Here is a 131,789-nt window from a genome sequence, read left to right on the forward strand (position 1 = left end):
GGGGCTGGGGGCAGTTTCCTTGCCTCTTTCCATTTGCTAGGCCTGTCCCTGCCCCTTTAGGATGCCAGACCCTGAATCCTGTGGGGCCTGAGCTCTGGACTCAGCCAGACCCCAGACCAGAGAGGTCAGGGCCTGCCCTCCCCACCCTTTACAGCATCCTGCCCCAGCTGGGGAGTCCAGCTCTCTGTCCTCCCCCTGCCCCACAGCATCAGGGTTGGAGCCTGCACCCCTCCCCTCAGTGCCCACCCCTGTTCCCTGTAATGGGGCGGGGGAAGCTGAACGCCCCATTAGATCAACTAGTCAGAGCCCTGGGGCAGCCCTGAGCAGAGCTTCTCCCCAGTGTAGAGCCCAGGAACTTGGGTTTGCATCAAGTGGGAACGAGAGGAGGGGGCGGGGGCTGTATCTGCAGACAGATAGATAAATGGATGGGGGTGGCTGGGGATAGATAGATAGAGGAGTGTGTGGGGACAGAGAGATAGATAGATAGATGAGGTGTGGGGGGATAGAGGATGGGTGGGTTGGTGGATGGATAGCTGAAGGGGGAGTGGGGATAGGTAGGTAGGTGGAGTGGGTGGGGGTAGGTAGGTAGGCAGAGGGGGGTGGGGATAGGTAGGTAGTTGGAGGGGGTGGGGGTAGCTGGAGGGGGTGGGCGTAGGTAGGTGGAGGGGGTGAGGATACGTGGAGGGGGTGGGAGTACATAGTAGGTGGAGGGGGTGGGGGTAGCTGGAGGAGGTGGGGGTAGGTAGGTAGGTGGAGGGGGTGAGGATACGTGGAGGGGGTGGGAGTACGTAGGTAGATGGAGGGGGTGGGGGTAGCTGGAGGAGGTGGGGGTAGGTAGGTAGGTGGAGGGGGTGAAGATACATGGAGGGGGTGGGAGTACGTAGGTAGGTGGAGGGGGTGGGGGTAGCTGGAGGGGGTGGGCGTAGGTAGGTAGGTGGAGGGGGTGAAGATACATGGAGGGGGTGGGAGTACGTAGGTAGGTGGAGGGGGTGGGGGTAGCTGGAAGAGGTGGGAGTAGGTAGATGGAGGGGGTGGGGGTAGCTGGAGGGGGTGGGCGTAACTGGAGGAGGTGGGGGTAGGTAGATGGAGGGGATGGGGGTAGCTGGAGGAGGTGGGGGTAGGTAGATGGAGGGGGTGGGGTAGCTGAAGGGGTGGGGGTAGATAGGTAGGTAGAGGGGTGGGGATAGGAAGGTAGGTGGAGGGGGTGGGTGTAGCTGGAGGGGGTGGGGGTAGGTAGGTGGGGGTAGGGGTAGCTAGAGGGGGTGGGGGTAGGTAGGTGGGGATAGGTAGGTAGGTAGAGGGGGTGGGGATAGGAAGGTAGGTGGAGGGGGTGGCTGTAGCTGGAGGGGTGGGGGTAGGTAGGTAGGCAGAGGGGGTGGGGGTAAGTAGGTAGGTGGAGGTGGTGGGTGTAGCTGGAGGGGTGGGGGTAGGTAGGTAGGGGGTGGGGGTAGGTAGGTGGAGGGGGTGGGGGTAGCTGGAGGGGGTGGGGATAGGTAGGTGGAGGGGGTGGGTGTAGCTGGAGGGGGTGGGGTAGATAGGTATGTAGGTGGAGGGGGTGGGTGTAGCTGGAGGGGGTGGGGGTAGGTAGGTGGGGGGGTAGGGGTAGCTGGAGGGGGTGGGGATAGGTAGGTAGGTGGGTGGGGGTAGGTAGGTGGAGGGAGTGGGTGTAGCTGGAGGGGGTGGGGGTAGGTAGGTACGTAGGTGGAGGGGGTGGGTGTAGCTGGAGGGGGTGGGGGTAGGTAGGTAGGTGGAGGGCAGGTGGGGGTAGCTGGAGGAAGTGGGGGTAGGTGGGCAGAGGGGGTGGGGAAAGGTGGAGGGGGTGGGGGTAGGTAGGTAGGGGGTGGGGGTAGGCAGCTAGGTGGAGGGGGTGGTGGTAGCTGGAGGGAGCGGGGGTAGGTAGGTAGGCAGATGGGGCTGGGGGTAGCTGGAGGGGGTGGGGGTAGGTAGGTACGTAGGTGGAGGGGGTGGGGGTAGGTAGGTGGGGGTAGCTGGAGGGGGTGGGGATAGGTAGGTGGGGGGTAGGGGTAGCTGAAGAGGGTGGGGATAGGTAGGTAGGTAGCGGGTGGGGGTATGTAGGTAGGTGGGGGGTAGGGGTAGCTGGAGGGGTGGGGGTAAGTAGGTAGGCAGGGGGTGGGGGTAGGTAGGTGGAGGGTGTGGGTGTAGCTGGAGGGGGTGGGGGTAGGTAGGTGGGGGGGTAGGGGTAGCTGGAGGGGTGGGGATAGGTAAGTAGGCAGGGGGTGGGAGTAGGTAGGTGGAGGGGGTGGGGGTAGCTGGAGGGGGTGGGGATGGGTAGGTGGGGGGTAGGGGTAGCTGGAGGGCTGGGGGTAGGTAGGTGGGGGGTAGGGGTAGCTGCAGCGGTGGGGGTAGGTAGGTGGGGGGTAGGGGTAGCTGGAGGGATGGGGGTAGGTAGGTAGGCAGGGGGTGGGGGTAGGTAGCTGGAAGGGGTGGGGGTAGCTGGAGGGGGTGGGGGTAGGTAGGTGGGGGGGTAGGGGTAGCTGCAGGGGTGGGGGTAGGGAGGTAGGTGGGGGTAGGGGTGGCTGCAGGTAGGTAGGTGGAGGGGGTGGGGGTAGCTGGAGGGGGTGGGGGTAGGTAGGTGGGGGGGGTAGGGGTAGCTGCAGGGGTGGGGGTAGGTAGGTGGGGGGTAGGGGTAGCTTCAGGGGTGGGGGTAGGTAGGTGGGGGGTAGGGTAGCTGCAGGGGTGGGGGTAGGTAGGTGGGGGGTAGGGTAGCTGCAGGGGTGGGGGTAGGTAGGTGGGGGGTAGGGGTAGCTGCAGGGGTAGGGGTAGGTAGGTGGGGGGTGGGGTAGCTGCAGGGGTGGGGGTAGGTAGGTGGGGGGTAGGGTAGCTGCAGGGGTGGGGGTAGGTAGGTGGGGGGTAGGGCAGCTGCAGGGGTGGGGGTAGGTAGGTGGGGGGGGTGGGGGTAGGTAGCTGGAGGGAGTGGGGGTAGCTGCGGGGGGTGGGGGTAGGTAGGTGGAGGGGGTGGGGGTAGGTAGGTGGGGGGGTAGGGGTAGCTGCAGGGGTGGGGGTAGGTAGGTGGGGGGTAGGGGTAGCTGCAGGGGTAGGGGTAGGTAGGTGGGGGGTAGGGGTAGCTGCAGGGGTGGGGGGAGGTAGGTGGGGGGTAGGGTAGCTGCAGGGGTGGGGGTAGGTAGGTGGGGGGTAGGGCAGCTGCAGGGGTGGGGGTAGGTAGCTGGAGGGAGTGGGGGTAGCTGCGGGGGGTGGGGGTAGGTAGGTGGAGGGGGTGGGGGTAGCTGAGGGGGTGGGGTAGGTAGGTGGGGGGTAGGGCAGCTGCAGGGGTGGGGGTAGGTAGGTAGGCAGAGGGGGTGGGGCTAGGTCGGGGGGGATGGAGCAGGCAGCTGGTAGAGAGATGGGGTGCGGGGGGGGCAGGGGGGTTGTGGGGGGGTATTGGTGGCCGGACGGTGGCCGGGAGGAGACGCTGCTCACATGCACACAGGCTCAGCCATACGGATTTTGGGCACCAGGGGGCGTGTCGACCTGATTCTCCACCGTGACTTAGGGTGTGGTCGGGCGGGGCCCCAATACCCAAAGCCACCCCAGCCCTGCCGGTGCCCCTCACTCCCGACCCGCAGCCCCCTGCCCCCCAGCCCTGCCCCCCCAGCTCTGCTGGTGCCCCCCACTCTTGAGCAGCTGCCTTCTGGGCCGCGATGTTGCACAACCCATGGGGCGTGGGGGGCCAGGCGATGGCTGGCTGTGTCCGGAAGCCTGGGTGGGGCCCCCCTCTTTCTGTGCAGCCGTTGTGGTTGCTTCTCCCAAAGCGGTTCTGAGTCACGGGTCAGGCGCATGCAGGGTTAACCGCCCAGCCCTAGTGGGGGGGCAGGGCAGTCACCCCCAAACTGGGCCCTGTTTGCAGCCCATGGGCCTCAAGAGCGCACTGTCTGGTCAGCCCCCCAAATCTCAGTACCTCCTGGGCTCTGCAGTGACTGGGGATCCCTCCTACCCTCCCCCCAGCTCTGCCCCCAGGCTGGGTTCTCCCACAGGGGGTGTCATGGAGCCCTGAGTTTTCATTCGGGGGTGGGGAGGTTACAGGCAGGCCCCAGGGTGAAGGGAGGTGACCCAGGCGATGGGGGGAGGGGTGGAAGAGGCAGGGAACCCAGGCGATGGGGGGTGAGGGGCAGGGACCCAGGTGATTGGGGATTGAGGGACAGGGGGCCCAGGTGATAAGCAGGGTGAGGGACAGGGACCCCGGCAATCGGGGGGTGGGGTGATGGGCAGGGACCCAAGCGATTGGGGGTGTGGGGTGGGGTGAGGGACCCAGCTGATGAGGGGGCAAGGGGTAGGGGCCCAGGTGATTGGGGGGGACAAGGGGCAGGGACCTAGATGATGGGGGTGAGGGGCAGGGACCTGGGTGATAGGCAGGGACCCAGGCAATCGGGCGGTGGGGGGGGGGGGGGCGAAGGGCAGGGACCCAGGCGATCGGGGGCGGGACAAGGGGCAGGGACCCAGGTGATGGAGCTGTGAGGGGCAGGGACCTGGGTGATGGGCAGGAACCCAGGAATGGGGGGGGGACGAGGGGCAGGGACCCAGGAGATAAGGGGGTGAAGGGCAGGGACCCAGGTGAGGGGCAGAGACCCAGGCGATCGGCGGGGGCGGGGCCGAGGGGCAGGGACCTGGGTGATGGGCAGGAACCCAGGAATGGGGGGGGGGACGAGGGGCGGGGACCCAGGTGATGGGCAGGGACCCAGGAATGGGGGGGGACGAGGGGTGGGGACCCAGGAGATAAGGGGGTGAAGGGCAGGGACCCAGGCGATCGGCGGGGGGGGCGAGGGGCAGGGACCCAGGTGATGGGCAGGGACCCAGGAATGGGGGGGGACGAGGGGCGGGGACCCAGGAGATAAGGGGGTGAAGGGCAGGGACCCAGGCGATCGGCGGGGGCGGGGCCGAGGGGCAGGGACCCAGGTGATGGGCAGGGACCCAGGGGATCGGGGAGGGGGCACAGCCGGGGGGGGGGGCCGTGCGGGACCGGCGCCGCCAGCTCCCCTCCCAGCCCAGGAATGCAGCGGGCTGGCGTGTGGGAGCCCGCCCGGCTCTGGCGCCTGGAGGACCTGGGGGAGGGGGAGAAATTCCCCTCCCCCACGGCCGATCTCCTGGGTCCCCAGCACCCCTCCCCCTCCAGCGCGGGGTCCCAAGTCACTGGTGCCCCCGGCCCCCCTCCTCTTCCCCCCCCCGCTCCCGCGGGGTTGTCACGGGTGTGACCCTGTCAGTGTGTGGACGTGAGTCAACGTCTGTCTGGGTCAGTGTCTGTCTGGGTGCTGCTGCCGCACCCCGGGGAGGGGGGAGCACCGAGCCCCCACCTCCGCGCGGCCCTGGTGGAGCCCAGCCTCTGTACTGCGCCCCCCGCGTCCCCCTTTCCATGCGCCCCGATCCCAGGGGAGGGGGGATCTCCCCGCGCTCCCCCCAGCGCCCCCAGGGGTCTCCCCACCCCCCGCTCCCAGGGGAAGGGGATCTCCCTCGCCCCCACAGCGCCCCCACGGGTCGCCCCGCGCCCCGCTTCCCGGGGAGGAGGATCTCCCCGCGCCCCCCCCAGCGCCCCCAGAGATCTCCCTGCCCCCCGCTCCCAGGGGAGGAGGATCTCCCCGCGCCCCCCCAGCGCCCCCAGGGGTCTCCCCGCGCCCCGCTCCCAGGGGAGGGGTGATCTCCCCGCGCCCCCCCAGCTCCCCCAGCGGTCTCCCCGCCCCCCGCTCCCAGGGGAGGAGGATCTCCCCGCGCCCCCCCCCCAGCGCCCCCAGGGGTCTCCCCGCGCCCCGCTCCCAGGGGAGGGGTGATCTCCCCGCGCCCCCCCCAGCTCCCCCAGCGGTCTCCCCGCCCCTCGCTCCCAGGGGAGGAGGATCTCCCCACGCCCCCCCAGGGGTCTCCCCGCGCCCCGCTCCCAGGGGAGGGGGGATCTCCCGGCGCCCCCCCCAGCACCCCCAGCGGTCTCCCCGCGCCCCGCTCCCAGGGGAGGGGGGGATCTCCCCGCGCCCCCCCCAGCGCCCCCAGGGGTCTCCCCGCGCCCCGCTCCCAGGGGAGGGGGGATCTCCCGGCGCCCCCCCCGAGCACCCCAGCGGTCTCCCCGCGCCCCGCTCCCAGGGGAGGGGGGATCTCCCGGCGCCCCCCCCCCAGCACCCCCAGCGGTCTCCCCGCGCCCCACTCCCAGGGGAGGGGGGGATCTCCCCGCGCCCCGCTCCAAGGGGAGGGGGGATCTCCCGGCGCCCCCCCCCAGCACCCCCAGCGGTCTCCCCGCGCCCCGCTCCCAGGGGAGGGGGGGATCTCCCCGCGCCCCCCCAGCGGTCTCCCCGCCCCCCGCTCACGCCCCCGGCTCCTCCCCAGCTCGGCCCCGCCCCGCCGTTATAATGAGCGGCTCCCAGGCGCGGCTGCCCCAGGCCGGCGCGGCTGCGGGCGAGGCGGTGGCTGCGGGCGAGATGCCGGCCACGGAGAAGGACCTGGCGGAGGACGCGCCCTGGAAGAAAATCCAGCAAAACACCTTCACCCGCTGGTGGCAACGAGCACCTGAAGTGCGTCCAGAAGCGCATCGCCAACCTGCAGGCGGACCTGGCCGACGGGCTGCGGCTCATCGCGCTGCTCGAGGTGCTGAGCCAGAAGAAACTGGGGCGCAAGTACAACCAGCGCCCCACCTTCCGGCAGATGCAGCTGGAGAACGTGTCGGTGGCGCTGGAGTTCCTGGAGCGCGAGAACATCAAGCTGGTCTCCATCGGTGAGCCGGGGGGGGGCGCCGGGGGGAATGGCGGCTCTGGGGGGGCTCCGGGGTGCCCGGGGCTCCCTGTGAGGGAATGGCGGTGCTAGGGGGGCTCCGGGGGGTCCCTGGGGGGGAATGGCGGCTCTGAGGGGGCTCCGGGGTGCCCGGGGGTCCCTGTGAGGGAATGGCGGTGCTAGGGGGCTCCGGGGGGGTCCCAGGGAGCAGGGAGAGATGGGGGTCCCTCGGGGGAAGATGCGGTGGCAGCGGGGGATGAATGGGGGCATGGGCTTGGCCCCTGGTGAGGATCTTGGCGACACGAGCGGAGTTTTGGTGGGTGTCGGAATGGGGCACCCGAAGTGGGGAGCTCTAGGTCTGTGCATGGGGGCGAGCTGAGGGAGCGGGTCTGTGGCTGGGGGGTGGGGCAGGGAGCCCCCCACAGGGGCTGCTGCTGACTTAGGCTCCTAGCGGTGGTGGTGACAGGGGAAGCTGTGGGGTGGGGCTATCTGGGGGCTCAGCGGCCTGGCTCCCTGTGGGGCTGGGGGAAGAGCAGGAAAAGGGAACGATTCCTGGGGGGGTCCATCCCAAGCTCAGCCCCCCAAACTCCCCTGGGACGCTTCCCCCCTCCTCACCATGTGACGGGGGGGACTCCCTGGACCGTCTCCCCACGGAGCTCGGGGTTGGGGCTCTGAGATGGGGCAGGAAGCAGTTGGGGGTGTAGATGCATCCCCTGTGACCCCGGCGTGGGGCAGCCCCCCGGGAGTAAAGATGTGCAGCTCCCCCCCCCCCCCCCGCAACCCACAAGACCAATTCGCTTCTCACTGGATGGTCCCAGCACGACGAGGGGCGGGGAGTCCAGGGCTGGGCTGGCAGGGGGCTGCAGGTCGGGAGTGAGGGGCACCGGCGGGGCTGGGAGGGGGCACAGGCCAGGCTGGCAGGGGCTGCGGGTCGGGAGTGAGGGGCACTGGCAGAGCTGGGGGTCAGGGCTGGGCTGGCAGGGGCTGCGGGTCGGGAGTGAGGGGCACCGGCAGAGCTGGGGGTCAGGGCTGGGCTGGCAGGGGCTGCGGGTCGGGAGTGAGGGGCACCGGCAGAGCTGGGGGTCAGGGCTGGGCTGGCAGGGGCTGCGGGTCGGGAGTGAGGGGCACTGCGGCCTGGGGGAGGGGAGTCTCCATTATGCAGCCTGTAACAAAGGCCGGGGGGGGGGGGGCCGGGTCTGTTTCTCATCCCAGGATTGTGCTGTTCACCCGGGCCAGAGCCCAGCGGAAGGAAGGGGGCTGGGAGGATGTGGGGGTCGCCTCATCAGGCCCCCTTCTCCGGCAGCTCAGAGGAGCTGTGGGCACCAGAAGGTGGTTAGGGCCTGGGGAATGCGGGGCCCACAGTGGAATGCGGCCTGGGCCTGGCTGGGGGGGCTGACTGGGAATTAAAGCTCCCTCCAAGGTGCTGGCTAGGTGTGTGTGGGGGAGTCTGTGCAGAAGGGGGGCATGGCCATGTACTGCTGGAGACTTGGGGTAAGACCTATCTGGACACTGTAAGGGACACCCATCGGGGTCATCGGTCTCTAAAGGCTCCTGTGGGGAATTGAGGGGCACCGGCAGAGCTGGGGGGCCCAGGGCTGGGCTAGCAGGGGCTGCAGGTCAGGAGTGAGGGGCACCGGCAGAGCTAGGGGGAGCCCAGGGCCAGGCTAGCAGGGGCTGTGGGTCGGGAGTGAGGGGCACTGGTAGGGTTGGGGGGCCCAGGACCGAGCTAGCAGGGGCTGCGGGTTGGGAGTGTGGGGCACTGGCCAGGCTAGTGGGGGCTGCAGGTCGGGAGTGAGGGGCACCGGTAGGGTTGGGGGGCCCAGGGCCAGGCTGGCGGGGCTGCGGGTCGGGAGTGAGGGGCACCTGCACGGCTGGGGGGCCCAGGGCCAGGCTAGCAGGGGCTGCGGGTCAGGAGTGAGGGGCACCAGCAGGGCTAGGCTAGCGGGGGCTGCGGGTCAGGAGTGAGGGGCACTGGCGGGGTTGGGGGCCCAGGGTCAGGCTGGGGGGGCCTGCGAGTCGGGAGTGAGGGGCACTGGTGGGGTTGGGGGGCCCAGGGCCAGGCTGGCGGAGCCTGCAGTTCGGGAGTGAGGGGCACCAGCGGGGTCAGGCTGGCGGGGCCTGCGGGTCGGGAGTGAAGGGCACCAGCGGGGCCAGGCTGGCGGGGCCTGTGGGTTGGGAGTGAGGGGCACTGGGAGGGGTTAGGGGGCCCAGGGCCAGACTGGCAGGGCCTGCGGGTCGGGAGTGAGGGGCACCGGCGGGGTTGGGGGGCCCAGGGCCAGACTGGTGGGGGTTGCGGGTCGGGAGTGAGGGGCACCAGCGGGGCCAGGCTGGCGGGGCCTGCGGGTCGGGAGTGAGGGGCACCAGCGGGGTTGGGGGGCCCAGGGCCAGGCTGGCAGGGGCTGCGGGTCAGGAGTGAGGGGCACCGGTAGGGCTGGGGGGCAGGGGCTGCGGGTCGGGAGTGAGGGGCACCGGCGGGTTGGGGGGCCCAGGGCCAGGCTGGCCGGGGGCTGTGAGTCGGGAGTGATGGTCACCGGCGGGGTTGGGGGGCCCAGGGCCAGGCTGGCGGGGGCTGCGGGTCGGGAGTGAGGGGCCCCGGCGGGGTTGAGGGGCCCAGGGCCAGGCTGGCGGGGACTGCGGGTCGGGAGTGAGGGGCACCGGCGGGGTTGGGGGCCCCAGGGCCAGGCTGGCGGGGGCTGCGGGTCGGGAGTGAGGGGCACCGGCGGGGTTGGAGGGCCCAGGGCCAGGCTGGCGGGGGCTGCGGGTCGGGAGTGAGGGGCACCGGCGGGGTTGGGGGGCCCAGGGCCAGGCTGGCGGGGGCTGCGGGTCGGGAGTGAGGGGCACCGGCGGGGTTGGGGGGCCCAGGGCCAGGCTGGCGGGGGCTGCGGGTCGGGAGTGAGGGGCACCGGCGGGGTTGGGGGGCCCAGGGCCAGGCTGGCGGGGGCTGCGGGTCGGGAGTGAGGGGCACCGGCGGGGTTGGGGGGCCCAGGGCCAGGCTGGCGGGGGCTGCGGGTCGGGAGTGAGGGGCACCGGCGGGGTTGGGGGGCCCAGGGCCAGGCTGGCGGGGGCTGCGGGTCGGGAGTGAGGGGCACCGGCGGGGTTGGGGGGCCCAGGGCCAGGCTGGCGGGGGCTGCGGGTCGGGAGTGAGGGGCACCGGCGGGGTTGGGGGGCCCAGGGCCAGGCTGGTCCCGCCTGGAGTAGGAGTAACTGTCCCAGGCTGGGAGCTCCCTGCTCTCATTCAGGGCCTGGACTGGGCGGGGCCTGGGCCCCCCTCCCCTGGTGCTGGGGGGGATGCAGGATCCATCGGGAGGAGTCGGTGTCTGGCGGCCGCTCCATATAAGGCTAAAAAATGTTGGAGTGTCGGGCGGAGCCTCCGGGAATAGAGGGAGGGGTGGGTCATCCCCTAAAATGAGGGGGAGATCCTGGCAAGACCCCCCCGCGTGCTGGCCTGGCTGGGCCGGGACTCCCCGCCCTGAGGGACAGGGCACTGGGGGATCCCAGTGGGCTGACACTGACCCTGTTCACGTACCGTGTGCCCTGCGGGTGCAGGGGGATCCCCCATGGCATGGAGATGGGCTGGGGTCCCCCTGCCCAGCCCCCCAGGGGATGGGCACAGACAGTTTGGGGGTGTTGGGGGGTGACCATTCCTCTGTGCAGTGCTCTGCTCAGGGGCTTACAAGGGGCTGGGAGCCCGGACGCCTGGGTTCTCTCCCCTGCTCTGTGAGGGGAGTGGGGCCTGGTGGTTAGAGCAGGGGGGGCTGGGAGCCTGGACACCTGGGTTCTGTCCCCTGCTCTGTGAGGGGAGTGGGGGCTGGTGGTTACAGCAGGGGGGGCTGGGAGCCCGGACACCTGGGTTTTCTCCCAGCTCTGGGAAGGGAGTGGGGGCTTGTGGGTCGGAGCAGGGGGCTGGGACACATGGAGAGGGGGTGGTGCTGGTGCCCCTCAGTCCCGACCTGCAGCCCCTGCTCCTGGGCCCTGGCTCCTGTCCCCAGAGTGAGTCAGGCTGGGCTCTGTCTCTGTGGTCTCAGCGCCCCCCCCCTCCCGCCAGTTCCCCTCCCCCTCAATCCGGGCCCCAAGCCAGCCCCGCCGCAGGGTGGGGGAGGGGTCTGCAATGAATGGACATGGGGCAGCCTGGGAAACAGTCTTCTTCTGGGGCCGGGTGGATCCCCTGATGGAAGGGTCATGGCTGGACCCCCGGTGCCCCTCACTCCTGACCCACAGCCCCTGCCAGCCTGGTCCTGCTCCCCCCCAGCTCTGCCGGTGCCCCTCACTCCCAACGCGCAGCCCCAGCCAGCCTGGTCCTGCTCCCCCCCAGCTCTGCCGGTGCCCCTCACTCCCGACCCCCAGCCCTGCCCCTACCCCCCAGCTCTGCCGGTGCCCCTCACTCCCAACGCGCAGCCCCAGCCCTGCCCCTACCCCCCAGCTCTGCCGGTGCCCCTCACTCCTGACCCGCAGCCCCTGCCAGCCTGGTCCTGCTCCTCCCCAGCCCTGCTGGAGCCCCTCACTCCCGACCCCCAGCCCTGGGCTCCCCCTAGCCCCATGGGTGCCCCTCACTCCCGACCTGCAGCCCCTGCTAGCCGAGCCCAGCCCCACCAGCCCTGCCTCCCCTAGCCCTGCCGGTGCCCCTCACTCCCGACCCCCAGCCCTGCCCCTACCCCCCAGCTCTGCCGATGCCCCTCACTTCTGACTCGCAGCCCCTGCTAGCTGAGCCCTGCCCCCCCACAGCCCTGCCAATGCCCCTCACTCCCGACCCGCAGCACCAGCCAGCCCAGCCCTGGGCTCCCCCTAGCTCCATGGGTGCCCCTCACTCCCGACCTGCAGCCCCTGCCAGCCGAGCCCAGCCCCACCAGCCCTGCCGGTGCCCCTCACTCCTGACCTGCAGCCCTAGCCAGCCCAGCCCTGGGCTCCCCCTAGCTCCATGGGTGCCCCCCACTCCTGACCCACAGCCCTCCGGAAGAAACCATTAATGTGTTTTCCTGGGTACGGGGGTGGGGGCTGAGAGGGATGCTCGGTGCAGGGGGACGAGGGGGAGTGGGATGCTGGCGCCCGGCCCCCCGTGCTGACCCCCTGTCTCCCCGCAGACAGCAAGGCCATCGTGGATGGGAACCTGAAGCTGATCCTGGGGCTGATCTGGACGCTCATCCTGCACTACTCCATCTCCATGCCCATGTGGGACGAGGAGGACGACGAGGAGACCAAGAAGCAGACGCCGAAGCAGCGGCTGCTGGGCTGGATCCAGAACAAGCTGCCCGAGCTGCCCATCACCAACTTCAGCAAGGACTGGCAGAGCGGGCGGGCCCTGGGGGCCCTGGTGGACAGCTGTGCCCCGGGTGAGGGGGCAGGGCCTGGGACCCCGGGGGAGGGGGCTGTGGGGCCTCGGGGAAGGGGGGCTGGGGGCAGGAGATGTGGGGTACTGGGGGAGTGGGCAGGGGGTGCAGTGCCCCAGGGAGGGGGGTGCGGGGTACTGGGGGAGGGGCCTGGGGGTGCAGGGCACCAGGGGTGGGGGCTGGGGGCAGGGGACGTGGGGCCACAGGGGAGGGGGGCAGGGGGTGCAGTGCCCCATGGTGCCATTGTTTCTGGCTCCAAGGTATTGTGGCGGATGGCATCAGGCCATCGGGAGGCTCGTGGGGGCAGGGAAGTGAGATCGAGGGAAGATCAGCCCCCCCAGTTGTGCTCCTGCCATGGCCACAGTGCAGCCCTGGCCCCCCCCAGGGGAGGCGGCCAGCAGGGCCCCCAATGGGGGATGGGGGGAACTCCATGTGCCACTAACCCCCCTGCTCCCCCAGGTCTCTGCCCCGACTGGGACTCCTGGGATGCCAGCAAACCCATCAACAACGCCCGTGAGGCCATGCAGCAGGCTGACGACTGGCTCGGCATCCCCCAGGTGTGGGGCCGGTGCTGTCCTGAGGGACTGGGGGCGTTCCTGGAGCTAGGGTTGCAGGTGTCTGGGGGGTGCTGGGGGAGCTGGAGGGGGGGGAGCGATGTCCAGGGTATGTGAGGCAGGCCAGGGGGGTGGGGGTATGCTGGGGGGCTGGGGGAGCAGTGTCCAGGGGATGCCGGGCAGGCCGGGAGGATGCTGGGGGAGCAGTGTCCAGGGGATGTGGGGCAGGCTGGGGGGCACGGTGGCAGGTCTGACCCCCGTCCCCATGGCAGGTCATCACCCCGGAGGAGATCGTGGACCCCAATGTGGACGAGCACTCGGTCATGACCTACCTGTCCCAGTTCCCCAAGGCCAAGCTCAAGCCAGGTGCCCCCCTGCGCCCCAAGCTGAACCCCAAGAAGGCGCGAGCTTACGGCCCCGGTAAGTCCTGGAGGCCAGCCCAGACCGGGGGGGTAGCCCCCCCATAGGCCAGCCTCTCCCTCTCCCCCTCTGGGGGGACACTTCTGGGTTGACCCTCCCTGCTCCTTCTGCTCCTGGGGCAGAGACTGACTTGGGGGGCCAGGCCCCTCCCTCATTGGGGCTCTCCAGTCCCCTGCCCCTCCTCACCCCATGACTGCATCACCATTGCCCTCTGTGTGTGCCGGGGTGGGGGGCTGACTCCGCCCCATCCCGGGCTGACTCCGCCCCCAGGTATTGAGGCCACGGGGAACATGGTGAAGAGAAAGGCGGAGTTCACCGTGGAGACCATCAGCGCTGGCCAGGGCGACGTCCTGGTCTACGTGGAGGACCCAGCTGGGCACAGAGAAGAGGTGGGAGCCCAGGGCTGGGCTAGCAGGGTCTGCGGGTCGGGAGTGAGGGGCACCGGCAGGGCTGGGCTGGCAGGGGCTGCGGGTCGGGAGTGAGGGGCACCGGCAGGGCTGGGCTGGCAGGGGCTGCGGGTCGGGAGTGAGGGGCACCAGCAGGGCTGGGCAGGGGGCAGGGCTGGCAGGGGTTGCGGGTTGGGAGTGAGGGGCACCAGCAGGGCTGGGGGGGCAGGGCTGGCAGGGGCTGTGGGTCGGGAGTGAGGGGCACCTGCAGAGCTGGGGGGGGGCAGGGCTGGGCTGGCAGGGGCTGCGGGTCGGGAGTGAGGGGCACCGGCAGGGCTGGGCAGGGGGCAGGGCTGGCAGGGGCTGCGGGTCGGGAGTGAGGGGCACCTGCAGAGCTGGGGGGGGCCAGGGCTGGCAGGGGCTGCGGGTCGGGAGTGAGGGGCACCAGCAGGGCTGGGGGGGGCAGGGCTGGCAGGGGCTGCGGGTCAGGAGTGAGGGGCACCAGCAGGGCTGGGGGGGGGCAGGGGCTGCGGGTCGGGAGTGAGGGGCACCGGCAGGGCTGGGCAGGGGGCAGGGCTGGCAGGGGCTGCGGGTCGGGAGTGAGGGGCACCTGCAGAGCTGGGGGGGGCAGGGCTGGCAGGGGCTGCGGGTCGGGAGTGAGGGGCACCAGCAGGGCTGGTGGGGGGGCAGGGCTGGCAGGGGCTGTGGGTCGGGAGTGAGGGGCACTGGAAGTGCTGGGGGGGGCAGGGCTGGCAGGGGCTGCGGGTTGGGAGTGAGGGGCACCAGCAGGGCTGGGGGGGCAGGGCTGGCAGGGGCTGTGGGTCGGGAGTGAGGGGCACTGGAAGTGCTGGGGGGGGCAGGGCTGGCAGGGGCTGCGGGTTGGGAGTGAGGGGCACCAGCAGGGCTGGGGGGGGGCAGGGCTGGCAGGGGCTGCGGGTTGGGAGTGAGGGGCACCAGCAGGGCTGGGGGGGCAGGGCTGGCAGGGAGGGGCACCAGCTGGGGGGGAGCCCAGGGCTGGGCTAGCAGGGGCTGCGGGTCAGGAGTGAGGGGCACCAGCAGAGCTCGGGGGGAGCCCAGGGCAGGGCTAGCAGGGGCTGCGGGTCGGGAGTGAGGGGCGCTGGCAGGGGGGCTCTCAATCTAATGCAGTTTCTCTCCATAGGCCAAGGTCATCGCGAACAATGACAAGAACCGAACTTTCTCTGTCTCATACATTCCCAAAGTGACGGGGGTCCACAAGGTGAGAATCCCTTGTTCCCCCCTCTCCAATCTAGTCACCAGGTCTCAGAGCCCTCCCAGTCCTGGGGAGAGAACCCAGGAGTCCTGGCTCCCAGCCCCCCTGCTCTAACCCACCAGCCCCCACTCCCCTCCCAGAGCCAGGAGAGAACCCAGGAGTCCTGGCTCCCAGCCCCCCCCCCACTCCTACTGCCAGCCCCCTGGCGTCTGGCTCCCGCTATAACCCTGCTGTCCCCAGGTGACGGTGCTGTTCGCAGGGCAGCACATTGCGAAGAGCCCGTTCGAGGTGACGGTGGGGAAATCGTTGGGCGATGCCGGGCGGGTGACGGCCCAGGGGCCCGGCCTGGAGCCCACGGGCAACATTGCCAACAAGGTCACCTCCTTCGAGGTCTTTACGGCCGGTGAGTGTGGGGTCCCAAGGGGGGCCGGGCCGGGGCTGACCCCTCTCCTCCCAGGTGCGGGGGCGGGTGAGGTGGAGGTGAGGGGGCTTGGGGATCCCATGGGGGGCCGGGGCTGACCCCTCTCCCCCCCCCCAGGCGTGGGAGCCAGCGAGGTGGAGATGATGGTGCTGGACCCCAGCGGGTGAAGGGGTGCGGGTGAGGTGGAGGTGAGGGGGCTGGGCCGGGCTGGGGCTGACCCCTCTCCCCCCCCCCCCCCCCAGGCGCAGGAGCCGGTGAGGTGGAGGTGACGGTGCTGGACCCCAGCGGGCGGAAGGGGACGGTGGAGCAGCAGCTGGAGGACAAGGGCGACAGCACCTTCCGGTGCACCTACCGCCCAGGCTCTGAGGGCACCTACACCGTCCACGTGACCTTCGGGGGCACACCCATCCCCCGCAGCCCCTACACCGTCGCTGTGGGGCAGGGTAAGCACGGGGGGCCGGGCTGGCCAGCGCGGGTCTCCCACAAAGCCCCATGTCTGCGGGGGTCTCTGCTGTCTGTCTCTCTTCCCCCCAGCATGGGGCCCCCAGGGCATCTCGGGGGTTCCCCAAGGATATGGGGGGTTCTCACGCTCTCTCTCTCTCTCTCTCTCTCTGCCCCCTGGCATGGGGGTCTCCCTCAAGGGGCATGGGGGGGTCCCTGCTCTGTCTGCCCCCCTGGTAACCCCCCTCTCTCTCCTCTCTCTGCTGTGCTCCCAGCTGTCCTAGCTCTCTCTCTGTCTGTCTGTCTCTCGATGAGCTGCCGTCCCGGAACCTCGGCTGGTGCCCCTCACCCTGGCGCCAGGCCGGCCCGGGGCTAATGGTACTGTGTGATCTTGGGGGCGGGAGGAGGGCTGCGGGTGGGTGCCCCCTTCCCCTGGGAGCCGGGCTGTGGCCCAGAGAGCCTGCATTTGGGTGGCGGGGGTGTGGCCCCGGATGCCTGGGTCCCCTTTCTCACTGCCTAGCAAATAACTCCAATGCCTGGTGGGGGTGGGGTGCATCCGGACACCTGGGTCCTTCTCGCTCTTTCTCCCCCCTGCTGTGCGTCACTGGGGAGCGGGAGCCCCGGTTCCTCTCTCTTTTGAGACTGAAACCCCAGTGCCTGGTGGGGGTGGGAGGCACCTGGACGCCTGGGTCCCTCTCATGGTCTGTCTCCCCTCCCCTGCAGCCTGTAGCCCCAGCGCCTGCCGGGCCACAGGGCGAGGGCTGCAGCCCAAGGGGCTCCGGGTGAAGGAGCCGGCGGATTTCAAGGTCTACACGAAAGGCGCTGGCAGTGGGGAGCTCAAGGTCACGGTCAAGGGCCCAAGTGAGTGGACCCCCCCTGCCGGGGGAGTGGCTGGGGCGTGCAGGCAGCAATTGCAGGGCTGCCCCATGGGGGGGCTCTGGGGGGCTGCCCCACACTGACCCCGTCTCCCCACAGAGGGGCAGGAGAGCGTGAAGCAGAAGGATCTGGGGGGCCTGTGGCAGGAGGGGCTGCCCCATGGGGGGGGCTCTGGGGGACTGCCCCACACTGACCCCATCTCCCCACAGAGGGGCTGGAGAGCATGAAGCAGAAGGATCTGGGGGGCCTGTGGCAGGAGGGGCTGCCCCATGGAGGGTGGGGGGGCTGTGGAGGGCTGCCCCATACTGATCCCGTCTCCCCACAGAGGGGCTGGAGAGCGTGAAGCAGAAGGATCTGGGCGATGGGGTTTTTGCCTTCGAGTATTTCCCCACCCTGCCCGGGAACTACACGGTCACCATCACCTGGGGGGGGCAGCAGGTGCCACGCAGGTGAGCGCTCTGTGGGCTGCTGGGGGGGCACAGTGGGCTGGGTACCTATGGGGCCTGGTGCATGCTGAGATGGCTGGGGACGGGATGCCCTGGTGCTGGGTGGGGACCTGGGCGATGCCCCAATGCGGGCTGTGTGTGTGTGTGTGTGTGTGTGTGTGAGATGCCCTGGGAGGAGGGACACATGGGGGATGTGGTGCCATGGGGACCCCGTTGTGACCTGCTCTTCTCCTGCCACACCCCCACAGCCCGTTTGAGGTGAAGGTTGGCCCCGAGTGCGGCAGCCAGAAGGTCCGGGCCTGGGGGCCAGGGCTGGAGGGCGGCGTGTGCGGCAAGTCGGCTGACTTCGTGGTGGAGGCCATCGGGGACGACGTGGGCACACTGGGTGAGGAGGGAGCTGGGTGGGGGGTGCGTGGAGCTAGGGGGTGGAGGGAGCTGGGGAGTGAGTCAGTTGGGAGGAGCTGGATTCCCCAATCTTGGTCCCACCCAGGAAGTAAGGCTGAGGGGGTCTGGGAAATGCTGGGGAGGCTGCAAGGGGGCTCCAGTCTGGGTCTGGGGGGCTGCTTGCTCCTGGCAGGGCCCCCGGATCTCAATTGGGGTGTTAGGGCTTTGGATGCTGCTGGGGTCCCCACCTTGGGGTGGGGCGTGAGATGGTGGGGTCCCGGGTAGGGCAAGGGCTGGGACCCCACCTCCATGGAGCTAGGGGCTGGGGGGGGGCTGGTCTCCTCCTGGGGGTGCGGAGCTGGAGGCCTGGGCGTGGGGGGCGGTGGAGGGGTCGAGAGCCCTGGTCTCAACCCTCCACGCCCCTACCCCCCCAGGGTTCTCAGTGGAGGGCCCGTCCCAGGCCAGGATCGAGTGTGACGACCGGGGTGACGGTTCCTGCGACGTGCGCTACTGGCCCCAGGAGCCGGGCGACTACGCCGTGCACGTCCTGTGCAACGGGGCCGACATTCGCCACAGCCCTTTCATGGCAGAGATCCGCCCCGCCCCCCGCGACTTGCACCCCGAGAAGGTACCGCCTGCCAGGGCTGGGGGTGGGCGCCCGGCTCAGGGAGGGGAGCAGGGGGTGGGGCTGGGAGCCCGGACTCCTGGGTTCTCTCTGGCTCAGGGAGGGGACTGGGGGCTGGTGGATTGGATGGGGGGTGGGGCTGGGAGCTAGGACTCCTGGGTTCTCTCCTCAGCTCAGGAAGGGGAGCGAGGTCCAGGGCTGGGAGTGGGGCTGACATGAGGGCAGGGTCCCCTCTCACCTGCGTCCCCTCCCTCGCAGGTGAAAGCCCACGGGCCTGGGCTGGAGAAGACGGGTGTCGCTATCAACAAACCAGCAGAGTTCACAGTGGATGCCAAGAACAGCGGGAAGGCCCCTCTCAAGGTCCAGGTGCAGGTGAGGAGAGGGGGGTGCCAGATGGGGGTGGCCCAGGCTGGGGGGCATGGGACGGAGCAGGTCAGCATGTCTGTGTACAGAAAGGGAGGGGCAGGTGCATTCTGGTGGAGGTGCCAAGTGGGGAACTGGGGGCTTGACCCCACTCTGCCCCCAAGATGCGGAGGGCACCCGAGGGTGGAGAGCTGGGGGCCGGCTGGCGGCTGACCCGCTCTGCCCCCCCCGGGGAGGAGGAGGGAGGGCTGGGGGCCGGCTGGCGGCTGACCCGCTCTGCCCCCAGGATGCGGAGGGCAGCCCAGTGGACGTGGCGGTGAAGGACAACGGCAACGGCACCTACAGCTGCTCCTATGTACCCAAGAAGCCGGTGAAACACACGGCCATGGTGTCCTGGGGGGGCGTCAACATCCCCAACAGCCCCTACCGCGTGAGTGCCCTGTGGGGGGGCCCTCTGCTGGGGGCTGGGCAGCGGACACATGTCCCAGAATGCCCTGGGGCTGGGCGGTGGGGGCGGGCAGGCGTGTGTCCCACAATGCCCTGGGGCTGGGCGGCGGTGGGTGCGTGGCACACAATGCCCTGGGGCTGGGCGGCGGGAGGGGGGTGCATGTCCCACAATGCCCTGGGGCTGGGGGGTGGGGGGGGGCGGGTGCATGTCCCACAATGCCCTGGGGCTGGGGGGTGGGGGGGGCGGGTGCATGTCCCACAATGCCCTGGGGCTCGGTGGCGGGTGCATGTCCCACAATGCCCTGGGGCTGGGCGGCGGTGGGTGCGTGTCACACAATGCCCTGGGGCTGGGCGGCGGGGGGTGTGTGTGTGTGTGCATGTCCCACAATGCCCTGGGAGCGGCGGGTGCGTGTCCCACAATGCCCTGGGGCTTGGTGGCGGGTGCGTGTCCCACAATGCCCTGGGGCTGGGCGGCGGTGGGTGCGTGTCACACAATGCCCTGAGGCTGGGCGGGGGCATTTCCCACAATGCCCTGGGGCTCGGTGGCGGGTGCATGTCCCACAATGCCATGGGGCTGGGCGGCGGTGGGTGCGTGTCCCACAATGCCCTGGGGCTGGGCGGGGGCATTTCCCACAATGCCCTGGGAGCAGCAGGCGCGTGTCCCACAATGCCCTGGGGCTCGGTGGCGGGTGTCCCACAATGCCCTGGGAGTGGCAGGCGCGTGTCCCACAATGCCCTGGGGCTCGGTGGTGGGTGCATGTCCCACAATGCCATGGGGCTGGGCGGTGGTGGGTGTGTCCCACAATGCCCTGGGGCTCGGTGGCGGGTGCATGTCCCACAATGGCCTGGGGCTGGGCGGCGGGGGGTGTGTGTGTGTGTGCATGTCCCACAATGCCCTGGGAGCGGCAGGCGCGTGTCCCACAATGCCCTGGGGCTCGGTGGCGGGTGTCCCACAATGCCCTGGGAGCGGTAGGCGTGTGCATGTCCCACAATGCCCTGGGGCTGGGCGGGGGCATTTCCCACAATGCCCTGGGAGCGGCAGGCGCGTGTCCCACAATGCCCTGGGGCTCGCTGGCGGGTGCATGTCCCACAATGCCCTGGGGCTGGGCGGGGGCATTTCCCACAATGCCCTGGGAGCGGTAGGCGTGTGTCCCACAATGCCCTGGGAGCGGCGGGGGCATTTCCCACAATGCCCTGGGAGCGGCGGGGGCATTTCCCACAATGCCCTGGGAGCGGCGGGTGCGTGTCCCACAATGCCCTGGGGCTGGGCGGCGGTGGGTGTGTCCCACAATGCCCTGGGGCTCGGTGGCGGGTGCGTGTGTCCCACAATGCCCTGGGGCTCGGTGGCGGGTGCATGTCCCACAATGCCATGGGGCTGGGCGGCGGTGGGTGTGTCCCACAATGCCCTGGGGCTCGCTGGCGGGTGCATGTCCCACAATGCCCTGGGGCTGGACGGCGGTGGGTGCGTATCCCACAATGCCCTGGGGCTGGGCGGGGGCATTTCCCACAATGCCCTGGGAGCGGCGGGTGCGTGTCCCACAATGCCCTGGGGCTGGGCGGCGGTGGGTGTGTCCCACAATGCCCTGGGGCTCGGTGGCGGGTGCATGTCCCACAATGGCCTGGGGCTGGGCGGCGGGGGGTGTGTGTGTGTGTGTGTGCATGTCCCACAATGCCCTGGGGCTCGCTGGCGGGTGCGTGTCCCACAATGCCCTGGGGCTCGCTGGCGGGTCCGTGTCCCACAATGCCCTGGGGCTGGACAGCGGTGGGTGCGTATCCCACAATGCCCTGGGGCTGGGCGGGGGCATTTCCCACAATGCCCTGGGAGCGGCGGGTGCGTGTCCCACAATGCCCTGGGGCTGGGTGGGGGTGGGGACCTACCTGGGTGTAGCAATCCCAGGCCTTGGCTGTGTAGTGATCCTCTGTCCCAGGATGCACTGGGGCCGGGGTGGGGGTTGCCCATAGCAACAGCTTGGGCCTAGTGACTCCAGACCAGGCCTTCACTTTCCAGGGATTTTGTCCCATAATGCAGTGGGCTGGGGGGGTACAGGGGGTCCCAGAAGCACGTGTCCCATACTGCACTGGGGGATTACCTATGGTAACAGGCTGGGCCTAGTGATCCCAGGCCTTGGCAGGCAGGAAGCCTCTGGGCCATAATGCACCGGAGGCTGGGCCCTGGGGGTGGGAGTGACTCCCTGAAATAACGCCCCCATTGTCTGCCTCCCACCCCACTGAGACCCTGGGATTGCCCAGACGCCTGGGTTCTCCCTTGCTCTGGGAGGGGAGTGGGGGCTGGTGGGTTAGAGTGGGGGGGCTGGGAGCCAGGACGCCTGGGTTCTCTCCCCAGCCCTGGAAGGGGAGTGGGGGCTGATGGGTTAGAGTGGGGGGGCTGGGAGCCAGGATGCCTGGGTTCTCTCCCCAGCCCTGGGAGGGGAGTGGGGGCTGGGAGCCAGGACTCCTGGGTTCTCCCCGGTTCTGGGAGGGGAGTGGGGGCTGGTGGGTTAGAGTGGGGGGGCTGGGAGCCAGGATGCCTGGGTTCTCTCCCCAGCTCTAGGAGGGGAGTGGGGGCTGGGAGCCAGGACGCCTGGGTTCTCTCCCTGGCTCTGGGAGTGGGTGGGGGGCAATGCAATGGTGGGGTGGGGTGGGGAGGATTGTGTGTATTACAGCAGCAATAGGCATTATAATGCCAAGCACCCTCCCGCCCCGAACCCTGTAGCTGGGGCCTTCTGGGACCCATTTCCTGTCGGGGTGCTGGGTACCCCCCTGAGCTCTTCACCTGGGGCCATCTGACCTGTCCCTTCCCCCCAGGTGAATGTGGGGGCTGGCAGCCACCCCCATAAGGTGAAGGTGTACGGCCCCGGCGTGGCCAAGACGGGGCTCAAGGCCCATGAACCCACCTACTTCACCGTGGACTGTGCCGAGGCTGGGCAGGGTGAGAGCCGAGCAGGGCTTGGGGGGCTGGGGGCCGCTGGAGGGGAGCTGGGTTCCTGGGGCCAGGCTGCAGGGTGAGAGCCAGGAGGGTTTTTGTGGGGGTGAGCTAAGGGGCTGATGGGTGGGGGTTGGGGGCAGGCTGCAGGGCGGGAGCCGTGGGGGCGGTCTAACGGGTCTCCGCGCTCCCCCCACACAGGGGGACTTGTGGGGGGTGGGTTGGCGATTTGAGGGTCACCTGGGCATGGCAGAGGGGGGCAGGGTAGGGGGGCTCTGTGGGGAACTGATGGCTCTGCTGGGTCCCCCGCCGCCCAGGTGATGTGAGCATTGGGATCAAGTGCGCCCCAGGCGTGGTGGGGCCGGCTGAGGCCGACATCGACTTCGACATCATCCGCAACGACAATGACACGTTCACTGTGCGCTACACGCCCCGCGGGCCCGGCACCTACACCATCATGGTGCTCTTCGCCGACCAGGTCTGCCAGGGTGAAAGCAGGGGGAAGGGGGGGCACCAAAATGCTGGTGCTTTCCGCTCATCGCATCCTGCCCATATTTTGGGGGAATGGCCTTGGGGGGAGCAAGGGGTGGGATGGGCGCAATGTGAGGGGGGAGATAATCGGGTGGAGGTGCCGGGGCACCATCCTGCTGTTTTTCATTGCTCGCCCCTATGGGGCAGGCTCTCTGTCAGAGTCCCCGGGCGATGCTCTGGAACTTCCCAAGTCGAAACCAGCCAGGACTCTGGGGGAGCCTCCTCTCTCGCTCTGACCTCGGAGCATTCAGCATCTCCTGCCCCACCGCGCGCTTTCCCCAGCAATTCCCCGGGCGGGGTCCTGGGGCTGCCAGAGGGCCCTGCCCCCCCCCCGACATGGCGCTCAGCCAGCCTGTAGAACAGAGCGGTGTATTCGTTGGCAGGAACACAGTGTATAACAGAAATTGGTGACTTTCAGCCAAGCCCATCTTGGGAGTCCGGGGCCAGACACATGGGGGCCCCTCTCTTCCAGTCCCCCAGGTAGACTGCCTAGCTTCCAGCAACCGACCTCCAACACATCTGTTGCTTCTCCTCCTCTTTGTCCTGCTTCCCGGCAAAAGGTGTCACTTAGTCACACCCCCCTCCGGGGTCTCCAGTTACATACCTGCAAACAGCTGGGCAGCCTCACCTGCACCAAATTCCCACCACCGAAGCTTTGGTGCAGTACATGGGGAAACTGAGGCACACACCTTATTAGTGTAGGACAGAGACTCACATGCAACATAATAAGATGAATAAAACCCCACTTCGTCACACTCTGCCCTGGGAGTGCTGGGAGCTCCCCACTTCCTGGGCTTGGGGGGCCTTGGAGGGGGTGGTGGGGCTCATTGCAGAGGGGAGCTGTCCTGCTCAGAGTGGTGGGAGGGGGTTCACGGTTCTCTGACTCCCTGCTACCTCCTTAGGCGACCCCCACCAGCCCCATCCGCATCAAGGTGGACCCATCTCACGACGCCAGCAAGGTCAAGGCCGAAGGGCCTGGGCTGAACCGGACCGGTGAGTTTGGAGGGGAGGGGTCTGGTCTGGGCAAGGGAGAAAATTCTGACTTGGTGTGGGGGATGAGGCAGCATGGGGGGATGGAGGGGAAAGGGGGAGCACAGGCAGTGGAGGGGGATGGAGGGGGAAGAGGGGCAAGGACACCCCCTGACCCCCATGGGCTCTCCCTGGCAGGCGTGGAGCTGGGCAAACCCACCCACTTCACGGTGAATGCCAAGGCAGGGGGCCGGGCGCCGCTGGACGTGCAGTTCACCGGCCCAGCCAAGGGCGAGGCAGTGCGGGACTCGGAGGTGATCGACAACCACGACGGGACCCACACAGTGAAATACACCCCTGTGCAGCAGGTATGAAGGGGAGCCCTGGCTCCAGCCCCCCGAGCCGGCAGGGCGTGGCTCTCTGAGGGGCCCCTCCCGCAAGTCCTCCTAGGCCTGGGCCTGGGGCTGGGCTCTGTACGGCCCCTGGGAGGAGCCCCCTTCAGTGTGACGGGCCCTTCTCGGGGCTGCACTCTCTTGGGGGTTAAACTCTTGGCCCCGCCGGCACCTCGTGCTGCACCTGTCTAAGCCTTTAGCAGCCTGGCTCTGCCATTGGCCCCCTCAGGGAGTCCCCTCGCTCTGGTCTCTGCTCCCTTTGGGGGTGAGGGACCCGCTGTGCCCCCTCGTCTCTAGCCTGCAGGGGCTTGCAGCCAACATAGCACGGAAGGGATGCCCTGGCCATCAGTGGCCAGCCGTGGTCTGTGCCTGTCGCAGTCACACCTGCGCTCTAGGGGCTGCTGCGACAGTCACACACCTTTGTCCCACCACCGAGAGACTTGAGTAACATGGAGAAACTGAGGCATGCACACAAAAGGATACAAACCTTCCCGCTTCGTCACACAGGGTACCCTGGGCGTGGCCGTGACCTACGGCGGAGACCACATCCTCAAAAGTCCCTTCAGCGTGGGCGTGGCCCCCAGCCTGGACCTCAGCAAGATCAGGATCACCGGCCTGGCTGACAGTGCGTACCTGAGTGGGGAGGGCGGGGCCTCCTGACCCAGCTAAGGGGACACACCCAGCACTTGAGGAGCTGGGGGTTGAGCCTGCCCAATGCCTGGGGGCGAGCGCGATGCTGGTGGGTGGTGTCACGGACTCACAGAGCGTGCGCACTCCTGGCCCCATGTGGTCCGTGGGGGGTGCCCCTTCCAGTGCGACAGCCCTTCTCAGGGGGCCACTCTCTCTCAGGATCAGGCCCCCCCATCTCCTGGAGCCGCACCTCTCTGAATCTTAGCACGTCTGTCTCTGCTGTGGGCCCCCCCAGGAAGTCCCCTCGCTCTGGACCCCTTGGGCCTCCTCACCCCCGAAGGGGTTGATGCCCCCTGTTCTCTAGCCCAGAGTGACTCTCAGCCAGCATAAAACAGGAGGGTTTATTGAGAGTTGAATGCAGCACAGGAACCTCTCAGGGCCTCAGGCCTGGCCTCCCTCAGCCCAGCACATCCCAGTCCCCCGGCAGCCAAGGGGGCTCTTCCTGCTCCCCCACCAGCCCAGAGCCCCCCTGCTTCCCAGCTGGGCCTCTGTCTTCTCTCCAGGTAAGCAAGCTCGTAAAACCAGAAGGCCTGGGTCTCCTCTCCTCTCAGCCCCCCTCTGGCCAGAGCCGGCTGGTCAGGTCACCGGGGTCCTCTCCCCACAGCCCATTGTCCCCCATTGGCCAGAACCAGCTGCGACTCCTGAGCTGGGCATCCAGGTCACCAGTCACTGGGGTCTCCATCCTCCAGGCCATCCTCCAGGCCATCGGCCGGGGTCCCAAGTTCCCTCTCTGGTCCTGTCCCCCAACAAATTCCCTCTCCCCTCCCCTCCCCTCGTTAAACCAGTAACAGCCAGGGACACTGAGTCCCACCCCCTCTGCATGCGACCCACAGGAAAACCCCCCACTTTGTCACAGGGGGACTGGGAAAACCTGGCTCCTATATGGAGGGGCAACATCTGACAGCAGGCAGGGTGGGGGTCCGTGGTGGGGCAGATGGGGCCCGGCCGTGGGGAGGGGGCTGGCGGACGTGCCTGGGTCCAGGCTCATGGCTCTCCCCCTCTGTGCAGAGGTTGAGGCGGGCAAGGACCAGGAGTTCACAGTCAAGTCCAAGGGGGCCGGCGGGCAGGGCAAGGTGGCCGCTCAGATCACGGGGCCGGCGGGCAAGCCAGTGCCCTGCAAGGTAGAGCCAGGCCTGAGCCCCGACAACAACGTGGTGAAATTCATCCCGCGCGAGGAGGGGCCCTACGAGGTGCAGGTGACCTATGACGGAGCCCCCGTGCCCGGCAGCCCCTTCCCCATAGAGGCGATGCCCCCCACCAACCCCTCCAAGGTGGGTGTTCCCTGCGACCTCCCCCCCATGGGCAGCCCTGCCAGGGGGGACCTGGGAGGTGGGACCCCCCAGGCCCATTTGCTGAGGGGCTAGAGTCCTTCCCTTGCCCAAAGAGAGAGGCTGGGGGGAAGTGGTTGGGGGTCCATGCTAGTGCAGGCGGTTACCTGGTGAGATGGGCGTGGGATGTGACCTTAGCGAGGCAGGTGGGGCCTTGGCGAGCCGGGTGGGGGGGCGGTGCTCGGGCGGACGGGTACCCGGGGAGGGGCGGGGCCTTGGCAAGGCGGGTGGGGGGGCGGTGCTTGGGCAGACGGGTACCCGGAGAGGGGTGGGGCCTTGGCGAGGCGGGCAGGGGCTGGTGCTTGGGCGGATGGGTACCTGGGGAGGGGACAGGCGGGGCCTTGGCGAGGCGGGCGGGGGGCGGTGCTTGGGCGGACGGGTACCCGGGGAGGGGTGGGGCCTTGGCGAGGCGGGCGGGGGCCGGTGCTAGGGCGGACTGGTACCCGGGGAGGGGCGGGGCCTTGGCGAGGCAGGCGGGGGCCGGTGCTTGGGTGGACGGGTACCCGGGGAGGGGCGGGGCCTTGGCGAGGCGGGCAGGGGCCGGTGCTAGGGCGGACGGGTACCCGGGGAGGGGCGGGGTCTTGGCGAGGCGGGCGGGGCTCGGGCAGATGGGTACCTGGCGAGGGGCGGGGCCTTGGCGAGGCGGGCGGGGCCCTGTGCTAGGGCGGACGGGTACCCGGGGAGGGGCGGGGCTTGGCGAGGCGGGCGGGGGCCGGTGCTTGGGTGGACGGGTACCCGGGGAGGGGCGGGGCTTGGCGAGGCGGGCAGGGGCCGGTGCTTGGGTGGACGGGTACCCGGGGAGGGGCGGGGCTTGGCGAGGCGGGCGGGGGCCGGTGCTTGGGTGGACAGGTACCCGGGGAGGGGCCCTGTGCTAGGGCGGATGGGTACCCGGGGAGGGGCGGGGCCTTGGCGAGGTGGGCGGGGCTCAGGCAGATGGGTACCTGGCGAGGGGCGGGGCCTCGGTGAAGGGGGCGGGTGGGTACTGGTGAGCTCAGGGCCTTCACCCCTCTCTCTCCCCGCAGGTGAAGGCTTATGGGCCAGGTCTGAAGGGCGGCCAGGCTGGCTCGCCCGCCCCCTTCACCATTGACACGAAGGGGGCTGGCACGGGGGGCCTGGGGCTGACGGTGGAGGGTCCCTGCGAGGCCAAAATTGAGTGCCTGGACAATGGGGACGGCACCTGCTCCGTCTCCTACCTGCCGACGGAGCCAGGCGAATACAACATCAACATCCTGTTTGCGGGCGCCCACGTGCCCGGCTCCCCCTTCCGGGCGGCCATCCAGCCCCGCTTCGACCCCTCCAAGGTGACCTGCTCGGGGCCGGGGCTGGAGCGGGCCACGGCCGGCCAGACGGGCCAGTTCCACGTGGACTGTTCACGGGCTGGCAGCGCCGAGCTCACCATCGAGATCATCTCGGAGGGGGGCGCGCAGGCCGAGGTGCGGGTGCAGGACAACGGTGACGGGACCTACACCATCGCCTACACCCCACTCTGTTCCGGCACCTACACCATCACTATCAAGTACGGCGGGCAGCCCGTGCCCCACTTCCCCAGCACACTGCAGGTGGAGCCGGCCCTCGACACCTCCGGGGTCAAGGTCTACGGGCCCGGCGTGGATGGTGACGGTGAGCAGGGGCTGGGGATAGGGGGCACTGGGGGATGGGGTGTGCATGGAGACAGGCTCAGCGTGGACGGTGACAGTCAGCGGGGAGCAGGGGATGGGGACGAGGGGCACAGGGGATGGGGGGTGCAGGGGGCTGGGGACGGAGGCTGCAGGGGGATGGGCCTGGCGTGGATGGTCAGCTGAAGGCAGGGGGTGCTGTGGGGGTAGCCAAGGGGCATGGGGCTGGGCCGGGGGGGTGACAGTCTGACGGGCTCAGGGAGCTGGTAGGGGGCTGGGGGGACAGATGCATGGGGGTGGGCGTGATGGGTGGGGGGCAAAGACCCGCCGGGGCTGAGGAAGGGGGGGCCTGGCAGCTTGGGGGGCAGGGTTAACTCCTGGGGGGCAGGCTGGCCCGCGGCCTGACCCGCCCCCTGGTTCAGGCGTGTTCCGGGAGGCCACGACTGAGTTCTGTGTGGATGCCCGGGCGCTGGGCGCGGCCGGGGGGCCCCACGTGAAGACCCGGGTGTCGAACCCCTCAGGGAACCTGACCGAGGCCCTTGTGCAGAACCTTGGGGATGGCACCTACCGTGTGGAGTACACTCCCTACGAGGAGGGTGAGCCGGGGGCTAGGGTGTGGGAGGGGGCTGGGGGGGACGGAGCCCCGCCCCCCTGACCTCCCTTTTCCCCACCCCCCGGCAGGCGTCCACTCAGTTGATGTGACCTACGACGGGAGCCCCGTGCCCAATAGCCCCTTCCAGGTGCCCGTCACCGAGGGCTGTGACCCCACCCGGGTCCGAGTGCACGGCCCAGGCCTCCAGAGCGGCACCACCAACCAGCCCAATCGCTTCACCGTGGAGACCAGGTGAGGGCTGGGGGGCGTTGGCACTGCTCGGGGGTCTCTGCTGTGGTGGGATGGGGGGCATTGGCACTGCTTGGGGGTCCTGGCTCTGGGGGCCAGGGAGGGGGTTGTTGGCACCACTCTGGGGGGGGGGCACGGGGGGACGGGGGTGTTGGCATTGCTCGGGGGTCCTGGGTAGCAGGGTGGAGGGTGGTGTTGGCATCACTCTGGGGTCCTTGCTCGGGGGGACCGCGGGGGGGAGAAGGGCGTTGGTACCGCTCGGGGCGAGGAGGGGGGCATTGGAACCGCTCTGGGGTCCTGGCTCGAGGGGGACGCGGAGGGGGAAGCGGGGCCATGGCACTGCTCAGAGGTCCCGGCTCGGGGAGGACCGCAGGGAGATGGGGGGCCATGGCACCACTCGGGTCCTGGCTCGGGTTCTCTGCCCTGAGTGGCTGAGCCCCATTGTGCTTCTCTCTCGTTCCCCACCCAGGGGTGCTGGCACTGGGGGCCTGGGCCTGGCCGTGGAGGGCCCCTCTGAAGCCAAGATGTCCTGCACCGATAACAAGGATGGCAGCTGCTCGGTGGAATACGTCCCCTACGAACCCGGCACCTACAGCCTGAACGTCACCTACGGCGGGCACCAGGTGCCAGGTATGGGGGCAGGGTGTGGGGCTGGGCTGGAGGAGGCAGGTAAAGGGGCGTGGGGCTGGGCCGTGGGGCACTGAGGGTTGGGTAACGGGGCAAAGCTCAGTCTGTTTCAGTGGGGACTGGCCCGCGGTGGGTCTGGGTAAGAGGACAGGACCTGGGCTGTGGGTGCCCTGCAGGCAGGTGTCGTGTGGGGCTGGTGGTGTGCTGCGGGGGCAGGGCTGGGGGCACAGGGCCTCAGTTTCCCCTTCTCTTTTCCCCCCTCCCCCCCCCCCCCGGCAGGGAGCCCCTTCCAGGTGCCGGTGCACGACGTGGTGGACTCGTCCAAGGTGCTGTGCTCAGGGCCAGGACTGACGCCAGGCGTCGTACGGGCCAGCGTGCCCCAGACCTTCTCTGTTGACACCAGCCAGGCGGGCGTGGCCCCCCTACAGGTCAAGGTGCAGGGCCCCAAAGGTGAGTGCCTGCTGCTGCTGGGGGGAAGAAAAGGGGAAACTGAGGCCCAGCCCACACCTTCTGATCCCCGGCATCTCCCTCCCCCAGGCGTGGTGGAGCCGGTGGAGGTGGTGGACAACAGTGACGGCACCCAGACGGTGAGCTACGTCCCCAGCCGCGAGGGGCCATACAGCATCGCCGTGCACTACGGAGACCAAGAAGTGCCGCGCAGGTAGCGGGGCTGGCGAGGGGGCTGAGTGCAGCCAGATGGGCCCTGTGCTGTTGGGGGATGTGGGATGTGTGGGATCAGTAGGGGGTGAGGCCAGGGCACCAAGCCCAGGAAAGGGGCTGGGAATTGAGACAGGGGTGCCCAGGCCGGTCTGGGTGTAGGGAGCCAGGTGTGGGCACGGGTGGCCATCCCACGGAGACCTCGCCCCACTCCAGGGGGGAGCAGTGGGGCGCGGCCTCTGCCTGGCCGCCACTGAACCCCCCCCCACCACCTCCTCCAGCCCCTTCAAGGTGAAGGTTCTGCCCACGCACGACGCCAGCAAAGTGAAGGCCAGCGGCCCCGGGCTCAACACCACCGGGGTCCCTGCCAGCCTGCCTGTGGAGTTCACCATTGACGCCAAGGACGCTGGCGAGGGGCTGCTGGCCGTGCAGATCACGGTGAGCGGGGTGGGAAGGGGCTGCCGGAGGGTGCGTGGGCGGGGGCTCTGTTCTCTGTTCAGGACGCCAGCAAGGGGCTGCCGGCCGTGCAGATCACGGGGAGCGGGGTGGGAGGGGGCTGCCGGAGGGTGCGTGGGCGGGGGGTCTGTTCTCTGTTTATTCCACTCCCCGACGCCCCCAGGACGCCAGCGAGGGGCTGCCGGCCGTGCAGATTACGGGGAGCAGGGCTGGAAGGGGCTGCCGGAGGGTCCATGGGGCGGGGGGTGGGGTGTCTGTTCTCTGTTCATTCCACTCCCCGACGCCCCCAGGACGCCAGCGAGGGGCTGCCGGCCGTGCAGATTACGGGGAGCAGGGCTGGAAGGGGCTGCCGGAGGGTCCATGGGGCGGGGGGGGGGGGTGTCTGTTCTCTGTTCATTCCACTCCCCGACGCCCCCAGGACGCCAGCGAGGGGCTGCCGGCCGTGCAGATCACGGGGAGCAGGGTGGGAGGGGGCTGCCGGAGGGTGGGAGGGGGGAATCTGTTCTGTCTTTATCCCCCTGATGCCCCCAGGACCCCGAGGGGAAGCCCAAGAAGGCCACGATCCGGGACAACCAGGATGGCACCTACACGGTCTCCTACGTGCCGGACACGACGGGCCGCTATACCATCCTCATCAAATACGGCGGGGATGAGATCCCCTACTCCCCCTACCGCATCCGTGCCCTGCCCACCGGCGACGCCAGCAAGTGCACCGTCACCGGTGAGCACCGCGGGGGCCGGCACGGGGTGGGCAGGGGGGCTGCGCCACCCTCACGCTGGCACACATCACCTGCTTCGGCAGCCACCTCTGGGGCCCACCACTGCGGGAGGGGGGCGGGGGGCTGCCAGGGGTGTGATCTGTGTCTCACTTGACCTTTCCTCGCTTCTCTGCCCCGTCACCGTAGTGTCGATCGGAGGTCACGGGCTAGGTAAGCCAGCCGCTGCACCCACCCCCTCCCTGCATGGCCGCGTGGCCCGGGGCTGCATGGCTTCGGGAGGGAGGGATGGGTGACCCCCCTCTCCTGGCAGCAGCACCACGGGGGCCCTGCGCACGCTGGCCGTCTCGCCCTGCGCCCCAGGGCAAGGGGGCTCCTGCGGGAGAAGGGGGCCCGGGGGACACCCCGAAGCCGGGATCTGGGACGCTGGAGCTGAGCTTCAGGAGGGGCCCTCGCACAGCTCCAGGGCACCCCTCAGAGATTCAGACAAGCAGAGCAGGGCCCTGCTTCCAGGCTGGAGCGGCCTCCGACCCCTTGTGGTGCGAAGCGGCTTCTTCTCCCTTCCAGCCACTGCCTCGAGGTGCATTCAGACCTCTCTGGCTTGGCTGAAAACTTCTGTTTTCACCGGAAAATGCAGCTCCCTCAACCACTGATTCCCTCCCCACCCTGCGGGACGGGGCTGAAAATCATGTCTGCAGAGGAAATCAGCTCCTTTGACTCAGCGCTGGGGTTTTCTGTTTCCCCGGCCCATCTGCGGGCTGAGATCCTGCCTCAAGGCAGAACAAGAGTCTGACTCATCTCCGTGGTCATGCGGGTTCGACTGAGCCGCCCTCGCCGGGTGTCTCCTCATGGCTCTGAGCAGCCAAGAGGTTCCCTTACCTGCTGTCCCACGCGGAGGCCTGGAAACGGGACTGCTAGCGCCCACCCGGGTTCCAAAGTGTCCGCGGAGCTGTGAACCGAAGTTCTTGACTTACCAACACGCTCCAGGAGCCGACCATTCAAAGGCACAGATTGATTTTTCTCCACCGGGAAACTGAGTCAGACCTGTCTCCAGATGGGCATTTCACGGGAGAATGAGCCTCCAGCTGACTGGCCGGGAGGCTCCCGGTGGCTTTCTCCGGCTGGAAGATGAAATTCGAGGCTGTTTTGAGTTCTGACTGGGTGGCTTTCTGGTGAGCCCAGGAGCAGCCTCCATTTGCCGAGCTGGAGCGAAAGTTTGACCCAGTTCTCCAGCAGACAGTGCCCCACTCAACTGTGAACCAAACCCTGACTCGAGCCGCCCGCTTTGGGGTTCCCCCAGACCCCTGGGCTCAGAGCTCCCAAACCTCATGTGTCGAGGGGGGCGGGGGCTCTTCCCTGTCAGGCGTGAGGGGCCGCGTCGTGGGGGGGGGGGGGGACGACACACACACTCTTCCCTGTCAGGCGCGAGGGGCCGCATCGCGGGGCGGGGGCACACACACTCTTCCCTGTCAGGCGCGAGGGGCCGCGTCGTTGGGGGGGGGGGGGGACGACAACACACACACTCTTCCCTGTCAGGCGCGAGGGGCCGCGTCGCGGGGACACACACACACACACACACACACACACACACACACACACACACACACACACACACACACACACACACACACACACACACACACACACACACACACCACACACACACACTCACTCACTCTTCCCTGCCAGGCGCGAGGGGCCGCGTCGCGGGGGGGGGGGCGCACACACACACACTCTCTTCCCTGTCAGGCGCGAGGGGCCGCGTCGTGGGGGGGGGGGGGGACGACACACACTCTTCCCCGTCAGGCGCGAGGGGCTGCGTCTCGGGGGGGGGGGGGGGACACACACACTCTTCCTCGTCAGGCGCGAGGGGCCGCGTCTCGGGGGGGGGGGGGGACACACACATACTCTTCCCCGTCAGGCGCGAGGGGCTGCGTCTCGGGGGGGGAGGGGGGGACACACACACACTCTTCCCTGTCAGGCGCGAGGGGCCGGGGCAGCTCTCAGCTTTGCTTCGAAATGTTAGTTTTTGAGCCCAAACCAAACTTCTGTCCACTCAAAGTTCAGCTGCAACCAAACCCCGGCTCTGAGCGAGGTTCTGTGGGCTCCCCACCCCCGGGCAGACCCGCCTGAATCACGGTGGGGGGGAATGGGGATTGCCAGCCCCCGAAGGCATTGAAGCCTCAGGCCCTCGCACTGTCAGGTTGCTTGCCAGGGGAGGGGTCGGGTGGGCCTGGGGGGTGGGCGGGGGGCTGCTTTGCTTTGCTGCTGGGGCTGTAATGGGCAGTTTAACGCTCTCCGCCCTGAGGGCCGCATGACACAAGTTGGCCAGTTCTCAGCTGTTTGGAGGGGGGTGGTGGGGGGAGCAGTGGGATGAGCCAAGTCTGGCCTGGGGTTGGGGCCCCATTGCGCTGGGCGCTGCCAGGGATGGGAAGGGGGCTGTGAACCTGGATGGGGGCCGGACAGGAGATCTGTGCAGCATGTGGCCTGACGGGGACCCCGATCGCAGCTGGCTCTGTGCTGCACCCCTTGGGGGCCCCCCAAGGCTGTTCGGGGATCCGTGCCGCTCCCAGCCTCGCTTGGTGGGGGCATCTGTAGGGCTGGGGACCCCCCCCAGCTCCTGGAGGTTCTGTGCAGCGCCTGGCGCGGGGGGCACCCTGATCGTGGGGCCCGGTTCCAGCTGGGGGTGAAGTTGGGGGCAGACTGGGGATTTCCTTTCCCGGCTGCTGCAGTTGCATGAGGGGGTGGTGGGTGGGGAGGGGGGTGGCTTGGTCAGATTCTCAATCCCCCCCCTCCCACCCCTCAGGCGCCGGAATCGGCCCCACCATCCAGATTGGGGAGGAGACGGTGATCACGGTGGACACCAAGGCAGCGGGCAAAGGGAAGGTGACCTGCACGGTCTGCACGCCTGACGGCTCCGAGGTGGATGTGGACGTGGTGGAGAATGAGGATGGCACCTTTGACATTTTCTACACAGCCCCCCAGCCCGGGAAATATGTCATCTGCGTCCGCTTCGGGGGCGAGCACATCCCCAACAGCCCCTTCCAGGTCCTGGTGAGTGCACAGGGGGGCCGGGATCTGCCCCCTCCCTCCCTGTCCTGGTGTCGCAGCCCAGCGCCGTGATGCAGGACGCTCCGCGCAGGTCATGAAGTAATGACAACACAGCCTATCTCCCCAGACACAAAACTCGCTCACACACAGGACTCTGGCCGGACGCATCCTCCCGGCTGGGCACCGTGGGAGCCCCCCTCCGGCCTGTTCCAGGGCCCATGTAGCATCTGGAGGCCTCCCCAGCTCTCTCTGTACAGCAGCCCCCACTCACTGCTCTGTCTGGGGGGTTATAATAACCTTAGTCCCAGATTTGGACCTTAGCGTCCAAAATATGGGGGTTAGCATGAAAACCTCCAAGCTTAGTTACCAGCTTGGACCTGGTACCTGCTGCCACCACCCAAAAAATTAGAGTGTTTTGGGGCACTCTGGTCCCTCTGAAAAACCTTCCCTGGGGACCCCAAGACCCAAATCCCTTGAGTCTCACAACAAAGGGAAATAATCCTTTTTCCCTTCCCCCCTCCAGATGCTCCTGGAGAGATACACAGACACAAGCTCTGTGAAACTACACAGAGACTCCCCCTCTCTGTTCCCAATCCTGGAAACAAAAGTACTTTCCTATTCCCCCAGAGGGAATGCAACATCAGGCTAGCGATCCAACACACAAATCTCCCCTTGATTTCTTCCTCCCACCAATTCCCTGGAGAGTACAGACTCAATTTCCCTGAAGTAAAGAAAAACTCCAACAGGTCTTAAAAGAAAGCTTTATATAAAAAGAAAGAAAAATAAGTACAAATGTTCTCTCTGTATTCAGCCCCCACTCACTGCTCTGTCTGGGGGGTGTCTTGGGGTCTTTCGCAGGCCACAGACCGCCCCCTGATGGGTGTCAACGGCCTGGATGTGGCCGGGCTGCGGCCGTTTGACCTGGTCATTCCGTTCACCATCAAGAAGGGGGAGATCACGGGTAAGTCTGGGGGGCAGATGCCATGGGGCTGCGTCCCCTGGAGGCGGCATTTGACATGGAACAGACTCTGTCCCCCTCGCCAGCAGCTGGTCCTCCCACCCCACCCCGGAGTCCCCTAGAACAGAAGAGATCCTAATATAGCCAGAGCAGCCCTTTGGGCCCATCAACCCTGGCGTCCGGCCTAGTAATCCCTTCTCCTCTGGCCTGGTTGTCCCCTGCCCCCCAGGATCACCCCATGGGTCCCTCTGGCCTGGCATCCTGTGTGACAGGTTCCCCCCGGGGCGCCACTTAGCCCCCTGACCCACCAGCCTGGGCTCCATCTCATTCCCAAGCTCGCTCTTTCTCCTGCAGACACAGGTAGGGACCCCCCAGCTGCGGCTTCACGCACACACTGAGACCAGCTCAGCCTGGGGAGCTCGGCTAAGGACCTGCCCAGCTGGGCCTGTCGGGCACTGCCCCAGGAACAGCCCAGCGTGAGCTCGGGACGTTTCTCCCCCCCCCCCCCCATGACGTGGAGAGGGACCTGCCCAGCTTTCTGCCCCCAGGTGGGTCCGATTCCCACCTGCCTTACACAGACCAGCCCGAACGGGGGTCAGGAGTGACACTAGGGGAGAGCAGCAGATGGAAACAGCCCAGCCAGCGAATAAACAACCCCCCAAAGTGAGCATAACCCCCTCACTAGAGGAGCTGGAAACCGGCCAGTTCCCCCCCCCCCAGCAATAAACAGCCTGGCTGGTCCCCCTCCCCTCCCAAGCAATAAACAGCCTGGCTGGTCCCCCTCCCCCCCCCAAGCAATAAACAGCCTGGCTGGTTTCCCCCCCCCCCAAGCAATAAACAGCCCGGCTGGTTCTTGTGGCTTTCCCAGCTTTTCATGCCCAAGACAAAAACCCCTTCGCCTGGGGGGGCCCAGCACTCCCCCCTCTTTTCTATCTTCTCCCCACACTTCACATGGGGCAGGGCTGTCTCGTAGGGGTTTCTATCGGCCCCAGTCCCTGGGGTGACCTGGGCCGTGTGCGCGTCTCCTCAGCGAGCCACGGGCGGTGTTTGGCCTTTACCGTCCTGCCTGAAAGGCTGCTTGTTGGGAGGTTGAACCCCCCTCCACATTTCAGTAACACCCCCACATGTGAATACCCCCCACACCTCCACATTTCAGTAACACCCCCACAACCACACCCCCTGCACACACAAACATTTCAGTAACACACAACCCCCCCCCCCATACACATTTCAGTAACCCCCACACCGACCCACACACACATGATCCAACGGGCTGTCACAGATCAAGACGTTTAGAACGACCCCTCCCCAGGCGCACTGTGCACAAAACATCCGAATTCCATGGTGGGTGAATATTGGGGTGTCACATCCAGTCTTCAGTGGGGCTGCGTTGCAAGGGGAGGGGATCTCACATGTGCACATGCACACACACATGCGCGCGCCGGGCTCAAGCCCCATATAACCAGGCCAGAGGGGCCATGTCCCCCCTTGGGGCAAGGGGGCAGCCAGGGGCCAGGACTGACCCCCCACACACACATGCTTTGCCCCCAGGTGAGGTCCGGATGCCCTCAGGAAAGGTGGCCAAGCCTGACATCACGGACAACAAGGACGGGACGGTGACAGTGAGATACGCGCCCACCGAGGCCGGGCTGCACGAGATGGACATCCGCTGTGACAGCCTGCACATCCCAGGTGCTGTGGGGGACGCGTCCCAGGTGCCTCAGAGCAGTGGGGGGGCCGTGGCTGGGGGGAAGGGCCGATGCAGGCTCTGACACCCCCCCTGTGCCCCCCAGGCAGCCCCCTGCAGTTCTACGTGGACTACGTCAACAGCGGGCACGTCACGGCCTACGGCCCGGGGCTGATCCACGGCGTAGTCAACAAGCCGGCCACCTTCACTGTCAACACCAAGGACGCCGGCGAAGGTGCGCCTGGGTTCCCTCCCTGGCTCGAGGGGATGGGGGGGTCTGGCGGTTAGAGTGGGGGGAGGGGGCTGGGGAGAAACCAGGAGGGGAGTGGAGTCTGGCGGTTAGAGCCGGGGGGCTGGGAGCCAGGACGCCTGGGTTCTCTCCCCAGCTCGGGGGGCAGGGGAGGTCTGGTGGTTAGAGTGGGGGGGGCTGGGAGGTCCTGACCTGTCAGTTCCCCTGAGGGTGCCAGGTTGGGGGCGGGAGCTGGGCCTTGTAGGGGCTCGCGGCCATGCTGATCCCTCTCCCCTCAGGTGGGCTGTCCCTCGCGGTTGAGGGCCCCTCCAAGGCCGAGATCAGCTGCACTGACAACCAGGACGGCACCTGCAGCGTCTCCTACCTGCCTGTGCTGCCCGGCGACTACAGCATCGTGGTGAAATACAACGAGAAGCACATCGCAGGCAGCCCCTTCACCTCCCGCATCACCGGTCAGCGGGGTCCCTGGCGGGGGCTGGGGGCTGCTCCCCCGGGAGGGGCTTGGGGGCTGGAGTTGGAGGGAGGGTGGACAGAGGGGCTGGGGGTCCCCTCGGCTCATGCACCCCACCCCCACCCCCAGGCGACGACACGCTGCGAATGTCCCAGCTGAAGGTCGGGTCCTCGGCCGACATCCCCCTGGACATCGCAGAGACAGATCTGAGCCAGTTGACAGCGACTGTCACCCCCCCCGTCGGGGCGCGAGGAGCCCTGCCAGCTTAAGCGCCTGCGCAACGGCCACGTGGGTGAGTCCCCTTCCTCCTGGGCCAGTGCCCCCCAGCTCTGCCAATGCCCCTCACTCCCGACCCGCAGCCCCTGCTAGCCTAGCCCTGCCGGTGCCCCTCACTACCGACTTCCCCCAGGCATCTCGTTCGTGCCCAAGGAGGTGGGCGAGCACCTGGTGAACATCAAGCGGAACGGGCAACATGTTCCCAACAGCCCCATCACGGTGACCATCAGCCAGTCAGAGATTGGTGACGCCAGCCGGGTCCGTGTCTCGGGGCCTGGCCTCAGCGAGGGGCGCACCTTCGAGCCGGCTGAGTTTCTCATCGACACCCGGGATGCAGGTGCGGCCGCAGGATGCCTGGGTTCTCTCCCAGCTCTGGGAAGGGAGCGGGGTCTGATGGGTTAGAACGGGGGGGGGGTGGGGGGTGGGAGCCAGGACTCCTGGGTTCTTTTTAGCTGACAGCTCTGAGGAACTGTCCCAGACTGAGGTGTCATTAGAGGAGGTTTTGGAACAAATTGATCAATTAAACAGCAGTAAGTCACCAGGGCCAGATGGGATTCCCCCAAGAGTTCTGAGGGCACTCAAATGTGAAATTGCAGAACTACTAACTGTGGTTTGTAACTTATCATATAAATCAGCTTCTGTACCAGGTGACTGGAGGATAGCTAAGGTGATGCCAATTTTTAAAAAGGGCTCCAAAGGTGATCCTGGCAATTACAGGCCTGTAAGCCTGACTTCAGTACTGGGCAAATTCGTTGAAACTATAGTAGAGAACAATATTGTCAGACAGTCAGATGAACAGAATTTGTTGAAGAAAAGTCAACATGGTTTTAGAAAAGGGAAATCACGCCTCCCCAATCTACTAGAGTTCTTTGAGGGGGTCAACAAGCATGTGGACAAGGGGGATCCAGTGGACATAGTGTACTTAGATTTCCAGAAACCTTTGACAAGGTCCCTCCTCAAAGGCTCTTACGCATAATAAGCTGCCACGGGATATGAAGGAAGGTCCTTTCATGGATCGGTAACTGGTTAAAAGACAGGAAACTGGTCAGTTTTCAGAACGGAGAAAGGTAAATGGTGGTGTCCCCCAGGGGTCTGTACTGGGCCCAGTCCTATTCCACATGTTCATAAACGATCTGGAAAAAGGGGTAAACAGTGAAGTGGCAAAATTTGCAGATGATACAAAACTACTCAAGACAGTTGAGTCCCAGGCAGCCTGCGAAGAGCTACAAAAACTGGGTGACAGGGCAACAAAATGGCAGATGAAATTCAGTGTTGATAAATGCAAAGTCATGCACATGGGAAAACACCATCCCAACTATACATATAAAATGATGGGGTCTACATGAGCTGTTACCACTTAAGAAAGATCTTGGAGTCCTTGTGGAGTTCTCTGAACACATCCACTCAATGAGCACCAGCAGGCAAAAAAGCAAACAGGACGTTGGGAATAAATAAGAAAGGGAGAGCGAATAGGACAGAAAATATCATGTTGTGTCTCTATAAATCCCTGGTCCACCCACATCTTGAATACTGTGTGCAGATGTGGTCGCCCCATCTCAAAAAAGAGATATTGGAATTGGAAAAGGTTCAGAAAAGGGCAACAACAATTATTAGGGGTATTGAACGGCTTCCGTATGAGGGGAGATTTAATAAACCTGGGACTTTTCAGCTTGGAAACAAGATGACTAAGGGGGGGACATGACAGAGGTCTATAAAATCATGACTGGGGTAGAGACAGTAAGTGTTGTTTACTACTTCTCCTAACACAAGAACTAGAGGTCACCAAATGACATGAATAGGCAGCAGGTTTAAAACAAACAAAGGAAGTATTTCTTCTCACAACGCACAGCCAACCTGTGGAACTCCTCACCAGGGGATGTTGTGAAGGCCAAGACTATAACAGGGCTCAAAAAAGAACTAGAGAAGGTCATGGAGGATAGGTCCATCAATGGCTATTAGCCAGGACGAGCAGGAATGGTGTCCTGAGCCTCTGTTTGCCAGGAGCTGGGAATGGGCAACGGGATGGGTCACTTGATTCCCTGTTCTGTTCATTCCCTCTGGGACACCTGGCATTGGCTGTCAGAAGGCAGGATACTGGGCAAGATGGACCTTTGGTCTGACCCAGTAGGGCCGTTATTATGTTCTCTCCTTGCTCGGGGAGGGGAGGGGGATCTGGTGGGTGAGAGCAGGGGGCTTGGAGCCAGGACTCCTGGGTTTTCTGCGAGGGGGGGATGCGTGATGGCCTGTAGCCCCCCTCCACTCCCTCCTGTGCCCCCAGGCTATGGCGGGCTCAGCTTGTCCATCGAGGGCCCCAGCAAGGTGGACATCAACACAGAAGACCTGGAGGACGGGACTTGCCGCGTCACCTACTGCCCCACGGAGCCTGGCAACTACATCATCTCCATCAAATTTGCTGACCAGCATGTGCCAGGTGGGGGGCCCAGCGTGGAGCTCTGCCCCGATGGGCCAGGCCACCTTCCCCAGCGATACGTGGTCAGAGCGACCCCGGGGGGTCCAGCTGCAAGGCTGCGTGGTACAGGGGGTGTTAGGCCCTGTGGGGGGCATGGGTGACCCCAGGAAATGCCGTGGGGCGCTGGCTGTCTGTGGCCCTGCCTGACCCCTCCCTCTCTCCCCAGGGAGCCCCTTCTCGGTGAAGGTGACAGGCGAGGGACGGGTGAAGGAGAGCATCACCCGACGCCGCCGTGCCCCCCCTGTGGCCAACGTGGGCAGCGCCTGCGACCTCAGCCTCAAGATCCCAGGTGAGCGGGGACAGGGGGGCTTGTGTTTGGGGAGCTGGTGGGTCCGGGGGCGTATGGGGCTTCTGACCCCCCTCTCCCCCCAGAGATCAGCCTGACGGACATGACGGCCCAGGTGACGGGCCCCTCGGGGCAGCGGCTGGCGGCTGAGGTGCTGGAGGCAGAGAACAGCACCTATTGCGTCCGCTTCGTGCCTGCCGAGACGGGGGTGCACTCGGTCAGTGTCAAGTACAAGGGGCAGCACGTTCCCGGCAGCCCCTTCCAGTTCACCGTCGGGCCACTGGGTGAGGGCGGCGCCCACAAGGTGCGGGCGGGGGGCCCTGGCCTGGAGCGGGCCGAGGCTGGCGTGCCAGGTAAGCGGGTGCTGGAGGCTGGTGGGGAGGGGTCCAGGGGCCTGCCCAGAAGCCTGGGTAACAGCGTCTCCCTCCCGCAGCCGAGTTCAGCATCTGGACGCGGGAGGCAGGCGCCGGGGGTCTCTCCATCGCCGTCGAGGGGCCCAGCAAGGCTGAGATCGCCTTCGAGGACAGGAAAGACGGGTCCTGCGGCGTGGCCTACATCGTCCAGGAGCCCGGTACGGGGGGGCCTGCGGGGCAGCTGGGCCAGCCCTGATGTCGACCTAGGGGCAGAGAACCCCCCAGTTGACTATGAGGAGGGCTGGCAGTGGGGCTGGGCGGTGCTAACCCCCCTCTCCCCCCAGGTGACTACGAGGTGTCGGTGAAGTTCAACGAGGAGCACATTCCTGAAAGCCCCTTCGTGGTGCCGGCGGCAGCCCCCTGCCATGACGCCCGGCGCCTGACTGTTACCAGCCTTCAGGTGAGGCACCAGAGAAACCGTTGGGCCCCCGCCCTCCTGCTGCCGGCACGGGCCTGGGGGCGGCTGCTGGGGGGTGACCTGTTGCTACTGCCTGGGGGGCAGCCCCCCAGCCGCACCGCTATCCTCAGCATTCACGGAGCTAGCAGGCCCCCCGGCTGTCCTGTTTGATCACAGGGGCAGGTCCCATCAAGCTGGGGGTGAATTTGGCTGGCTGGACCCACTCCTGTCTGATTGGTAGAGGCCTGACCCACAGCCTGGTGCCACTGCCCCAGCGCATGCAGGGAGGGGTGCTGCTGGCTGTTCCCGGGGGGGGTTGCTGTCACTCCGCAGAGGGGGCTCGGTGGGTCTTGTCACCACAGGATTGTCTGCCCCCCCACCCCCACTCCCTCCGCCCCATGGTGCAGATGGGAATGTATCTGACCATGCCCCCCTCGCCCCACAGCCATGCCCCCCTTGCATGACCAGCCCGAGAGCAGCTGTCAACTCCTGTCCCAGGGACGGAGACTCCAGCCGCGCCGAAGGGCCAGGTGTGGAACCCAAATTCCCATCTCCAGCCCAGCCTGTGCTGGCAGGGCCCTGCCCCCCGGGGCACCTTGAGGCCCCCTGGCAGCTTGCCCTGTCCCATGGGGCCCCCCTGTGACGATGCAGTTCTGGCGGGACCCAACTGAGGTGCCAATTCAGGACCAATTGCTTAAACAGGGCAATTACAGCCCTAGGCTGGGGTTTTCCACCTCTAAGGCACCGACCAGCCAGACCCAGAGGACTTTGGTCTCACCCCCCCCCGGCTAACCACGAGTCACACACACGATTCCCTCAGACACTCCAGTCTCCCAGTGCCCCCACCTGTGCCACTCGGCAGGGGATGGATGGGTATGAAACCCAACACCCCAGTAAAGGACCAAGGTTCTCTCGATCCCAAAGAATCAGGCCCCAGACCCAGGTCAATACACACATCAGATCTTACCCCCAATCCCGCTGGTGCCAACCCTCTAAAATCGAAAGGTTTAGTCATAAAAGGGAAAAGATCCAGACAGGAGCTAGAATTGGTGACATGGAATCAGTTCCATCCAGTGATGGCAGAGTCCTTGGGTCAGGCTTGTAGCCATGACGGAGGAGCCTGCAGGTTCAGATCCCGTCCCTGGAACATGCCCCGCTGGGACGGGTCGTTGAGTCCTTTGTTCAGAGCTTCAGTTCGTAGCAAAGTCCCCAGAGCTCAGGGGCAGGATTGAGGACCAGGTGGAGACGAGGCCTCGGCCTTTTCTAGGCTTTTCCAGGTGTAAGAACCTCTTTGTTCTCACTGTGGAAAATTACAGCAACGTGGAGCCTGGGGTCACCTGGGCCAGGCCCTGCACTTGGCTGAGTCACAAGGCGGATCTGCCTCCTCGCCATGGGTCAGTTGCAGCTGATGGGCCGTAACGGGCTCCCAAGCTGGCCAGGCCGAGCTGACCCCAACTCGTCTGGGGTGTCACCCCGAGGCACAGCCCGAGTGTGAAGCACAGACAGGACAGAGACGATATTCACAACTTCCACTACAAAATGACACGTGCACCCGGACAGCACAATCCTACCCAGCACCCCGCAACCTGGCCTAGACACTGCAGCTCACCCCCTTTATGCAAGATTCAGTGCCAGACCTTGGTTCAACCATGTTCTATATGGTCCCAGAGTATATCAGTAATGTCACACCCCCGGCAGCTCGTCTTGCCCCTCAGGACCCCCGGCTGCTCGAACTCTCAATACAGCAGGTCAGGCCTTTGATCTTCTTCCCTGGTAAAACAGCCCCCCCGACACCTCCTTTGGGGTCCCCCAACCTCTCTGTGGGTGAGGAGCTCACAGTGAGCTCCTGTGACCACAGGCTCCTCGGGATGGAGCTTCCCTCCCCAGACGTGCTGCCCACTCCCGTGTCACTGCCCGTGTAACCCCCTCGCCCCACAGTGTGTGTGGGGGGCATAGGGAGGGAGCGGAGGCCCCAGCCGGGGCTGTAACCTGTCTGCCCCCCTCTGGCATCAAGAGGAAGCTGGGGGCCGTGGGGTTGAAGGGGCCGTGTGCTCGAGGGCTGGGGGGGGTAGCGCAGCCGCCGGGGGGGGGGCGGGATCCTGTGCCGGCCCAGGACAGCAGGGTGCCCCCAAATCGCCCCGGGGCGCCGCGGTTTTCTCTTGTGTCTCTTTTAAAGGCTCTTAACAGACCCCGACAACGCCCAGGCCAGGTGCTGCTTAAAGACAGAGAGCTTCCCCCCACCCTGCTGGGACTCTGCTCCCTCTGCCCCCATAGCCTGAGGCTGCCCCTCAGGCCCGGGCCCCAGCCCAGTGCCAGTCTGTGTTCCCAGCTCTCCCTCTTTAAGCAGCCGGACCCAGGAAGGTAAGTGACACAGCTGGGCTGAGGTGACCCCTTGGTCTCTCCCTGCCCCCCCGGCCCCGCTAACGCTCTGCTGTGCTTCCAGGAGTCAGGCCTCAAGGCCAACCAACCAGCTTCCTTTGCAGTCAGCCTGAATGGCGCCAAGGGGGCGCTGGACGCCAAGGTGCACAGCCCCTCGGGCGCGCTGGAGGAATGTCACGTCACCGAGATCGACGAAGGTGAGGCCGCCTCCTGGAGCGAGGCCTGGACCCTCGGCTGGGGCAGGCAGGGGGTAGAGAACCCAGGAGTCCTGGCTGCCAGCCTCCCCTGCTCTAACCACCAGCCCCTACTCCCCTCCCAGAGCCGGAGAGAGAACTCAGGAGTCCGGGCTTCCAGCCGCCCCTGCTCTGACCACCAGTCCCCACTCCCCTCCCAGAGCCGGAGAGAGAACTCAGGAGTCCGGGCTCCCAGCCCCCCCTGCTCTGACCACCAGTCCCCACTCCCCTCCCAGAGCTGGAGAGAGAACTCAGGAGTCCGGGCTCCCAGCCCCCTCCCCACCCCCTTTAATTGCCGGCCCCTTCCCACTGAACAAGCTGCTGCTCCTGCCCCAGGGGTGCTGGGGGGCAGGACCCCAATGCTCCCCCTAATGCCACCCCTCCCCCCAGATAAATACGCCGTGCGCTTCATCCCACGGGAGAACGGCGTCTACTCCATTGACGTCAAGTTCAACAGCACCCACATCCCCGGCAGCCCCTTCAAGATCCGCGTTGGGGAGCCGGGCCAGGCTGGCGACCCGGGCCTGGTGTCTGCGTACGGCGCGGGCCTGGAGAGGGGCACCACCGGTAGGGGCTGCGGGTTGGGAGGGAGGGAGGGGCCATGGCTGGACCGGGAGTGAGGGGCACCACCGGTGGGGGCTGCAGGTCAAGAGATAGAGGCACCGGCAGGGTCTGGGGGGGGCTGTGGGTCGGGAGTGAGGGGCACCACCGGTGGGGGCTGCAGGTCAAGAGATAGAGGCACCGGCAGGGCCTGGGGGGGCTGCGGGTCGGGAGTGAGGGGCAATGGCCGGGCCGGGGGGTGCTGTGGGTCGGGAGTGAGGGGCGCTGGTATTGACACATGTGACACTTGCAGGCAGCCCGGCGGAGTTCGTGGTGAACACGACCAACGCGGGCCCCGGGGCCCTGGCCGTGACCATTGATGGCCCCTCCAAGGTGCAGATGGACTGCCAGGAGTGCGCCGAGGGCTACAAAGTGACCTACACGCCCATGGTGCCCGGCAGCTACCTGATCTCCATCAAGTATGGCGGCCCTTACCACATCACCGGCAGCCCCTTCAAGGCCAAGATCACAGGTGTGGGCCCTGGGGGCGGACCTTTTGCAAGCCCCTCCCACAGTGGGAGGTTCACTTCTCCCCGAGCAATGGGCTCAGGCTCTCTGCACACTCAGACAGCATCGGCTGCCCTGGTGCCAGGGGTGGGGGAGTCCCCCCCCTCTCTCCCCGGCCCCAATCACCCTGATCTTCTCTCCCACAGGCTCCCGCCTGGTGAGCAGCCACAGCCTGCATGAGACGTCCTCTGTCTTCGTGGACTCAGCCGGGCGGGCGGAGGTGGCCGTGCTGCAGGGGATGCCCCCCAAGTTCGCCTCGGACGCCAGCAAGGTGGTGGCCAAGGGTCTTGGGCTGAGCAAGGGCTTCGTGGGCCAGAAGAACTCCTTCACGGTGGACTGCAGTAAAGCAGGTGTGGGGGGCGGTGGGGGCTGGGCCAGGTCTGTGGGGCTGAGGTGGTGGGAGGGTATGGGGTATGTCGGGGGGGTGTGAGGGCGGCTCCCCCACCACCACCACCCGGTGCTGCTGTTTTTGCCCCAGAGACACGAGGCAGGAACAGCTTGGCTGGGTGAAGGGGTCTGGGGGTGGCTGCAGTGGGACTGTGGGGTGGCCCCAGTTGTGCCATAGGGGGTGGATCTGAGCCTGCTCATACAGAGCCCTTTGTGCCCTCCCCCCTTACTGATTGGACCCCCCAGAACCAGCCCAGCTGCAGGGTCTGTGTAGTTGGGGGGCTGGCTGGGAGGAGGGTGGAGCTGGGGGCTGAGGGGGATTAGGCAGGTGAGGCTCCCAGGCAGGTGAGGCTCCCAGACTGGGCTTCCCTGACCCTGACCCCCGTGTCCCCCCTAGGGAACAACATGCTGCTGGTGGGCGTGCACGGCCCTCGCACGCCATGCGAGGAGATCCTGGTGAAGCACCTGGGGAACCGGCTCTACAGTGTCTGCTACCTGCTGAAGGAAAAGGGCGACTACGTCCTGGTGGTGAAATGGGGCGACCAGCACGTGCCCAACAGCCCCTTCCACGTCTCTGTGCCGTAGCCCCCACCCCCCGACCTGGACGCCTGGGTCCCAGCTGCCTGCTGGCCTCGCCCCCCACCCCCCATGCCTGGGGGGCCGCTGCCTTCGCCGCTTCGCCCAGTTAACCAGCCCCCTCCCCTGCCACCCCCTCCGGGTTCTTCATTGTTGGTGAATGTTTCTGTGCACGCTGCCCCCCGCCCCCCAGGGACGGGCAGTAAAGTGTTGTTCTGCTTCAGCTGCCGCCCGTCTGTCCGTCCGTCGAGGGGGGGGGCTGACGGGGACTTGGGGCACGGATCCCGGGCGTCTCCCTCGGCCAGGGGCAGGGAGTCCCACCGGCCCCAGCCGGCAGCTCTCGGCCCCCCCTGCCCCACCGCAGCTTTCACCCAGCCTAGCTGCTTCCCAGCCCCTCCCCCAGCCCGGTGCCCAGCCCCACCGCTGGCGCAGAGCGGCTGCCACCTCCGCCCAAAGGAAACCGCAAGCCGGGGCTCGGAGCGCGGGGTTGCCAGGGGCAGGCGGATCCACAGGGCGGGGCCCACCGAGGACGGGCACAGCAGAGAGATGGGGGGGCACGTTGGCCCCATGGCCAGCTCCTTCCTTCCCCTGCAGCTGCCCAGCTCCTTCATCTGGCGCTGTGTGGGGAGGGGTGGGGCAGCCCCCCCTCCAAGCTGGCGCCAACCCCTGAGGCTCAGACCTGCTGCCAGGGGAGGGCATGTCCCAGCAGCGCCTGGCACATGAGGCTGCCAGCCACGGGCTGGCCACTTCCTCCACAGCCCTGGCTGGGGCACAGTGAAGCTGGGCCTGCCCCCCGGATCTAGTATTCGCTGCCCCCCAGCCCTGCCGGTGCCCCTCACTCCCGACCCGCAGCCCCTGCTAGCCTGTCCTGGGTTCCCCCAGCCCTGCCGGTGCCCCTCACTCCCGACCCGCAGCCCCTGCCAACCCAGCCCAGCCCTGCCCTGCCAGTGCCCCTCACTCCCGACCCACAGCCCCTGCTAATCCAGCACTGAGCTCCCCGCCCAGCTGTGCTGGTGCTCCTCACTCCCAACCCGCAGCCCCTGCTAGCCTAGCCAAGCCGGTGCCCCTCACTCCCGACCCGCAGCCCCTGCTAATCCAGCACTAAGCTCCCCCCCCCCCGCTCTGCTGGTGCCCCTCACTCCCAACCCGTAGCCCTGAGGGTGCTGTAGCGTTGTGCCAGCCTGTGCCTTGTCCACCAGAGACTCCTGCTGGCGTGTCTGGGGTTTGCACTGGTTGCAAAGGGGTCACTCCGTGGGCGGAACCGCCCTGCTGTGGGCGGGGGGCTGTATTATAACTGACCCCCCAGCATACCTGCCTGCCCTGGTGGGCCCGTCTGTGCCATCCCCGCACCCCTGAGATCTGCAGGGGGCCCAGTGGGGCACATGGGCCCAGCCCTGGCGCGTGGGGACGATGTACCCGGCTGACCTGTGAATTGGAGGCTGCTGGCTGCTCCCCCCTGGCTCCTGAATTGCAGCCGAGCCGGCCCCTCCTGCTGCACCTATCCGGGGGGCCATGAATCAGCCAAAGCCATGGCCAGGCCGGGGGTTCAGTGACTGTCATGGAGTCCCCGGGCGATGCTCTGGAGCTGCTCCCCACCAAGCCAGGCAGGACTCTGGGGAGCCTCCTCTCTCGGAGCAGACTGTCCCCAGGGCGAGCAGCTTCGCCAGCTTCTACCATCCTGGGTCTCTCCTTGGAGCATTCAGCATGTGCCCCTCCGTGCGCTTCTCACAGCGAGTCCGCCCCGGCGGGGTCCTGCGGGGGCCACAGGGTCGTGCCCCCCCACTGCGCAGTCAGACATGACTCTCAGCCAGCCAGTGACACAGAGGTTTATTCGATGGCAGGAACAGGGTCTAACACAGAGCTTGTAGATACAGCGAACTGGACCCCTAGGCCGGGTCCATTCTGGGGGGCAGTGAGCCAGACCCCCCACATGTGCACTTCACTCCTTGTCCCCAGCCAGCTCCAGACTGACCCCCCCCAACCCCTCCTCTCTGCTCAGCCCCTTTCCCGGGCCAGGGGGTCTCCTGACCCCTTTGTCTCCAACACCTTCAGTTGCACCTTTGCAGAGGAGGGGCCCAGGCCATCAGTTGCCAGGAGACAGAGTGTTGGGCATTTCGGTGCACTGGCCCTTTGCTCTGCAGGAACCCCCCACCTCCATCCCCCGACCTGGATACTTAAGAACTGCACAGGGGACACTGAGGCACCAACACCATATTCAGAGCCCGGCTGGGCAGGTCGGGGACAGGGCTGCGCCCCGGGGGGCCCCTGCTCCGGCTGGGGGTGCTGAGAATGGGGGGCTTTGAGATGGGGGTGAGGGGAAGCTGCTGGTGGCTTAAACGTCCCAACTCCCTGATGGCCCCGGTTTGGTGGCAGAATGGGGGGGGGCTTGCCCGGCCCCACCCTGGCTCTGAGCACTCGGGGGCGGGGGGGACGGGGACCAGCTGGGCACACAGGGTGGGGGGTGCGGCTGCTGCTGAGCTGGGCAGTTGTTGCCAGCCTAGGCCCAGGAGCTTTGTCATATTCTGCCCCCTCCCACACACCCCATGTTCCCCCCTCTGCCCCCCACACCCCATGTTCCCCCCTCTGCCTCACACACCCTGTTACCCCCGCCCCACGTCCCTCCCCCTGCCCCCCCCACACCTCGTGTTCTCCCCACTCTGCCCCACACCCCCTGTGTTCCCACACCCCCTGTTCCCCCCTTCCTGTGTCCCTGCCCCGCCCACACCCTGTGTTCCCCCGCCCCACGTCCCTCCCCCTGCCCCCCCACACCTCGTGTTCTCCCCACTCTGCCCCACACCCCCTGTGTTCCCACACCCCCTGTTCCCCCTTCCTGTGTCCCTGCCCCGCCCATACCCTGTGTTCCCCCGCCCCATGTCCCTCCCCCTGCCCCTCCCACACCTCGTGTTCTCCCCACTCTGCCCCACACCCCCTGTGTTCCCCCTCTCTGCCCCACACACCCTGTGTTCCCCCTGCCCCCCCACACGCCATGTTCCCCCCTCTGCCTCACACACCCTGTTACCCCTGCCCCATGTCCCTCCCCCTGCCCCTCCCACACACCCCATGTTCCCCCTCTCTGCCCCACACACCCTGTGTTCCCCCGCCCGTGTCCCTCCCCCTGCCCCCCCACACCTCGTGTTCTCCCCACTCTGCCCCACACCCCCTGTGTTCCCACACCCCCTGTTCCCCCCTTCCTGTGTCCCTGCCCCGCCCATACCCTGTGTTCCCCCGCCCCATGTCCCTCCCCCTGCCCCTCCCACACACCCCATGTTCCCCCTCTCTGCCCCACACACCCTGTGTTCCCCTGCCCCATGTCCCTCCCCCTGCCCCCCCACACCTCGTGTTCTCCCCACTCTGCCCCACACCCCCTGTGTTCCCACACCCCCTGTTCCCCCCTTCCTGTGTCCCTGCCCCGCCCATACCCTGTGTTCCCCCGCCCCACGTCCCTCCCCCTGCCCCCCCACACCTCGTGTTCTCCCCACTCTGCCCCACACCCCCTGTGTTCCCACACCCCCTGTTCCCCCCTTCCTGTGTCCCTGCCCCGCCCATACCCTGTGTTCCCCCGCCCCATGTCCCTCCCCCTGCCCCTCCCACACACCCCATGTTCCCCCTCTCTGCCCCACACACCCTGTGTTCCCCCGCCCCATGTCCCTCCCCCTGCCCCTCCCACACACCCCATGTTCCCCCTCTCTGCCCCACACACCCTGTGTTCCCCCGCCCCGTGTCCCTCCCCCTGCCCCCCCCACCTCGTGTTCTCCCCACTCTGCCCCACACACCCTGTGTTCCCACACCCCCTGTTCCCCCCTTCCTGTGTCCCTGCCCCGCCCATACCCTGTGTTCCCCCGCCCCATGTCCCTCCCCCTGCCCCTCCCACACACCCCATGTTCCCCCTCTGCCCCACACACCCTGTGTTCCCCTGCCCCCCCACACCCCATGTTCCCCCCTCTGCCTCACACACCCTGTTACCCCCGCCCCATGTCCCTCCCCCTGCCCCTCCCACACACCCCATGTTCCCCCTCTCTGCCCCACACACCCTGTGTTCTCCCTACTCTGCCCCACACCCCCTGTGTTCCCACACCCCATGTTCCCCCCTTCCTGTGTCCCTGCCCCGCCCACACCCTGTGTTACCCCGCCCCACGTCCCTCCCCGTCTCTCCCACACACCCCATGTTCCCCCTCTCTGCCTCACACACTCTGTGTTCCCCCTGCCCCCCCACACCCCATGTTCCCCCCACCCCACACACACCGTGTTTCCCCCGCCCTGTGTCCCTCCCCCTGCCCCACACACACTCTGTGTTCCCCCTCCCCTCCGCCCCACACACCTCATGTTCCCCCTGTCACGGACACCCAGGTGGGGCCCACTCCTGGCCCCATGGGGGGAATCCCCTTCAGAGTACCAGCCCTTCTTGGGGATCAGGCCCCTCTACCGCCTGGAGCTGCACCTCTCTGAGCCTCAGCACATCTGTCTCTGCTGTGGGTCCCCCCAGGGAGTCCCCTCGCTCTGGGCCCCGGGGGCCTCCCCACCCCCTGGAGCGACTCTCAGCCAGTGTAACACAGGAGGGTTTATCCAGCCCAGGAAACTCTCTGGCCCTCGGCCTGTCCTCCGTCAGCCCAGCACATCCCAGTCCCCCTGCAGCCAGGGGGGCTCTGCCTGCTCCCCCTGTCCAGTCCCGACCCCCCCCTGCTGCCAGCCAGCCGGGGTCCCAGCTTCCCTCTCCCCTCCCCTCGTTAAACCAGCAACCCCCAGGGACATCGAGTCTCATCCCCCCTGCCTACAACCCAGTGACTGAACCCAGAGACCCCCCCACTTCATCACCCCCCACCTCATACACACCCCGTGTTCCTCCCTCCCCTCCACCCCCCACTCCCCATGTTCCCCCCACCCGTGTCCCACACACACACAGACCATGTTCCCCCCCACCTCATGTCCCTCCCCTGCCCCCACACCCTGTGTTCCCCCTGCCCTGTGTCCCTCCCCCTGCCCCCCACCTTATGTTCCCCCCTCTGCCCCACACACCCCATGTTCCCCCCTGCCTTCTGTCCCACACACCTCATGTTCTCCCCCCTCTGCCCTGCCCACACCCCCTGCTCCCCCTCCCTGTATCCCTGCCCCGCCCACACCCCATGTTCCCCTACTCTGCCCCACATACTGTGTTCCCCCCGCCTCATGTCCCTCCCCCTACCCCACACACATCTCGTGTTCCCCCTGCTGTGTCCCTCCCCCTGCCCCACACACACCCCATGTTCCCCTCTCCCCTCCACTCCCCCACACCCCGTTACCCCTGCTCCGTGTCCCTCCCCCTGCCCCCCCACACCCCATGTTCCCCCCATCTGTGTCCCTCTCCCTGCCCCCCCACACCCCATGTTCCCCCGCCTCATGTCCTTCCCCCCACCCCTCCACACCCCAGTTACCCTGAGAGAAGCCAATGGACAGAGGCAAGGTTGGGGTCGGGGGTAGCAGACGCCCAGCTGGGAAGCAGGGGGGCTCAGGGCTGGAGAGGGGGGGCTCAGGGTGGCCATTTCCAGTTCCTGGGCTCTTCACCCCATGGGCACTGGGCAGCCACTGCGTTTGGCACCAGGGTACCGTGCCCTGTCCTGAACCCAGCCCCCCACCCCACAGGGGCCCAGCCCCAGGGGGGCCCTTAGGGAGCTGGTGGGGCAGGCGGAGGGATATGGGCAGCGGGGGGATCAGAGCAGCAGGAGGGGCCCAGGCAGACCCCTACATAGATACACAGACCCACTGTGAGTGCGTGAAAGTCTCCGGGGGGCTCAGCTGGGGACCCCCCCGGGCAGCCCCTGGGATGGGGGTTGGGGACCCTCAAGGCAGCCCCCTGGTTGGGGGGCTGGGGACTCCCTGGCCAGCCCCAGGGGGCAGGTTGGGGACTACCCGGGCGGGGTCTGGCGCAGGGGTTGGGGTGGGGATTGCTAATATGCAAATATTTAGATGTGCAAATAAGTTGCAAACAGGCCAACTGTTAATCGGGATGAATTAATTATACATGCAAATAAGGCGAAGCCAGGCAGTGACACTCGCAGTTTACAAAAGCTTAGTTGCCACTATGCAAATGAGGCCGATTAACGACATGCAAATTAGCTGCAGTGATACAGTTTAGGGGGACGCTTCCTGCAAATATGCAAATTCCAGGGCGCTCTGCAAACCAGCTCCAGCAATGCAATAAAATATGCATATTACTTAGTTATGCAAATTAGCCTCACACTACAATTATATTCAAATTAGATAGAGGCAAATTAGAGACAATTGTACGTATTGCTCGTCTGCACGTGGCACCGCCGTTATGTCCTATCAGCGTCGAGATATTTACATAACAGGGGAAGTGGGCGGGGCTATAGGACGGGCTAGCGGGGCCTCGATGGACACGCCTCGTCCTCAATGCGCATGCTCAGCAACCGTAGGCCCGCCTAGTAGGTCTCTAAAATGGCGGCGGCGTGGGAACAGTGCGCGTGCGCGCCGACACGCACGGTGAAGGCAGGTGTCCGGGATGCGCATGCGCTAGCCTCTCTATGCCGGAAGCTACTGCTAGAGCGGAGCCCGGGCCGGGCAAGAAGGCGCATGCGCTGGAGGGCGAGTGCCCGCGGCCATTGGCTGGCGCCGCCTTTCTACGCCGGAAGCGGGGCTAGAGCGGCGGTCGGGGCCGGGGTACAAATGCTGCGCGCAGGCGCGACTCCGCTCTCTTTGCCGCACGGCGAGGTGAGCGCGCGGCTGGGCCGGGACCTGGTAGTGGGGCCCCCTCCCCCCCCGGGCGGCGCGGCCCCGAGCCCGGCTCCCCCCCTCCCCCTCCCCCTCCCCCCCGGGCGGCGCGGCCCCGAGCCCGGCTCCCCCTCCCCCCCCTCCCGGGCCGCGCGGCCCCGAGCCCGGCTCCCCCCCTCCCCCTCCCCCCCCCGGGCGGCGCGGCCCCGAGCCCGGCTCCCCCCCTCCCCCCTCCCCCCCGGCCGCGCGGCCCCGAGCCCGGCTCCCCCCCTCCCCCTCCCCCCCCGGCGGCGCGGCCCCGAGCCCGGCTCCCCCCCTCCCCCTCCCCCCCCGGGCGGCGCGGCCCCGAGCCCGGCTCCCCCCCTCCCCCTCCCCCCCCGGGCGGCGCGGCCCCGAGCCCGGCTCCCCCCCCCCCCCCCCCCGGCGGTCTCTGATCCGGTCTCTGCGTCTCTCCAGATCCTGCCCCGGAGCCGCCATGGGCCGCCGCCCCGCGCGCTGGTGAGTGGGGGGGGCTGGGGGGGTTCGGCCCCCAGGCGGGGGGTGTCCCGGGGGGGCTGCGGGGGTCTGGGCCCCTCTCACCGCCCTGTCTCCCCCCAGCTACCGGTACTGCAAGAACAAACCCTACCCCAAGTCCCGCTTCTGCAGGGGCGTCCCGGGTGAGTCTCCCCGCGGGGCCAGGGGCTGCGGGGCCCGGGGGGGGCGGGGGTTGTGGGGGGCCGTGGGGGCTGGGGGCTGTGCGGGGCCCGGGGGGGGCGGGGGCTGGGGGCTGTGCGGGGCCCGGGGGGGGCGGGGGCTGGGGGCTGTGCGGGGCCCGGGGGCTGTGCGGGGGTTGGGGGGCCGTGGGGGGCGGGGGCTGGGGGGGCCGTGGGGGCGGGGGTTGGGGGGGCGGGGGCTGGGGGCTGGGCAGGGCCCGGGGGGGGGCGGGGGCTGGGGGCTGTGCGGGGGTTGTGGGGGCCGTGGGGGCTGGGGGCTGTGCGGGGCCCGTGGGGGGCGGGGGCTGGGGGCTGTGCGGGGGTTGGGGGGGCCGTGGGGGCGGGGGCTGGGGGCTGTGCGGGGCCCGCGGGGGCTGGGCGCTGTGCGGAGGTTGGGGGGGGCCGTGGGGGGCAGGGGCTGGGGGCTGTGCAGGTCCTACAGGAAATTGTTGCAGTAAAGATCTGGGGGTCCTGTAGGGCCCCCTTACTGTGGGTTGGGGGCTCTCTGCCAGCTTGGACACCCCCTCCCTGCTCCCCCAGGGAAGGGGCCAGGCCAGGTCCAGGAAGGGCCGGGGCTGAGACCCCAGGGTCTGCTCTGGCTCATGGGGGGCCACCTCCCACCCATCTCACCCCCCAGATGCCAAAATCCGCATCTTCGACCTGGGCCGGAAGAAGGCCAAAGTGGACGAGTTCCCCCTCTGCGGCCACATGGTGTCGGATGAATATGAGCAGCTCTCCTCCGAAGGTCAGGGGGGCTGGGGCCTTGGCCGGGAGCTGGGGGCTTGTTCGGGGCTGTGTTTGCCTGGGGGGGATCCTTATTCCCGCCCCGAGCTCACTGTGTCGCCCCCCACCCCGCAGCACTGGAGGCCGCCCGGATCTGTGCCAACAAGTACATGGTGAAGAGCTGTGGGAAGGACGGCTTCCACATCCGCGTGCGCCTGCACCCCTTCCACGTCATCCGCATCAACAAGATGCTGTCCTGCGCCGGCGCTGACAGGTGGGGGGTCCTGGGGGGTAGGCAGGGTCCCCGCAGCCCACTAAGCCGACCGGCCCGCCTGCCGTGGGGGCCCGGTGTGCAATGGCTGCGCACAGCACCCCCCCTGGTTGTGTACGTGCTCCGTGTCGTGTACGGAGTGCCCTAAGGGACCGCGGGGACATGGGCAGTGGATGTGGGGGGTGACTCCCTGGGGGGCTGGGACATGGGTGTGTGGAGCAGAGTGTGATGCCCTGTGGGCACAGGGGGTGTTTGGGGCATGGCGGAAGGCAGGGGAAGTGGGGGTGATGCCCATCATGGCCCCCTGGCTCATGTCCCATGGGTCCTGGCAGGCTGCAGACGGGAATGCGTGGCGCCTTCGGCAAGCCCCAGGGCACCGTGGCTCGGGTGCACATCGGCCAGGTCATCATGTCCATCCGCACCAAGGCCCAGAACAAGGAGCATGTGGTGGAGGCCCTGCGCAGGGCCAAGTTCAAGTTCCCTGGGCGCCAGAAGGTAACGGGGGGGGGGCTCCCCCAATCATGGGGGTTGTGCTTCCTTTAGAGGCTGCGGGGGCAGGAACAGAGCTGGGGCCTTTCCCCTCCCCTGGGTACTAGCTCAGATTGGCCCCGGGGCAGGGACTGGCTGGTTCGGGGGTGATGGGGAGGGGGGCGCAGCCAGTTAAGCCGACTGGCCTGCCTGCCGTGGGGGCCTGGTGTGCAATGGCTGCGCACAGCACACCCCCCCCGGTTGTGTACGTGCTTGGTATAGAGCACCCTAAGGGACCGCGGGGACATGGGCATCAGAGGTGGGGGGTGACACCCTAAGGGACCGCAGGGACACAGCCGGTGTCTGGGGAAGATCTCCTGTGTAGCCAGCACCCCCCTAACCGCTGTCCCCACCCCCCCAGATCCACATCTCCAAGAAATGGGGCTTCACCAAGTTCAACGCGGACGAGTTCGAGGACATGGTGGCTGAGAAGCGGCTGCTGCCGGACGGCTGTGGTGTAAAATACATCCCCAGCCGGGGGCCCCTGGACAAGTGGCGAGCATTGCATGCTGCCTGAGCCCCCCAGCTGCCCCCCATCCCCGCCGCCCTGCTGCACGAATAAAGCATTGGCCTCCAGTGCTCGCCTGTGTGTGCTGTGGGTCAGAGCTGGGGGGATCCCAGAGCCACAGCCCCCCCACTTCCCTGGGGGGGAGGCTGAGTAACTGAACTCTGATGCTACGGCTTGGGGGCTTCTGGGGGGCAGCTTGAGCCCCCCGCTGGATGGGGCTGGAGGCAGGTCCTCTCACAGCTCCTGTGGGGTCCGGCTGGCCAGGCGCAGGTTCACCTCCACGGGGTAATGGTCGCTGACCTGCAGGGCCTGTGAGGGGAGGGTTACATTGCACCGAGCTGGAAGAGAACCGAGGAGTCCGGGGCCTACCCATTTGTCTGGGTTCTGGCTGCTCTCGGAGGGAGCGTGACACCCCCGGGGAGGGGGTTCCCCAGTTCTGCTCCCTTCCTCCCCCCTGTGGCCGGGGCAGCAGGGTCCCCCTCACCTCCTCTTCTGACAGCCCCAGGCTCCTGGCGAAGTTGTACGCTTTGGCCGAGCCGGGCACCACGGCTCTGAGCAGCTCGTCCCCCTGAACCACGATCCTGGGGGGCAGAGAGGGGGTGAGGGGGGAGTGGTCCCTTAACCTGCCCCTTCCCCCAGCTCTGTAGCTCCCACCTGTCAGAGCAGCCCCAAGGCTGGGGGCTGCAGGGGGAGAGAGGCAGCCTCCCTCCACCCCTGCTCCTTTCCCCCAGGGGATAACTGATAATCTCTGCTGGGGGGTTTCTGCTTCCTCCCTGCCAAGCAGGGACCCCATCTGCTTGGGGCAGCTAGTCCCCCCCCACACCCCTGGGCTGCACCCGGTACCTGTCATAGGCACAGTGGGTCCGGGCTCGCACTGTGGTATCGACACCATCCCCAATCAGCCAGTGGAAGCGGGGATCCCAGCGCAGCTGGATGGACCCCCAAGTGCTGGGGGGAACATAGGACCCCCCTGCGTTTAAGTCCCCCAGCACCATCACGTTCTGGTGGGGACAGAGCAAGATGGCACCTGCTCACCTGAGTCCTGTTCACCTTCACCCCCCCCCCCCCCCCCCCCGGGTCTGGGAGATGCAAGGGGACTGTCCTGGATGCCTGGGTCCCCTTCCCACCCCATGGTGCTGCCACCACCCCCGTTCTCTCCTTCCCTCCTGGTCACCTGGGTCCTGATCCCCCTTCACCCCCACCCCCCAGGGGGCTAGGGCCTGTAACTGAATGGTCCCGGACACCTGGGTCCCCTTCCCTCCCCATGGTGCTGCCACCACCCCCGTTCTCTCCTTCCCTCCTGGGCACCTGGGTCCTGATCCCCCTTCACCCCCACCCCCCAGGGGGCTAGGGCCTGTAAGTGAATGGTCCCGGACACCTGGGTCCCCTTCCCTCCCCATGGTGCTGCCACCACCCCTGTTCTCTCCTTCCCTCCTGGGCACCTGGGTCCTGATCCCATTCACCCCCTCCCCGCCATGGTCTGGGGCCTGCAAGGGGACTGTCCTGGATGCCTGGGTCCCCTTCCCTCCCCATGGTGCTGCCACCACCCCCGTTCTCTCCTTCCCTCCTGGTCACGTGGGTCCTGATCCCCCTTCACCCCCACCCCCCAGGGGGCTAGGGCCTGTAACTGAATGGTCCCGGACACCTGGGTCCCCTTCCCTCCCCATGGTGCTGCTGCCACCCCCATTCTCTCTCTCTCCTTCCCTTCTGCCTGGGTCCTGTTGTTTCCCCCATACCTGGGTTCCCCAGCGCTGGCTCAGTTCCTGGCAGACCCGGTGGAGCTGATGGATCTCGTGGGGTGCGTTCCGGGGGCTGGCATGATGCGAGAGCAGCACAAAGTCCCTGATGGCTGGGGGTGGGTGGGGAGCTGTAAGTGAGGGGTACCCTCCCTCAGGGCCGCTGCCGGTGCTGCCCCAGCCAGGGGGCACTGTCCCCCAGCTCAGCACAGGGGAAGAGGGGTGCTGCCGGGGGGTCACAGGGGCATTACAAAGCTGGAGAGGGAAATGGGGATGTGAGGAGGAACAGGTGGATGGTGTCAGGGAGGAGGGGACCCACCTGTGCTGGGCGCATGGAAGCGGGCGGCAAAGGGCCCCCGGGCAAAGTGTCCAGCCTCCCCAAACTGGTACCAGTCTGTGACCGTCACCAGGTCCGCCCTGTGGGAGAGCACAACGGGGTCAGGGCGGCCCCAGGGTGGGGAATGAGGCATGGGGCTTTCCCCCCTAAGGGGCACTGGCTTGGATCTGGCCCCACAGGGGGGGACTGACTGGCTTCGTGGGGGGCAGAGTTACCGATACACGAAGACGATCTGCTCTTTGTAGGTCCCACGGCCGAGTCTCCGGCTGCCCAGCTGGGCGTAGCTGTGGGATGGGTCATACCTGCCCCGGGAGAGAGTGGGGAACATCAGGGTGTTCATGCTGCCCTCTCCTGGGGGGGATGGAACCCAGGAGTCCTGGTTCCCAGACCCCCTCCCCTCCCACCTGTGGGGCAGGAACCCAGGGGTCCTGGCTGGCCCAGTACCTGTTCAGCTCCCACAGCAGGGCCTGCACAGCGTTCCCCGTTGCATCCCGCACCTCCTGCAAGGCAGCAATGTCACAGCGCACCAGGATCTGCCAAGAGATGCCCACTCAGTGGGGACAGCTGGGTGCCATCCCAGCTGCCCCCCACGCTCCCTGAGCCGGTTACCTGCACCACTGCGCCCATCACCCGGGCGTCGCCCGACTTGGCCTCCCCGAAGCCATGCGTGTTGAAGGCGCAGATCTTGAAGCTGGCGCCTGCCAGGCGTAGCCCGAGCAGCAGCAGGGCCAGGGGGCGCATTGTGGGGCCACAGGGAGCAGCAGCCAGGTGGGGATGAGGCCTGGTGGGTCTGTGCCCAGGCTGGGGTGGCCCTGCCCATGGCTGCTCGCACGCTGCTGAGTCAGCAGCTGGGGCACGGGGCCCTTTGTCCGGCTGAGCCCAGCACGTGCAGGGGAGAGAACAGCCTGGGCTGGGCCCCACACAGAACCCAGGAGTCCTGGCTCCTGACCCCCCCCCCCCACTCCCCCAGCTCGCTGCTGTAACCTCCCAGAGATGGGGAGAGAACCCAGGAGTCCTGGCTTCCAGCCCCCCTGCTCTGACCCACGAGCCACCACTCCCCTCCTAGAGCTGGGGAGAGAACCCAGGAGTCCTGTTGCCTGGCCCTGCCCCCTTCCCAAGCCTGGGAGGGAGGCGGACCTGGGCTGTCCCCCAGGTGCTTTGTGGGGTGAGGGGAGGACCCGCTGCCAGCTGGCTGGGCTGGGGTTCTCCAGCCCCCTCTGACTAGGCCCCAGTTGGCCCTGGGTCTTGCTAGCTGCTTGCTACAAGGTGCCCTCAGCCCTAGCCAGCCCCCCACCCACCCCCGGCCTTGGGGTGGTGCCAACAGGACAAAACCCAGAAGGGCGAGTGGGCCATGGGGTTGTGTTTGTTCTGCCCTGAGGGCGAAAGTGACAGGAAACCTGCTGGCCAGGCAGGCACCAAAGGGTTAAACGGCACCAGCTTGGGGGGGGGGGATCCCCTATATACCTGGCCCCTGCCCCCTCCCCCACTCCAGAGGTGGCTGCTTCTCAGCACGCGTGAGGGATCCACGGATGCCTGGGGGGTTCTCCCGGGGTGCGCTTGTCGCTCACCTGGAACCTGTGTTAATGAATTGATGCTGGCTCGCTCCCCCTCAGGCTGGCAGCCCCAGTGCTGTGTTCTGGATTTGGGCAGCACCTGGTGCTGCTGGGGGCCTGCCACGATGCACCCAAATAACCGTCGTCGCAGCATTGGGTGCAGTGACTCCTGGCACTGAGCCGGCAGGAATCCCCATGCTGACACCAAACCAGGTGCGTGGGCAGAGCGGGGGGATAGGCCAGCAGGAGTGAGGCAAAAGGCTGGGTCTGGTCAGCGAGGAAAAGGGGTGAGTGGGGACGGGGACCTAGGCTAGCGGGCGTACAGCCATGCGGAGGGGGGGGGGAAGACAGTGACTAGGGACGTGTTACACAGCCCTTCCCGTAACGAGCACGGGGGCTAAGCCAATGGTATGAGCGCGCAGGAGGCTTCAGACAAACCGGTGGGTGGATTTTCTTCCCCGCCACACAGTTAACCTGTGGAACTCGCTGCCACTGCATGTGGTGGAGGCCAGAAGTGTAACAGGTTCGGTAAGTCCCTGGCAGCTGTGAGCTGGGTGGGGCCAGAGCCAGGACCAGCCCCCTTCTTGGGGTGTCTCTGAGCCGGGGGATGGAGCATCTGCCATGTGTCCTGCTCTGGAGCTGGCGGGAGTTGGGCCGGGTCTGGATGGAGCCCATCACCGGGGTGTCTGGGCAGGAAGTGAGCACCTGGGGGGAGGGTGTCAGCATGCAAGGGAGGAGAGGGCTGGGAGCCCGGACGCCTGGGTTCTGTCCAGTCCAGGCTCCGCCTCTCAGCTCTGAGGGGGCAGGGCAGAGTGGTTCCAGCTCAGCCCCGCCCCTAATAGCTCCCTGCTGCTACCTGGTGGCCTCTGCATGGAGTGGCACATACCCAGTGGGGCACAGGGCAGAGGCCCCCATTGGCCAGCACTGGGTGTGTGGGGCGGGTGGCAGCCAATGGCACAGGACAGTGGGGTATAAAGGCAGGTGTGGGTCAGGATCAGTCCGGGGTGACCTCCCCCCGTCCGAGGGGCAATGCTGGGGGTGGGACACGCAGACTGACCCGTCTTGTCTCCCTGCAGGCGTCTCCCCTCGCCCCCCGGCATGTGCTTCATTTCTGTCCTGGCTCCCCACCCCCATGGGGCAGCAGCAGCACCAGGAACACCACACACACACCCCCCCCCCGTTTAAACAGGAACCACAGGACGTCTGGAAGTTCATGGAGGGGTTTAGTATCGGGGTAGCGGTGTCAGTCTGTAGCCACAAAAACAACGATGCCTCTGAAGAAGTGGGGTTTTTACCCACAAAAGCTGATGCCCAGATAAATGTTAGTCTTTAAGGTGCCACTGGACTCCTCCTTGTTTTTATGGAGGAGCTTAGTTGCTCTGTCACTTAAAAAAAACAACCCACCCCCTCCGGCAGGGTTTGAACCTGCCCCCCACCCAGGGGTGCGTAGGCCAGCCCCCTCCAGCCGAACACTCCAGGCAGCCAGGCCCAGGAGCTGGGGGGATGGACTCCAGCTGGTCCGTAACCTCCCCTGGCCTCGCACCTGGGAAGGCTGCCAGCCCTGTATTTGCTGCAGTGAGTTTGTCAGGTGTGAGATGAGAGGTTTCTGTATCTTCCGGGGGGAACCCAGGCATCTGAGTAAAGGCCTTTGCTGATCGGAGAGTCCTGCAGGTGGGTTTAGACTCCAGCCCCTCGGTCAAGCGTCCCCCTCGGTCTGTGCGCCCGGCAGCGCTGAGCAGGGAGGTCAGAGCCAGCCCCCCAGCCTGGCCAGCAGCATGGCCAGGGGCAGCAGTGCTGGGCCGGCCGGGCAGTGCCCCCTCGGGGCTGCGTTCAGTTCCAGCTGCACCTCCACCGGGTAATGGTCACTGACCTTCAGCGCCTGGGGCAGGGGACAAGGAGACGTGTCGGGGGTGCAGGGAGTCTGCAGGGTTTGCTAGAGATCCCTGGCTCTATCTACACCGTGCTGCTGGCATTCCCCCCAGGCCACTGCCCCACCTGCCCACGGTTCCCCTCCAGCCGGCTGGCCTGGGGGGCCGGGTCACAGACTGAGTCTGACTCACCTGCCAGCCCAGCCCAGCCCGGCCGCCACACGCCGGACAGCTTTGCCATGAGCTTTGTGCTGTCAGACAAAGGGACCTGGGGGCTCATCCCATCTGCCCCCCGCACAGCAGAGACACCCCCCCCCCATCTGCACTGCCAGCCGGGGGTGAGTGGGTGTGTCTCACGCCAGGGCAGGTTTTCTCACAGCTCTGCTCTGACCCCCACCCCGCACCTCGACTGGGTCCCTGCGCAGACAGGAGCTGCGGGCATTACCTCGGTCTCCGTGAGCCCGAACATGGCAGGGAAGTCAAAGGGCTGGGCTGAGCCGGGCACCACCAGCCCCAGGCAGCGCTCCCCATGCACCACAATCCTGCAGGGGGAGGAGGGAAGGAGGTTACAGCTCCCGGCATCTCTAGAGCAGCCCCCGCCACCCCGGGCCCACCTGTCATAGGCGCAGCGTGTGCTGTTCCGCACAGTGGTGTCGGCGGTGTCTCCGATTAGCCAGTGGAAGCCAGGCTCGCGCCGCAGCTGGATCTGGCCCCAGCGCTTCTTGGCCACGTAACCGCAGTCGGCGTTAAAGTCCCCCAGGAACATGATGTCCTGGGGGGATGGGGGGAGAAAGCATCAGGACACCTGGGTTCTATGGGGGTGGTGGGGGCTTGGAGCCCCAGGACTCCTGGGTTCCAATCTCACGGTATTGCCAGTGCCCCAGACTGGCCCCCTCCTCACCTCCGTCCCCCAACGGGCCTGGACATCCAGGAAGACATCATAGAGTGCATCGATCTCCGCCTCGGCCTTCTTGGGCACGGTGTGCTGGGGGACAAGCACCAGGGTGGGGAGGACTGGGGGGGGGGGGATACAGAGAAAGAAGAGTAACTACAGGGTAGAGAACTCAGGTATCCTGGCTCCCAGCCCCTCCCCCTAGACCCCACTCCTCTCCCAGCAGAACCCAGGGGACCTGGTGTCACCGAGTGTGGGGGAGTCGGGGCCCTGCACCCCCCATTCCTGTGATTCACCGGGTGTCATAGAGTGTGGGGGAGTCAGGGCCCTGCACCCCCATTCCTGCGATTCACCGGGTGTCACGGAGTGTGGGGGAGTCGGGGCCCTGCACCCCCCATTCCTGTGATTCACCGGGTGTCACGGAGTGTGGGGGAGTCGGGGCCCTGCACCCCCCATTCCTGCGATTCACCGGGTGTCATGGAGTGTGGGGGAGTCGGGGCCCTGCACCCCCGGCTCCCGGCGATTCACCGGGTGTCACGGAGTGTGGGGGAGACGGGGCCCTGCACCCCCATTCCTGCGATTCACCGGGTGTCATGGAGTGTGGGGGAGTCGGGGCCCTGCACCCCCGGCTCCCGGCGATTCACCGGGTGTCACGGAGTGTGGGGGAGTCGGGGCCCTGCACCCCCGGCTCCCGGCGATTCACCGGGTGTCATGGAGTGTGGGGGAGTCAGGGCCCTGCACCCCCCATTCCTGCGATTCACCGGGTGTCATGGAGTGTGGGGGAGTCGGGGCCCTGCACCCCCGGCTCCCGGCGATTCACCGGGTGTCACGGAGTGTGGGGGAGACGGGGCCCTGCACCCCCATTCCTGCGATTCACCGGGTGTCACGGAGTGTGGGGGAGTCGGGGCCCTGCACCCCCCAATCCTGCGATTCACCGGGTGTCACGGAGTGTGGGGGAGTCGGGGCCCTGCACCCCCGGCTCCCGGCGATTCACCGGGTGTCACGGAGTGTGGGGGAGTCAGGGCCCTGCACCCCCCATTCCTGCGATTCACCGGGTGTCACGGAGTGTGGGGGAGTCAGGGCCCTGCACCCCCATTCCTGCGATTCACCGGGTGTCACCGAGTGTGGGGGAGTCAGGGCCCTGCACCCCCCATTCCTGCGATTCACCGGGTGTCACGGAGTGTGGGGGAGTCAGGGCCCTGCACCCCCCATTCCTGCGATTCACCGGGAGTCACGGAGTGTGGGGGAGTCAGGGCCCTGCACCCCCCATTCCTGCGATTCACCGGGTGTCACCGAGTGTGGGGGAGTCAGGGCCCTGCACCCCCCATTCCTGCGATTCACCGGGTGTCACGGAGTGTGGAGGAGTCAGGGCCCTGCACCCCCACTTCCTGTGATTCACCGGGTGTCACCGAGTGTGGGGGAGTCGGGGCCCTGCACCCCCCATTCCTGCGATTCACCGGGTGTCACCGAGTGTGGGGGAGTCGGGGCCCTGCACCCCCGGCTCCCGGCGATTCACCGGGTGTCACGGAGTGTGGGGGAGTCAGGGCCCTGCACCCCCATTCCTGCGATTCACCGGGTGTCACGGAGTGTGGGGGAGTCAGGGCCCTGCACCCCCATTCCTGCGATTCACCGGGTGTCATGGAGTGTGGGGGAGTCAGGGCTCTGCACCCCCCATTCCTGCGATTCACCGGGTGTCACGGAGTGTGGGGGAGTCGGGGCCCTGCACCCCCCATTCCTGCGATTCACCGGGTGTCACGGAGTGTGGGGGAGTCAGGGCCCTGCACCCCCATTCCTGCGGATTCACCGGCTGTCACGGAGTGTGGGGGAGTCAGGGCCCTGCACCCCCATTCCTGCGATTCACCGGGTGTCACGGAGTGTGGGGGAGTCGGGGCCCTGCACCCCCCATTCCTGCGATTCACCGGGTGTCACGGAGTGTGGGGGAGTCGGGGCCCTGCACCCCCCATTCCTGCGATTCACCGGGTGTCACGGATGTGGGGGAGTCAGGCCCTGCACCCCCCATTCCTGCGATTCACCGGGTGTCACAGAGTGTGGGGGAGTCGGGGCCCTGCACCCCCCATTCCTGCGATTCACCGGGTGTCACGGAGTGTGGGGGAGTCATGACCCTGCACCCCCACTTCCTGCGATTCACTGGGTGTCACGGAGTGTGGGGGAGTCAGGGCCCTGCACCCCCATTCCTGCGATTCACCGGGTGTCACGGAGTGTGGGGGAGTCAGGGCCCTGCACCCCCCATTCCTGCGATTCACCGGGTGTCACGGAGTGTGGGGGAGTCAGGGCCCTGCACCCCCATTCCTGCGATTCACCGGGTGTCACGGAGTGTGGGGGAGTCGGGGCCCTGCACCCCCACTTCCTGCGATTCACCGGGTGTCACGGAGTGTGGGGGAGTCGGGGCCCTGCACCCCCCATTCCTGCGATTCACCGGGTGTCACCGAGTGTGGGGGAGTCGGGGCCCTGCACCCCCGGCTCCCGGCGATTCACCGGGTGTCACGGAGTGTGGGGGAGTCAGGGCCCTGCACCCCCATTCCTGCGATTCACCGGGTGTCACGGAGTGTGGGGGAGTCAGGGCCCTGCACCCCCATTCCTGCGATTCACCGGGTGTCACGGAGTGTGGGGGAGTCAGGGCCCTGCACCCCCATTCCTGCGATTCACCGGCTGTCACGGAGTGTGGGGGAGTCAGGGCCCTGCACCCCCATTCCTGCGATTCACCGGGTGTCACGGAGTGTGGGGGAGTCGGGGCCCTGCACCCCCCATTCCTGCGATTCACCGGGTGTCACGGAGTGTGGGGGAGTCGGGGCCCTGCACCCCCCATTCCTGCGATTCACCGGGTGTCACGGATGTGGGGGAGTCAGGCCCTGCACCCCCCATTCCTGCGATTCACCGGGTGTCACAGAGTGTGGGGGAGTCGGGGCCCTGCACCCCCCATTCCTGCGATTCACCGGGTGTCACGGAGTGTGGGGGAGTCATGACCCTGCACCCCCACTTCCTGCGATTCACTGGGTGTCACGGAGTGTGGGGGAGTCAGGGCCCTGCACCCCCATTCCTGCGATACACCGGGTGTCACGGAGTGTGGGGGAGTCAGGGCCCTGCACCCCCCATTCCTGCGATTCACCGGGTGTCACGGAGTGTGGGGGAGTCAGGGCCCTGCACCCCCATTCCTGCGATTCACCGGGTGTCACGGAGTGTGGGGGAGTCGGGGCCCTGCACCCCCACTTCCTGCGATTCACCGGGTGTCACGGAGTGTGGGGGAGTCAGGGCCCTGCACCCCCATTCCTGCGATTCACCGGGTGTCACGGAGTGTGGGGGAGTCAGGGCCCTGCACCCCCCATTCCTGCGATTCACCGGGTGTCACGGAGTGTGGGGGAGTCGGGGCCCTGCACCCCCACTTCCTGCGATTCACCGGGTGTCACAGCATGTGGGGGAGTCGGGGCCCTGCACCCCCCATTCCTGCGATTCACTGGGAGTCACAGAGTGTGGGGGAGTCAGGGCCCTGCACCCCCTATTCCTGCGATTCACCGGGTGTCATGGAGTGTGGGGGAGTCAGGGCCCTGCACCCCCGGCTCCCGGCGATTCACCGGGTGTCACGGAGTGTGGGGGAGTCGGGGCCCTGCACCCCCCGGCTCCCTGCGATTCACCGGGTGTCACGGAGTGTGGGGGAGTCAGGGCCCTGCACCCCCACTTCCTGCGATTCACCGGGTGTCACGGAGTGTGGGGGAGTCGGGGCCCTGCACCCCCCATTCCTGCGATTCACCGGGTGTCACGGAGTGTGGGGGAGTCGGGGCCCTGCACCCCCCGGCTCCCTGCGATTCACCGGGTGTCAGGGAGTGTGGGGGAGTCGGGGCCCTGCACCCCCCATTCCTGCGATTCACCGGGTGTCACGGAGTGTGGGGGAGTCAGGGCCCTGCACCCCCCATTCCTGCGATTCACCGGGTGTCACGGAGTGTGGGGGAGTCGGGGCCCTGCACCCCCACTTCCTGCGATTCACCGGGTGTCACGGAGTGTGGGGGAGTCGGGGCCCTGCACCCCCCATTCCTGCGATTCACCGGGTGTCAGGGAGTGTGGGGGAGTCGGGGCCCTGCACCCCCCATTCCTGCGATTCACCGGGTGTCAGGGAGTGTGGGGGAGTCGGGGCCCTGCACCCCCCATTCCTGCGATTCACCGGGTGTCACGGAGTGTGGGGGAGTCAGGGCCCTGCACCCCCCATTCCTGCGATTCACCGGGTGTCACGGAGTGTGGGGGAGTCAGGCCCTGCACCCCCGGCTCCCGGCAATTCACTGGGACTCTCAGCCAGCCGGTGACGCAGAAGGTTTATTAGCCGACAGGATCACAGTCCAAGACAGGTCTTGCAGGTACAGACAACAGGACCCCCCTTGGTCAGGTCCATCTTGGGGGGGTGGGGGAAAGGGAGGCCAGGGCCCCATCTGGACTCCCCTCCATTCTTCCAGCCAGCTCCAAACTGAAACTCCCTCCAGCCTCCCATCCCCAATGCAGCCAGTCCCAGCCAAACTCCCCTGCAACCTTCCCAGCCCAACACTCCCCACTCAGCATTCAAAGAAAACAATAAGAACATTCCCAGTTCGTCACACCTGGCTCCCGGCATCCGGACCGCACTCCCCTCCCAGCAGAACCCAGGTGTCCTGGCTCCCAGCCCCTGCCCCTGGACCCCACTCCCCTCCCAGCGGAACCCAGGTGTCCTGGCTCCCAGCCCCTGCCCCTGGACCCCACTCCCCTCCCAGCGGAACCCAGGTGTCCTGGCTCCCAGCCCCTCTCCCCGGACCTCACTCCCCTCCCAGCAGAACCCAGGTGTCCTGGCTCCCAGCCCCTGCCCCTGGACCCCACTCCCCTCCCAGCGGAACCCAGGTGTCCTGGCTCCCAGCCCCTCTCCCCGGACCGCACTCCCCTCCCAGCAGAACCCAGGTGTCCTGGCTCCCAGCCCCTCTCCCCGGACCCCACTCCCCTCCCAGCAGAACCCAGGTGTCCTGGCTCCCAGCCCCTGCCCCTGGACCGCACTCCCCTCCCAGCAGAACCCAGGTGTCCTGGCTCCCAGCCCCTGCCCCCGGACCCCACTCCCCTCCCAGCAGAACCCAGGTGTCCTGGCTCCCAGCCCCTCTCCCCGGACCCCACTCCCCTCCCAGCAGAACCCAGGTGTCCTGGCTCCCAGCCCCTGCCCCTGGACTGCACTCCCCTCCCAGCAGAACCCAGGTGTCCTGGCTCCCACCCCTGCCCCTGGACCCCACTCCCCTCCCAGCGGAACCCAGGTGTCCTGGCTCCCAGCCCCTCTCCCCGGACCTCACTCCCCTCCCAGCAGAACCCAGGTGTCCTGGCTCCCAGCCCCTCTCCCCGGACCTCACTCCCCTCCCAGCAGAACCCAGGTGTCCTGGCTCCCAGCCCCTGCCCCTGGACCGCACTCCCCTCCCAGCAGAACCCAGGTGTCCTGGCTCCCAGCCCCTCTCCCCGGACCTCACTCCCCTCCCAGCAGAACCCAGGTGTCCTGGCTCCCAGCCCCTCTCCCCGGACCCCACTCCCCTCCCAGCACAACCCAGGTGTCCTGGCTCCCAGCCCCTCTCCCCGGACCGCACTCCCCTCCCAGCAGAATCCAGGTGTCCTGGCTCCCAGCCCCTCTCCCCGGACCCCACTCCCCTCCCAGCAGAACCCAGGTGTCCTGGCTCCCAGCCCCTGCCCCTGGACCGCACTCCCCTCCCAGCAGAACCCAGGTGTCCTGGCTCCCAGCCACTGCCCCTGGACCCCACTCCCCTCCCAGCAGAACCCAGGTGTCCTGGCTCCCAGCCCCTCTCCCCGGACCCCACTCCCCTCCCAGCAGAACCCAGGTGTCCTGGCTCCCAGCCCCTGCCCCTGGACCGCACTCCCCTCCCAGCAGAACCCAGGTGTCCTGGCTCCCAGCCACTGCCCCCGGACCCCACTCCCCTCCCAGCACAACCCAGGTGTCCTGGCTCCCAGCCCCTGCCCCTGGACCGCACTCCCCTCCCAGCGGAACCCAGGTGTCCTGGCTCCCAGCCCCTCTCCCCGGACCGCACTCCCCTCCCAGCAGAACCCAGGTGTCCTGGCTCCCAGCCCCTCTCCCCGGACCCCACTCCCCTCCCAGCAGAACCCAGGTGTCCTGGCTCCCAGCCCCTGCCCCCGGACCCCACTCCCCTCCCAGCACAACCCAGGTGTCCTGGCTCCCTGCCCCTCTCCCCGGACCCCACTCCCCTCCCAGCAGAACCCAGGTGTCCTGGCTCCCAGCCCCTGCCCCTGGACCGCACTCCCCTCCCAGCAGAACCCAGGTGTCCTGGCTCCCAGCCCCTCTCCCCGGACCGCACTCCCCTCCCACCAGAACCCAGGTGTCCTGGCTCCCAGCCCCTCTCCCCGGGACCCCACTCCCCTCCCAGCAGAACCCAGGTGTCCTGGCTCCCAGCCCCTGCCCCTGGACCCCACTCCCCTCCCAGCGGAACCCAGGTGTCCTGGCTCCCAGCCCCTCTCCCCGGACCGCACTCCCCTCCCAGCGGAACCCAGGTGTCCTGGCTCCCAGCCCCTCTCCCCGGACCCCACTCCCCTCCCAGCAGAACCCAGGTGTCCTGGCTCCCAGCCCCTGCCCCTGGACCCCACTTCCCTCCCAGCGGAACCCAGGTGTCCTGGCTCCCAGCCCCTCTCCCCGGGCCGCACTCCCCTCCCAGCAGAACCCAGGTGTCCTGGCTCCCAGCCCCTCTCCCCGGACCCCACTCCCCTCCCAGCAGAACCCAGGTGTCCTGGCTCCCAGCCCCTGCCCCTGGACCCCACTCCCCTCCCAGCGGAACCCAGGTGTCCTGGCTCCCAACCCCTCTCCCCGGACCTCACTCCCCTCCCAGCAGAACCCAGGTGTCCTGGCTCCCAGCCCGTCTCCCCGGACCGCACTCCCCTCCCAGCGGAACCCAGGTGTCCTGGCTCCCAGCCCCTGCCCCTGGACCCCAGTCCCCTCCCAGCGGAACCCAGGTGTCCTGGCTCCCAGCCCCTCTCCCCGGACCTCACTCCCCTCCCAGGAGAACCCAGGTGTCCTGGCTCCCAGCCCCTGCCCCCGGACCCCACTCCCCTCCCAGCACAACCCAGGTGTCCTGGCTCCCTGCCCCTCTCCCCGGACCCCACTCCCCTCCCAGCAGAACCCAGGTGTCCTGGCTCCCAGCCCCTGTCCCTGGACCGCACTCCCCTCCCAGCAGAACCCAGGTGTCCTGGCTCCCAGCCCCTCTCCCCGGACCTCACTCCCCTCCCAGCAGAACCCAGGTGTCCTGGCTCCCAGCCCCTCTCCCCGGACCTCACTCCCCTCCCAGCAGAACCCAAGTGTCCTGGCTCCCAGCCCCTCTCCCCGGACCCCACTCCCCTCCCAGCAGAACCCAGGTGTCCTGGCTCCCAGCCCCTGCCCCCGGACCCCACTCCCCTCCCAGCAGAACCCAGGTGTCCTGGCTCCCAGCCCCTGCCCCCGGACCCCACTCCCCTCCCAGCAGAACCCAGGTGTCCTGGCTCCCAGCCCCTCTCCCCGGACCCCACTCCCCTCCCAGCAGAACCCAGGTGTCCTGGCTCCCAGCCCCTGCCCCCGGACCCCACTCCCCTCCCAGCAGAACCCAGGTGTCCTGGCTCCCAGCCCCTCCCCCCGGACCCCACTCTCCTCCCAGCAGAACCCAGGTGTCCTGGCTCCCAGCCCCTCCCCCCGGACCCCACTCTCCTCCCAGCAGAACCCAGGTGTCCTGGCTCCCAGCCCCTCCCCCCGGACCCCACTCTCCTCCCAGCAGAACCCAGGTGTCCTGGCACACACTCACCTTTGCTGGGCAGGCTGAAGTGCACAACAAAGGGTTCGCGGGCGAAGGCATCCGGTCTGTCGGGGTTCTCGTCCAGGTACACGTAGGAGTCGAGGACCTGGGTGCGGCCGGACCTGCAGGTAAGGGCAGGGTTAGAGCCGGGGGCTGCGGGGGAGCGTGTGCTGGATCCCTCCACCCCGGCGGCTTGATTTTACTCATTGATTTTTCTACGGCAGACGTTGGCCGCAGCGCGGTTCCGAGTCGCCGGGCGACGGTTCGTGTCCTTTCACCTGTGCTTTGGTCACACTGCGTGTGGTAGGGGCTGGAGTCGGACCGCACGGGCAGCCTCTCCGATTCAGCCAGTGAACCCAATGCCCTGAAATCTGCAGGAGCTGGAAGGAAAACGGCTTCTCACGAAGTGATGTGCCCGGCTTTGTTCCACGGTGGCCGCAGGTCATGGGGGGACCGGAGCGATTCTGCTCCCCCGGCCTGTGCCCCCCACCCCCTCTCAGCCCGTGGTCTGAATCCCAGACCAGCCTTCCGGGCATCTGTGGGACAGGAACCCAGCTGAACGCGGTGAAACAAGGCAGCGTAACCCCAACGTGCCGTGGGCCAGGCCCTGGCAGCCTGTCGAACGGCAGCTCGCTGGCGCCACGTCTGAGCTAAGTGCATTCGGCTGGTGACAGGCCAGGCTGAGGGCGTCACATTGCCCCAGGCCGCACTCACCGGTACACGAAGACGTAGCGCTCCTGGTAATTCCCGGCTCCTAGCAGCGGGCTGCCCAGGGCTGTGTAGGAGTCAGGGCCTGCAGACCTGGGGGCAGGAGGGGACAGGGTGAGGGGGATCCCAGCGGTGACTCTCCATCCAGCCCCACCTATGCCCCTGCCCCCACCTAACCCACCTGTGCAGGGCGCTGATCAGCGCAGGCACGGCCTGGCCCTTGGCATCCATCACCTCTTGCAGCACCGCAATGTCACAGCGAGAGACAATCTGTGCAGGTGGGGATCATTAGCATACATCTCCATATGCAAATCACACCCCACCACCACCTGCCTCTCCTCTGTCCCTATCCCTGGTGGCCTCCCTGTCTCTCCCCCCCCCCCCACTCCTCCATGTGCCTGCCAGCGGCTCCCCCCAACCTCCCTGTGCACCCCTCTGACTCCCCACTCCCGCCTTGCTCCCCGACTCACCTTGACCAGCGTGTCCATGATGGCGGCTGTGGCGGCTTTGGGGCTGGCGAAGCGCTGCAGGTTGAAGGCGCAGATCCGGAAGGGGGCACCCGCCGGGCACAGGAGGAGCAGGAGCAGCAGGGTGCGGAGGGGCAGCCCCATGGTGGGGGGAGCGGCTCAGTCCTGGGCAAACCCTGCAAGAGAGGGACAGATGGACGGACATAGCCAGGTGGAAGGTTGTGGGGACAGACAGATGGAACAGGGTGGGGGTGGGGGGTGGGGCGGCGATGGGCACTCCCCGGTTGGCATTAAATCTAGATGGGGCTTCCTGGGGGGCTAAATATAGCAAAAAAAAACCCACCACCACCCACGGGCTGCATCTGGCTCTGTCCATCACAACCCCTCACCCTGTGCCCAAAGCCCTGTCCCCGCTCCCACCCCACAGAGCCCCACACAACCCTCTGCTTCCCGAGTCCCCCTGCTCCCTGTCACCCCTCTCCAGAGAGCCCCCCACACCAGACAGCTCCCCTCCCTGCCCACCGTGCTCCACCCCGAGAGGCTCCCCCTAAAATCTCCCCTCTTGTCTTCCCCCTCCCCCAGAGAGCTCTGCTCCCCGCCCAGGTCAGTGTGAGCCCAAGATTCCCTCCCCCCGCCCCGTGCAGAGCTGAAGGGAGACATGAAAACTCTCGTTCCCATTGGTCAGTCCTGCCTATGCCAACCCCCCCATCTGTCCCAGCCCTTCCCCAGCTGATTCTCCCCCTCCTCAGGTCAGGGGGGAGAGCCTGGGGGGCCTGGGGCAGGGAAAAGGAGCCAGGGAGGGTGATGGGACAGGAAGTGTGTGCGGGAGCCTGGGGCAGGAAGTGGGGAGAGCCTGGGAGACCCAGGACGGGGGGCGGCGGCTTTGCAATTTGGCACCCCGCCCAGGCAGCAACCTGAGGCGAGCTCTGCAGAGGACCAAATCCCACCCCCTGCCACCAGCCCAGCAGAGCGGGGCCCAGATCTGACCCCCATCCCAGCCAGGGAGCCCAGCCTCACCCTCCTCTGGCTCCACTGGCTGCTCCGCCCATGGGCCCCAGCTCTCCCAGGGTTTCACTTCCCCCTCCTCGCCAGCCCCCACCCCGCAGGGGAGAGTAGGTGTCGAGGTCCCTGCCCCGCTGCAGGTACCCACAGGACGGGCCTGTAGGGCCTCACCGGCACAGAGCCCCCTGCGCTGCTCTATGGGGTAACACAGTAACACCAGCACATGCTGACACGCTAAGGGACATGTGTCAAACACCCGCTGACATGCTAAGGGACATGTGTCAAACATGCGCTGCTCTATGGGGTAACACGGTAACACCAGCACAGGCTGACAGACAGGCACTCCCATGTCCCTGCACACGCGCTGACATGCTAAGGGACATGTGTCAAACATGCACTGCTCTATGGGGTAACACGGTAACACCAGCACAGGCTGACATGCTAAGGGACATGTGTCAAACATGCGCTGCTCTAGGGGGTAACATGGTAACACCAGCACAGGCTGACAGACAGGCACTCCCATGTCCCTGCACACGCGCTGACATGCTAAGGGACATGTGTCAAACATGTGCTGCTCTATGGGGTAACACGGTAATACCAGCACAGGCTGACATGCTATAGGACATGTGTCAAACATGCGCTGCTCTACGGGGTAACACGGTAACACCAGCACAGGCTGACATGCTAAGGGACATGTGTCAAACATGCGCTGCTCTATGAGGTAACACCAGCACAGGCTGACATGCTAAGGGACATGTGTCAAACATGCGCTGCTCTACGGGGTAACACGGTAACACCAGCAAAGGCTGACATGCTAAGGGACATGTGTCAAACATGCGCTGCTCTATGGGGTAACACGGTAACACCAGCACACGTGCTGACATGCTATAGGACATGTGTCAAACATGCGCTGCTCTATGGGGTAACACGGTAACACCAGCACAGGCTGACATGCTAAGGGACATGTGTCAAACATGCGCTGCTCTACGGGGTAACACGGTAACACCAGCACAGGCTGACATGCTAAGGGACATGTGTCAAACATGCGCTGCTCTACGGGGTAACACGGTAACACCAGCACAGGCTGACATGCTAAGGGACATGTGTCCTCCAGGCCGTGCTGCCGCTCTGTGTCCCGAACCCGGAACTTGGCCGCTCTACCCATCGCATCTCGTATGCTCCGAATCCTCCGAGCCTCGTCGCGGCGCTGTGCGACACCTGCATTTGCGGCCGGGCCGGGCGCGCTTTACGGCCGGAAGGGCCGCCCGTGGCCGGCTGTGTTCGCGAAAGCAGGGAGGAGGCGGGGGCTCTTCGCAGCCGCGGGCGATGGGGGAGGGGCAGGCGGGGGCAGGGGGCGATGCGGTGAGGGGGCGGGGCGATGGGGGCAATACGGTGAAAGGGGGCGGGGCGATGGGGAGGGGCGATGCGGTCAGGGGGCGGGGCGATGGGGGCGATGCGGTGAAAGGGGGCGGGGCGATGGGTAGGGGTGATGCGGTCAGGGGGCGGGGCGATGGGGGCGATGTGGTGAAAGGGGGCGGGGCGATGGGGAGGGGTGATGTGGTCAGGGGGAGGGGCGATGGGGAGGGGTGATGCGGTGGAAGGGGCGGGGCGATGCGGTCAGGGGGAGGGGCGATGCGGTGGAAGGGGGCGGGGCGATGGGGGCGGGGCAGTCCCCTTGTGACCCAGCGTGTCCCCGCAGGGGGGGGGACGATGCCCCTGGAGGTACCTTGGCCCTTCCCACCGGCCCCACGGCTGCCCTGGACCCTGGCCAGTCACCTGGTCACCGGCCTGGTGGGCACCTACAGCTGCTTCTGGACAAGTGAGTCCCGGGCCCCCCCCGGACCCGCACAGCGACTCCCCCGGACCCACACACTGACCCCTCCGACCCTCCCAGCCCACACGCTGACCACCCCCCCGAACTGCACACCGACCCCCCGGACCCACACCGACCCTCCCCACCCGCACGCTGACCACCCCCCTGAGCCGCACACCGACCCCCCGGACCCTCCCAGCCCACACGCTGACCACCCCCCCGAACTGCACACCGACCCCCCGGACCCACACCGACCCTCCCCACCCGCACGCTGACCACCCCCCTGAGCCGCACACCGACCCCCCGGACCCACACACTGACCCCTCCGACCCTCCCAGCCCACACGCTGACCACCCCCCCGAACCGCACACCGACCCCCCGGACCCACACACTGACCCCTCCGACCCACACCGACCCTCCCCACCCGCACGCTGACCACCCCCCTGAGCCGCACACCTACCCCCCGGACCCACACACTGACCCCTCCGACCCACACCGACCCCCCCAGCCCCTCCCAACCCGCACAGCAACCCCCCCAAGCCCCCTGAACCGCACACCGACCCCCCGGACCCACACACTGACCCCCCCGAGCCCCTCCCAACCCGCACAGCAACCTCCCCGAGCCCCCTCCAAACCGCACGCCAACGAGCCCCCCAAGCGCCCCCCGGACCTGCATGCTGACCTCCCCGAGCCCCCTAGAATCGCACAGTGACCCCCCTGAGCCCTCCCAGACCCACACACCGAGCCCCCCGACCCACACACCAAGCCCCCCGAGCCCACCTGACCCGCACACTGACCCCCCTAGACCCACACACTAACCCTCCGAATCCCCCCCCAAGCTCCCCCCTATCCTGCACCCTCCCACCCCAGGCTCCCCATAACCCACACACTGACCCCCCATCCTGAGCTCCCCTCTCTGTCCTGCACCTCCTCCACCTCAGGCCCCCCTGCCTTGCACCCCCTGCCCCACCCCTGTCCTGCAGCCTCCCTGCCCTGAGCTCCCCCCTACCACGCACCCCCCCCACCTCAGGCTCCCCTGGACCTACACACTGTCCCCCCTGCCCTGCACCTCTCACCACACCCCCACCCTGCCCCCCCGACCCACGCACTATCCCCCCACCCTGAGCTCCCCCCTACCACACACCCCCCCACCTCAGGCTCCCCTGGACTCACACACTGTCCCCCCTGCCCTGCACCTCTCACCACACCCCCCCTTGCCCCCGTGACCCACGCACTGTCCCCCCACCATGAGCTCCCCCCTACCACGCACCCCCCCCACCTCAGGCTCCCCTGGACCCACACACTGTCCCCCCTGCCCTGCACCTCTCACCACACCCCCACCCTGCCCCCCCACCCTGAGCTCCCCCTCTGCCCTCGAATGTCCTGCTTCTGTGCCCCAGGCACCCAGGCCACTGGGATGTGGGGGAGCCCAGCACAGGCCTCCCCTGGCTGCTCCCCCCACATCTAAGTTGCCCTACTGCCCGCAGGGCACATGAACCAGCTGCGGGTCCATAACAAGGAGGTTCTGTACGATCTGGTGGAGCGGCGCCAGCCCGGCACCCCCCTCATCACTGTGTCCAACCACCAGTCCTGCATGGATGACCCCCACCTCTGGGGTAGGCGCTGGGTGCAGGGGGCCCCATCTCTGGGGGGAGCCCCTGGGGAGAGTGGCTGGGAGGGGGATTTTGCATGTTAGGCATGGGGGGGGGCAGAGCCCCTTTTGTCAGGGGAGGGGGGCAGGTTCCCAGTGTTATTCCTGCTCCCCTTGGAGCAGCCCCGGGAGAGAACAGACCCCTCCCCCACATCAGTTATCTCCCTGGGGGGGGTCTGGCTGAAATTCCCCCAGTAATTGTTCTCCTCGCCCCCAATTTCCAGGTATATTGAAGCTTCGGCACGTCTGGAACGTGAAGAGGATGCGCTGGTGAGTGGGGGTCTGTATGTGCGGAACCCCTCCCCCTTATTCGTCCCCATCACCTCCCTGCAGGGGCCCTCCCCCACTACATCGGGGCCTACAGGGGTTTCCCACCCTGCTGCCCTCTGGGAGTGGGGGAGGGGCCAGCAGTGCTGCGGGGGGGTTGTGGTCCCCCGCAGTTTGTGTGGTATCTGCTCCCCTCTCAGGACCCCCACGGCCGCTGACATCTGCTTCACCCGAGAGCTGCACTCGCGGTTCTTCAGCCTGGGCCAGTGCGTCCCCGTGTGCCGAGGTGAGGCTGGCAAGCGGGGGGGCTAGCCTGGGGGGCACATGGGGCCAGGCCAGGGGAGTTGGGAGATAGATGTGGGAGAGGGGGGTGGGGGAGCATGGAGACAAGGGGACTGGGCTGGGAGGAGAGGGGGATACGGGTGGGGTGGCTGGGCTGGGGGGGACTGGAGTCACATGGGACACTGAGGCACCCAGGGGCAGGAGTTGGAGGGGAAGAGGCTGGAGGGAAAATGCAGGGGTGAGGGGGCTGTGGCAGGGACCGGCGCAGGGTGGGGGGAGCGGCTGGGGGGGACACGGGGAGGGGGCTGTGGGGCACGGGGGGGAACGGCTGGGAGGGACACGGGGGGAGGCTGTGGCAGGGGCTGGCGCAGGGTGGGGGGAGCGGCTGGGGGGGACACAGGAAGGGGGCTGTGGGGCATGGGGGGAGTGGCTGGGAGGGACACAGGGGAAGGGGGCTGTGGGGCACGGGGGGGGAGCGGCTGGGAGGGACACAGGGGAAGGGGGCTGTGGGGCACGGGGGGGGGAGCGCCTGGGAGGGACACGGGGAGGGGGCTGTGGCAGGGGCCGGCGCAGGGTGGGGGGAGTGGCTGGGGGGGACACGGGGGGAGGCTGTGGCAGGGGCTGGCGCAGGGTGGGGGGAGCGGCTGGGGGGGGATAGGGGGGAGGTTGTGGCAGGGGCCGGTGCAAGGTTTGGGGAGCGGCTGGGAGGGACACGGGAGGAGGGGGCTGTGGGGTGCAGGGTAGGGGGAGCGGCTGGGAGAGACACAGGGGGAGGCTGCGGCAGGGGCCGGCGCAGGGTGGGGGGAGCGGCTGGGAGGGACACAGGGGGAGGGGGCTGTGGGGTGCAGGGTAGGGGGAGCGGCTGGGAGGGACACAGGGGGAGGCTGTGGCAGGGGCCGGCGCAGGGTGTGCGGACTGGCTGAGGGGGCAGCTGAGGTGGACCTGAGGGCCAGGGGCTAATGGCACTGTCCCCCAGGGGCCGGTGCGGGGGCCGGCTGTGGGGGACCTGAGGGCCAGGGGCTAAGGGCACTGCCCCCCCAGGGGCCGGTGCGGGGGCCGGCTGGGGGGAACTGAGGGCCAGGGGCTAAGGGCACTGCCCCCCAGGGGCCGGTGCGGGGGCCGGCTGGGGGGACCTGAGGGCCAGGGGCTAAGGGCACTGCCCCCCCAGGGGCCGGTGCGGGGGCCGGCTGGGGGGGAACTGAGGGCCAGGGGCTAAGGGCACTGCCCCCCCAGGGACCGGTGAGGGGGTCAGCTGGGGGGACCTGAGGGCCAGGGGCTAAGGGCCCTGCCCCCCAGGGGCCAGTGCAGGGGCCGGCTGGGGGGACCTGAGGGCCAGGGGCTAATGGCACTGCCCCCCCAGGGGCCGGTGCGGGGGCCGGCTGGGGGGACCTGAGGGCCAGGGGCTAATGGCACTGCCCCCTAGGGGCCGGTGCGGGGGCCAGCTGAGGTGGACCTGAGGGCCAGGGGCTAAGGGCACTGCCCGCTAGGGGCCGGTGCGGGGGCCGGCTGGGGGGACCTGAGGGCCAGGGGCTAAGGGCACTGCCCCCCAGGGGCCGGTGCGGGGGCCGGCTGGGGGGACCTGAGGGCCAGGGGCTAAGGGCACTGCCCGCTAGGGGCCGGTGCGGGGGCCGGCTGGGGGGACCTGAGGGCCAGGGGCTAAGGGCACTGCCCCCCAGGGGCCGGTGCGGGGGCTGGCTGGGGGGATCTGAGGGCCAGGGGCTAATGGCACTGCCCCCCGAGGGGCCGGTGCGGGGGCCGGCTGGGGGGACCTGAGGGCCAGGGGCTAAGGGCACTGCCCCCCAGGGGCCGGTGCGGGGGCCGGCTGGGGGGACCTGAGGGCCAGGGGCTAAGGGCACTGCCCGCTAGGGGCCGGTGCGGGGGCCGGCTGGGGGGACCTGAGGGCCAGGGGCTAAGGGCACTGCCCGCTAGGGGCCGGTGCGGGGGCCGGCTGGGGGGACCTGAGGGCCAGGGGCTAAGGGCACTACCCGCTAGGGGCCGGTGCGGGGGCCGGCTGAGGTGGACCTGAGGGCGAGGGGCTAAGGGCACTGCCCCTCAGGGGCCAGTGTGGGGGCCGGCTGGGGGGACCTGAGGGCCAGGGGCTAAGGGCACTGCCCCCCAGGGGCCGGTGCGGGGGCCGGCTGGGGGGACCTGAGGGCCAGGGGCTAAGGGCACTGCCCCCCAGGGGCCGGTGCGGGGGCCGGCTGGGGGGACCTGAGGGCCAGGGGCTAATGGCACTGCCCCCCAGGGGACGGCGTCTATCAGAGGGGGATGGATTTCATCCTGGAGAAGCTGAACCGCGGAGACTGGGTGCACATCTTCCCCGAAGGTAACTCCGGGCAGGGGCCGTGGGGGAGGAGCTGGGCACAGCCCCTTGGGGGAAGCAGAATGGGAGGTAGTGGGGGGCGAGGGGGAGGACTTTGCTGTACCGGGGGGGGGGGCAAGGGGCACTGCACAGTAGCAGGCCCAGCCAGTCATGGGGGGGTGGAGGAGCCCTGAGAGGGGCCCAGACACAGGGGGGGCCATCAGGGGGTCTCCTTGGGTCCCCCAACCCACCTCTCTCTTCTCACTCCCAGGCAAGGTGAATATGAGCCAGGAATTCATGCGCTTCAAGTGGGGTGAGTGCGTGGGGGAAAGGGGGGTGGAAGGCTGGGGGGCTGCCCTCTCTAACCCCTCCTCTCTCTGCCCCCCAGGGATCGGGCGACTCCTGGCCGAGTGCCGGCAGCACCCTGTCATCCTGCCCCTCTGGCACGTTGGTAAGGCTTTGCTGGGCCCCCCAAGTCTCCTGTCAGCCAAGGGGAAGGGGGCTGCTAGCAGGGGAGATAGGGTGGGGTCATTAGCTGCGGGTGGCGGTTAGCTGGGAGTGGGGCTGAGAGGGGTGGTGGCTGGTTGGGGATGGGGGGCCTGGGAGGAGCAGTGGTTAGCTGGGGGAGGGAGGCATGGGGAGCATGCGGCTGGGGGGGGGTCGATAACCTGCAGGAGGAGTGGGGGGGATTGGAGTCCCCCTAACATCTCTAACATTCTACCCCCCAGGTCTGAATGATGTGCTGCCCAACACCCCCCCATATGTGCCCCGTGTCGGCCAGGTGGGTATTTGGCGGCCTGCTGGGGGGGGTGCGGAGTGGAGCCCTTCCGTCTGTTGCACTGGGTAGGCCCTATGTAAACATCAGCTGGCAGGGCGGGGGGTGTTGGAGGTTGGGGGCTCCCTGCCATGGGTCGGGTGGCTCTTCATGCTGGGGGGTGGGTTTGGGGGGAGGAGGCAGGGGCAGCAGCAGAGTCCCCACTCACCCTCGTGTTCCCCCCAGCGGATCACCGTTCTCATCGGGAAACCCTTCAGCGTCCGGCCCGTGCTGGAGCGTCTCCAGGCTGAGAACAAGTCAGCGGTGAGCTGGGGGGCCATGGGGGTGCAGGGAGTGACCCATGGGGAGGGGGCAGTGACCAGCTGGGGGAGACCCGATGAGTCTGGGGGGCAGTGTCTTGGGGGTGGGAGGCGTGTCTGGGGGGCAGGGTGGGGTGTGTCTGGGAGCCCTGACCCCCCCCCCCCCCCGTTCTCCCCCAGGTGGAGATGCGCAAGGTGCTGACGGATTTCATCCAGGGCGAGATCCAGGTGCTGAAGGGCCAGGCTGAGCGGCTGCATCAGACATTCCAGTGGCAGAGATAGCCTGGGGGCCGGGGGAGGCGCTGCGCTGGCCTCCCTGCCCCACAGCTCCGCCCCACATGCATGCCGGTCGCTCCCCTCTTCCTCACTCGTGTCAGGCTGGCACCTCCCTGCCTGACCCCTCTGCCCCACATGCCAGCTGGATGGCCCATTTCCCTCCCCCCCACCTCGGCCCCACTCGCTGTCAGGGCGGCACATCCCTGCCTGACATCTCTGCCTCACGTGCCGGCTGGCTGGCCCATTCCCTGCCCCCCTCGCTGGCCAACCGGTCCATCCCCGCCCCCTGTGATAGGAGATTGCCCCATTGCTGCAGCTGCCCCTCACCCGCCATGGGGCAGGGTTTGGCTGAGCAGCCCACATGTGGGGACCCCTGGAAACCATTGGAGCCTCCTGTGCCCCTGGACTCTTCCTGTGCCACCCCGGACCCTACTGGTGAAGGCCTTACAAAGGGGGTCAGCCCCTGAGGGGCTGCTGGCCACACCCCATCCAAGCTGTGGGGGTCCTGCTGGGTCAGGCTGGATTGGAAGGGGTGTTTCCTCCTGGGGGGGAAAATAACCCTTCCCCCTGACATGTATGGGGTTCAAAGTGGGCTGCTGGCTCAACTCCCCTAAATCATGCAGAAAGTGAGTGACTTACATGAGTCAGGATAGGGGCCCCCCAGCACCCTCCTTCTACTCCCTGCAGTCCCTGGCACCCAGGCCCTTCTCCCCAATTTTTTTTACTCTGGACTTTTCCAATAAAGGATTTTAACCCTGATGTCAGAGTGGAGATTGTCCCAGGGCTGGGGGGTGCAGGGGGGGCTGGAGGGTGGGGGAGCTCGTTGTCCGGCTTAATGGGGAGGGACTCGGGCCTCCTGCCCCTTCCCAGGCTGGAGGTGAGACCTGGCTCTGGTGAGTGCTTGGGGGCTGATCCAGGGACGGGCACTGGTGGTGGGGTGCCGCGGGGGGGCCGCCACTCGCCCTGGGGCGGGGCAGGAGGAGAAGCCGGCAGAGCTGCTGGGCACTGTGCTGGCCGGAGCAGGGCTGGGGACTGCGAGCTGGCCCCGGCCCCGGCGTGTGGCACCCGCCGGGTGGGCAGGAGTTCGTCCCCCTGCGACGGGGGAGCTGGGTCCTGACCCCCAAGTAACCCTGGGGGCCGCGCTGCAGCCCCCCAACATGCCCCATTGGCTGGCTCTCCCCGTTCCCGCGCTGTGATTGGCGGGGCGGGGGCAGGGCGAAGGGAGCTGTGATTGGCGGGGCTGGGCGGCCGGCTCTGTGATTGGTGGAGCGGGGGGGGGGCAGGGCGAAGGGAGCTGTGATTGGCGGGGCTGGGCGGCCGGCGCTGTGATTGGCGGAGCGGGGGGCAGGGCGGCCGGCGCTGTGGTTGCCGGAGCGGGGTGAAGGGGCGGGGCGACTCTGTGATTGGCGGGGCAGAGCGGCCCGCGCTCTGATTGGCGGAGCGGTAGCGACCAAGGCCGGGCGGCGGACGCGAGTGGGGACAGAACCCAAGATGGCGGCGGCGGCACGGCTGGTCCTGGTGGGGCTGGTGCTGGGGGCGGCGCGCGCCGGGCGGGTCCCGCTGCTGGGCTGGTCCGGCCACAGGTGGGCCGGGGGGGGTCTCGGGCGGGGCCGAGGGGGAGCCGGGGGGGGTCTCGGGCGGGGCCGAGGGGGAGCCGGGGGGGGTCTCGGGCCGGGCGGTGCTGTCACCTCTGACCCCCCTGTGCCCCCCAGCGCGCTCTGGCCCCCCCTGGCCGACAGCTTCGAGGGACACGTGGTCGGCGCGGCCCAGCTGAGGTCGCTCCTCGGCCCCGCCCTGGATCGGGGCCCCCGCAACGTCCTGCTCTTCCTGCAGGAGCAGGTGAGACCCCGGGACTGCCCCCCCCCATCCCAGCCTCTTGCTGCCGTCCAGCCTCTGGATCCCCCCCCACTCCGTCCTTGGAGGGGCCCTGCCTGCCGGGCTCTCCCCCCCCCCCACTCCGTCCTTGGAGGGGCCCTGCCTGCCGGGCTCCCCCTTGGAGGGGCCCTGCCTGCCGGGCTCCCCCTTGGAGGGGCCCTGCCTGCCGGGCTCCCCCTTGGAGGGGCCCTGCCTGCCGGGCTCCCCCTTGGAGGGGCCCTGCCTGCCGGGCTCCCCCTTGGAGGGGCCCTGCCTGCCGGGCTCTCCTCCCCCCCCCCCCCACTCCGTCCTTGGAGGGGCCCTGCCTGCCGGGCTCTCCTCCCCCCCCCCCCCACTCCGTCCTTGGAGGGGCCCTGCCTGCCGGGCTCTCCCCCCGGCCCAGGCCCGCGGCCCTGTGGAAAGGATTTGGGGGTGGCAGCGGATCCCAAGCGAAATACGAGGAGTCAAGGCTCCGCTGGGGGGGCAGGGGGAGCCGGCCTGGTTCTGGGCTGTAATTCTGCCTGGGTGGCAGGGCTGGCCCCACGGGGGGAGCAGAGAGCTCAGCCAGGGCTAGGAAACAGACCCCAGCTTGTTCAGTGGGAGAAGAGAGGCCTGGGGGTGGCACTGGGGGAAGTTCCTGTTCGGGGGGCAAAGCGCTGGGGGAGTCTCGTCAGGGATGGGCTAGTGAGACTCAGTCCTAGACGGCCCCTCGAGGTCCTTTCCAGTCCTACGAGTCTGTCCCACTCTGGGGGTCCCCTTAGCTGGCCCCCTGAAATACACTGAGCCCCACATGGTCCCAGGGCGCCCCCCCTTCTGGCCTCTGGGGGGTCCTTCTGCCTGGCCTCTGGGCCCCCAAAGATTCCTGTCTCCCTGTCCCAGTGAACCCAGAACACCACTGTCCCCCCACAATGTCCTTACCCCGCTGTGCTCATGGGGCTCAGCCTGGGGGTTCTGGCCCCAAGCAGCAGCTGGGGTACGTCCACCTGTTGCCAGGGGGCTGTGGGGGAGCCCACAACTGCTGGGGTGTCTGGAGTCCCCAGCTTCCTGGGGGCTATGGGGGCAATTGCCTTGGCAGGGGGCAGCCCCTGAACTCAGCTGGGACCCTGTCACTGGGGGGGGGGGGCAGGGGGCTCTGTAAGGGGAAGTGAGCCCAGCCCCCCCATCATGTGATCAGTGACTGAGCTCCCTTTGAGATTGCAGCTTCTGTGCGCCCCCCCACCCTATGGGGAGGGAGCTGGGCCTGGGGGGGAGCCTCAAATAACCCCCCTTAACTCCCTCTTGTGCCCCCCCCAGCTCAGCCTGGAGGATTTCACAGCGTATGGGGGGGTCTTTGGCAACAAGCCTGACAGCGCCTTCCCCAGCCTGGAGGTGAGCAAGGGGGCTGGGGGCCCTGGTGGGGCTGGGAGGGGGCTAGGTGGCAGGGGCCATGGGTCAGAAGTGAGGGGATCTCGGGGGGGGGGGCTGTAGGTGGAGGGGTGGCAGGATCTGCATGGTGGGGTAAGGAGCCCTGGTGGGGCTGTGGGTCAGTAGTGGGTTGGCTCTGAGGGGGTCGGGGGTGAGGGGCCCTGGGGGGGCTGTGGGTTGAGTGTCTGTCCCAACTCTTCTCCCCCCACAGCGCGCCCTGGCGGGGGCCCCCTCAACCCTGGTGCTCCCGGCGGTGCAGGGGGCGGCGGCTGTCGGGGTCCTGGGGCTGCTGGAGGAGACGCTGGGGCTGAGCCCCCTGAACGTGGAGCCGGGCGCCTTGCGGGAGCTGGGCCTCAACGCCAGCCAGCCGGCCCTGCTGCTGGTGCGCCTGCCCCCCGCCGCCGGGTACGTGCCCCCGCAGCCAGCCCTGCTGCTGGTGCGCCTGCCCCCCAGCCCGCATGCCCCCCCAGCCAGCCCTGCTGCTGGTGCGCCTGCCCCCCAGCCCGCATGCCCCCCCAGCCAGCCCTGCTGCTGCTGCGCCTGCCCCCCACCGCCGGGTACGAGCCCCCCGCCTGCCCCACGCCCCACGTGCCCCCCCAGCCGGCCCTGCTGCTGGTGCGCCTGCCCCCCTCTGCTGGGTACGTGCCCCCGCAGCCAGCCCTGCTGCTGGTGCGCCTGCCCCCTGCCACTGGGTACGTGCCCCCCGTGCGCCCCACACCCCGCCTGCCCTGCGTGCCCCCCCCATCTGGCCCTGCTGCTGGTGTGCCTGCCCCCCGCCACCGGGTATGTGCCCCACGCCCCGCGTACCCTCCCAGCGGGCCCTGCTGCTGGTGCGCCGGCCCCCCTGCCTGCCCCCCGCTGCCTGCCCTGCATGCCCCCCCCCAGCCGGCCCTGCTGCTGGTGCGCCTGCCCCCACTGCCGGGTACGTGCCCCCCGCACGCCCCCCCCAGCTGGCCTTGCTGCCAGGTATGTGCCCCCCGTGTGGCCCCCCTGCCTGCCCCCCACTGCCGGGTATGTGCTCCACGCGTGTGCCCCCGCAGCCGGCCCTGCTGCTGGTGTACCTGCCCCACGCTGCTGGGTACGTGCCCCATGTTCTCCTCTCCTCCCCCCCCCCCCCCCCCCCCCCCCCGCCGGCCTGGCCTGCTGCCCTGCGCTGCCCAGGTCTGTGGCCGCAGCTCCGGGTTCACCCCCTGATGTGCTGCTTTTCATCTCAGTTCCAGCCTCATGGCCCCCAAGGAGGTGCTGATGAGCAATGGTGAGTCTGGCTCCCCAGGGCCCCTTCCCTCCCCCAGATCCTGGGTCCTCTGCCCTCCATGGCTGGGTCTCCCCCCTCGCACCCAGGGTGCCCCCCATGGGCTGGATCTGTCCCCCTGCCCCCCATGGGCTGGATCTCCCAGCTTCCCTGCATACCCAGGGCCCCTCCCCCCAGTGCTGGGTCCTCCCCATTTCCCCCCGAAGTGCCCCGATTGGTGTGGAGAGCATCCCCTCCACAGCCCCTGGGGTAGGGTGGGTCAGTGCTTGTTAGCTGGGGGGCACAGTGGGGCTGGGCTGTTAACCCCGACATGTCTGTCCCAGATGAGATCATCGGGCAGGTGCTCAGCGCCCTGAAGGAGGAGGATGTGCCGTACACGGCGCTGCTGACGGCTGGAGCCCCCTCACGGGTATGTCTCTTCCCCCTGCCCCCCCCGGCCAAGGTGCCCCTCATGGAAACATCCCCCCGCTGATCCCCCTCCCAGGGTATGTCCCATCCACACTGACCACACCCCCAGCGTCATACTCTGGTACCCCCCTGGGTTCCCCCAATTCTCACCCAGCTCTCTCCTCAGGTTCTCCGGGACGTCTCTGGGGTGGCCCCCGGGCGAGTGGGCCGCCAGCTGCTGCAGAAGCCGACCCCAGCACCAGCGCAGCACCCCCCGGTGCGGTACCCCCTGACGGGCGAGCCCCAGATCCTCTTCTGGGCCCAGAACTTTTCTGTGGTCCAGGGCAGCAAGTGGGTCGACCTGACGCCCCAGACATTTGGGGCCGAGGCCTCCGTTGATGTGAGCGGCTCGTTCTGGAGCTCCAACGAGTCTCGGTGAGAGTGGGGCTGTGTTCGGAGTGAGGGGCACTGCAGTGGTGGGGGGGCCTAGGCTTGGGCTAGTCGGGGGAGGGGTTGGGAATGAGGGGCACTGGCAGGGCTGGGGGTGGGGGCGGGTCGGGAGTGAGGGGCGCCGGCAGGGCTGGGCTGGCGGGGGCTGCGGGCCGGGAGTGAGGGGCGCCGGCGGGGGCTGCGGGCCGGGAGTGAGGGGCGCCGGCGGGGGCTGCGGGCCGGGAGTGAGGGGCGCCGGCGGGGGCTGCGGGCCGGGAGTGAGGGGCGCCGGCGGGGGCTGCGGGCCGGGAGTGAGGGGCGCCGGCGGGGCTGGGCTGGCGGGGGCCGGGAGTGTGGGGCGCCGGCAGGGCTGGGGGACGGGAGTGTGGGGCGCAGGCAGGGCTGGGGGACGGGAGTGTGGGGCGCAGGCAGGGCTGGGGGACGGGAGTGTGGGGCGCAGGCAGGGCTGGGGGACGGGCTGGGGGTCGGGAGTGAGGGGCTGGGCGAGCAGGGGCTGGGGGATGGGAGTGAGGGGCGCCGGCAGGGCTGGGGGGCAGGGGCTGGGGGTCAGGAGTGTGGGGCACCACTGGGGTCACTGTCTCTGTCCCCCTATGCAGGCTGGTGCTGAAGTATGCCAACGTTCTGGGGTCCCCTCTGACAGCCACGTGAGTTGTGGGGGGGGGGGGGGCTGGCTTGGCCTGGGAAAGACGTGGTGTCTCCTGGGGGGTCGGGGGGTGCTGGGATATGTCGGGAGATGACATGCAAGGGGCCGAGGCTGGGGAGGGGGGTAAGTGGGGGGAGGCTGATGGTGTCTGGGGTGGGGGGATCATTTGGTGATTGTGGGTTCTGTTCATTCCCTCTGGGGCCCCCGGCGTGGGCCACTCTCAGACCTTTGGGCTGACTCAGGGTGGCTTGTTCTTATGCTGGCCCTTGGGGGTTTGGGGGGGTCTGTCTGGCCCTCAGGTGGCTTTGGGGGGCCTGGCTGGGGCATGTCTGGATGAGCTGTTCCCCCCCTCCACCCCTCCAGCTTCCACATGACCAGCTGGCGGTTTCCTGTCTCCGGCCGGGACTGGTTCCAGCTGAGCCGCCTGGAGCTGGTGACCCCCTCGGCCAGCCCCACTGTGTTCAACGCCTCGCAGGTGACGGCCCCCAGCAACTACTCCTGGCGCTGCGCCTACCTCAGCAGCCTGCCGGGCTTCGGGGCTGGCCTCCTGCCCCACGGCCCCGGCCCCAGCCCCAGCTGGGGGGTGCTGCTGCAGGATGTGCAGGTACTGGCTGGGGTGGAGGGGGCTGGGAGCACTGAGGGGGGCTGGGTGGAGGGGATTTGGGAGCCCATGGGGAGGGGGGCTGGGGCTAGGAGCCCAGGGCTGGGGCGGGAGCAGGGGAAGGGGCTGGGAGCCCAGGGGTGGGGAGGGGGGCTGCGACCCTAGCTTTATCTAACCCCCTGCCCCCCCCAGCTGCAGGGGTTCAATGTGCTGGGCCTGCAGTTCTCCTACGCCAGCGACTGCGCCGGGTTCTTCGCACCGGGCACCTGGATGGGGCTGCTCACGGCCCTGCTGCTCGGCGCCATCTTCGCCTGCGGCCTCCACGTGCTGCTGGCCCTCAAGACCATGGACCGGTTCGACGACCCCAAGGGGGCCACCATCGCTGTGCCCCAGGGCGAGTAGGGCGGGGCTGGGCCCTGCCCCCCCTGCAGCTGGGAAACCCTGGGTCTGCACTGGGGCCTCAGCTGTGCCCCCTCTGGCGGGGATCCCCCAGGCTCTGTACCCCCTTCTCTTCCCCCTCCGCTGACACCCAGCCCTGGGTCCGGCTGCCCCCCTCCTGCCGGGGATCCCCCAGGCTCTGTACCCCCTTCTCTTCCCCCTCCGACACCCAGCCCTGGGCCCTGCTGCCCCCCTCCTGCCGGGGATCCCCAAGGCTCTGTACCCCCGGCGGGGATCCCCCAGGCTCTGTACCCCCTTCTCTTCCCCCTCTGCTGACACCCAGCCCTGGGCCCTGCTGCCCCCCCCTTCCGCCCCCGCCCCCCTTGGGCTGCTCAGAGCAGAGTGCGGGGGGGGGCACACAGCTGGGGGGAGGGAGTCCAGAATCCCCTCCCCCACCACCTGCCCACCCTGCTGCTCCCTGCCCAGGCGCCCCCCCACTGGGGGCTGCTCCCTTATTTATTGGGCCCCCGCCCCCCCTTGAATAAATCATGTCTGGCCCAGCTGCTGTGTCCGTCCCTCTGTCTGGGCTCTGGGACTCCTTTCTCTGGCGGAGGGATCTGGGAGGGAAATGAAGCTGCTACTTAATTCTGTGGCGGAGGGAGACGCGCTCGGGGCGGGGGCCTCGCGCAGGCTGGGAACTCATTTATCCGGCGGAAGGATCTGCGGCAGGGGACTCGCTTCACCGTGGAGCCGGGCTCAGCTTTGTCCGGCGGAGGGATACGGCGCTTTGGTTGGGATGTTGGCTCTGTTCCGGGGCGGAGGGTTCCGACCTGTGGCGGTGAACAGCCCTGACCGGGCCTTGCCCGCCGGTGGGGGGCGGGGCGTGTCGAGTGCCTGTGCCGGAACTCGTTTCCTGGCGGAGGGATTCGGGGTGTGGTAGGCGAAGCTGGGACTCGTTTCCAGGCGGAGGGATAGGGTGTGGGCGGCGCTGAGACCCTGCCTGGCTCCGCGTGGGTCGGGGGAGGGGCGGGCGGCTCCGGACCTGCCGCCATGGACGAGGCCTACGACGTGATCGTGTTGGGCACCGGACTGAGCGTGAGTCGGGGGGGCCCTGCGGCCCCGCAATGCAACCGCTCCTTGCACCCTGGGGTACAGGACCCCCATTGCAACCCCCCCTTACACCCGGGGGGCAGGACCCCCCCATTGCAACCGCCCCATTGCAACCCCCCTTGCACGCGGGGTACAGGACCCCCCATTGCAACCCCCCCTTACACCCTGGGGTACAGGACCCCCCATTGCAACCCCCCTTGGACCCTGGGGTACAGGACCCCATTGCAACCCCCCCTTACACCCGGGGGGCAGGACCCCCCCCATTGCAACCGCCCCATTGCAACCCCCCCTTGCACCCTGGGGTGGAGGACCCCCCCTTACAATTGCCCCATTGCAACCCCCCCATGCACACGGGGGGCAGGACCCCCATTGCAACCCCCCCTTACACCCGGGGGGCAGTACCCCCCCATTGCAACCCCCCCTTGCACGCGGGGGGCAGGACCCCCATTGCAACCCCCCCTTGCACCCTGGGGTGGAGGACCCCTCCTTGCAACTCCCCCACTGCAACCCCCCTTGCACCGTGGGGTGCAGGACCCCCCCTTGCAACCTCCTTATTGCAACCCCCCCTTGCACCCGTGGGACAGGACCCCCATTGCAACCCCCGTATTGCAACCCTGCCATTGCAACCCCCCCTTGCACCCTGGGTTACAGGACCCCTCCTTGCAACCCCCGTATTGCAACCCCCCCTTGCACCCTGGGGGGGCAGGACCCCCATTGCAAACCCCCTTGCAACCCCCCTTACACCCCAGGGTGCGGGACCGCCCTGCGGCCCCCCAATGCAACCCCCCCATTGGAACCCCCCTTCCACTCCAAAATAGGGGACTCCCAGTCCAACCCCCCCATTGCACCCTGGGGTATGAGACCTCCCTGTGGCCCCTCAATACACCCCCTTGCACCCCAGGGTGTGGGACCCCCCTGCAGCCCACCAATGCAAGCCCCCCTTGCACCCCAGGGTGCAGGACCCCCATTGCAACACCCCCTTGCACCCGGGGGGCAGGACCCCATTGCAACCCTTCCTTGCAACCTGGGTTGCGGGACCCCCTTGCGGCCCCCCATTGCAACCCTCCCTTGCACCCCGGGGTGTGGGACTACCCTGTAGCCCCTCAATGCAACCCCCCATTGCAACCCCCTTCTACCCTGGGGTGCAGGACCCCCCTGCAGCCCCCAATGCACCCCCCTTCCACCCGGGGTGCAGGGGACTCCCAATGCAACCCCCCATTACACCCCGGGTATGGGACCCCTCGCGACCCCCCAATGCACCCCCTTGCACCCCGGGGTGTGGGGGACCCCCAGTGCAACCTCCCATTGCACCACAGCGTGCAGTACCCCCCTGCAGCCCCTCAATGCAACCCCCCCTTGCACCCTGGGGTTTGGGATCCCCCTGCGGCCCACCAATGCAACCCCGCCTTGCACCCCGGGATGCGGGACCACCATTGCAACCCCCCATTGGATCCTGGGGTGCGGGACCCCCCTGCAGCCCCCTAATGCAACCCCCATATTGCACCCCGGGATGTCAGACCGCCCTGCAACCCCCCATTGCACCCTGGGGTGTGGGGCCCCCCTGCGGCCCCCCGATGCATCCCCTCATTGCACCCTGGGGTGTGGGACTCCCATTGCAACCCCCCATTGCACCTTGGGATGCTGGACTCCCCTGCGGCCTCCCGATGCAACCCCCCCAATGTGCCCCCCTTGCACCCCAGGGTGTGGGACCCCCCTGTGGCCCCCCAGTGCACCCCCAATGCACCCCAGGGTGCAGGGGACCCCCAATGCACCCTCCCTTTCACCCTGGGGTGAGGGGCCCCCCAATGCAACCCACCAGTGCACACACCCCTTGCACCCCAGGGTGTGGGACCCCCCTGTGGCCCACCACTGCAAGCCCCCATTGCACCCTGCGGTGTGGGACCCCCTTGCGGCCCCCCCAGTGCAACCCCCCCATTGCACCCCGGGGTGCGGGACCCCTCTGCGGCCCCCCAATGCAACCTCCCCTTCACCCTGGGGAGTAGGACCCCCCCTGCAGCCACCCTATTGTACCCCCCCAATGCAGCCCCCCCACTGAACCTCCTGTGTGCCCTGTACATCCCCCTTGGCAGCTCTGGCACAGCCCCCCATTGCAGTCCCTAATGTACCCCACTGCAACTCCCCTGCTGCACCCATCTCCAGGCACCCTGCTAGACCCCCCCCCCATTGCAACCTCTGCTCCCCCCCGTGGCTCCCTCCTCCCTCCCTCCAGTGTCCCTCAGCCCCCCACGGTAGTACCTCCCTGTCCCCCTTTGCGTCTCCTCCTTATGCTCCCCTAGGCACCCCAGCCCAGGCACCCCACTAGATTCTTATCAGAACCTCCCCCATTGTGCTCCCTGCTCCGTGCACCCCCCCTTCTCCCTCCCTAACCCATCACCCATCCTTCAGCCCCCACCTGTCCCCCAGTGCACCCTGACCCCCAACACCCTGCAAATGGGGTACTCCCTCCATTTATCCCCACACTGCATCTTTGCCAAGGGAGGGGTGGGAAGTGACCCACCCCAGCTCCCCCTGCATCAGCCCTTCCAGGATCACAGAGCCCCCACCTTCCCTGCAGTGCACAGCAGGGTGCAGCCCCCCCCATGTGCTGGCCCCTTGCACCGGCCAATGGGGCCATGAAGTCTCCCCTTACCACCCCCACCCAGGTCTTGGCAGCTGGAGGCCTCTTCCCTTTGCACCCCAAAGCTGCTTCCTCGACAGTCGCTAACCCCCCCCCCCCGCGCACCCGCTACAGCTGGGCTGTCCCACTCCTGCCATTGCACCCCAACTGTAACCCTTGTCCCCCTCCAACATCCCAGCTCCTGCCGCTGCATCAACTCCCTCCAGCCCCACACAGCCTCCTGCCCCCTAGAGGGAAAGGCCCAGAGCCCCATTCCCTGCTCCCCCCCACCGCCCCGGCCAGGTGGGGGTCCCCGGCGGCTCTGGCACTGACCCCTCCCCTGCCCCCCAGGAATGCATCCTGTCGGGGATCATGTCGGTGAACGGGAAGAAGGTTCTGCACATGGACCGGAACCCCTACTATGGCGGGGAGAGCTCCTCCATCACCCCCCTGGAGGAGGTGAGGGGCTGGGCCTTGGGGTGATGGGGGGGCAGAGGGGAGTGGGTCTCAGGGGGGCTGATTTGGGGGGATGGGCCCCAGCGGAAGAGGGTTTGATGGGGGACTGGTTCAAGATGGGGTCTATTTTGGGGGGGCATGGGGGCTTTGAGGTGGGGGCTGGTTTGGGGGTGCAGGGGACTCATCAGGAAGGAGCCTGGGGGAGAGTTCCCCAGGGGGAGGATGTGGGGGGCAGGCGGCTGGGACAGGTGGCTCTAACTCTCTCCCTCCTCTCCCTCCCAGCTGTATAAACGCTTTGGGCTCCCCGAGGGGCCCCCTGAGTCCATGGGGCGCGGCCGGGACTGGAACGTCGACCTGATCCCCAAATTCCTCATGGCCAACGGTAAGGGGGGGCTAGGGGAGCGGGGGCCTCGGATGGGAGGGGAGTTGGGGTTCTGGGGAGCTCGTGCGGGGCCGGGGGAGGGGTGAGGTGTCGCTCTACCCCCCCCCTCACCGTGGTCCCCCTGCCTCCAGGCCAGCTGGTGAAGATGCTGCTGTACACGGAGGTGACTCGGTACCTGGACTTCAAGGTGGTGGAGGGGAGCTTCGTCTACAGGGGGGGGCAGGTACACAAGGTGCCCTCCACCGAGACCGAGGCCCTGGCGTCCAGTGAGTGACCCCCCACTACCCCCCCAAGGGGCCCCTCCCCGCAAGGGAACCCCCCCACTGCTCTGGGGACCCCCTTCTGTCCATCCCTCCAGGACTGGGCTGAGTTAGTGCCCCCTTGCAAGGGGATCCTGCTCTCTGACCCCCCCGTGGCCCCATCCACCAGGAGAGGAGTGAGCCCCCCCTCCCCCCCCGCAGATCTCATGGGAACGTTCGAGAAGCGCCAGTTCTGGAAGTTCCTCGTCTTCGTGGCCAATTTTGACGAGAACGAGCCCCAGACGCTGGAGGGGGTCGACCCCCATGGGACCCCCATGCGGGACGTGTACAAGCACTTCGAGCTGGGGCAGGACGTGATGGACTTCACGGGCCACGCGCTGGCCCTGCACCGCACCGACGAGTGAGTCGTGCTCCGGAGCCACTCCTGGGGGGCCATGCCCAGCCCCCCCCGCGTGACAGACCTGCAGCGAGTCCCAGGGCAGGGGGATGCCCCCCTCGCCCTGGCTCTAAAGCTCCGCCTGGCGCTTTGACCCCCAGCGGGTCCCCAGGGGTTGCCCCAAACGTCCACGCAAGGGGCGTGGCCATTGTCTCCTGGGGGGCCCAGCCCTTGCCAGTCGGGCACCTCTGGGTCTCTGCAAAGATCAACCCCCCCACCCCGCCTAGTTAGCCATGCAGCTTGTGGGGAAACTGAGGCAATCGCACTGTTCATATGAATATGAAACCTCTTGCCCTGCCCCAGACTCCCCCCACCCCCCAGCTCTGCTGGTGCCCCTCACTCCCGACCCGCAGCCCCAGCCCTGGGCCCCCCTCAGCTCGTCTCTCCCCACAGTTACCTGGACCAGCCCTGCCTAGAGACCATTAACCGAATCAAACTGTACAGCGCGTCACTCGCTCGCTATGGGAAGAGCCCCTACCTCTACCCGCTCTATGGGCTGGGGGAGCTGCCCCAGGGGTTCGCCAGGTGAGTTGGGGGGCAGAGAGCTCGGGGGCGTCGGGCGGGACATGGGGGGGGCAGAGAGCTTGGGGGGCGTCGGGCGGGACCCGATGGGTGGCGTGGTGGGGGCAGAGAGCTCGGGGGGTGTCGGGCGGGACCCAGTGGGGGGCGTGGGGGGGGCAGAGAGCTCGGGGGGCGTCGGGCGGGATCCGATGGGTGGCGTGGTGGGGGCAGAGAGCTCGGGGGGCGTCGGGCGGGACCCGCTGGGGGGGATGGGGGGGGCAGAGAGCTCGGGGGGCGTCGGGCTGGACCCGATGGGGGGCGTGGGGGGGGCAGAGAGCTCGGGGGCATCGGGTGGGACCCGATGGGGGGCGTGGGGGGGGCAGATAGCTCGGGGGGCGTCGAGCGGGACCCAATGGGGGGTGTGGGGGGGGCAGAGAGCTCGGGGGTGTTTGGCAGGACCTGGTGGGGGGGCAGAGAGCTCGGGGGGCGTCGAGCGGGACCCGATGGGGGGTGTGGGGGGGGCAGAGAGCTTGGGGGGCGTCGAGCAGGACCCGATGGGGGGCGTGGGGGGGGCAGAGAGCTCGGGAGGCGTCGTGCGGGACCCGATGGGGGGCGTGGGGGGGGGCAGAGAGCTCGAGGGGCGTCTGGCCGGACCCGATGGGGGTTGTGGGGGGGCAGAGAGCTCGGGGGGCGTCTGGCGGGACCCGATGGTTGTGGGGGAGGCAGAGAGTTTGGGGGGGTGCCGGGCGGGACCCGATGGGGGTTGTGTGGGGGCAGAGAGCTCGGGGGGCGTCTGGCCGGACCCGATGAGGGGGCATGGAGGGGGCAGAGAGTTCGGGGGCGTACCGGGCAGGACCCGGTGGGGGCGTGGGGGGAGGCACAGAGCTTGGGGGGCGTCTGGCGGGACCTGGTGGGGGCGTGGGGGGGGCAGAGAGCTCGGGGGGCATCTGGCAGGACCCAGTGGGGGCGTGGGGGGAGGCAGAGAGCTCGAGGGGCGTCTGGTGGGGGCGTGGGGGGGGCAGAGAGCTCGGGGGGCGCCTGGCGGGACCCGATGGGGGGGCATGGAGGGGGCAGAGAGTTCGGGGGCATACCGGGCAGGACCCGATGGGGGGGTGTGGGGGGGCAGAGAGCTCGGGGGGCGTCTGGCGGGACCTGGTGCGGGTGTGGGGGGGGCAGAGAGCTCGGGTGGTGCCGGGCAGGACCCAATGGGGGCGTGGGGGGGCAGAGAGCTCGGGGGGCGCCTGGCGGGACCCGATGGGGGGGCATGGAGGGGGCAGAGAGTTCGGGGGCATACCGGGCAGGACCCGATGGGGGCGTGGGGGGGCAGAGAGCTCGGGGGGCGTCGGGCGGGACCCAGTGGGGGGCGGCACCTGGTCTCCAAGGTCTCTGCCCCCCAGGCTCAGCGCGATCTATGGAGGCACCTACATGCTGAACAAGCCCGTGGACGAGATTGTCATGGAGAACGGGCGGGTCGTGGGGGTCAGATCGGAGGGGGAGGTGAGTGGGAGGGGCAGGGGGGAGACACCCCTGTCCCAACACACACACTGATTTTGGGGGGTTCCCCACTAGGTCCCCCGTTAAATCTGAAGGGGGACTTGTGGTCTCCATCAGTGTCCCCTGCCTGGGATATTGGGGGCCTGGCTTGCCCCATAGGGGCTGGGTTTGGGGCGCCTCTTCCCTGGGGATGGGGGCTCAAGCCCAACCCCCAGTGGCTGCCCCCAGTTCTCCTCCCCGGGGGGAGGGGTTGCCTGTCCCCTCCTGGCCCGGTTCCTGGCTCTGCTTTGGGGAACCCCTTGGGGGGGGATCGCTATACCCGGGGTGGAGGGGGAGCTGGGCTGGGGGTTCCCAGCTCTCTCTCGGCTCAGGCCTGGGGCGGGGGCTGAATTCCTGTCCCCCCAGGTGGCGCGGTGCAAACAGCTGATCTGCGACCCCAGCTACGTGCCCGAGCGAGTTCGCGGGGCCGGCCGCGTCGTCCGTGTCATCTGCATCCTGAGCCACCCGATCCGTGGGACCAGCGAGGCCGGCTCCTGCCAGATCATCCTGCCCCAGAACCAGCTGGGCCGCAAGTCGGGTCAGCGCCGGGGGGCGGGGTCTGTCCCTGGGAGCCCCCCCCCCGCGGCATCACGCGGGGCAGAGCCCGGGGGGGGAGGGCCTGAGCCTGTCCCTGGGAGCCTCCCACCCCCTGCGGCATCACATGGGGCAGAGCGGGGGGGGGGGTTGGTTGGGTCTGTCCTTGGGAGCCCCCCACCCCGTGTGGCACCACACAGGGCAGAGCTGGGGGGGCAGGGCTGGGTCTGTCCCTGGGAGCCTCCCACCCCCTGCAGCATCACACGGGGCAGAGCCGGGGGAGGGGCTGGGCCTGTCCCTGGGAACCCCCCACCCGCCTGCGGCATCACGCGGGGCAGAGCCGGGGGAGGGGCTGGGCCTGTCCCTGGGAGCCTCCCACCCCCTGGGGGGGGGGGCGGGTTGGGTCTGTCCCTGGGAGCCTCCTACCCCCTGTGCCATCACATGGGGCAGAGCGGGAGGGGGGGGGTTGGGTCTGTCCCTGGGAGCCTCCCACCCCCTGCGGCATCACGTGGGGCAGAGCCGGGGGGGGGGGGGGGGGGCTGGACCTGTCCCTGGGAGCCTCCCACCCCCTGCGGCATCACGCGGGGCAGAGCCGGGGGAGGGGCTGGGCCTGTCCCTGGGAGCCTCCTACCCCCTGTGGCATCACATGGGGCAGAGCTGGGGGGGCGGGGTTGGGTCTGTCCCTGGGAGCCCCCCACCCCGTGCGGCATCACACGGGGCAGAGCTGGGGGGGGGTGTTGGGTCTGTCCCTGGGAGCCCCCCACCCCGTGCGGCATCATGCGGGGCAGAGCTGGGGGGGGGGGTTGGGTCTGTCCCTGGGAGCCCCCCCCCCACGGCATCACGCGGGGCAGAGCCGGGGGAGGGGCTGGGCCTGTCCCTGGGAGTCTCCCACCCCCTGTGACATCACACGGGGCAGAGCCGGGGGGGGGCAGGGCGGGTCTGTCCCTTGGAGCCTCCTACCCCCTGTGGCATTACATGGGGCAGAGCTGGGGGGGGGGGGGGTTTGGGTCTGTCCCTGGGAGCCTCCCACCCCCTGCAGCATCATGCGGGGCAGAGCTGGGACGGGCGGGCTGAGCCACAGGGGTGGGACACAGTGCTGGCGGGGGGGCCCGGTCAGCACACTGAGGGCCCCACAGGTGTGTACATGTGACTCGGTAACAGCGGGGATGTCGCCTGACTGCATTTCCTCATCTCCCTGGTCCCTCGTTAACTGGGCAGCCTCTGGGGGAAACTGAGGCACACCCACGATTTCTACGAAGCCTCACCACCCGTTCCCTCCCCCCCACACACCCCAGATATCTACGTCTGTCTGGTTTCCTGGGCCCACAACGTGGCTGCGCCCAGGAAGTTCATTGCCATTGTCAGCACCACGGTGGAGACGTCGGAGCCGGAGCGGGAGGTGGAGCCGGCACTGCAGCTTCTGGAGCCCATCGACCAGAAGTGAGGCCAGGGGGATAGGGAACCGGATGAAGGGCTGGGAATTGGCGGGGGAATAGGGGAAGGAGGGAATTCGGGAGCCTGGAACCTCTGGGGTTCTGACGGGGTCCCTGGGGTGCAGCCCCCCAAACCCACACCCTGGGCCGGCCAGGAAAGGTGTCTGTGGGCATCTCCCAGCCCCTGTCACGGCCCTGTGCAGGCCCACGGGACGATAACGCCCAGGAGACCTGGACTCGCCCCACGCCGCCCCACGGCTTTGTACCAAACACACGATTGGTGATTGAGGAGGGCCCAGGGTGCTCCCTGAGGTGCAGAGCCCCCAGGCGGGGGATAGGGAAATTCGGCTTTGCGAGGTGAGCTGGAAAGTGGGGGAGGGAGGAGCTGGGGGGGGGATGAGCTGTGACTCCCCCTCTCCCCTCTTTCCCGGCAGGTTTGTGGCCATCAGTGACTTGTATGAGCCCATGGATGATGGCACAGAAAGCCAGGTGAGTGCCCCTGCAGGGAATTCCCGTCCCCTCCCCCTCGTGGGACGTCCCATCTCCCTCCCCCCTTGCTAGGAGCTGTTGGGGGGGGGGCAGCAGGGGAGAGTGGCAAAATTTGCAGATGATACAAAACTCCGACGGCGAAGAGCTACAAGGGGATCTCACAAAACTGGGTGATTGGGCAACAAAATGGCAGATGAAATTCAATGTTGGTAAATGCAAAGTGATGCACGTTGGAAAACACCATCCCAATTATACATATAAAATGGTGGGGGCTAAATTAGCTTTACTGGAGGGGGTCACGGTGGAGAGTTCTCTGAACACATCCACTCAATGTGCAGCAGCAGCCAAAAAAGTGAACAGAGTGTTGGGAATGATTAGGAGAGGGAGAGACAATAGGACAGAAGGTATCATGTTGCCTCTGTCTAAATCCCTGGTCCACCCACACCTTGATACTGCAGGCAGACGTGGTCACCCCATCTCAGAAAAGAGATACTGGCATTGGAAAAGGTTCAGAAAAGGGCATCCAAAATGGTTCGGGGTCTGGAATGGCTTCCGTATGAGGAGATTAATAAACCTGGGACTCTTCAGATGGGAAAAGGGGGGAGTAAGGGGGGATATGACAGAGGTCTATAAAATCAGGACTGTGTGGAGAAAGTAAATAAGTGTTGTTTACTACCTCTCCTAACACAGGAACTAGGGGTCACCAAATGACATGAATAGGCAGCAGGTTTAACACAAACACAAGGAAGTATTTTTCGCAATGCACAGCCAACCTGTGGAACTCCCTGCCAGGGGACGTTGTGAAGGCCAAGACCGAAACAGGTTCAAAATGGACCTAGCTAAGTTCATGGAGGACAGGCCCATCAGTGGCTATTAGCCAGGGCACGCAGGGATGGTGTCCCGAGCCTGTGTGCGCCAGGTGCTGGGAATGGGTCACTTGGTGATTCCCTGTTGGGTTCACTCCCTCTGGGGCACCTGGCATTGGCCGCTGTCAGCAGACAGGACACTGGACTGGACGGACCCTGGGTTTGACCCAACCTGGTGGTTGTCATGCTGCACTGGGGTGTCCCATGGGCTGGGGGTATCATGGAGCTGATGGCAGGGGGAGCAGGGAAGGGAGCGAGTGCAAACTCATCACCACCCCAGGCGACACCATGTTCATCTCCTCTCCCCCACCCCAGATTTTCTGCTCCCGGTCGTATGACGCCACCACCCACTTCGAGACGACCTGTGACGACATCAAGGACATTTACCGGCGCATGGTCGGCGCCGCCTTCGACTTTGAGAGCATGAAACGGCACCAGAGCCACGTCTTCGGGGAGGATGAGCAGTGACACCCCCCTGCTGGGGCCAGCTGGGACCTGCCCCCCCCCAGCACAGGGATCAGCTGTGACTTCTCCCCCATCTGCACCAGGATGAGTCCCCCCCCTCCCCCTGGCACAGCTGTGACTCTTCCCCCCATCCTCTGGGACCAACCCCCCCTACACACACGCACCAATCCAGTACCTCCCAAAGTACCAGGAACAGCTGTGACCCATCACCCCCAAATCCCCCCACCCCACAGCTGCTGCCCCAAGCAGGGACCAAGCCTGGCACTACCCCAACCCCAACCCCCCCCCGGGGGAAGCTCTGTAGGGCATTTCTAAGGCCTGGGAGACTTCCCCCCCACATCGGGGAGGGGCGGGGGAGATGGGTGGGGGTTCACCCCACTCCCCCAAAGCTGGTCAGTTTCCCCTGTCCCATGTCCGCCCCCCACATTAGCCATGTAGGGGGGCAGGTTTGTGTATGTCATGGGGGGGCAGTGCTCCCCCCCAGCACCTGCTGCTCACTGTAATTTATTTTAAGTTATTAATACTGGATCAGGGCCAAGAGGGGGAGAAGAGCTGGGGGGGTACTGCAGCCCCTGTTTGGGAGGGGGCTCTGGCTGGGGTGTGCCCCCCTGGACCCCATGCTGTCACTGTTTAACAATGTCCCCCTCTCCCCCCGCTCAATTGTGTCCAGGCAATAAAGTTACTTTAGTCAACCATGCTCCTGTCTCCTGGGGGGGATGGCTGATACCTGGCATGTTGAGGGGGGGGTGTATTTGGGTTGAGGGGGTGATGCTGGCACGTGGGGGGAATGGCTGATACTCAGCACATGGGGGGTACCTGGCATGTGAGGGGGGTGTGTATCTGGGTCGGAGGGGCGTAGCACAAGGGGAGAATGGCTGATACCTGGCATGTGGGGGGGGTATCTGGGTTGGGGGGGTGATGGCACATGGGGGGTACCTGGCACGTGGTGGGGGTGTATCTGGGTTGGGGGGGTGATGCTGGCACATGGGGGCAATGGCTGATACTTTTCACGTGGTGGGGGTGTATCTGGGTTGGGGGGGTGATGCTGGCACATGGGGGCAATGGCTGATACCTGGCATGTGGGGGGGGTATCTGGGTTGGGGGGGTGATGCTGGCACATGGGGGGAATGGCTGATACCTGGCACGTGGGGGGGGGTATCTGGGTTGGGGGAGTGATGCTGGCACATGGGGGGAATGGCTGATACCTGGCACGTGGGGGGGGTATCTGGGTTGGGGGGGTGATGCTGGCACATGGGAGGAATGGCTGATACCTGGCACGTGGGGGGGGGTATCTGGGTTGGGGGGGTGATGCTGGCACATGGGAGGAATGGCTGATACCTGGCACGTGGGGGGGGTGTAGCACATGGGGGGAATGGCTGATACCTGGCACGTGGGGGAGGGTGTATCTGGGTTGGGGGAGTGATGCTGGCACATGAGGGGAATGGCTGATACCTGGCACGTGGGGGGGAGTGTATGTGGGTTGGAGGGGTGATGCTGGCACATGGGAGGAATGGCTGATACCTGGCACGTGGGGGGGGGTATCTGGGTTGGGGGGGTGATGCTGGCACATGGGAGGAATGGCTGATACCTGGCACGTGGGGGGGGTGTAGCACATGGGGGGAATGGCTGATACCTGGCACGTGGGGGAGGGTGTATCTGGGTTGGGGGAGTGATGCTGGCACATGAGGGGAATGGCTGATACCTGGCACGTGGGGGGGAGTGTATGTGGGTTGGAGGGGTGATGCTGGCACATGGGGGGATACCTGGGTCAGGGGGGTGATGTGGCACATGGGGGGGTACCTGGCACGTGAGGGGGGGTGTGTATCTGGGTCGGAGGGGCTTAGCACATGGGGAGAATGGCTGATACCTGGCACGTGGGGGGGGTGTATCTGGGTTGGGGGGGTGATGTGGCACATGGGGGGTACCAGGGTCAGGGGGGTGATGCTGGCACATGGGGGGTGATGTGGCACATGGGGGGGTACCTGGCACGTGAGGGGGGGTGTATCTGGGTCAGAGGGGCTTAGCACATGGGGAGAATGGCTGATACCTGGCATTGGGTGGGGGTCCTGGCTCAGGAGGGCGATGCTGGTACATGGCGGGGGGCTGATATCTGGCACAGGGTGGACAGTAACCTACGGGGGAGCAACTGGAGGGGGGGCAGGACCCACAGCCCCATTACTCCCCACCAGGTTGCTGGGGCGGCAGGGGCACTTCAATCCATTCTGAAGCACTTAGAGGAGAGGAAAGTGATCAGGAATAGTCAGCATGGATTCACCAAGGACAAGTGCTTGACTAACCTAACTGCCTTCTATGAGGAGATAACTGGGTCTGTGGGTGAGGGGAAAGCAGTGGATGTGTTATTCCTTGACTTTAGCAAAGCTTTTGATATGGTCTCACAGTATTGCCGGCGAGTTAAAGAAGTCTGGGCTGGATGAATGGACTATAAGGTGGATAGAAAGCTGGCTAGATCATCGGGCTCAGCGGGCAGTGATGAACGGCTCCATGTCCAGTTGGCAACCGGTATCAAGCGGAGTGCCCCAAGGGTCGGTCCTGGGCCTGGGTTTGTTCAATATCTTCATTAATGATCTGGAGGATGGTGTGGGCTGCACCCTCAGCAAGTTCACAGATGACACTAAGATGGGGGGAGAGGTAGATATGCTGGAGGGTAGGGGTAGGGTCTAGAGGGACCTAGACAAATTAGAAGACTGGGCCAAAAGAAACCTGACGAGGTTCAACAAGGACAAGTGCAGAGTCCTGCACTTAGGATGGAAGAATCCCCTGCACCGCTACAGGCTGGGGACCGAGTGGCTATGCAGCAGATCTGCAGAAAAGGACCTGGGGGTTACAGTGGACGAGAAGCTGGATATGAGTCAGCAGTGTGCCCTTGTTGCCAAGAAGGCTTAGGCATTTTGGGCTGTATAAGTAGGGGCATTGCCAGCAGATCGAGGGACGTGATCATTCCCCTCTATTCAGCATTGGTGAGGCCTCATCTGGAGACTGTGTCCAGTTTTGGACCCCACACTACAAGGATGTGGACAAATTGGAAAGAGTCCAGTGGAGGGCAACAAACATGATCAGGGGGCTGGAGCACATGACTTCTGAGGAGAGGCTGAGGGAACCGGGATTGTTTAGTCTGCAGAAGAGAAGAATGAGGGGGGATTTGATAGCTGCTTTCAACTACCTGAAGGGGGGTTCCAAAGAGGATGGAGCTCGGCTGTTCTCAGTGGTGGCAGATGACAGAACAAGGAGCAATGGTCTCAAGTTGCAGTGGGGGAGGGTCTAGGCTGGCTCAGGAGGGGGGTTCTAGACTCACTCAGGGAGGGTCTAGGCTGGCTCAGGAGGGGGGTTCTAGACTCACTCAGGGAGGGTCTGGGCTGGCTCACAAGGGGGGTCTAAGCTGGCTCCTGGGGGGGGCTCTAGGGTGGCTCAGGTGGGGGGAGGGGTTCTAGACTCAGGGAGGGGCTGGGCTGGCTCCTGGGGAGGGGTTCTAGGCTGGCTCAGAAGGGGGGTTCTAGACTCGGGGGGGTTCTAGACTCGCTCACGGGGGGGCTGGGTGAGAGTAGTGACCCCCTCCAGCCCTGATTTTCTGTCTGAAAGGGGCGGAGCCCCGCCCCCGCCTTGCGGTGACCGCTCGCTCCGGGCAGCCTCTGCGGCTCGCTCCGGCCCCGCACGCATTCATTTGCATAACGGGGCGGGGCGAGGCAGCGGCTGCGCGCGTCACTCGGCGGACGGCGCGTGTGGGTGACGTCACGTCAGCTGGTTGCTGCGGAGCGTCTGCGGGTTCGACTGCGAACGTCGCCGGGACCCCCACGTGACCCCCAGCGCCCAGGACCCCCCCACGTGACCCCCAGCGCCCAGGACCCCCGTCGGGCCCCGCGTCACCCGCTAGGGCTTCCCCGACCCCCCAGCTCCGCTGCCCGCCGGGACCCCCCCAGCTCCCGGGACCCCCCCCCCAGCTCTGCTCCCGGGACCCCCCCAGCTCCCGGGACCCCCCCCCAGCTCCGCTGCCCGCCGGCCCCCCCCAGCTCCTGGAACCCCCCGGGACCCGCCCAGCGCCCGGGACCCCCCCCCAGCGCCCGGGACGCCCCCAGCTCCTGGAACCCCCGGGACCCCCCCCAGCTCTGCTCCCAGGACCCCCCCCCAGCTCCACCCCGGGACCCCCCGAACTCCCCCCCCAGGACACCCCCCAGCTCTGCTCCCGAGACCCCCCTGAACTCTGCCCCCCAGCTCCACCCCCCGGACGCCCCCCAGCGCCTGGGACCCCCAGTGACCCCCCTGCCTTGCTCCCCATATCCAGGGCCCAGCCAGGCAGAGGGCCCCTGACTCCCCTGAGATCCCCTCCACTGACCCTTCCTAGGGTCCCCCCCAGCCCCCGACCATGGCGCAGTACAAGGGGGCGGCCAGCGAGGCCGGTCGGGCCCTGCAGCTGATGAAGAAGCGGGAGCGGCAGCGGGAGCACATGGAGCAGATGAGGCAGCGCATCGCGGAGGTGGGGGTCTCGGGGTTGCTGGGGGCGGCAGCATGCAGAGCTACCGGGGCAGTGCTGAGGCGGGGGGGGGGACAGATCCTCTGGGGGGCTGCAGCTGGGGGCAGGACGGGGGAAATGCAGAGTCCTGGGGGAGGAGGCAGGACAGGTTGGGCAGAGCGGCCCCTCAGTTCCTCACGCCCAAGTCCCCCGGCAGGAGAACATCATGAAGTCGAACATCGATAAGAAGTTCTCAGCTCATTACGACGCAGTGGAAGCAGAACTGAAATCCAGCACCGTGGGTGAGTGTGGGCAGGGGGCCCAGGAGTCTGGGCTCCTCTCCCCCGCCCTCAAAAAAAACCTAGATCCTCCCTCTCCTCCCGGAGCTGGGGGAGAACCCAGGAGTCCTGGCTCCCAGCCCCCCCTGCTCTAATCCACCAGCCCCCAGTCCCCTCCCGGAGCTGGGGGAGAACCCAGGAGTCCTGGCTCCTAGCCCCCCCTGCTCTAATCCACCAGCCCCCAGTCCCCTCCCGGAGCTGGGGGAGAACCCAGGAGTCCTGGCTCCCAGCCCCCCCTGCTCTAACCCACCAGCCCCCACTCCCCTCCCAGAGCTGGGGGAGAACCCAGGAGTCCTGGCTCCCAGCCCCCCCTGCTCTAACCCACCAGCCCCCACTCCCCTCCCAGAGCTGGGGGAGAACCCAGAACTCCTGGCTCCCAGCGCCTCTTGCTCCAGCCACTAGTTCCTGCTCCCTTTCCGGTGCTGGGAGAGAACCCAGGCGTCCTGACACACCCCTCTTCCCCAGGTCTGGTGACCCTGAATGACATGAAGGCCAAGCAGGAGGCGCTGGTGAAGGAGCGGGAGAAGCAGCTGGCCAAGAAGGAGCAGTCCAAGGAGCTGCAGCTGTGAGTGGGGTTTGGGGGTGTGTCTGACTGCCGGGCTCCCCTGGGGAGGGGATCTGCAGGGGGTATCATTGTGTGTCGTCTTAGATGGAGGGGGCCCTTTTTAGGGGGTATTTCCTGGGGACGTGGCTCCTCAGGCTTCTGCTCCTCTCTCCAAGGTGGGGTCCCCATGTCTGGGGGCCCTGTTGGGGGGCTGATCCCTCTGTGTGTGGGGCACTGACCCCTGTCATTGGATGCTGATCCCCCACACACACACTGGGTGCTATCCCACCACCCTGCCGAGTGTGACCCCCCCCCCCCCCCCGGTGGGGCCTGCCCTCCACAGGAAGCTGGAACGGCTGCGGGAGCGGGAGCGGAAGCAGGAGCAGAAACGGAAGATCTCCAGCCTGTCCTTCACCTTGGACGAGGAGGAGGATGAGGAGGAGGATGAAGAGCAGCTGGAGGAGGAAGAGGGTGAGTGGGGGAGCTGGCGGAGGAGCCCAGGGTGGGGTGGGGAGGCTGGGCTGTAGGGGAGCTGTGGGGCCAGGCTGGTGGTGGGATGTGTATTGGGGGGGGCGGGGATGTTGCCCGTGAGGGAGCTGGGGGGCGGGGGTGCCCTTGGGCAGGGGCCAGTCAATAGTAGGGGCAGTGTGGGGCTGGGGAAGCCTGGGAGTGGGTCCATGCGGGGACTGGATGGAGGGTGTCTCTCATTCCCATTCTTCCCACAGAGCTGCCCCCCAAGAAGCGCAAACTGGGGAAGAATCCAGATGTGGACACCAGCTTCCTGCCGGATCGGGACCGCGAGGTACACGCCCCCTTCCCTCCCCCCCAGCCGGGATCATGGGGTACTGCCCTGCCCCCTCTCAGACTGCCCCCAGCTGGGACCATGAGGTGAACATCATAGACTGATCTCTATCCCCCTCCCCTCCCCTCCCGCAGCCGGGATTGCAAGGAAGGGCCCTCCCCCCAAGCCGGGACCCCAGGTAACCCGGGAGTCAGGCCCTCCCCGACTCAGCTGTGTGTGTGTGTCGTGTTCCCCCCCCCCACCCCACCCCACCCACAGGAGGAGGAGAACCGCCTGCGTGAGGAGCTGCGCCAGGAGTGGGAGGCCAAGCAGGAGAAGATCAAGAGTACGTGGCCTGGGGAACTGCCTGCCACTGGGTCCTGGGGGGGATGCCAGCAGCTGGGCTTGGTGGGGAGATGGGATGGGAGTTGGAGCCATTAGTGGGTTCGAGGGGCGGAGGGGGGAGGATTCCAGCTGTCAGGGGGTATTGGGGAGGGAGGTTGTAGCCAAAGGGGTTGGACAGGATCTGGGGGGGTGTTCGGGGCAGGTGGGGAGGCTGTCCCCTTCCCCCATTGACCCATGCCTGCCTCCCGTCCCTGCCAGGTGAGGAGATTGAAATCACCTTCAGCTACTGGGATGGCTCCGGCCACCGGCGCACGGTCAAGGTGAGTGTGTGGGGGAGGAGGAGGCTCGGGGGTGGGGGGAGCGACGGCCCAGCCTGACGGTCCCCTCTCCCCAGATGAAGAAGGGAAACACCATACAGCAGTTCCTGCAGAAAGCCCTCGAGATCCTGCGGAAGGACTTCAGCGAGCTCAGGTGGGGGCCGGGGCCAGGGCCGGGGGTGCATACTGGGGAGGTGGGTTGAGGCTGGCCTTGGGGGCAGGGACGTGGCAAAGGAGCTGGGGATGGGGGCGGGGGCGGGGTCTCTCTCCCCCCATTCTAACAACTGCCCCCTCCCCCCCAGGTCAGCCGGGGTGGAGCAGCTCATGTACATCAAGGAGGATCTGATCATCCCCCACGTAAGTGGCTGGCTTGGGCTCCCAGCATCCCCCGCTCATGTCCCACCCCCACCCCAGTATCCCAGCATCCCCCACTCCCCGTCCCAGGAGCTGTGCAGTGGCCATGACACCAAGGGTCAGTCTCTCTCCCAGCTCAATGGAGCCTGCTCAGCTCTGGTGCCTCCCGGGTCCACCCTTGGCATGGTCAGCTCCCTGCAGTGGGTGGGGGGTTAAAAAAGGGGGGACCCCGGGGAGCCTGTTCCTCTCCCCTCCCAGCTGGAGTGTGGCAGATGGGGTTATTAGCTTGTTAGCACAGAAATGGGGAGGGGAGGGGAGGGGAGAGGAGAGGAGGGAAATCCAGGGCTCCCCCTCCTGAGCCCCAAACCAGGAGACTGACATTCCCCCCCCCCCCCCCATTGCAGGGGCCAGGCTGCGGAGTGTTGGCTGGCACAGCTGGTCTGTCAGTGTCACGCCTGCCGGGGGGGGGTGGTCACTGTGCTGAGTAACACTTGGGGAAACTGAGGCACACAGAGTAGTGAGAGCAAACATGCAAGGGATGTGGAATTTTAATTTTTCCCCTCCCCCTCTGCCAGCATCACAGCTTCTACGACTTCATCGTGACTAAAGCAAGAGGCAAAAGTGGTGAGTGACACCCCCTCCCCCATGGCCTCCAACCTCACTCCTGGCGGGGCGGGTCTAGTCACATTTGGCCAGAACTAACCTCCCCCCAACTCCCCAGGGCCGCTCTTCAACTTTGATGTTCATGAGGACGTGAGACTCCTGAGTGATGCCACAGTGGAGAAGGATGAGGTGAGTGTGTGTCCCTGTGAGGGACCAGGCCCTGTGTCCTCAGTGTCGTGGGGGAGGGCTGGCCCCACTGAGCTCTCTCTCTCCCCAGTCCCATGCTGGAAAGGTCGTCCTGCGCAGCTGGTACGAGAAGAACAAGCACATCTTCCCGGCCAGCCGCTGGGAGCCCTACGACCCTGAGAAGAAGTGGGACAAGTACACAGTGAGTGGGGGAACTGCTGAGTGTGGGTTAGTGCCTGGCGAAGATGGGAGGAGGCGGCGGCGGCGGCTCCAGCTCCAGCTCCAGCAGTGCTGCCTGCCCCCCTCATAATTCTCTCTCTGTCTTCCCAGATCCGATGAGAGATGGATTCCTGCCTGTGGAGCACCCGATGGTCATCAAATCTCCCCCCCCCCCACCCACAAATCTCTCAGCCTGCTGGTGAAATAAACTCTCCTCTGCTCACCCTGTCTGTGATTGTCTTGTGTTGGGGGGAATGTTTGAGCCCATTGTGATGCGTTTGGGAAGTAAACAAAGTGAGAGGGGATATGCTTGTGGACCAAAGAATTGATCCAAGAAGGAATAGTGGAGTAGAAACCAGATTAACGGGTGATGCTGGTGGTAGAAAACGCCAAAAATTAAAATGTCTGTACACTAATGCGAGGAGCCTAGGTAACAAGATGGAGGAACTGGAGCTACTGGTGCAGGAAGTGAAACCGGATATTATAGGGATAACAGAAACCTGGTGGAATAGTAGTCATGACTGGAGTACAGGTATTGAAGGCTATGTGCTGTTTAGAAAAGACAGGAAGAAAGGCAAAGGTGGTGGAGTAGCCTTGTACATCAACGATGAGATTAACTGTAATGAAATAAGAAGCGATGGAATGGATAAGACAGAGTCTGTCTGGGTAAAAAAGCAACTAGATATGGATAGAGACCTCTTTAGTACCTATGAGAGGGGATGCCATTTATAGATTTGGTTTTCGTGAGCAGTGAGGACCTCATAGAAGAAATGGTGGTAGGGGATAACCTTGGTTCGAGTGATCATGAGCTGATTCTCTCGGGGGCTGGAATTACTTTAAGTTGCAAAACCAATAGTAAAAGGTTCTGGAATGGAGGTTAAGGACAACCTAGGCATTTAAAGGAACTGGCATGTGAAATTGCGAGCCTGTTAGCTTGTGGAAAAAATTTTAAGGGATACTGAAGAAGGTGACAGATTACTTAGATTTTTTACCTCTATTTCAGTAAGGCGTTTGACACAGTTCTGCATGGGGAGGGGAGACTGCTTGGCACAAAGAGCGGGAATGTGCTAATAAAGTTTGTGGAGGACAGGTGCAAGGTCATGCACTTAGGGATTAATAAGAGGAAGTAGTGGGGGCAAAAGACTTTTATGATAGGATAGTTTAATTTGGGCAATTGATCTTGGATTATTCCCCTGCCTTGATTACTGTTTTGGGTTTCCCATCTAGGATGTACCTCTTTAGCTTCATAATTTGGGTTCTTAAAACAAGGAGAAATAAAGCATTTCCCTTCTCTTCCACAAAGAGGCAAACAGAGATTTTTTTTTTAATTAAAAGAAGTAAAGAATTATCTCTGTAACTATTACAGGGTTTTATAGCTTACAGACACCAAAAAGAGACTCTCTCTCCCCCCCCCGTACCCAGATCCACACATGCAAATAAAGAGCCTCTAGTAATGTCTGGTCTTCTCTGAGTGGGTCTGAGAGAAGCCCAAAGAACTCAAACCCAAGCTTCCCTCCACCTGAATTTAAAAGTATCTTGTCTTCTGGTCAGAGTCTGATGATTAAGTGATGGGGAGAAAGTGGATAAGGAAAAGGTATTATGGGAATAAGTAAATAAAAGGGACCTTTGCTCTGACCTGGTATGTCATCATGGAGCCACTGATCACTACTCGCCCTTGCTGAAGCCAGGCTGTGATCACTTGCCTGTGCCCTGCAGTAAAACCTGATTTCCTGTCACACCCCATTGCAATTCCTGCGGGCGCCCCCCCATGCACAGGGCCATTTGCCTAGGCTGCCTAAATGGTAGCACCAGCCCTGACAATACTGCGCTCCTGCCCCCCATTGCAATCCCGCCCCCCCATACACCGCGCTGCCCCATTGCAATCCTCCCCCCCATACACCGCACACACCGCGCTGCCTCAGCCCGCCCGCCCCCATACACTGCTTTGCCCCAATCCTCCCCCCCCATACACCGCGCTGCCCCCCATTGCAATCACACCCCCCATACACCGCACACACCTTGCTGGCCCCCATTGCAATCACACCGCGCTCCTCCAGCGCTGCCCCCGAGAGGCGGCGGCGAAGCGGCCCCGCCGGACTCCGGCCCCGGACGCCTGGGTCCCCGGCAGCCCCGCCGGACTCCGGCCCCGGACGCCTGGGTCCCCGGCAGCCCCGCCCCCTCCTCCCTGCTCCGGAGGCAGCAGCCGCCGCCGCTCCCCGCGCGGGGGCCGCCCTCGGCTTTATCCCCCCGCCGCACCGCGCCATTGGCCGCCTCCCGGCCCCGCCCACCCAGCGCCGGCCAATGGGAGCGCCCCGCGCTGCTCCCCACTGCGCATGCGCGGCTCGGGCAGCCTGGTGCAGAGGCCCCCCAGGTGGCAAGGGGGGGCGGGGCTGAGGTAGGTTCACTCTGGCCCCGCCCCCCCGTGTCTCTGCAGCAGCGTAATTCCGGGGGGGTCAGGAACACCCCCCCCCAGCACTGCCCTTAGAGTCCACTGAAACCAGCATGAGGCCAAGCGGGGGGGGCAACAGTGAACTGTGCGTGTCCCCCCCCATCACCCAACACGCTATTGTCCGGGGGGGGCAATAGTGAACTGTGCGTGTCCCCCCCATCACGCTATTGTCCGGGGGGGGGCAATAATGAACTGTGCATCTCCCCCCCCATCACCCAACATGCTATTGTCCGGGGGGGGGGGCAATAGTGAACTGTGCGTGTCCCCCCCTCATCACCCAACACGCTATTGTCCGGGGGGGCAACAGTGAACTGTGCGTCTCCCCCCCTCATCACCCAACACGCTATTGTCCGGGGGAGGCAATAGTGAACTGTGCGTCTCCCCCCCTTATCACCCAACACGCTATTGTCCGGGGGGGCAACAGTGAACTGTGCGTGTGTCAGTAACCTAGTCCCAGATTTGGACCTTAGCGTCCAAAATATGGGGGTTAGCATGAAAACCTCCAAGCTTAGTTACCAGCTTGGACCTGGTACTGCTGCCACCACCCAAAAAATTAGAGTGTTTTGGGGCACTCTGGTCCCCCCCAAAAAACCTTCCCTGGGGACCCCAAGACCCAAATCCCTTGAGTCTCACAACAAAGGGGAATAAACCTTTTCCCTTCCCCCCTCCAGCTGCTCCTGGAGAGAGACACAGAAGCAAACTCCGTGAATCTAAACAGAGGGAGTCCACCCTCCCCGTTCCCAGCCTGGAGAACAATTACCAAGAGTCAATCTCTCTTCCCCCCTCACCCAGAGTGAATGCAAAGTCAGGCTAGTACATCTAACACACACAGGTTTTCCCCTGACTTCTTCCTCCCACCAATTCCCTGGTGAGCTGCAGACCCAATTCCCTGGAGTTCCTCACTAAAGAAAAACTCCAACAGGTCTTAAAAGAAAGCTTTATATAAAAAGAAAGAAAAATACATACAAATGGTCTCTCTGTATTAAGGTGACAAATACAGGGTCAATTGCTTAAAAGAAATATTGAATAAACAGCCTTATTCAAAAGAATACAATTCAAAGCACTCCAGCAACTATAGACATGTAAATACAAAACAACAAACCATTTTGTACTCACAACTTGGAAACAGAAGATTAGAAAAGCAGGAAATAGAAAAATCCTTCTCTAGCTGAGAGAGATTCAGGCAGAAGACAAAGAACCCAGACACAAACTTCCCTCCACCCAGAGTTGAAAAAAAATCCTGTTTCCTGATTGGTCCTCTGGTCAGGTGCTTCAGGTGAAAGAGACATTAACCCTTAGCTATCTGTTTATGACACGCCCCCCAAATTGCAGACAGTGGGGAAGCTCACTGGCGGCAATTTCCTCCTAGAACTTTAAAATAAACAGATTAATACAACACATGCACCTTTACATATACCACTAAGTATATAACTAACAGACTTCTACGTTTTAAGGACAGTTTTTAACTACTAGATTCTGGGAAACTCTCATGGGAGAGTGCATCCGCTACTTTGTTAGAAGCTCCTGAGATGTGCTGAATTTCAAAATCAAAATCTTGGAGAGCTAAACTCCAACGAAGAAGTTTCTTGTTCCCCTTGGCAGCATGAAGCCACTTTAGTGCAGCAGGGTCAGTTTGTAGCTGGAACCGCCATCCCCAAACATATGGGCGTAGCTTTTCCAGGGCGTACACAATGGCGTAGCATTCCTTTTCACTGACTGACCAGTGACTTTCCCTCTCAGACAGTTTCTTGCTGAGAAACACGACAGGATGGAAGTTGTGATCTGTTGCTTCCTGCATGAGCACTGCTCCTATAACACGCTCAGATGCATCCGTGGTTACTAGGAATGGCTTGTCAAAGTCCGGGGCCCTGAGCACAGGGTCAGACATGAGCGTCGCCTTAAGCTGGGTAAAGGCCTTTTGACACTCATCAGTCCACTTAACTGCATTTGGCTGGGTCTTTTTGGTCAGGTCGGTCAGTGGGGCAGCGATTTGGCTGTAGTGTGGTACAAATCGCCTGTAGTACCCGGCCAAGCCTAAGAAGGATTGGACCTGTTTCTTTGACCTTGGGACAGGCCACTTTTGGATAGCATCCACCTTGGCCTGTAAGGGGTTTATGGTTCCTCGACCCACCTGGTGCCCCAGGTAAGTCACTCTGTTTTGGCCTATTTGACATTTTTTGGCCTTAACAGTTAGTCCGGCCTGCCTGATGCGCTCAAAGACCTTTTCCAGGTGTAGTAGGTGTTCGGGCCAGGAGTCTGAAAAAATGGCCACATCATCGAGGTAGGCAACTGCAAATTCTCCCAGTCCTGCTAGTAGACCATCTACCAGCCTCTGGAAGGTGGCAGGTGCATTTCGAAGGCCGAAAGGAAGGACATTAAATTCATACACCCCCGCATGGGTGACGAATGCTGACCTCGCCTTGGCAGGCTCATCTAGCGGTACTTGCCAGTACCCCTTGGTTAAGTCTATTGTAGAGATGAACTGGGCACGTCCCAACTTCTCCAATAGCTCATCGGTGCGTGGCATTGGATAGTTGTCTGGACGAGTTACCACATTTAGCTTACGGTAGTCCACGCAAAAGCGTATTTCCCCATCTGGTTTGGGTACCAGAACCACTGGAGATGCCCATGCACTGGTAGATGAGTGGATTATTCCCATCTATAGCATGTTCTGGATCTCCCGTTCTATAGCAGCTTGGGCATGAGGAGGCACCCGATAGGGTGGGGTTCTAATGGGGTGAGCATTACCTGTGTCAATGGAGTGGTATGCCCGTTCAGTCCGTCCTGGGGTGGCTGAGAACAATGGGGCGAAGCTAGTGCACAGCTCCTTGATTTGTTGCCGCTGCAGACGTTCCAGGGTGGTTGAGAGGTTCACCTCTTCCACGCCACCATCTTTTTTCCCGTCGTAGTAGACACCGTCAGGCCACTCAGCATCATCTCCCTGGACTGTAAACTGACAAACCTGTAAGTCTCTGGAATAGAAAGGCTTGAGAGAATTAACATGGTGAACTCTAGGTTTTAGTGAGGAATTGGGAAATGCTATGAGGTAGTTCACAGTTCCCAGGCGCTCTTGGACCGTGAATGGCCCTTCCCATGATGCTTCCATCTTATGGGCCTGTTGCGCCTTCAAGACCATAACCTGGTCTCCTACCTTGAAGGAACGTTCTCTGGCATGTCTGTCATACCAGGCCTTTTGCTCTTCCTGAGCATCCTTTAGGTTTTCTCTGGCCAGGGCTAAAGAGTGTCGGAGGTTGCTTCTGTGTATCTCTCCAGGAGCACCTGGAGGGGGGGAGGGAAAAGAGTTATTTCCCTTTGTTGTGAGACTCAAGGGATTCGGGTCTTGGGGTCCCCAGGGAAAGTTTTTGGGGGGACTAGAGTGCCCCAAAACACTCTAATTTTTTGGGTGGTGGCAGCAATAGCAGGTCCAAGCTGGTAACTAAGCTTGGAGATTTTTCATGCTAACCCCCCCCTTATCATCCAACACGCTATTGTCCGGGGGGGGCAACAGTGAACTGTGCGTGTCCCCCCCTTATCACCCAACACGCTATTGTCCGGGGGGGGCAACAGTGAACTGTGCGTGTCCCCCCCTTATCACCCAACATGCTATTGTCCGGGGGGGGGCAATAGTGAACTGTGCGTGTCCCCCCCTTATCACCCAACATGCTATTGTCCGGGGGGGGTAATAGTGAACTGTGCGTGTCCCCCCCTTATCACCAAACACGCTATTGTCTGGAGGGGGCAACAGTGAACTGTGCGTGTCCCCCCCCTTATCACCCAACACGCTATTGTCCGGGGGAGGCAATAGTGAACTGTGCGTGTCCCCCCCCTTATTACCCAACACGCTATTGTCCGGGGGGGCAATAGTGAACTGTGCATGTCCCCCCCTTACCACCCAACACGCTATTGACCGGGGGGGCAATAGTGAACTGTGCATGTCCCCCCCTTACCACCCAACACGCTATTGACCGGGGGGGCAATAGTGAACTGTGCGTGTCCCCCCCATCACCCAACACACTATTGTCCGGGGGAGGCAGGCAGTGGTGTCGGGGGGGTTGGTAAAAAAGCTTGTGCATTTCAAGCTAAAGGATGGAAAACTCCCCCATCACATCCCCATCTCCAAGCATGGCAGCATCCCAACAGCTCGGAGGTGACATCTGCCACTCAGGCGCATGGATCAGAAACATGCAAGAGGGGCTGGTTTAGGGCCTCAGTCCTGGCCCATTAAGCAATGGAATTTTCCCTGGCTGGCACTGACAGAGGTGGAGGTTACAGGTCTGATCAGAGATTTGCAGCAAGAGGAGGAAAAATATATATATAACTAATGGAATAAAGGGGAGATGACAGTAATGAAGATATAATTAGCAACTAGGAAATGTAGAAAATTGATGAGGGAAGCAAAGGAGACCAGGAGAACTCTATGGTAGCAGAGATGTCAATGATGCAGAAACGGCAGAAGTGTCCAATTAATATTTCTGTCCTGTTTAAGAAAAATACATGAGGTAGTGTAGTCGAGCAGCGCCGGGGCGCAACCCTCCTTGCGGGCGGAGGGGAGCCATGCCGGCCCACTACGCTCCGTCGATTCGGGGCCCGTCCCTTGCTGCGGGGCGGAGTGAACCCACAACAGTTAGCAAGTGGCCCAGGCCCTTGGGCAGGGCGGGGTGACACACACAGTCTACGCTCAGGCCTTTCAGCAGGGGTTGAGCGACAGGGCAACAGTATATAGCTTCCACCGGTCAGGGGAGGGGAAGGCTGCCACCCTTGAAGGGGTGGCAGGGGGAACGCAGGCCCTACCACTCCACTACGTTCCAGCCTAGGACCCTAGTAGCGGTCAACACCGCTAGCGGTCAGTGGGGGATCCTGATCGAAACACACTGCCATTGGCTCAGGTGAGCCTGCAGCCTGACTGGGGTCAGCTGCCCCCGGGCCACTTCCAGCCTCCCCCTCACTGGGTACCTGCCCTCTGCCAGCGTAGTCTGGGAGGTCCCAGAGCATGGGTTCCTCAGGGTGTCTGGCGTCGGGAGGTCCGGTCCACTCCTCGGGGTACCGGGCGTCGGGAGGTCCGGTCCACTCCTCGGGGCGTCGGGAGGTCCGGTCCACTCCTCGGGGCGTCGGGCGGTCCGGTCCACTCCTCGGGGCGTCGGGCGGTCCGGTCCACTCCTCGGGGCGTCGGGCGGTCCGGTCCACTCCTCGGGGCGTCGGGCGGTCCGGTCCACTCCTCGGGGCGTCGGGAGGTCCAGACAGCTCCTCCACAGGCCGAGCACTGGCCCCAGGGGAGGTCAGGCCAGTACCCCTCTGGGTACCGGGCACGCGGTAGGCCGGGCCCAGCAGGAGCTCAGGCCCTAGCATCTGCCTTCTCTGGCAGCCTCCTCCTAACTGAGCCTGGGGCCAGGCTTTTTGTACTTCCGGTCCCGCCCCCTGACTTCCGGGGGGCGGGGACAGGCAGGACGGGCCTTGGACTTCCTGTCCCACTCGTTGACTTCTGTGGGGCGGGGACAGGCGGCGGCGCCTTCGCCCATGGGCGCCCCTTCTCTGGCCTATGTCCCTCAGGAGCACGGGGGAGTGGGGCCCCCTCGCTACAGGGAGCCGTAGCATATAATGAAACATTTTCCATTCTATAACTTCAGAAACCTTTTTAAAATCAGCAGGTCCACATAACCAAGAGTTTTAAAAGAGCTGGCTGAGAAACTCACTGGGCCATTAATGGTGATGGTCAACAACTATTGAAAACTGGGGAAGTTCCAGAAGTGTGGAGGAAAGAACATTGTACCAGTGTTTGAAAAGGGTAAATGGGATGACCTGGGTAAGTAAAGACTCCCAGTCCAACATTAAATGTACTAAGTGCTTGGTCTCAGAATGTAGCTGAGAACAGGAAACCAGCCTGGAGCAAGCAGGCGGAGGCTACTGGGGTCCTGCTGATGGGATTGTTTCTTGGCCAGGGGCTGTTTCGCTTTTTCATCAGTGAGCTGGAAGAAAACATACAACAATCACGGATGACCCAAGTGCTGGGTGCTGGTAAATAACCAAGAGGACAGGCCCCGACCCACAGCAACCTGAATCAGCTGGGTGCAAGCCAGTGAGATGCATTTAACACAATAGGGATGCAGCACGTGGGCCGTGCTCCGAGGCTGGGAGCTCTCCTGGGACACGGCAGCTCTGGAAAAGATCTGGGGGCCGTGGGAATAGGAGCTCCCAGTGCAATGCCGCCACCGCCCTGGCCTGCACAAACTGGGGGCTCTCTCATAGCAGCAAGGAGGTTATTTTACCTCTGTGTTCGGTGCTGGCGTAGACGCTGCTGGGTCCCGGCTCTGGTTCTGGTACCCGCAGCTCCACAAGGTCGGGGATCTGTTGGAGAGGCTCCAAGAAGAGTTGTGGAGGAACTGAAGGGTCAGAAAAAGGGCTCTGGAGGGGGCCGCTCCATCGGTTTTGGGGGGGGGTGACTCGACCACCATCTGCAGGTACCTGCCTGGGGACCAAATATCGATAAAGAGCCCAGTGAGCACTGGATCCAGGTCTCCCACGGCCCTGGGAGCTGACATGGGACGAATTCAGCAGCTAAGCCCAGGAGCGAGTTCCCAAGGCTGTGGAGGGTTCCCATCCCTGGCCATTTTCCTGAGAGCCCAGCTCACATCCGACCAGGAGCTCGTTCGGGGCAGGTCCCTGGCCCACGCCACGTGGCTCACACTGGGTCATCACGCTGCTCCCTGCTGGCATCAGGAGCTATGGAAAGGGACATGGCAGCAGCCAGGGATCCTGAGGGGCCGGGCTTACCGCAGTGCTGCCAAACACCGCTCCCTGTTAGGCCCCAGCCTGCCACACGTGTTCACCCCTTGCCCAGACCCACTTTGGGGGGAACCGGGCTGATCTGGGGCATAACCCTCCCCCTCTTCTCCCTGCCTCTCAGCTGAACTCTTGTCATAGCATTCCTTCTCAGATCTGAACCTTAGAGTTCAGAAAATGAGATACTAGCACCTGAATCCTCTAAGATTAATTACCAGCTTAGATCTGATAGCACTGCCACCACCCAAAAATATAGTGTTTTGGGGCACTCTGACCTCCCCAACCTTCCCTGGGGACCCCAAGAACCCAGATCCCTTGGGTTCTTAAAACAAGGAGAAATAAACCATTCCTCCACCTTTCCCCCTCCCAGAATTTCCCTCCCTGGGCTATCCTGAGAGACACTGATCCAACCTCTAAATCACCATACAGAGAAGCATCTCCCTTCCCTTCCACAAAGTGGCAAACAGATTCAAGGAAAACAGAGAGATTCTCTCTCTCCCCCTCCCGTCTCCCCCACCTGTCCTGGTAAATTATCCCAATCCCCTGGAATAAAACAAGGGAGACAAGAAAAAAAATCAATCAGGTTCTCTAAAAAGAAACCTTTTAATAAAAGAAAGGAAAAAGTAAAGAATTATCTCTGTAACTTCAAGATGTAACTATTACAGGGTCCTATAGCTTACAGACACCAGAAAGAGACTTTCCCCCCACTACCAATACAAATCAAAATATTCCCAGCAACTACACATATAAAAGTTAACCAGCCAGATCCACAATTGCAAATAGAGTAAAACAATCAAAAAGCCTAAACTGCCTATTTTTACTTACTATTTGTACAAGAAACTTAGAGAGCCTGTAGTAATGTCTGGTCTCTCTCAGACCCTCCGAGAGAAGAACACACAACGAACAAAGAACACACACAAAAGCTTCCCTCCGCCCAAATTTAAAAGTATCTTGTCTTCTGGTCAGGTGTCCCGTTCCCTGCTTGTAATCCTTTACAGGTACGAGAGACATTAACCCTTAACAATCTGTTTATGACAATCTGGCCCAAGTTCACAGCCAACCTGGCAGAGTCAAACCTCAGGGCCGCTGCGTGCAAAGCCCAACAAGCAGCATCCCGGGGTGGGGGGGAGTCCCAGCGCCTGGCAATCCCTGAATGCGCACAGCAAGCACCATCCGACAGTGGCCTGTGGGACACTTCTCAGGGCCAGGAGCTCTCGGCCACCTCCTTTTGCACGCAGAGGCCCCCGGAACATTTTGGGCTATGTTCACAAGGTGCCTGAGATGCGCAAGTCCAACATTTAGGCTCCTCTGAGGTGAACAACCGCCCCCCCCCCACCCCATAGTGTAACCAGTTACATGAAATATATTCCTGGTCTGATGTTGACACAACCCACGTTCAGGCCTCAACTCCCTGCCCTCCACTGAAGTCACTAACTTTCCTCTAGCACAAGAGGACGTGAAGCGGCTCAGGTTTACTGCTCACCTTTTCTCAAACGTCTACCCACTGCCCTGGCTGGAGTCCCGGCTCAGCACCCAGAACCAGCAGCTAGTGAAGGGTTGAACCAGCTTTGTACGGCGCTCACCTCCTGCAGAGATGACATTTTCTTCGGTTCCATCTATTCAGCTCGTTCAGTTCAGTCATGGGCTCGGGCAAAGAGAACACACAGACGGAGAGCTGTAAAAAAGCAGGAAAATTGGCTTCCCTCTTCTGATCTATGAATAAAATGAGGTGTGAAAAGATGAAGGTACTACTTCTAACATTACCAAGGGCCTGGTGACCAAACGCAGCCGGCTCAATTCACTCACCAACCATTCTGCCTTTGTTGAAGAAATTGGTTAGCTTTAAGGAGAAACAGCCTTTAAACTGAGAAACTTTGTTCAGTAAAACTACTCTCAGTGTGCTGGGTAGATGAAGAACAAACCACACATTTAAATGCTGTTTCTGTGCATTTCTCACTGAACTCAATTTCCAGCCACACGGAGCTGGACACAATCCCCAGAAGGAATCATCGGGTAGGAAACAAGAAAAGCATCACTCAGCATTTTCTAACACCAGAAAAGGGGGGAAAATGAAGCACTGGGAGAAACCCATCGAACTGTATCATTGTCCAGAGCCAGCGTTTCGTCCAGCTGGCACAATGGCGCAAGGGCTGCAGGGGGTTATCGGCCACCACGAACAAAACTTTCATTCAGAAAGTGACCGAGCAGGACCTGAGAGACACCAGAGGAATCAATGATTTAAATCAGGGTTTCCTGCTTGCCCATTAACATTGGCAATTTATTTTATAGATTCCTAGAGCCCAAGGACAGACAGGACCAGTGTGATCGTAACATCAGTTGGAGAACGGCCCCCCAATTCCCGGAGCCGACCTGCCAGGGGAACCTCCAGTCTAGATTTCTGCTCTGCCGGCGGCTAATCACGTCCACTGTTAACGATCTGCCCCATATTTCCCATCTCACCTATTGCGCTCGCCCAACCAAGATGGGGGCCGGTCTGGCCTGCACATTCTTGGCCACATTACAGCAGTGGAGGCCAGTCTTATGGGGTGATGGTAGCCAGGACCCAGGCTCCATTACGGGATGCAAGTAATTAGCAGTATTACGGTAGCTGGGACCACAGCCCCATTACCTGCTCATTATTAGCGGGCTTACGGTAGCTGAAATCGGGGGCGGGGGGGTCCCAATGAGCTGGGCTCTGCACTGACCCACACACACATCCAGAAGAGTTCCTAGTACAAAGGTGGGCAAACTTTTTGGCCCGAGGGCCACATCTGGGTATAGAAATTGTACCGTGGGCCATGAATGCTCAGGAAATTGGGTTTGGGGTGCAGGAGGGGGTGAGGGCTCTGGCTGGGGGTGCTGGCTCTGGGGTGGGGCCAGAAATTAGGAGCTCAGGGTGCAGGTGGGGGCTCTGGGCTGGGGCAGGGGCATGGGAGGGAGTCATGGGTGCAGGCTGCGGGTGGCGCTTACCTCGAGCAGGTGCTGGAAGCAGCAGCATGTCCCCCCTCCGGCTCCTATGTGGAGGTGCAGCCAGGTGGCTCTGTGCACTTCCCCCTACACAGGCACCACCCCTGCAGCTCCCATTCGCCGCAGTTCCTAGTCAATGGGAGCTGTGGGGGTGGCACTTGGGGTGGGGGCAGTGTGCAGACCCCTGGCTGCCCCTACACCTAGGAGCCGGAGACGGGACATGCTGCTGCTTCCAGGAGCCTCCGCACACGCATGCAGAGCGACCTCCGACCTCGCTCCCCAGCTGGAGCGCCAGGTCCGGATTAAAGCAGCTGGAGGGCTGGATGTGGCCTGCGGGGTGTAGTTTGCCCACCCCTGTCCTAGCCTGTCCAGCCACGGGCAGGGGCGGACGACTGAGGGACAGAGAGGGGTTCGGGGAAGAGCCGGGAGAGAACCCAGGAGTCCTGGCTCCCAGCTCCTCCTGCTATCACCCTCCAGCCCCCCGCCCCTCCCAAAGCTGGGGCAAAACGCAGGAGCCTGGGCTCCAGCCGGCACGGGGAGGGGGCGGACACACAATCTGTGCTCCTGGCCCCGCCGATGCCCTCACAGACACCAGGTGGCAGCAGCGTCGCTCTCACAGAGCAGTCAGGCCCGACACCCCCCTCCCGGCCAGCCGCACCCCAAGGCAGAGCCGGGGGGGGGGGGGGGGAAAGAGGGCAGGGCGGGGCCCAGACTCCTGGGTTCCCTGATCCTTCCAAGGTATTTTCCTTTGATGATAATGTTGTAAAAACACCTTAAAAGGAAAAAAAATGTTACTTGGTGCTTCCATAGCAAGTGAGCCCTCCTGGGCACGCCCAGTGCACGCTCATCCCCCGGCACACCCAGTGCACACTCATCCCACCTTTGCACAAGCACCCTGCCTTTGCCCAGTGCACTCAGGGCATGCTCCCCCTGCCTTTGCACCATCACCCTCTGGCATGCTCAGTGCACACTCACCGCGCCTTGACACACCCACTGTGCCACCTCCTTTGCAGACTTGTGCCTGCACCCACGGGTGCTCAGTCACCACCCCGCTGGTCACACTCCCATGGCTCACTCGCTCCCCGTCCCTTGCCCCGGCCACGCAGGCTCACGCCTGGCCCAGGCCCTTGGCACGTGCCCGGCCTGGCTCCGGAGCCGCATCTGCTTCCTATCAGCAGCTCTGGGGTTTTACATTTCAACTGTTTACATGGCAGGCGGGATGGTGAATCGCAGTGCCAGCCCCCTGCCCCCCACATGGGCCTACGATTCCCACCCAGCCGCAAACACCCCACCACAGCCCCAGGCCGGCCCCCTCCCTCCAACCAGGCCTGGGACACTGGTCCAGCCCCCCGCCCCTGACACCCACCCATCCGCAAACACCCCGCCACAGCCCCAGGCCGGCCCCCTCCCTCCAACCAGGCCTGGGACACTGGTCCAGCCCCCCGCCCCTGACACCCACCCATCCGCAAACACCCCACCACAGCCCCAGGCTGGCCCCCTCCCTCCAACCAGGCCTGGGACACTGGTCCAGCCTCCTGCCCCTGACACCCACCCATCCGCAAACACCCCACCACAGCCCCAGGCTGGCCTCCTCCCTCCAACTGGGCCTGGGACACCCGCCTAGCCCTCCCCCACACACACACACCAGGCTCCGGACACCAGCCCAGCCCCCCAACCACTGACACCCCCCACACACAGTGAGTCACAGGCAGTGAATGAGCAAAATGTTTTTTATAGCAAAAGACCGAAACTACCAGTAAGAGGCCAGCTGCGGGGGGGGGGGGGGCAGGGCTGGGGGGACAGGAAGAGATGGGGACTCTGTGCCCCCTGACTAGCACCCCATTTCCCCCCTAAAACTACCCCCAGTGCCTGGCTCCCCCCATCCCATCCAGCCCTAAGTTCCCCCCTATGTGCCTCCCTACTTTGACTGATCCCCCCCCCCCCAGATCCCCACCATCTCTAGAGTGATGAGCCCCCCCCTCAATTTTCAGCCCTTTCTTTGCCTGGGTCCTCCAATACCTCCCAGCATCTCCCCCCCATGCCCAGCGCCCCCATTCCCTCCAGCTCCATCCTCTCCCCCTGCCCCCACATCCCCCCTCCATGCCCAGAGCCCCCCTTCTCCCCAGCTCTGTCCTCTACCCCTGTCCCCACTTCCCCCCTCCATGCCCAGCACCCCCCTTCCCCCCCAACAGATGGTCCTCTCCCCCTGCCCCCTGCTAGCTGCCCCATCCCTTCCCCCCCTTTGTGCCCAGCACTCCCCTTCCCCCCAGCTCTGTCCTCTCTCCCTGCCCCACCGCTGGCTGCCCCATCCCTTCCCCTCCCGTGCCCATGGGGCGTTGCCATGGCGTCCATCCTCTGTCTCCTCGCTCCATCACCATGGAAACACGCGGTGGCAGCATGTGCTGATCCCCCCTCCTCACCCTGAAATGGGGGGGCCTCCAGGGAGGGGGATGGGGGGAGGAACAAGGGGGAAGTGGATCAGTGGGGGGGGCTGGGAGCTCCTCAGGTGGGACCCCTGGGCTCAGATCTCCCCAGAAGGAGGCAACAGATGGGTTGGCAGGGGGCTGCGGGTCGGGAGTGAGGGGCACCGCAGGGCTGGGCTAGCAGGGGCTGAGGGTTGGGAGTGAGGGGCACTGGCAGAGCTGGTGGGAGCACAGGGCTGGGCTAGCCAGGGCTGTGGGTCGGGAGTGAGGGGCACCAGCACAGCAGGGCTGGGCTGGCAGGGTCTGCAGGTTGGGAGTGAGAGGCACTGGTGAGGGGGCAGCTGGGTGTGAGGGGCACCAGCAGGGCTGGGGGCGGGCGGGGCTGGCAGGGGCTGGGGGCTGGGAGTGAGGGGCACTGGCAGCTGGGGGGGCTGGGCTAGCAGGGCCTGCAGGTCAGGAGTGAGGGGCACCGGCAGGGCTGCTGGGCTAGGCTGCGGGCTGGGAGTGAGGGGCATCGGCAGAGCTAGGCTGGCAGGGGCTGCAGGTTGGGAGTGAGGGGCACTGGTGGGGGTGGGTGAGGGACAGGGCCAGCAGGGGGCTGCAGGTTGGGAGTGAGGGGCACCGGTGGGGGTGGGGCTGTGCTAGCAGGGCCTGCATTTCGGGAGTGAGGGGACTGGTGGCGGGGGCAGGGCTAACAGGGGCTGTGGGTCGGGAGTGAGGGGCACCGGCAGGGCTGGGCTAGCAGGGGCTGCAGGTCAGGAGTGAGGGGCATGGGTGGGGGTGTGTGCTGGGTGTGAGGGGCACCTGCAGGGCTGGGTGAGGGACAGGGCTAGCAGGTGGCTGTGGGCTGGGAGTGAGGGGCACTGGCAGAATCAGTCACTGACACCCAACCCCCCCCATCTAAGCCACTCCCCTCATAGAGCTGGGGATAGAACCCAGGAGTCCTGCCAGGCCCTGACCCACCTCCTCTGCCTCTTTTCTGCCCAGGTGTGTCTAGGAGGGGACACCAGGATCCCTCACTCTGCCTATCCGGCTGCCAGTGGTTTCGCACCCCCTGGAGATAGTCACCGTCTGCAGGGGAGTGGCTGTGTGATGAGGCCTTGCACAATCAAAGGGCAGTGTGTCTGGGTGTCTGAATCTCTTACACACCCAGGTGACAGAGTGTGCATGAAAAGGCCTTGCACATGTGTGGTGTGTGTAAGGCCCTTGCACACTTAGGGTGTGAGTCCCTCGCATGTTCAGCAGGCAGTATGTGTGAAAATGCCTCACACCCTCAGCGTGCAAGTGAGTGACAGCCCCTTGTAGACTCAGGGCACCAGGGGAATGTGAATGCCTTGCACTGTCACAGTGCATGCGAGCCCCTTGCACACCTAGACAGCAGAGTGTGTGAAAACACCTCGCACACAGTCTGTGCAAGATATCTCCTTGCACAACCGAGATGCAGGGTGCGTGGGGCCAGGCCTTGCACACTCCGGGCACGCGCGAGCCCCTTGCACACTCGCCCCCCTGTGGCTCCAGCCAGCGACCGCGGGGCTGCAATGAATGATCGGGCTGATCCATTCCTGCAGCGGGGGGAGGGCTCAGGAGATGGGGGGTGACTCGCCTGACGCCCCATCTCCCGAGGGGGGTTCTAGGGGGAGCAGGGCAGGACGGGATCAGGGGGTCGCAGGGAGGGACCCTTGGGGCAGCTCCCCCATCCCAGCCCCTAATCCCACCCCCCCCCGGCCTCAATGGTGCAGCCCGCGTTTAAAGGGCCCGGCCGGGCGGGGAGGGGGCAGAGCCGGAGCGGGGCGCGCGGCTGAAGCTGCAGGTAGAGCCGGGGCGGGGCCCTCCAGGATCGGGGGGCGGGAGGGGGTCAGTGCATTGGGGGGACCCCAGGATCGGGGGGCGGGAGGGGAGCTCGGTGCAGTGGGGCCCCCCCAGGATCGGGGGGCGGGAGGGGAGCTCGGTGCAGTGGGGGCCCCCCAGGATCGGTGCACGGGAGGCGAGGAGGGAGTCGGTGCAGTGGGGGCCCCCCCAGGATCGGTGCACGGGGGGCGAGAAGGGAGTCGGTGCAGTGGGGGCCCCCCCAGGATCGGTGCACGGGGGGCGAGAAGGGAGTCGGTGCAGTGGGGGGGCCCCCAGGATCGGTGCACGGGGGGCGGGGAGGGAGTCGGTGCAGTGGGGGGCCCCCCAGGATCGGGGGGCGGGAGGGGGTCGGTGCAGTGGGGGGCCCCCCAGGATCGGGGGGCGGGAGGGGGTCGGTGCAGTGGGGGGCCCCCCAGGATCGGTGCACGGCGGGCGGGGAGGGGGTCGGTGCAGTGGGGGGACCCCAAGATCGGGGGGAGGGGAAGGAGTCGGTGCAGTGGGGGGGATCCCCGGGATCGGGTGGCGGGAGGGGGTCGGTGCATTGGGGGCTCCCCAGGATCGGTGCACGGGGAGGGAGTCGGTGCAGTGGGAGGATCCCCGGGATCGGGGGGCGGGGAGGAGGTCGGTGCATTGGGGGCACCCCAGGATCGGTGCACGGGGGGCGGGGAGGGAGCTCGGTGCAGTGGGGGGACCCCAGGATCGGGGCATAGGGGTGCGGGGAGGGGGCCGGTGCATTGGAGGGACCCCCAGGATCGGGGGGCCGGTGCATTGGGGGGCGCCCCCAGGATCGGTGCACGGGGAGGGGGGTCGGTGCATTGGAGGATGCTGGGTGTGTGGGGCTCCGTTCATTGGGTAAGTCCCCCACAGATCAGTGCTTTGGAGCCGGTGGCTCACGGCGCGAAGGGGGCTCTGCATGGGGGGGAGGGCCAGGATTTGGGCGTCAGGGACTGGGGTGGGGAGGTGACACCCCCAGGATTGGAGCAGGGGGCCTGGGAGGGGCAGCCCCCAGATCAGCCCATGCAGGGAGGATTGGGGGGATGAGAGCAGAGCCCCCATACTGGGGGACTCCCTCTCAGCCCTGGGGGTGCAGCCCCTCTGCCTGCTGTTGCTTTGGGGGGCCCATACCCGAGTTGTCAGGTGGAGGGCTGCAGGGGGTGTCACTCTGGGGGCAGGGCTGGGGCATCCCCACGGCTGTCTGAGCTCCCATTCTCCCAGCAGAGTGAAGTGAGGGGATCTACCCCCATAAAACCCCCCTTGGTCCTGACCCTAGGTGGGCACTAAGCTGGGTCGGATGGAGGGGGGCTGGGAGCCAGGACTCCTGGGTTTTCTCCCCAGCTCTGGGAGGGAGTGGGGTGGTAGAGCAGACAGTGGGGTGGGAGCCAGGACTCCTGGGTTTTTTTCCTGCATAGCAATGTTGGGCTGGGGGAAAGCAGGTAGCCATTTCCCTGCAGATCCCTGGATGGGGGTGTAGTTCAGGAATGGGGACGGGGGGCGCACCTGACTTGTGTCTTTCCTGGCCCTTTTCTGGGGCACTGGGATCCTCTCTCCCAGAGGGAGACAAAAGCTGGGGTGGGTGGGCAGGGGGCTTAGAGAAAGCTGGTGGGCAAGCGCTGGGTCCTAAGGCTGGGCCCTAAGACTGGGCCAGGGTCAGCTTCACATCTGCTGGGTGGTTGTAACACGCTGTGGGCTGAGCTTGTGGGGCTCTGGGGCCAGGGTGGGAAGAGAGGTTGTGGGGCTGGGTGGGAAAGGGGCTTGGGCCTATGGGGCTGGGCTGGTAGGAGCCTCTGACCCATGTCTCTGTGGTTATCTCACGGGGGGGCGGGGGAACTGCTTAAAGTGAGTGTGAAAAGTAAGGGTCTGGCACCCCCCAGCCTCACCTCTGCTCCCCCTGGTCTTCTTCACCCCTCTGCCAGCTCAGGGGGGCTGTAGTGAGGTCTCCAGGCCCCCCCCAAGCTGCTGGGCTCTTTAGCCTGGGGGAAGCAGGTATGGGGCAGCAGCCCATGGATCAGAGGGTTCCACCAGCCCTGGCTCATTAGAAGGCCCCATACCTGTTTTCAGGGCTCTTAAGCCCTGGGAGTGGGGTGGGGTGTGATTGGGGTGGAGCTGGGGGCGGGGCTTGGGATATGTGGGGGCGGGGCCTGGGAGTGGGAGGAGCTGTGGCCTGAGGGGGAGTGAGGGGGGCTCTGGGGGTCTAGTGATGATGGGGAACCCGTGTGTGTTGTGGGGGCTGGGGCTGGGGGTCCTGGGTGTGTTGGGAAGGGCTGTGGGGCTCGTGTTGCTTGGAATCCTCTGACCCATCCCAGTCTCAGGGATTCTCCCCTCTTGCTTGCCACCCGCACTGTGGGCCCCCCCTCCCCATTCTCCAGGTCACGAGCCCCCCACCCTGGCGCTGCGAGGGAGGGGTGTTTTGACTCCTTGCACAGGGTGTTAACAAGAATCCATGTGTGCGTGGGTGGTGTTGAGGGGGTGCTAAGAAAGGCGGGGGGTGTCTGGTGGTGGGGCACTCTCTCTGCCCTCAGTGCCCAGTGGGGAGGGAGCTGGGGGGGGTATGATGGGGGCGAGCCTAGGCCCAGAAGTAGCCCCATCTGGAGTGGGTTGGGGATCTGGAGACGGGCAGGGTTTCAGTTATAGGGGAGATGAGCCGGGGGGTGGGTTGACCCTAAGTGGGGAGGATTGGGGGGCACAGGCCAGGGGGGGTAACCCTGTTGGGACAGGGGCTTGTGTAGGGTGGGAGGGCTGAGTCTGCTATGGGGAGGCTAGGGGGCAAATTAGCTGAGGAGACTGGGTGTTGGGGGTTCAGCTATGGGGAAGGGGGTCTGGGTGACCCAGACTGTCGGTGTTGGGGGGCCAGCCATGGAGAAGTGGGGGGCTGGGGGGTGGGCTCTCTGGCTGTGGGTGTTGGGGGGGTCAGTTCTGGTAAAGCGGGGGGCTGGGAGTACCACTGGTTGTGGGTGTAGGGAAATCAGTGTTGGGCTCTCAGCCTAGGGGAGGGTTGGGGGTCAGCCATGGGGAAGTGGGGGGCTGGGGTGGGCTCTCTGGCTGGAGAGTTGGGGGTCAGTTATAGGGAAGTGGGGGACTGGGGGTGAGAGCTCTGGCTGTGGGTGTTTGGGGGTCAGTCGTCTGGAAGTGGGGGCTGGGGCTGGGCGCTCTGGCTGTGGGTGTTGGGGGTCAGCTGTGGGGAAGTAGGGGGCTGGGGGGTGGGTGCTTTGGCTGCGGGTGTTGGGAGTCAGCCATGGGGAAGTGAGAGGCTGGGGGGTGGGAGTTCTGGCTGCTGGTGTTGGGGGTCAGGCATGGGGAAGTGGGGAGCTGGGGATGGGTGCTCTGGCTGTGGGTATTAGGGGTCAGACATGGGGAAGTGGGGGGCTGGGGGGTGGGAGCTCTGGCTGCTGGTGTTTGGGGTCAGCCATGGGGAAGTGGGGGGCTGGGAGGTGAGTGCTCTGGCTGTGAGTGTTGGGGGGTCAACCATGCAGAAGTGGGGTGCTGGGGGTGGGTGCTCTGGCTGCGGGTGTTGTGGGTCAGCCATGGGGAAGTGGGGGCTGGGGGGTGGGCAAACTGGCTGTGGGTTTTGGGGGGTCAGCCAGGGGGAAGTGGGGAGCTGGGTGGGGGGCTCTCTGGCATGGGGGAGGTACCCCTCTCTCACCCCCATTTCTCCTCCTTCCAGGCCTGCCGCCCCCCAAGCATCCCACCATGGCCGCCCCACTGCTGCTGGCGGCCCTGGCTCTGCTGCTGCTGCTGCCTCCCCTGGTCCGGCCAGGGTCCCCCCCTCCGCCGCTCCCTCCCCTCTCAGCCTCCCGGGCCTCCTTCTCGGTGCCGGATGGGGGGCTGACCCACCTGGCGGTGCACCGCGAGACGGGCGAGGTATTTGCCGGCGCCGTAAACCGGGTCTACAAGTTGGCGGCCAACCTGAGCGAGCTGCGGGTGCATGGGACGGGGCCGGTGCCGGACGACGCCCGGTGCTACCCGCCACCCGCCGTGCGGCTCTGCCAGCACCCGCTGGCCCCGGCCGACAATGTCAACAAGCTGCTGCTGCTGGACTACGCGGGCGGGCGGCTGGTGGCCTGCGGCAGCGTCTGGCAGGGCGTCTGCCAGCTGCTGCGCCTGGGCGACCTGGCCAAGCTGGGCGAGCCGCACCAGCGCAAGGAGCACTACCTGTCGGGCGGGCGCGAGGCCGACGCCATGGCCGGCGTGATCCTGGAGCAGCCGGGCCAGCCCAGCCGGCTCTTCGTGGGCACCTCGGTGGAGGGGCGCTCCGAGTACTTCCCCACCCTGTCCAGCCGCCGCCTGGCGCCCGACCCTGCCAGCCCCGACATGTTCAGCCTGGTCTACCAGGACGAGTTCGTCTCCTCGCAGGTCAAGGTCCCCTCGGACACCCTGGCGCTGCACCCGGCCTTCGACATCTACTACGTCTCGGCCTTCGTCTCAAGTGCCTTCGTCTACTTCCTCACCCTGCAGCTGGACACGCAGCAGGCGGCACTGGAGGGGCCGGGCGGGGGGCCCAGCGGCGGGGTGGCCCCCGGGGCCGAGCGCTTCTTCTCCTCCAAGCTGGTGCGGCTCTGCGCCCGCGATGCCGAGTTCTACTCCTACGTGGAGTTCCCACTGGGCTGCGCCCACGCCGGGGTGGAGTACCGCCTGGTGCAGGCTGCCCGGCTGGCCAAGGCCGGGCGCCGGCTGGCGCGGGCACTGGGGCTGGCTGAGGGGCAGGACGTGCTCTACGCAGCCTTCGCCCAGGGCCAGAAGAACCGGGCAGCACCGCCCCGCCAGAGCCTGCTCTGCCTCTTCACGCTGGACGAGGTCAATCGGCGCATCCAGGAGCGGATCCAGAGCTGCTACCGTGGCGAAGGGCACCTCTCCCTGCCCTGGCTGCTCAACAAGGAGCTGCCTTGCATCAACACGGTACCCAGGCGTGACCCAGGCGTCCGGGAGCCTCGCGCAGCCCCCGCTTAGCCACACGGCCCGGCTCCCCTCCCAGAGAGAGAACCCAGGAGTCCGGGCTCCCAGCCCCCTCTCCCCTCCTAGTGCCGGGGAGAGAACCCAGGAGTCCTGGCTCCCAGCCCCCCTGTTCTAACCCACCAGCCCCCACTCCCCTCCCAGAGCCGGGGAGAGAACCCAGGAGTCCGGGCTCCCAGCCCCCTCTCCTGTCCTAGAGCCGGGGAGAGAACCCAGGAGTCCGGGCTCCCAGCCCCCTCTCCCCTCCTAGAGCCGGGGAGAGAACCCAGGAGTCCTGGCTCCCAGCTCCCCTGTTCTAACCCACCAGCCCCCTCTCCCCTCCCAGAGAGAGAACCCAGGAGTCTGGGCTCCCAGACCCCCTCGCTCTAACCCACCAGACCCCTTCCCCTCCCAGAGCCCGGGAGTGGGAGGAAAGGTAGAGGCTGGAGGTGGTGAGAGTCTCTTGGGGCAATGGAGAGGGTGGGGACTGGGGATGTATTGGGGGGCTGGGGGCTATTGGGAGGTGGGGGCAGGGTGTATTAGGGGACTGGGGGCTATTGGGAGGTGGGGGGAGGGTGTATTGGGGGGCTGGGGGCTATTGGGAGGTGGGGGCAGGGTGTATTGGGGCTGCGGGGCTATTGAGAGGTGGGGGCAGGGTGTATTGGGGAGCTGGGGCGCTGTTAGGAGGTGGGGGCAGGGTGCATTGGGGGGCTGGGGGGCTATTGGGAGGTGGGGGCAGGGTGCATTGGGGGGCTGGGGGCTATTGGGAGGTGGGGGGCAGGGTGTATTCGGGGCTGGGGGCTATGGGGAGGTGAGGACAGGTTGTATTGAGAGCTGGGGGCTATAGGGAGGTGGGGGGCAGGGTGTATTGGGGGGCTGGGGGGCTATTGGGAGGTGGGGGCAGGGTGTATTGGGGGGCCATTGGGAGGTGGGGGGCAGGGTGTATTGGGGGCTGGGGGGCTATTGGGAGGTGGAGGCAGGGTGTGTTGAGGGGCTGGGGGGCCATTGGGAGGTGGGGGCAGGGTGTATTGGGGGGCTGGGGGGCCATTGGGAGGTGGGGGCAGGGTGTATTGGGGGCTGGGGGGCCATTGGGAGGTGGGGGGCAGGGTGTTTTGGGGGGCTGGGGGGGCTATTGGGAGGTGGGGGGCAGGGTGTTTTGAGGGGCTGTCCCTGACCTCCCCTCTCTCCCCAGCCCATGCAGATCAATGGGAATTTCTGCGGGTTGGTGCTGAACCAGCCGCTGGGGGGGCTGCAGGTCATTGAGGGGCGACCCCTGCTGGCCGAGCGCAGCGAGGGGCTGGCCAGCGTCACCGCCTACACGTACCAGGGCCACTCGGTCGTCTTCCTGGGGACCCGCGCCGGGACCCTCAGAAAGGTGGGGCACGCGCCGGGGGAGGGGAGGGGGTCTCCGCCCACCCGCACCCACTAACGCCCCACCGCAGGAGGGGGTGTCCCCATGGGGCTCCAAATGTGTCTGTCCCCCCAGCCCTGCCGGTGCCCCTCACTCCTGACCCGCAGCCCCTGCCAGCCAAGCCCTGACCCCCAGCTCTGCCGGTGCCCCTCACTCCCGACCCGCAGCCCCTGCCAGCCCAGCCCTGACCCCCACCTCTGCCAGTGTCCCTCACTCCCGACCCGCAGTCCCTGCCGGCCCTGCCCTGACCCCCAGCTCTGCCGGTGCCCCTCACTCCCGACCCGCAGCCCCTGCCAGCCCTTCCCCCCCCAACCCTGTCAGTGCCCCTCACTCCCGACCCGCAGCCCCTGCTAGCCCAGCCCTGGGCTCCCCCAGTTCTGCTGGTGCCCCTCACTCCCGACCCACAGTCCCTGCCAGCCCAGCCCTGACCTCCAGCTCTGCCGGTGCCCCTCACTCCAGACCTGCAGCCCCTGCCAGCCCAGCCCTGCCCCCCCACAGCCTTGCTGGTGCCCCTCACTCCTGACCCGCAGCCCCTGCCAGCCCAGCCCTGGGCTTCCCCAGCCTTGCCGGTGCCCCTCACTCCTGACCCGCAGCCCCCTGCCTCCCCAGCTCTGCTGATGCTCCTCACTCCTGACCCGCAGCCCCTGCTACCCTAGCCCTGGGCTCCCCCGCCCAGCTCTGCCGGTGCCCACCCCAGATCTGATGCCTGGAAGGGGAGGGTATTCCCAGCCCTGTCCTCCTGACAGAGCAGAGTTGGGGGGCAGCCCCCACCCCCCATCCCCAGGACAGAGCTGGGGCCCATTGAACATTAGCAGGGCAGCAAAGGGACATGCCAGGTCCCCTCCTTCGCCCCAGCCAGTCTCAGGCTGCTCGGCCGGGAAGGGGACACAACAGAGGGGCTGCGGGTCAGGAGTGAGGGGCACCAGCAGGGCTGCGGGAGAGGGTGGATGATCTGCCAGCTCAGCGCCATGGGGCGCGGTCCCCTCCTGCCCCTCCCAACTCCCCGCAAACCAACTCAGTTCCTTCCAAACTGGCTCTTAAAAAGCCAACATAAAAGTTGGCGGTTTGGGGTGGAAAATGTGTCTGGGCAAAAGTTAACCATAGAGTGGCCGCACCACAGAGAGGGGACAGTGCCCAGGGCCCCCACCCACCCCGAGCCCTGCCGGTGCCCCTCACTCCCGTCCCGCAGCCCCTGCTAGCCCAGCCCTGCCCCCCCAGCTCTGCTGGTGCCCCTCACTCTTGACCCGCAGCCCCTGTTAGCCCAGCCCTGCCCCCCCAGTTCTGCCGGTGCCCCTCACTCCCGACCTGCAGCCTCTGCTAGCCCGGCCCTGCCCCCCCAGCTCTGCCGGTGCCCCTCACTCTTGACCTGCAGCCCCTGTTAGCCCAGCCCTGCCCCCCCAGCTCTGCGGTGCCCCTCACTCCCGACCCACAGTCCCTGCTAGCCAGCCCTGCCCCCCCAGCTCTGCCGGTGCCCCTCACTCTTGACCCGCAGCCCCTGTTAGCCCAGCCCTGCCCCCCCAGCTCTGCCGGTGCCCCTCACTCCCGACCTGCAGCCTCTGCTAGCCCGGCCCTGCCCCCCCAGCTCTGCCGGTGCCCCTCACTCTTGACCCGCAGCCCCTGTTAGCCCAGCCCTGCCCCCCCAGCTCTGCGGTGCCCCTCACTCCCGACCCACAGTCCCTGCTAGCCAGCCCTGCCCCCCCACAGCTCCTCCATCCTCTCTCCCTGCTAGCTGCCATGCCTGGGGAGTCCCAGGGGCTCAGTGTCTGGAGTGTCAGGCTGGCTGCCCTGGCCCTGACCGGGGAATTGGGTTACGTGTGGGGGGGTCTCGCCTGTCTAGCTCTGAACTCCTGACCCCCCTGGGGGCGGGCCACAATCCCTCAGCCTGTAAATGGGGCTAATTCAGTTAGGCTGGTGGGGAGGGGGAGGGGAGAAGCTGGGGGACTGAGGGAGGAGGGGCTGGGGACTGAGGGGGGCTGGGTGCACAGAGGAGAATTCGGGGGGTGGGAGGTAGCTCCTCTCCCTTGACACTGGCTCCCTTGTCTGAGCTCTCAGCCCCTCACCCTGGGGGTGACCTCGGGGGGCTGCGGCCCCCAGCTCTGAAAGGACCCTTTGTCCCTGGGGAGGGGGAGGCCGGGGGCCTGCTGGGGGGGCTGCTTTGGGTCAGACCCCCGTCAATGGGCCCTTGTTGGTGGGGATGAAAGGGGTCGTTGAGCCTGCCTGGTGTTGGGGGGCTGAACCTCTGGGCTGGAGGGTAACGGGGGAGAGGGAAAGGGGTGGCCGGCAGGTGGGGGGGAGACACCGATACTTCTCTCCCCTCCCCCCACACCTGCTTGTGGGCCCCCCTTGCATGCTGCTGAACATGGGGGGGGGCAGTGCAGAGGTGTGGGGTTGGGGGGTCGAGGGAGGTGGGTGGCTCGGGGGGCTGGGGGCATCTCTCTCTCACAGCTCCCCCCCAGGTGCGGGTAGACGGCCCCCAGGACGCCCATCTGTACGAGTCGGTGCCAGTGACCCCCGGGCAGCCCCTGCTCAGGGACATGGAGCTCAGCCCAGACCAGAGACACCTTTACCTGCTGAGCCATGGAGAGGTGGGACTGGGGGGCAGCAGGAAGGGGGGCCCCTGGCTCCGGGGGGCTGAGGTTGGGGAAAGGGGGCTGGGGACTGAGGTGGAGGAGGGAAGAGGGGCAGGCGATGTGGGGGGAGTAGCTGGGAGGGGCTGCTATAGGGGAGGGGGTCTGATGTACCACCCCAGACGCTAACCCCTCCCTCCGCAGGTGGTGCGGCTGCCGGTGGAGACCTGTGGCCAGTACCCCACGTGTGACGCCTGCCTGGGCTCTGGGGACCCCCACTGCGGCTGGTGTGTCCTGCACAACCGGTGAGACCCCCCTGGAGCCGGGGAGAGAACCCAGGAGTCCTGGCTCCCAGCCAACCTCCCCCACCCCCCTCCCAGCACGGGGAGAGAACCCAGGAGTCCTGGCTCCCAGCCTAGCCAGGGGTCCCACCTTGTGTGTGCTGGGGGGTCTCTGGCCTGTTGGAGGAATGTGGCTCCCCCTCCCCGCGGCTCCTGGCCAAGACCTTCCTTCCCTTATCAGAGTGCCTGGAGCAGAGGCGGGAGGGGGCGCAGAGCGGGGGTGGGGGTGGAAAGTCTGGGTTTGGGGAGGTGGGGGGGACACTGAGGGTTGTGGGGGTGACAGACTGGCAGCTGTAGCCTGGGAACATGTAATAAATTAGCAGTCGCCCCCCAGCTTGGCCAGGCAGTGAAGGGGGGATTAGCCCTGTTCAGAGCCCCTCCCCCACCCCCATCTCAGTAGGGGGAGATGGAGCAGCCTCCCCCCCGTAACTCCCGCCAACCTCTGCCAGAATCGCACCTCCTGGCTCAATACAGACACTTGAGGTGAGGCCCCCCCCAACCCCCCAGATGGGGGATAGAGCAGAGATCAGCCCCTCCGACTCCCCCCCAAGTTCTGCCGGTGCCCCTCACTCCCAACCTGCAGCCCCTGCTAGCCCAGCCCTGCCCCCCCATCTCTGCCCCTCAATCCCGAGCCGCAACCCCCCTGGCGGGTGAGGGGCTTCTGGCACCGGATGCCGCGTCCCCAACTTCCCAGGGTGGAAGCCACTGGCTGGTTAATGAGCTCCCTGGGCTGCCCTCCCCCAGCGCTGTGAGCTCCCCCTGTGACAGTGCCTGCCCGGCGCAGGGTGGGGAGCAGACTGGGGGGTTCCCAGTCTGTGCCTGACCCCCCCACCCCCCCGCAGGTGCTGCCGGGAGAGCGAGTGTCCCCGGGCACTGGAGTCGCAGCGGTTTGCGGCCGTGCCAGGCCCCTGCCCCCGGCTGCTCGTGGAGCCCAATAACGTGTCCGTCACTGCGCCCAGTGTCCTGGTGAGTGCGGGGGCCGGACGCCTGGGGCCTGGCTTGGGAGATGTGGGGACAGAGGGGAACAGCCCCCCGGTGTCTCTGGAGAGGGAGGGGATGGGACCCGACTCCCATCTCTAACCTGCAACTCTGGGGGGACCCCACCCCCAAGTCTGGGGGGACCCGACCCCCATCTCCAACCC

The 131,789-nt window shown here is 66.1% G+C and overlaps 9 protein-coding genes and 2 non-coding genes across 20 annotated transcripts in view; 9 read left to right on the plus strand and 2 right to left on the minus strand.

Moving 5' to 3' along the window:
- The first annotated feature begins 6,344 nt into the window (after nt 1-6,344).
- Nucleotides 6,345-45,510, plus strand: LOC127036811 (filamin-A-like). The gene is given in 48 exon segments (XM_050928039.1): nt 6,345-6,491; nt 6,493-6,706; nt 11,781-12,029; nt 12,486-12,583; nt 12,853-13,000; nt 13,271-13,389; nt 14,546-14,623; nt 14,858-15,020; nt 15,281-15,481; nt 16,203-16,340; nt 16,681-16,804; nt 17,050-17,186; nt 17,620-17,813; nt 18,069-18,182; nt 18,460-18,603; nt 21,426-21,549; nt 21,861-22,021; nt 22,977-23,067; nt 23,242-23,411; nt 23,943-24,060; nt 25,134-25,396; nt 26,476-27,073; nt 27,492-27,665; nt 27,751-27,913; nt 28,380-28,540; nt 28,817-28,987; nt 29,075-29,198; nt 29,476-29,632; nt 30,182-30,371; nt 30,556-30,579; nt 33,173-33,420; nt 34,276-34,378; nt 35,927-36,067; nt 36,169-36,297; nt 36,591-36,764; nt 36,893-36,996; nt 36,998-37,055; nt 37,173-37,376; nt 39,318-39,470; nt 39,676-39,798; nt 39,882-40,148; nt 40,229-40,366; nt 40,493-40,608; nt 43,049-43,181; nt 43,608-43,784; nt 44,071-44,289; nt 44,471-44,674; nt 45,109-45,510. Coding segments are annotated over 48 exon segments (7,836 nt in total). The 3' UTR covers nt 45,297-45,510.
- Nucleotides 45,511-52,414: 6,904 nt separating this feature from the next.
- On the plus strand, nt 52,415-54,782 carry LOC127036823 (60S ribosomal protein L10). 2 transcript variants are annotated; one of them, XM_050928059.1, is made up of 6 exons: nt 52,415-52,490; nt 52,590-52,648; nt 53,322-53,429; nt 53,543-53,681; nt 54,011-54,173; nt 54,568-54,782. In XM_050928059.1, the coding sequence occupies exons 1-6, from the start codon at nt 52,468-52,470 to the stop codon at nt 54,721-54,723; spliced, it is 648 nt and encodes a 215-aa protein (XP_050784016.1). In that variant the 5' UTR covers nt 52,415-52,467; the 3' UTR covers nt 54,724-54,782. The 2 variants fall into 2 exon arrangements, with proteins under 2 accessions (XP_050784016.1, XP_050784017.1); XM_050928060.1 differs by lacking the exon at nt 52,590-52,648 and having other exon boundaries at nt 52,444-52,490.
- On the plus strand, nt 53,712-53,844 carry LOC127037196 (small nucleolar RNA SNORA70). The gene has a single exon (XR_007770309.1). It is a non-coding gene; the product is annotated as a small nucleolar RNA SNORA70 (small nucleolar RNA).
- LOC127037199 (small nucleolar RNA SNORA70) lies at nt 54,329-54,456 on the plus strand. Its single transcript, XR_007770312.1, has one exon. It is a non-coding gene; the product is annotated as a small nucleolar RNA SNORA70 (small nucleolar RNA).
- Nucleotides 54,783-54,866: 84 nt separating the features above from the next.
- On the minus strand, nt 54,867-57,319 carry LOC127036820 (deoxyribonuclease gamma-like). Of its 2 annotated transcripts, XM_050928056.1 has the most exons (6): nt 57,003-57,319; nt 56,770-56,867; nt 56,451-56,581; nt 55,558-55,715; nt 55,199-55,295; nt 54,867-55,023 (listed from the first exon to the last, which is right to left on the minus strand). In XM_050928056.1, the coding sequence occupies exons 1-6, from the start codon at nt 57,125-57,127 to the stop codon at nt 54,949-54,951; spliced, it is 684 nt and encodes a 227-aa protein (XP_050784013.1). In that variant the 5' UTR covers nt 57,128-57,319; the 3' UTR covers nt 54,867-54,948. The 2 variants fall into 2 exon arrangements, with proteins under 2 accessions (XP_050784013.1, XP_050784014.1); XM_050928057.1 differs by lacking the exon at nt 55,199-55,295 and having other exon boundaries at nt 54,903-55,023.
- Nucleotides 57,320-59,544: 2,225 nt separating this feature from the next.
- LOC127036818 (deoxyribonuclease-1-like 1) lies at nt 59,545-72,366 on the minus strand. 3 transcript variants are annotated; one of them, XM_050928052.1, is made up of 8 exons: nt 72,232-72,366; nt 70,072-70,244; nt 69,783-69,871; nt 69,608-69,694; nt 68,903-69,015; nt 61,110-61,222; nt 60,654-60,980; nt 59,545-60,219 (listed from the first exon to the last, which is right to left on the minus strand). In XM_050928052.1, the coding sequence occupies exons 2-8, from the start codon at nt 70,210-70,212 to the stop codon at nt 60,085-60,087; spliced, it is 1,005 nt and encodes a 334-aa protein (XP_050784009.1). In that variant the 5' UTR covers nt 70,213-70,244; nt 72,232-72,366; the 3' UTR covers nt 59,545-60,084. The 3 variants fall into 3 exon arrangements, with proteins under 3 accessions (XP_050784009.1, XP_050784010.1, XP_050784008.1); XM_050928053.1 differs by lacking the exon at nt 72,232-72,366 and having other exon boundaries at nt 60,654-60,750; nt 60,823-60,980; nt 70,072-70,565; XM_050928051.1 differs by lacking the exon at nt 72,232-72,366 and having other exon boundaries at nt 70,072-70,566.
- Nucleotides 72,367-72,729: 363 nt separating this feature from the next.
- On the plus strand, nt 72,730-78,896 carry LOC127036360 (tafazzin-like). Of its 2 annotated transcripts, XM_050927153.1 has the most exons (10): nt 72,730-72,889; nt 74,371-74,499; nt 74,759-74,804; nt 75,002-75,087; nt 77,329-77,409; nt 77,657-77,698; nt 77,774-77,836; nt 78,114-78,166; nt 78,386-78,463; nt 78,640-78,896. In XM_050927153.1, the coding sequence occupies exons 1-10, from the start codon at nt 72,781-72,783 to the stop codon at nt 78,739-78,741; spliced, it is 789 nt and encodes a 262-aa protein (XP_050783110.1). In that variant the 5' UTR covers nt 72,730-72,780; the 3' UTR covers nt 78,742-78,896. The 2 variants fall into 2 exon arrangements, with proteins under 2 accessions (XP_050783110.1, XP_050783111.1); XM_050927154.1 differs by lacking the exon at nt 74,371-74,499 and having other exon boundaries at nt 72,732-72,889.
- A 1,315-nt stretch (nt 78,897-80,211) lies between these two features.
- Nucleotides 80,212-85,802, plus strand: LOC127036364 (V-type proton ATPase subunit S1-like). The gene is made up of 10 exons (XM_050927163.1): nt 80,212-80,318; nt 80,448-80,574; nt 81,883-81,957; nt 82,205-82,398; nt 83,208-83,248; nt 83,569-83,654; nt 83,820-84,067; nt 84,679-84,726; nt 85,089-85,329; nt 85,519-85,802. The coding sequence occupies exons 1-10, from the start codon at nt 80,227-80,229 to the stop codon at nt 85,726-85,728; spliced, it is 1,362 nt and encodes a 453-aa protein (XP_050783120.1). The 5' UTR covers nt 80,212-80,226; the 3' UTR covers nt 85,729-85,802.
- A 907-nt stretch (nt 85,803-86,709) lies between these two features.
- Nucleotides 86,710-97,226, plus strand: LOC127037193 (rab GDP dissociation inhibitor alpha-like). Its single transcript, XM_050928715.1, has 11 exons — nt 86,710-86,799; nt 89,783-89,890; nt 90,170-90,269; nt 90,401-90,535; nt 90,731-90,929; nt 91,359-91,490; nt 92,864-92,963; nt 93,366-93,537; nt 94,829-94,973; nt 95,401-95,455; nt 96,637-97,226. Exons 1-11 carry the CDS (start codon nt 86,755-86,757, stop codon nt 96,787-96,789), a joined length of 1,344 nt encoding a protein of 447 aa, XP_050784672.1. The 5' UTR covers nt 86,710-86,754; the 3' UTR covers nt 96,790-97,226.
- A 3,767-nt stretch (nt 97,227-100,993) lies between these two features.
- Nucleotides 100,994-105,104, plus strand: LOC127036361 (protein FAM50A-like). Its single transcript, XM_050927155.1, has 13 exons — nt 100,994-101,275; nt 101,469-101,553; nt 102,055-102,154; nt 102,477-102,608; nt 102,830-102,935; nt 103,194-103,260; nt 103,518-103,579; nt 103,654-103,730; nt 103,879-103,933; nt 104,506-104,554; nt 104,652-104,722; nt 104,811-104,951; nt 104,994-105,104. Exons 1-13 carry the CDS (start codon nt 101,165-101,167, stop codon nt 105,027-105,029), a joined length of 1,092 nt encoding a protein of 363 aa, XP_050783112.1. The 5' UTR covers nt 100,994-101,164; the 3' UTR covers nt 105,030-105,104.
- Nucleotides 105,105-121,333: 16,229 nt separating this feature from the next.
- Nucleotides 121,334-131,789, plus strand: part of LOC127036362 (plexin-A3-like) — a 39,455-nt gene continuing 28,999 nt past the window's right edge. For 4 of the 5 annotated variants that reach the window (XM_050927156.1, XM_050927157.1, XM_050927158.1 and 1 more), the window contains exons 1-6: nt 121,334-121,364; nt 125,064-126,295; nt 127,521-127,703; nt 130,196-130,324; nt 130,511-130,611; nt 131,490-131,613. In XM_050927156.1, coding sequence (XP_050783113.1) covers nt 125,090-126,295; nt 127,521-127,703; nt 130,196-130,324; nt 130,511-130,611; nt 131,490-131,613 — 1,743 coding nt within the window. In that variant the 5' untranslated portion in view covers nt 121,334-121,364; nt 125,064-125,089. The remainder of the gene's footprint in view (nt 121,365-125,063; nt 126,296-127,520; nt 127,704-130,195; nt 130,325-130,510; nt 130,612-131,489; nt 131,614-131,789) is intronic. The other variant, XM_050927159.1, reaches the window with a different exon arrangement.

The sequence above is a fragment of the Gopherus flavomarginatus genome, chromosome 18 (assembly GCF_025201925.1).
Source record: "Gopherus flavomarginatus isolate rGopFla2 chromosome 18, rGopFla2.mat.asm, whole genome shotgun sequence".
Lineage (NCBI taxonomy): Eukaryota > Metazoa > Chordata > Testudines > Testudinidae > Gopherus > Gopherus flavomarginatus.

Excerpts from the sequence above, each read along its gene's own strand:
- LOC127036360 (XM_050927153.1), top strand. The coding sequence starts at position 72,781 with ATGCCCCTGGAGGTACCTTGGCCCTTCCCACCGGCCCCACGGCTGCCC. Across the intron at positions 77,837-78,113 it reads CCTGCCCCTCTGGCACGTTG|GTCTGAATGATGTGCTGCCC; the intron begins GTAAGGCTTTGC and ends TCTACCCCCCAG. Across the intron at positions 78,464-78,639 it reads AGGCTGAGAACAAGTCAGCG|GTGGAGATGCGCAAGGTGCT; the intron begins GTGAGCTGGGGG and ends GTTCTCCCCCAG.
- LOC127036364 (XM_050927163.1), top strand. The coding sequence starts at position 80,227 with ATGGCGGCGGCGGCACGGCTGGTCCTGGTGGGGCTGGTGCTGGGGGCG. Across the intron at positions 84,727-85,088 it reads GGGTCCCCTCTGACAGCCAC|CTTCCACATGACCAGCTGGC; the intron begins GTGAGTTGTGGG and ends CCACCCCTCCAG. Across the intron at positions 85,330-85,518 it reads TGCTGCTGCAGGATGTGCAG|CTGCAGGGGTTCAATGTGCT; the intron begins GTACTGGCTGGG and ends TGCCCCCCCCAG.
- LOC127036818 (XM_050928052.1), bottom strand. The coding sequence starts at position 70,212 with ATGGGGCTGCCCCTCCGCACCCTGCTGCTCCTGCTCCTCCTGTGCCCG. Across the intron at positions 69,695-69,782 it reads CTGATCAGCGCCCTGCACAG|GTCTGCAGGCCCTGACTCCT; the intron begins GTGGGTTAGGTG and ends TCCTGCCCCCAG. Across the intron at positions 69,016-69,607 it reads CGCTACGTCTTCGTGTACCG|GTCCGGCCGCACCCAGGTCC; the intron begins GTGAGTGCGGCC and ends CCTTACCTGCAG.
- LOC127036820 (XM_050928056.1), bottom strand. The coding sequence starts at position 57,127 with ATGAACACCCTGATGTTCCCCACTCTCTCCCGGGGCAGGTATGACCCA. Across the intron at positions 56,868-57,002 it reads CAGATCGTCTTCGTGTATCG|GGCGGACCTGGTGACGGTCA; the intron begins GTAACTCTGCCC and ends GCTCTCCCACAG. Across the intron at positions 55,024-55,198 it reads TGGGGCTGTCAGAAGAGGAG|GCCCTGCAGGTCAGCGACCA; the intron begins GTGAGGGGGACC and ends CTCCCCTCACAG.
- LOC127037193 (XM_050928715.1), top strand. The coding sequence starts at position 86,755 with ATGGACGAGGCCTACGACGTGATCGTGTTGGGCACCGGACTGAGC. Across the intron at positions 90,270-90,400 it reads CAAATTCCTCATGGCCAACG|GCCAGCTGGTGAAGATGCTG; the intron begins GTAAGGGGGGGC and ends CCCTGCCTCCAG. Across the intron at positions 90,536-90,730 it reads GACCGAGGCCCTGGCGTCCA|ATCTCATGGGAACGTTCGAG; the intron begins GTGAGTGACCCC and ends CCCCCCCCGCAG.
- LOC127036823 (XM_050928059.1), top strand. The coding sequence starts at position 52,468 with ATGGGCCGCCGCCCCGCGCGCTG. Across the intron at positions 53,682-54,010 it reads TCCTGCGCCGGCGCTGACAG|GCTGCAGACGGGAATGCGTG; the intron begins GTGGGGGGTCCT and ends GGGTCCTGGCAG. Across the intron at positions 54,174-54,567 it reads AGTTCCCTGGGCGCCAGAAG|ATCCACATCTCCAAGAAATG; the intron begins GTAACGGGGGGG and ends CCACCCCCCCAG.
- LOC127036361 (XM_050927155.1), top strand. The coding sequence starts at position 101,165 with ATGGCGCAGTACAAGGGGGCGGCCAGCGAGGCCGGTCGGGCCCTGCAG. Across the intron at positions 103,934-104,505 it reads AGGATCTGATCATCCCCCAC|CATCACAGCTTCTACGACTT; the intron begins GTAAGTGGCTGG and ends CCCCTCTGCCAG. Across the intron at positions 104,723-104,810 it reads CCACAGTGGAGAAGGATGAG|TCCCATGCTGGAAAGGTCGT; the intron begins GTGAGTGTGTGT and ends CTCTCTCCCCAG.